The sequence below is a fragment of the Macrotis lagotis genome, chromosome 2 (assembly GCF_037893015.1).
Source record: "Macrotis lagotis isolate mMagLag1 chromosome 2, bilby.v1.9.chrom.fasta, whole genome shotgun sequence".
Classification (NCBI taxonomy): domain Eukaryota; kingdom Metazoa; phylum Chordata; class Mammalia; order Peramelemorphia; family Peramelidae; genus Macrotis; species Macrotis lagotis.
This window is the reverse complement of record NC_133659.1, coordinates 58,372,481-58,516,659: the sequence shown is the minus strand read 5'-3', so window position 1 is coordinate 58,516,659 and position 144,179 is coordinate 58,372,481. Positions and strand designations below refer to the sequence as shown.

General features: G+C 37.8%; 1 protein-coding gene across 5 annotated transcripts; it reads left to right on the top strand.

Annotated features, from left to right (window-relative positions):
* The first annotated feature begins 54,373 nt into the window (after nt 1–54,373).
* Nucleotides 54,374–97,414, top strand: LOC141512727 (protein FAM78B-like). 5 transcript variants are annotated; one of them, XR_012475585.1, is made up of 3 exons: nt 54,374–54,723; nt 91,229–91,747; nt 97,330–97,414. XR_012475585.1 is itself a non-coding variant. In XM_074221886.1 (2 exons), the coding sequence occupies exons 1-2, from the start codon at nt 54,461–54,463 to the stop codon at nt 88,440–88,442; spliced, it is 315 nt and encodes a 104-aa protein (XP_074077987.1). In that variant the 5' UTR covers nt 54,374–54,460; the 3' UTR covers nt 88,443–88,553. The 5 variants fall into 5 exon arrangements, 3 of the variants coding, with proteins under 3 accessions (XP_074077987.1, XP_074077989.1, XP_074077988.1); XR_012475587.1 differs by lacking the exon at nt 54,374–54,723 and adding an exon at nt 90,919–91,089; XM_074221886.1 differs by lacking the exons at nt 91,229–91,747; nt 97,330–97,414 and adding an exon at nt 88,391–88,553.
* Nucleotides 97,415–144,179: the final 46,765 nt, after the last annotated feature.

Sequence of the window (144,179 nt, the reverse complement as noted above, 5' to 3'; positions counted from 1 at the left end):
GCAGAATGAGGTATAAAATAGAGAACCTAGATTACTTTAAATTAAAAAGATTTTGTTACTGTGGTTGTTTTTCTTAAAAATAAAATTAATATAGTCTCTCTAAAGATACTATTGTCTCCTATTTATCTTCCTAACTATCTGACAGTTCCTTCTCTGGATCTCAAGATCCTCACCCAGATCATTCCCTTTAATCATGGATGGCCCCCATGGTTCTTTTCTGGACCTTCTTCTCTTCTCCTAGATGTCTTCACTTGGTGATCTCTTCAACTCCCCTGGATTCAATTACCATCTTTATTCTGATGATTCTCAAAAATCTATCTATCCTGCCCCATACTTTCTGAGGACCTCTACTTTAACGTCTCCAGCTGTCTTTTGGTAGCTAGATAGCCAGATGAGACCGTAACCTCAACAAGTCCCAAACTGAATTCATCTTTACCCCTAAGCTGTAAGAGGGTAACACGATCCTCCTAGTCTCTCAGACTTTCAACCTAGATATCATTCCAAAATATTCACTCTCATCCCCCAAAATCCCAACTATTGCCAAAGCATGTCAATCTCCCCCTTGTAATTTCTCTCAAATATATACCCTTTTCTTCTCTGACATTGCCACTATTCTAATGCAAGACTGCATTATTGTAATAGCTATTGATTAATCTCCCTGTCTCAAATCTTTTCCTATTCTAATCAGTCCTCTATTCAATCACTAAAATGATTTTCTTATAACCAAGTCCAACCACATCACTCCCCAACTCAATAAACTCTGTGGCTCCCTATCACATGCAGGATCAAATATTAAATCTTGTGTTCATAACTTAGCCCTCTCCCACCTTTCCATTCTTCTTACAATTTATTTCACCTTCCTACAATCTTCTTCCTCCTTATTGCTACTTACTGACTTTCTTGGATTCCTTTCAGTCTGTCTTCTGCCAGAAATCTCCCCCAATTCCTCCTAATCCTAATGCCTTACTTCTCTTATTTCCTATTCATCCTGTAAATAGTTTGTTTGTACATATTTGTTTGTCTGTTGTCTCCTCCAACAGGTAGTGAGCTCCCTGAAGGCAGATTCTTTTTTACCCCCTTAAAAAAAATCAGTGATTAGCACAGTGCCTGAAGGATAATAGACACTTAATGTTTATTGACTGATCTATTCAGTCACATTCACCTGCCTAGGAGGAAATGCTCTTCACTGTCACAGTCATTGATGTCATTATCATCTTTATCCCTGAAACCATGAAATGAGGAGAACAGAGTTGATAACATCAGAGAACCAAGTTCAAATCCTACTTCAGACACCTTTTCTATATGAGTCAAAAATAAATCTCTATTTCTTGGATCTTCAGTTTTCACATCTGCAAAATGTGAGCAATAATATTTGCACAAACTGCCTCTTATGATGATTGTGAGAAAAGGATTGCAAATCTTAAAGTGCTTTGCAAATGTGAGTTATCATAACTCTTATTATTATCATCATTACCGTGGTGGTATCATCATCATCATCATCATCATCATCATCATCATCATCCTTGCTCAGCTGGAATGGGATTAATTAATGCTATCATCTGATGACTGTCAAAAAATGAGTGATTAAACCCTTTACCCTACTCAACACTATGTGCATACTTAATGATTAAAGATTCTGTTGAGCATCTGTACAAGGTGGGGAAACTGCCATGGTTGGGGAATATGGAAGCCAAACAATCATTCATCTTGGAGTCTGAGTTCCCCAAAGTCCTCTTCACCTCTTGAGATGCCCAAACTGATTCACACACTTCTCAGTTTGGGGACTCAGCAGATATTTGAAAGAAGGTTATGTTTTATGACCAACAATTAAACAGAGGAAAATTAAAGGAGAAAATCAAGGATACAGCCTGACGCATAAAACCCAGCCATACAATTAACAGCACCCACATTAATCACAAGTCTGTTCAGGCTCACTGATTTGATAGTTCTTCGTCTGCAGGAACAAACAGATCTTGATAGGCAAAGAGAATTGATTTCAAATAACTGAAATACACATGGAACTCAAACCATTAATTAATTAATCAAGTAATTGCTCTCTTTGTTTGAAGTTTGATCATTGAGTTTGGAGAAGTTATTCCTCTTGGTTTTTCTAATTTTACTCCAAACTTCTGTCCCATGGTAGATATCTCTCTCAAGGTTGATATCTGTCTTGATAGTGATTTATAAAGGTTCAGAATACATGTAGTCTATTGCAAAGAACACAGAACATATGTGGTGGTCAAAGACAAGCAGTTTTAATAAGAGGTTATAATATAAAGGGCAGTCACGGAGGACAGTAGAATAAGATCAGGGCATCTTGGACCCTGTTAGATTTGACCACTCCTAAAGGATGCCAGATGGAATGGGGTATCCAAAACCAATGAAGTCTGGTGGATGTATAGAGTCCTTATTCAGGTCAAATAGGATTAGGCATTAGGAACAGGAAGCTCAGGTCTAGGTATGGGGACTGGTGTTGTCTTCATTCTAATAGAAGGTTAAGGGCAAATTTTTCCATGAGTGGATATTAGCACTCCCATCTAGTGTGAAAGGAGCTTCCAACTTTTACTTCTGGTCTTAGTTTGACAGAGTGCTAAGGAAGATTTGGATTTCCCTGAGATTTCTTGGAGTAATTGGGTGACAGTGGATAGAGTGCTATACCTAAAATCAGAAAAACCCACATTTTTAAAGCCTTAGACACTGATTAGATGTGTGAACCTGGGCAAGTCACTTAACACTGCTTACCTCAGTTCTCTCATTTGTAAAATGAGCTGGAGAAGGAAATGGCAAACCATTCTAGGATCTTTGCCAAGAAAACCCAAAGGAGTTCATGAAGATTTGACTGAACAACTGAATAATGACTGAACTGGGGTTTCTTCCCTTTCTCAGAAAGGAATCATTGCAACAGGCCATCTTCCTTTATTGTGACATAATAGTTGAAGGGGAGAAGTACACTTATTATTTTATCTACATTATTGATGTTACTATTAAAACAATAAGAATAATAATGCTTTAAATCGATGAAAAAATCCAGAAACATCTATTATACAATTACTGTGCTGTAGGTACTATGTTTCGTACTTGGAACACAAAGGTAAAATTATGAAGTGTTCCTACTCTGAGGAATTTATGTCTAATCAGATTAAACACACACACACACACACACACACACACACACACACACACACACACACCTTTGCTCAAACACCAAATAAGTTGGTAGTTGCAAAGCACTAGAAGATGGGATTGGAGACAGGAAGACTTAATAGAGGAGACAAAATTTGAGTTAAATTTTGAAGAGCATTGCAGATTAGAAGAGACAAGGAAGGGGGGTGCATTACAGGTAGAGCACAGTCAATGCAAAGACACAAAGATGAAAAATAAAATTTTGTATAGAATAACAGCAAAGATATTTCTTTATGTATATCATAAAGTGATATGCAATCAGTTTAGAATAGAGCAAGACTGAGAAAGCTGGTAAATGGCCAATAAAGGAAGTTTGATTTTTTTCTGTTCCCCCCCACACACATGTATTATATCCTAGAGGCAATGGGGAACCATTAAAGACTTTTGAGCAGAGGAGTTAGTGACATGTATCAAAGTGATGCTTTTGGAATATTTCTTTTCTAGAGGTATAGAAGATGAATTGAAGAGGGAAAGGATAAGGGAAGGGCATGAAAGGAAGGGAAGATAATGAATTGCCTGTCCATGGATCTTAAGTGAATATTTTGTAGGTTTATCTAAAAGTCAGCTCTGATCAAAACACAGAAGGGTACTGACCTATGTGGAAATATGCAATTGGAAGTCCTCTTTAATGGTTATATTTATATGTGCCTTATGACTATTTCTGGGGCCACATATGATTCCATTATTCTTGCATATTAACCTATAATTCTGATACATATTATTGTTGCATAACCATTAATGTCAGCATAAATGTTTTTTATTGATATCATCACCTTGATGTAGCAGATGGTTCTGATGCTATGGTGTGATGCAAAAAGCTTGTTCATTTTTTTCATTGCTACCAAAACACCTAGTATATTTTTCTTAGAGTAGTTCATAATAAATGCTAATTGAAAGAATGAATGTTGGATGTGGTTTGATTTCCTATGTGGCAGTTTTTTGAAACTATAAAATATCTCAACAAGTCAGAGAGTTCCAAGACAATAATGGGGTAATTAATGAAGAAGTAAGCTTTGTAATATTGAATGTGTTCATAAAGAGGTTCAATCAAGGGAAAAGAGAATCCTACATGGGGAAAAAAATGTGGAATTGATGAAATTCCAATATGAGATTTCAAGTCTTCAAAGTTGTCTTTGGAAAGGGTGTGACTTCCCCCAATAAAAGGGCATCCAAACAACATTTGTGCATTTAGCCCTTTGGTTGACACTGAAGATGGAGTGAAAATTTCTAGCTTAATTGAGGCTGAAAGCCAGAAGTTGATTATTGTCAATTGCACAAAGATTAGATCAATGGTTTTTAAAAGTTCTTTGAATGATGTATAGTCCTCTTGGATATGTAATCATCATCAACATCAATGTCATCATCATCATCATCATTATTAGCAACAGCATCATAGATAAAACTCTACAATCACTTAAATGATATGGATACATAAAATCATAAGCACAATGATTTAATAGATGCTGTCAAAGAAAATATTCATTGTCTGAAAACAGCATGAGATTAACAATAATATATCTTTATTGTTATTCAATTCTGTTCAACAATTCATGATCCCATTGGGGGTTTCCTTGACAAAAATATTGGAATAGTTTGCCATTTCTTTCTCCAGCTCATTTTAAAAATGAGAAAACTGAGGCAGAGTTAAGTGACTTGTCCAGTCTTAATAGGTAACAACCACCCTATAGTTACATCATTCTGAACAATTCTTATGAATTGTTATTCCTGTCATAACTGTCATAACATTCCTGTTATACTGTCATAACAACAATCCTATGGATAGATAGTACAATTATTATGACCCCAACTTTATCACTTTACATATGAGGAAAGTGAGGTGCTAAATGTCTTACCCACTATTAGATAATGAGTAAACAGTCAAACAGAAACTAAAGGTCAGTCTTGTGACTTTAATTCCAATGTTGTTGCCACTATTTAATTCTTCCCCACTCTAACCTATTGACAACTTTGCAGCAGCTCTCTCATCCCTTCCTTGCACAAGTCAAGACATCACTCTGATGATGTCATTGGTCTTATTTGAGCATGAAGGAGGAATAACAAGTCTTTGGAAAGTCTAAAATCAATGAATGTGAGGAATAAATTGATAATGTTGCAGCATGATCAAGGTATGGACTTGGAAAGACTATACTCTACTCAGGGCACTATCACCTTGCCTAATTAGCTAAAATTAAAAAGCAACTTCTGGTGTGCATTTTAACTCACTCTGGATGTAGGGTTTCACAAAAGAATAGCTCTAGGTGAATGCTTTGTTGTTTTTCCCTCATTCTTGGAGAAGACCATGACACCAGGTAAGTGATACCATACATAAAAGTGAATTTGATTTAGATGAAGGAGGGCTGTGCGGAGTCACCAGTCTCACTTTATCTTCCAGAGTCATCTGGGTCCAGTGACCAGTGGATGTAATGCAATGGGAGAATACTGAGATCATTTTTTAGGTTTTTGCAAGGCAAGTGAGGTTAAATGGCTTGCCCAAGGCCACACAGCTAGGTAATTATTTAGTGTCTGAGGCCAGATTTGAACTCAGGTACTCCTGATTCCAGGGCTGGTGCTCTATCCACTGCGCCACCCAGCCACCCCATATTGAGCTTTTTAAGCAAAGTCTTCAACAGATTCAGTTTGACTGAGGCAATGCCCATTCAGTAATTAGGGTTAGGTAAGAAATGAAGCTTAAAGCTAGCTGATAAATGAGTCAGAGAAGAGAATGTTACCATGTAAAAAAAATCCATTTAGGAGGGAAAGACCCTCAAGTTTTTCTGGCCAAAGCAGAAACAATTTCTATTCACATTCACTTTGAGTCAATCTGGACCCTAAAGTGACCAGTCAATAAGAGACAGAGTGATTTGGGTTGAAGGTATGGTCCTTAAGGAAAAAAAAAATCTAGCCCATAAACCTTAGGATATCTTATGGTTTCAGAGATCAAAATTTACATAATATTAGTGAAAAACTTGCAAAAATCCAGTTTAGATACATACTTTATCCAAAAAAAATAAGATTTGCCTGTGAGATTACAAATTTCTTGGATATTTGTGATCCATATTAAGTAAAACCAGACCCAATGCTTATCACTAAGCAAATTAGCCAAAAATCAAATAAAGAAAGGAAAGAGATAAGGAAATAATAGAGTTGGAAATAAGTGGTAGAATCAAAGAGGAGAAAAAGAATCATAGGACTGAAAGAGGTCTTATGACTCATTCAAGAAGTTGTGAGCATCAAAGAAAACAGTTTTGAATTTGTATTTGCATTATCCATGAATGTGTATATACATATATATTATTTGTCTATGGATAGACAGACAGATGGATAGATAGACAAACAGAGACAGACATGAATTCAGGAGAATGGGCTTCAGGGAAGGAGTTTAAGGGTTGATATGGTTCATTTGGAGTGAAGAAATCACCAGACACTGATTCAAGAGGGTAAGAAAAGGTTTAAATTTTAATTCACAGATTACTACTAAAAGTTCATAAGTTAGATACTTTGGAGAAGCAGCAAGGTAGTGAGTTTCAGTAGAAATAGTGAAGTTAAACAAAGAAGAAATGGCCACAACCTGGACTGGTGAAAATATCAAGGACACCTAAGAGAGAGGACAGTTATGAGATGGTGACTGTTTAGATCAATATAGTTCCAGCAGAATGGAAAAAAAGGTGGGAGAGTCTGAGGGATAAAGCTCCCCCAGAGCAGGCTACCCTCCAAAGAAAGACAAGCAACCAGGCTATAAGCAATAAGGAAGGTAATCGGGGCAGGAGAATTTGCTGTGATTTGCAGAAGCTAAGGGAAAGAAAGACTAAAGTGAAGGCAGGAAGCCACTGATCCCTAAGCAGAGAAGGAGGTTAAAATAAAGAACAATCTAGATCTAAACTGCCTGAGAGGTTGAGCAGTAAGGAAAGATATAGGAGAGAGAGAGAGAGAGAGAGAGAGAGAGAGAGAGAGAGAGTAGTCACTTGGGAATTACACTCCCCCAAAATGAAGTCCTCCAAAGAAGGATGAACCAGCAGGAAATAAATAATAAAGAAGGGCAAAGGGGTATGAGAAGTTGTTTGGGGGATGATGCTCCCCCAAAGTGGCCTGCCTTCCAAAGGAAGATGAACAGCTCAACTGAGGAGTGAGTGAGCTTTTAAGGAGATCATAGGGAGACTTAGGAGGGGATGGGTAGCTCAAAGAGAAGAGGATGGAGTCATGAGAGATATGTTGATGAGTGGCAGCAGCTCGAAGAGCAAAGATGAGGTAATGAGAGGTATATTGATGACAGATGATGGACCAAAGACAATATTTTCAGGATAAGGCAGGGATCTATTGTTTTATTGATAGGGGTAAATCTCTGGTGGCAGAGATTTACAGGGGTAAATCTCTGGTAGCAGAGATTTACCCAGATTTCTTGCCAGGAGTGGCAAGGTTCTTTACTAAAGGTTTGTTGACCTCATGTCATATCTTGGACAATGGATTGGTTTGCGGAGGTCAGTGTTAATGTAAGGTATATGGTCTGTGCAGAGAGAACAGGTTAATTTAGAACATATTTCTCTCAACTATTCCCCTTTTTCCGATAGATAAGAAGTTTATGCATGCATTTTACATATCTTTTTTGGATCAGATGTATGATTTCATTTGTGTGTGTGAAATTTCTAGACAAGAACTTCCTCTACCAATAAAGACCAGCACCTTCTCTACAGCTGAGGACCTTAAAGAACTTTCTGGAATCTGAGAGATTAAATTATTTGCCCAGGATCACAAAGTCAGTGTGGGAAAAGGTGAGTCTTGAACCCAGGTCTGTCTGACTCTTTCCAACTGTCACATGCTTCTCCAACCTATGGTTATGCTTTATATTACATATATACATATTTAATAAAGTGATATATATAACAATTATTTAATATCCCATGTGACATAAAGTCCTAGTGGTTGACATATTTCAGAAAGCCTCTCAGCATCAACATAACCCTAATCAAACTGCTCATGGATGCCTGAAATTTCTTTAAAAGGAGAAAAAAAAGATCTTTACTGTACAATTAGAGATAAGCCTTAAAGGTCAAATAAAGCTAAATGAAGGACTCTGGGATAGGACATATGGCCAGAAACCCTGGGTACAAATCCCAGTTCAACTACTTAGCATCTATGTGACCTTGGGTAAATCAAATTAGTTTCCTCATCTGAAAAATGAAGATAATAATATTTGTCATGGGGATTATTCTGAAGATTAAATAAGACCATCTATCTGAACTGCTTTATAAATCTTTGACATCTACTTAACTTTTGGCTATTTTATTGTAAAATGATTCACATCAATGGGCATGAAGTTGGAGGCAACAACCTCTTGGGTCCCCTCAAGCCCCAAGATGTTATGATTCTATAATAAAGTAGCAAAGTTTGTTAAAATTTGTATTTAGTATCTCCACTTTTCCAGACATTTTTTCATGCCTTCAAGATCATCCTATAGAGCAAAAGAATATTTTTGTTAAGGAAAAATATGGGTCTCCTATGGAGAAAATAAATGATGATTATTTGTTTTCCTAAGATTAGGTCCCTAATTCTTTTGAGGTCATATATTTTTGCCCCTAACAAATCTCCATTTTATGATGCCAAACCTTGACTACCTGAGTCTTTGGATCATGGATTTTATTATTTCATAAGTGAATAATACTTTGAATAATTATTTCTTTTTTTCAAATATCACTCTATGGAAAATTGAGTTTGATGTCACAGGAAGGTGCCTTAGTAGACTTTCTTTCCAATGGTTGATTGGGGTTTTTTATTTCAAATGAATAATTAGATAATTCACATTTTATTCTTGTGTATGTGATGCTTTATGCTGACTGCCCCAGCCCCACCTCCTTCATTTTTGTACTGAATGTTTGATATCATTGGTACAGGAGGCTCTGGATGAGCTAGCCTTCTCTACCAATACAGATTAGTCACTACTCTGTCTTTTAATCTAAGGGAACTACCTGGGAAAATGAGAAGTTCAACTACTCTCCAATGACTAAACAGCCCGTATGTGTCAGAATTATAACTAGAACTGAGGTCTTCCTGCCTCCAAAGTCAACTTGTTATGGTAGGTAGCTAGGTCATGCAGTGAATGAAGTCAGAAAGTACTGAGTTCAAATTCCACCTGAGATACATACTATCTGTGTGACTTCAAAAAAGACACTTCATCTCTGTTTGCCTCAGTTTCCTCATCTGAAAAGTGAGTTTGTATTTCAGCACAAAATATCGTGGTAACTGCCTGCCAGCATCAAGTATTATAGATTTAAAGTTAAAAGAAACCCAGTTTTACAGATGAGGAAACTAAGGACAGAGAAGTAATAAAGTACAAAGTCAAGAAGTCAATAGAGATTGGATTCAATCCCAAGTCCTTTGGTTCTTTCTCACTATACTGTATGACAATATCATATCCCCAAAGGTTTCTTCATAGTATGCATCTCTGGTACTCTTTATCCCATCTCTTATAATGAATATGTGACTGATGAGTTACTAAGTGATAATGGAGGTATTTATAGAAATTGCAAATGATCCTGGTCCATGCCTATCATATGAACCTCTGGGTAAAAATCCTATAAAAAAGCAAAGAAGTTTCTGACCTTGCAATAATCTTCTTTCTCTTTCTTTTGCTCCTTCCTTCCTTCCTTTCTTTTTCTTCCTTTCTTTTCTTCCTTCTTCCTTCTTTCTTTCCTTCTTTGTCTATCTGATGTTATTTTATTTTATCTACTTTCCCACCACTTTTCTGTGTCATATAGAAAAATTAAAGATTATAAATTTATTATAAATTATAAATAAAGATTATAAATTTAGAAATTAGAATGGAACTTAGATGTCATTTAGTACACTCCCCTCTTTTTACAAATAGGGAAACTGAAGTCCAAGAGAGGTGAAATGACTTACCTAGGATCACACAGTTTATAAGCATCAGAACCAGTTGCTGACTCCAAATATTCTACATCAAGCTGTCCCTTCCTAAATTTCATATTTACTTTACTGTGTGATGATGTTTCCTCTGGTAGAATATGTTATTCAAAATATAATCTTTCTCTTTTTTGTCCCAGATGCTAGTACAGTATTTTATTATTATTATTATTATTATTATTATTATTATTATTATTACTAAGCACAATAGGTACTTAATAAATGTTTGAGCTGAATTGGGTGGGCTTGATGGAAATGGAGACACAATTGTTTTGTCCTTAGTTATTGAAGACCATGACATTAGGGAGGTGGATGCCATGATAAGCATGTGATTTGGATTTGAATGAGCAGGGCTGTGCTAAGTCACCAACCTCACTTTCTCCTCCAGAACTATCTGAGCAAGATATGAGTTAAGATGAATTGGGATGGTTCTAGATGCCAGGCAATCAGGGTTAAATAACTTGTTCAAGGTCGCACAGCTAGTAAGTGTCAAGTGTTTGAGACTGGATTCGAACTCTAGCCCTTCTCAACTCCAAGGCCAGTGTTCTATTCACTGCAGAGATGTAGTCCTAATAGGAATAATAAAAAATTGAGACAAAAATAAAGCCTAAAACAGGGAAAAGAAAAAAATGTAACCAAAAGAAAATAACACTTTGCTACACCCAATAAACTTTTAAAAAAAAGATACACAGCTCAGAACAAATTATGGTGTGACCCAGAACAAGTTATATAGCCTCTTGCCCTCAATTTTCTCAGCTCCAAAAATGAGATGGTTAGACTAGATAATCCCAAAGGGTCTCTTTCAGAGCCAAAGTGGGCTGTTGCACATTCATTTCCTACCCCCCACTCTTCTACCACCTCCTTTTTTCTTTCCTATCTATACTTTAGCATGGCAAAGGTTTCTAGCTCCAGTTTTATAAATAGAGAATGAAGACTAGACTAGGCTAAGAGAATTTTTTTTGGTTGTTTCATTCCTTCTTCCTTAAATTAAGTATAAATGAGAAACCCAGCAGAAAAAGTAGTAGAAGTAGATACAGATCAAATTTAGGACACCAGGACCCCTGTTTCTAATCTGGGATACCTGCTGAAACCTCAGTTTTCCCATTTGTAAAATGACAGGGCTAGACTAGATATTCCTGCTAAGGTTCCTTCTTACTGTAAGTCTATGATCCTGGGACCTGTGTTCCTATGATTAAAAGATATTCCCTTCTAACTCCAAATCTTATGAATTCTGTTAAGTATGTAAAGGAAATGCAATTCTCAAGATGTTGGTTTAGAGAAACAAAGAAAATCATTATCATTCAACCAATCGCCACTGGATCTAATCACGATTCTAAAATATTCTTGCATGTGTATTCAGTGGATAAATCCCCGTGGAGACATTGTCCCCAGAAACATACAGCACAGAGAATAATATGTACTGTGATAGTGTAGTGAGAGCCCTTTGTGGCTCAGTAAATAACTTCAATTATGTACAAGAATGTGACTTGCAAACTTTTTCTCAAAGGATTATTTTAAGAATCAGGGTTTGGGGATGAGCCAGACCAGGGAACACCCAGTCTGGGAGGCCAGACAGATCCAAAGAAGACCTAGGCTAAATGAAAGAAGGGGAGAATTTCTTGAGCACATTGATAGCAAAGAATGTCAGAGATCAGAATCAGATGGAAAGGAGAAGCAAGATCCAAGTGGGATTATCCAAAGTCATAACTAAGGCGATGCAGGCAAAGCTGTGGTCCAGAAAGCTAACATGGCAAAGAGCTCATCTTTCTGTCCAAGGTAGATTTCTGCTCAATGGGGTGGCAGAAGGAGTCTCCAAAGCTAGTGCTGTTTGGCTCCAGGATAAGAAGCAAATGAACTTAAATAAAACTAGAGAGATGCTGCTCCTCCAAATTAAATGATAGCTCAGGTAGGGGGTACAACACAGTTCCTATGTAGCTGAGCTCGAAAAGTAGGATGATGTGATTTCCCCAGACATGTTTCTGTTTCAGAGATGGGGATGCATTAAGTCCCTTAGGACTTGTAGGGAAAAAAATAGATCTTCTCCAGGTAGAAGTGTTTCTCAAGTCATGAGAATTCAAGGTAGGAAGAATCTTCTTGCAGAACCCCTTGGCATATCAGTTCACAGATAAAGCAACACTGTGGTATTTGGATACAGTGGCTAATTTCTTCCAGGTCCAGTAATGTCCTTCTCAAAACCATGTTAAAACTGAGACATACTGGGGCAGCTAGGTGACGCAGTGAATAGAGCACCAGCCAAGGAGTCAGGAGGACCTCAAATTCAACCTCAGACACTTCATAATTGCCTAGCTGTCACTTGGGCAAGTCACTCAACCCCATTGCCTTGCAAAACCCTGAAAAAAAACTGAGACATATTACAGAGTTCTAGGTAGTCCTTAAAAGAGCATTGGGCTAGGAGAGTGTCCACAGTACCAATCTTTCTCCCCAGTGAATTCACTCCAGGTACCTGAACCCTAGTTTCAGTTCAGCCATTAGCCAAAGGTCCAGAGGTTCAGACAAAGGTTAATGTGTCCAAGATCCAGAGTGTCTGTCCAAGCAACCTGAGGCAGTTCATCAATAGAGGTCTAAGCATCAATAATTAATTTACAGCGGTCCAGACAGGGACCAGAGATTGTCAGAATTGGGAAGGTCTGGAAGTGTTATTATCCAGTCATTTTCAGTTGTGTCTGACTCTTTGCAAACCCATTTTGGGGTTGGTTTGCCATTTTCTTCTATAGTTCATTTTATAGATGAGGAAACTGAGGCAAACAGGATTAAGTGACTTGCCTAGGGTCACACAGCTAATAAGTGCTAATCTGAACCCAGGAAGATGAGTCTTTCTGACTCTAGGTTGGGCACTCTATCCATTGGGTTATTGAAGTTAACTGTTGAAATCCTAAGTCCAGATTCCCTCTCCCCAACCTATTACATTTCTAAAGAAATCTATAAGGTACTAGGCAGAAATCTAGCCACCAGGGAGAAAGACTTGAATCCCAAGTAAGTGTGGACCTGGATATAAAGAAATGAAGGAATTCTAGGTAAAAATGAAGCAAAGATTTGGATTCACTTTTTCAGAACTAAACTGCTACATTTCCCCCTCTGGGGTCCTAAGGGGAGCTCTTAAGGCTTTGGCGTGATTCTTGCCTAATGCTATTGAATCAAGGTTCCAATTGGGTATGCTCTTCCCATTGTTAACCACTGTGATTAAAGCCCCAGTTCCTTATAATCCATTAACATCAATTAGCGTTTACAAAAAGATAATCACTTTAAAGAATTAATGTTATAATAATAATAATAATAAATATCTGTCCTTCATTTTCAAAGAAGACTACATCAAGGAGGTGATGCCATGACAAGCTGGTGAATTGGATTTGAGTGAGGGGGCTGTGCTAAGTCACCAGTCTCACCCTCTCCTCTAGAGCCATCTGGGTCCAGTGGCCAGATATCGATCAGAGTGATTAGACATGGCTTTGGATGCAAGGCAATCATGGTTAAAGTGACTAGCCCAAGGTCACCTTACTTCAAAGAAATAGCAAAAGGGGAAATACAAATCCCCTTCCCTTCACCCAAGGTATATTGTGCACACTCTCTCCTAGTATCACCTTGATCTCTGGGGAAATCTTAATTCATTTTTTCACATAATATTTATTGTTATCAGGGAGATCCTGGAGTCAGGAGGATCTAAGTTCAAATCTGCCCTAAAACACTTAAAGCTTACTAACTGTGGGACCTCAGACAAGTCACTTAACCCTGATTGCCTCACAATGGATGAGTAGTCCTCATTTTAGCCACCATGGGGTTGGGTCTCTCAGGTCATCTGCAGGGTCTCATTACTACAAAAGCTGGCATGGACTCCAGCTCCCAGACCTCTTGTGGTTCCCCATTATGATGTTTCAGCACAACAACATCATCAATAAGAAAAAGAAAAACAGAAAATACATGTTTACATATATATATGCATATGTATCTACCTGTCTATCTATATCTCTTTCTCTAAGTGTGTGTCTATCTACATAAAGATTTTGTGTATTTATGTGTGTATGTATTTGTACTACTTTCAGATTTCCAAATCACTGTATTTATGTAACCCCAGTTAAAAAGCTCTCATTGGTATGGCACTGTCTCCTTATCATGGAGATCAATGTTCCTCACCTGTGTGAAGGGTGGAGTTGGCCAGTTCAGGAAAGAGGAGAAGTGTTCAGTTCTTTATCAATCTAAAAGTTCTCTACAAGTTCTGAAGTCAAATCAAGTGCTTCTGGCTAGATGGATGAGGTCAACCCCACTTCAGGTAGCTGGGAAGACTTGAAAGGAATGGTAGTCTCTCTCAAGGCCCTATTCTTAACTTGTTACACCAAAGAATTCAGGGACCTCTTCCTTGAGTGAGATCTCAACTCCTGTGGCTTGATCCCAATGAGAGAGTGTCTTCATTCTGTATTGTCTGATATATTTTCTCTTATGTATACTATCTCCAATTTGTGTTTACTTTTGAATTGGATAACTGGATTTCTTGGATAATTGCTATTTCTCTTCGTTGTGCAATTTGGTGGAATTGTGACCTTGCTTCTCCAATTAATGAAACAGTGATCAGAAGTTAGTTTGAACCTGAAAATCCCATCCCCTAGACTAGCAATATTTAAGGGTGCAGAGAGATATAATTCTATCCTAGTACCTGCTCTCTCCAAAGATAGCAGAGTGGCCTAACCAGCTGGCACCAACCTCCTGCTTCACTTCCAGGCAGAAATGAAAGTCTCCCTTGTAGAAGGATGGGGGGGGGGGGAGAAGAAGTCACCCAATGATGCCCCACCTATAAGCAGGGGGACAGTCCTAACAACACCTACATTGACTCACTTGAGCTTCACTATAATTCTATGAAGTAGGTTCCATTACTTTACAGAAGAGGAAATTGATGCTGTTTGTGCCCCAGTTCTGACTCCACAACCAACACCATTCTGTCTCCTCAGCTTATGGTTAACAGACTGGAACCAACTACATAATATTTGTGCATTTTCCAAAAAAGAGACCAGTTACTTCCATTATAAATCTTCATACCTTTTGGCAAATAAGCTCTCTAGCCACTTCCACATTGGGTCTGCCACTCAGAGAAATAAAGGAAATAAAGGTATAGTACTTGTCAGTATCATAGCTAGAACCAGGTTTAATATTAAATGAACTGTACAGAATGCTTGGTGCCCATTACTTCCTTCGAATCTCACAGCAAATAGGAGCAACAGATCTTGTTGTTCTCATTTTACAGTTGAGAAACTGAGGCAGAGAGAAGATAAATAGTTGGTCATAGTCTCATAGTTAATAAGCAATAGGGGGGAGGATTTGAGCTTCAAATTTCTAATGACTGCACAATTGGACTTCTGGTTTTCCCACCCTGCAGAGACTAGTAAAGTTACATCACATGAGAGTGGATCAAATCTATAAGATGCATCTATAAAGCTACTTCTTCATTCAAGAGGTGAGGACTTTGTGTACAAAATAGTATATACTCTACCAGATGAATTTATTACACCGATTTCTTTTGCTTAGCAACTTTCAAAATTCATTCCAAGTATAATCTTGCTGAGTAAAGCATATTCAGAAATGACTATAATTTTTTAAAAGGATCTTTTCATTAAATCAAATAAAAAAATAATTTACTTCCTAAGTGCTAAGTTATCTTAAGTAAAAATTCAATATTCCTATAGATCTATGATATCCTCAATATAATTAGTCCCTAACAAATATAAAAATGATTCTCATTCCTTTCATGATTCAATGAATATCGTGTCGTTAATAACAATACCTTAAATTTACATAATATAATATTCTTTTCCACATTCATTGTTTCATTTTCTTATATTACTCTTATAGCAACCAGATAAAATTTGTTCAGACTTATTAAGCAACTTGATTAAAGCAACATAACTAATTGCCATACAAGTTGAGACCATATACCTATTCCCTTCTCTCCCAGGTAGTTTTCCTTTCTTAGGCTGGCACTGTCACTGGTCAAGTCAAATCAAGTCAACAAGTATTGAGGAAGGCCCACTGAGAAGTGGGTACAGAAAGAAAGGCAATAAAATTATCCCTACCCTTGCATTTCTTTCATTTTAATGGAAGACTACATATAAAAGAAGATATAATTATCTCTTCCACATCACAACTTTCCCCACAGCAGTTTTGATATACCATTTACATCAGAAATAAAATGGGACTTTCAGGGGAGTTTTGCAGAAGTTGCAAATGACATGCAAAGACCAGCAGACAACAGAGGAAAAGGATTAGAAACTGAGAAATACATACAATAACTGTATTGTATAATATCAACATATTTTAACTTTTAACATTTTAATAATTTAGACTTCTTCTGAAGCAAGAGCCAAAAAAATTGTATGCAGATTTTCTAGATAGCCAGAATATCAGGTCCCTAAGCCCCTTCCCCCCCAGCTCTCCTTATGATGTGGGATTCCTTTATACAGAATAGGTGGGAGTTTTCAAAAGAAAAGATCTTAGGGACTGAAAAGATCGGAAAAGGCCTCTTGACATAGATGGGATTTGAACTGAGTCTTGAATAAAATTAGAGAAACTGGGAGGCAGAGGTGAGGGGGGCAGAACATATCAGATATAGAAGAATAATGAATATATATAGTACATAGATGTTCCCTGATAAAAGAGTGAGGCAAAAATGTTTGTGGAAGATAAGAGGTTGATCGCTGACCCATCATTTTATTGTGTTAACATTCCCACTCTGAGAACCACCTTCTCCACTACCCCCCCTACTACCCCCACCCACCATGTGCCTATGACAGAACAAAGGCTGGTAGGTAGAGCTAGAAGGTTAGGACTAATTCAGTCTGGGCACACTTTGCATTAAAACTAGAGAGTCACAACCCTCAAATCTAATCCACTGGATAGGTTAGTTGGTCTTTTATCATTTTGACAAGTGCAAAATGGAAAGAATGGATGAGGGAAGAGAAACATACACCCACATATACACATATTTCTTTCAATAATGAGGCCATTAGGGAGGCTACAGAGCATTTACCAGCCCAGTGGCTAAGGAGGCATCAAGCCCTGTAGATCAGAACCATGGTCCATCACTGTTTTCTAGCAAACACATTGTGCCCAAACTCAAGAAAATGAACCTATTCCATCAAAATGCCAAAATACAAACCATAAAACTGATTTTTCAGGACTCTAGGTGATAGGACTAGTAAACAATGACTAAGAAACAATCTTCAAATGGTTCAACCTCTATTTTTACAAAGATGGATATCTTTGTCAACAGAACATTGAGACTGGGAGTTAGAAAATGTTTCCTTGCGCCTGGTACCATCTGTTTCACCACCTAATAAGACACTAATAATCTTGACCTCAACATCAACATGTCACACTTTGGTTTTTATTTATAACCCTTGGCGATGCAAGGAAAAGCATAAACATAATTTATCTCTTTACCAAAAATATCAGTTTAATATTTCTTTTTTGGTCTAAATATGTGATTTTTTTCAGCTATTGGGAATTCCGGGTATAAAAACTATCATTATGGAAACAGGTCTATGGATATAGGTAATTTATAGACTTGATTGTCTAGGATTTGGAGGTGTTAAATAGTTTGATCATATCTATTTACATAATCTGTCAACACAAACACTTGAACCCAGATCTCATGATGATGTTTGTCCTTCATCCTTGAAGAAGATTGTGACATCAGGGAGGTGCTGTCAAGACAAACACATGAATTGGATTTGAGGAAGGGGCTGTGGTGCTAAGTCATCAACCGCTCTTTCTCCTCTGGAGTCATATGAGTCCAATGACCAGATATGAATCAGGATGACTGGAGAAGGCCCTGGATGAGGCAATCAGAGTTTCAAAGATGAGTCATTAACAAATTCTAAATAAGACTGGAGTCATAAAGTAAATTAAACTTGAGAATACAAGGGCCAATGGGACAGATGTTACTAATTTATAGAATGCTGCTGGAGGGTTAATAAGACATCAAAATACTCAGATTTTCATCTTTCTAATGGGTCACTATAACCAAAAGGTTTTTGTTGTTAGTTTGTTTTTGGTTTTTGCAATCAATGAGGAGAAGGGGGAGGATGTTTGAGGTCAATCAGAAAAAGTGAGAAAAGCCTTGCAACCTCAGTTATCAAGGAAATTTCCTCAGCCCTATTTTCCCATAATATATATGATAATAAGTTTGACACATTTTACAGATGAACTGGAATAAATCTTAGCAATTACCTACTTTTATTCTCTCATTTTACAAATGAGAATCTCCAAGATTCATAGGAAATAAGTAGTCACACATATAGTAAGTGGCAGAACAAGAATTCAAACCAGTTCTTACTTTCATTTCCTTCTTAGATTCTTTTTGGATACCATCTGTCTTATCATAAAGGGACAACCTTTTCATGACCTGCTCCTTTCCAGGAACGTAACTCTGATAGACCTCTGACAGTGGTAGAGAAATTAAAAGTATTGGACTGCTTCTAAGTTTCATTTTCCCCCTTAGCATTTATACTCAGTTATTAATTTTAATAGTTAGTAATTGTCCTTCATAATTGAGGAGGACCATGCCAACATATATATGATGGTGTTACTGGTACATTATGTTTATTATGAGAGGAATATTGTGCAGAGACATTTTTCTCCCTGTCTTTTTCAGAACCATTTTATTCCATGGCCAGATTTTATAGGAAACAAAACTTCTGTTGATATCTGGGTGATGTGGGAGTCCTTAGTCTTCTTTTTATACTTCCCTCTCTTATCAGCAATTTTAGAGTGCTGTCCAATGGTAATTAAGATGAATCACCTTTTCTCCCAATCTGATTACCAAAGTCTAAGAGGACATGAAGATTCTGACAAAAGTTCAAGTTAGATCAGAAAGTATGATAAAATCTCTGAAGGAGATTAAAAACATTTTAAGAACACAAGGTTAGATGGTCTTTACTACTTAAAAGAAAGTCAGGAATAAAAATGAAAAATTATGGGCCAAGTTTTGCCTATAGGTGATTACACATGAGGAGAGGGGAGAGGCAGACAGAGGGAGAGCATTTCTGCTTACCCATGTAAGAGAATGGGGGTGGGTGGCATGAGAGAAATGGTGATTAATAACATTATTTGGGGAAGATAGTTTCCTCCTTTTTCTAAAGTCCTAATTTTTAAAAAATTCAATTTATTGAAGGACATTGCTTTTAATGAAATTGCTAACTTTCATATTTAGACTCCACTCAGGCTTGGGTAGGCATAAATTATTTGGATAGATTGATCAAAGTTAGGGGTGGTCTGGGTATAGAGATAGTCTTTAAGAGTGACATGACATCACTCTTAGTGCCTCATTGTAATATTCATTCTTATTCATTGTCAAACAGTTAGGGTTGATTCTCACCCTGGAGAATACCTATTTTCTAAAGGTATATAAACTATGAACCCAGAGGCATGATTATTTTTGATCTAAGAATGATAACCAAATGACCATTCTTTTACTAATAAATGTGCTGACCTTATTAATAAAATAATGTAATTACCCAGAAACTATGTCTCTTGATCCTTTTAATTACAATAAACATATGATTCTGTTCTTGGGGAACAGGATTAATACTCACCTCACAGACTTACCTTCTCATACCAGGCTCTTATTGTACATGGTTATTTTATCTGAGGAGATGCTTTACGAATAGTATGTCTGCTTCTACATAAGACTAAGTTCTATTATGAAAGGTATTATTACAGTGTCTATGCAAATAGTGTAGTTCTGTCCCTACAAATGAAAAATTTGTTTTCTAAAATCAAGGCATTCTTTTAATGTCTATTTACAGGCAGCACCAGCTTTCCCATTCATTAGTACCTCACATTTCTACCATGTATTAGGATTAACAAAAAGTTGTTTCCTCAAAGCAGAACGTATAGGTATGATCATGTCTACTTTACAGATGAGAAAACTGAGGCTCTGAAAGGTTAAGTGGCATGCTCCCACTTTCATAGCTAGTAAGTCTTGGGGTTGGTATGACTTCAAATTCAGGACTCTGTGGCACTGTGCTGCCCATCCTAAATAATTTTGTTGATCAGTCATTTTCAGTAATGTCCAAGCATTTGATTATTTATTTGGAGTTTTCTTGATATAAATACTGGCGTGGTTTACAATTTCCTTCTTTGGTTCATAATACAGATAAGGAAACTGAGGCAAATAGACTTAAGTGACGTGTACAGGGTCACCCAGTTAGTATCTGAGGTCAAATTTGAACTCAGGAAGATGAATCTTGCTAACTCCAGGTCCAGTACTCTGTCCACTGTGCCACCTGGCTCCTCTTTTTATTCTTGACATATAGTTTACTTAATGATTATAAATGAAAGTAAATTGGGAGTAAGTATTTCATGATGCTACTTTTTTCCCAAACAAAATGGTCACTGGTAGAAAAAGATTTTATAAATGTTATTTTGCTGATGTTTGATAACAGAATTTACCATACATTTTCCTGTCTTACCCATCCCCATCAGGAGAGCCTTCACACACACACACACACACACACACACACACGCACGCACGCACGCACGCACGCACACACACTTTAATTGCCCATGCTTTCGCTCCCATGAATGGTCCTTCCCCCTTCTCTTGATCTCAATTCTATACATTCTTCAAAGCCATAGTTCAAATTTCACTTCTACCACAAGACCTGCTCTGTTAATGTTAATGTTAAAGAGGTCCATATCTATATCTATAGCTACATCTTTATCTATATCTTTGTCTATGTCTATATGCATACACACATAAATATTCATATATGCCTAATATATGCAAAAATATAGGTATGCATATATATGTATATAAGTGTGCATAGATTTATACATATACATACACATTCTGTATGTCAATATGGATTCCATTACAACTCTATTAAAAAATATTTTGTGAAAGAGATCCATAGGCTTCACCAGAATGGAGCAATAGATAGAGTGCTGGTCTAGTCTTAGATACTAGTTATGTGACCCTGGGCAAGTTATTTAACCTCTGGCTGCCTCAACTCCCCCAACTGTAAATTGGGGTTAATAATAGAACCTACCTCTCAGGATAGTTGTGAGGATCAAATGAATTAATAATTGTAAACCACTTAGCATAGCTAAGGCACAGAGTAGGTGCTGAATAAATGAATTAGAGGATTAATAATTTTTTGCTCATTTCTCCATGACAGCTTAATGAACAAAGATCATGATGGATGGATAACCAGTTGCTCCAGAATCAGTTTTCTGAGGACTCTTTTTTTGAAGGTTTTTGCAAGGCAAATGGAGTTAAGTGGCTTGCCCAAGGCCACACAGTTAGGTAATTATTAAGTATCTGAGGTCAGATTTGAACTCAGGTATTCCTGACTCCAGGGCCAGTGCTCCATCCACTGCACCAGCTAGCTGCCCCATTTCACCACCTAGCCACCTTTCTTAAAGCTTATTAGCTGAGTGACCTTGGTCAAGTCACTTAACCCTGTTTGCTTCACTTCCATGGCCATCTCTAGTCATTCTGAGGTATATCTGTTCTTTGATCCAGATGGCACCAGAGGAGAAAGTGACGTTGATGATTTGGTACAAGCATCCCCTCACTCAAATCCTATGCACATACTTGTCATCCCATCACCCCCCCCATATCATGGTCTTCTTTGAGAACAAATAGCAACAACAACCAGGGAAGGGGCAAGGAGAAGTTTTATGTTTTTGCTTCTTTTAACTGACCAATAAAAGCAGGAAAATCTCCAGATGCTGAGATCAATAATGAGGCAGGAGTGAAAAGTGAACTCATTAACAGAATGCTCAGTAAAACTCAGAGAAGAAAGAAAGCTGATAGGAATAGTTTCCAAATGGAAATTGAAAAAAAAAATTAGAAAATTTGGAACAACTGTTTTCAATTAAGTACTTTAAAAATTGGATAAGTAAAATGTGAATCTTTCAGAAGCAAGAGGAAAGCAGCCAGGACCTGTATTCTGGAAATTAGCAAATGCAGGAGCATTTTCTACAAGATTTTTAAAAATAGAATCCTAAATGAATTGAGATGGTGTGTCCCATGTAAGATAAGAAGTGTGGCCAGAGAGATAACAGCATCTGTAGTTTAATTCAATTCCGTTTGGACATAAGTAGATTTAGCAATAACAATAATGATGATGATGACGATGAATCAAAGGTATAAAGCAGATGCTCAGGGAATTCTTGTGAATTTCATCTTGTTTGTTTTTAATATATGCTCAAATATGGTCATTTCATATTGCAGTGTTCATTATAAATTGTATATATATATCCAAAAAAGGCCACCTTAAATATAATTAAAGCTTATACACCAATGTCTGTTACAAAGGGTGAGGAGCTAGAGAAATTCAATAACAACCTGATGAGGTTCTCCAAATGAATGAACAACAAAATATATATTGGAGAATGTGGCTCAGAAGAAACTAAAGCTATCAAACTGTAGACTCTAAAGAAGCTTCATATCTATGAGCTATGAAAACCTTCCTTGACAAAAGGGAATGAGTTTACAAGCATCATAGCATCACAGAAAAAATGAAATTGATTATATCTTAACAGACAAAAACAATCTGCTTCTAATATGGACTTAATAGGTCAAAGATCAAAATTAATAAGTGATATGAAAGAATAAAAACTGAAAGATATGGTACATAACTGAAGCAACTCCGACCTGACCTGTTTAAATGAACTATTAATACTGAATACCAGGAAATGGATAAAAGTATAGACTTTTGACTTAGACTGTTTCTCTACATCATCCGTGATGAAGGTTTGAGATCGAAATAAGCAGGCTTTCGCAAATTTTATTCCATTGTGTACCACATTTTTGTAGTCATGTGATGATTAAAAGATTTAAAGAATACAAGATCCCATAGCCTGAAATAACTATTTTAAAACAAAATTTTGATTCAGTAAAGCAAAATTCTGTATTTTCTAATAGATTGCCCATGCATATGTCAGTCATATATAATTCTTTAAATATGTATTAATAGAAATAATTTTGATGATTCTCTGATTTTTTTCATATTAGAGCTGTAAAAGGGGGAAATATGCTCACTCACACTATAAAATAGTGTCATGTGTCTCATTCGGAGTCAGTCAAAAAGTATTTATTAAGCTCCTACTATGTGCTGGGCAAATATTGGTTGCTTCAGGGACTCAAAACAAAGGGGAAAACGTTCTGCTGTAAAGGATATCACTGTCTAATCTGGGAGAAAACTTAAAAACAGCTATATTCAATAAAATATATGCAGGATAAGTTGGAGATAATCAATAGAGAGAAAACACTGGTAATTAAAAGAAATAAGGAGGCTTCTAATGAAAGAGGAATTCCCTGTCCAGATGGTGAAGTCTCTAAGTAACATTTGTTTGTAGATGATATTATACTGACTGAAACAACCCCCAGAATAATACAGGGTCTCTTAAATGAAACATATAATTAATAAAAAGAAGATTGAGTAGATGAAGAATGCCCCTGTTTGGGCAATTATTTATATTTGGATACACACCCACAAAGGTGGTCCATACAATATTGATTATGACAATGAACAATGATTATAACAAAGAACAGAATTGAAAAGAAAGAGAAGGGGCTAAATCATCTTTGGCAAAGTGAGTAGTACATTAAAAATATTGAGACATCTTGTTTTTATGTCATTTCTTGCAATAAATCCTTCTGTCACCTAGAGAATCATCCTTTGTAATCGAAAATGAAAAGAAAGAGAAAATAAGTAATTCATCTAAACTAACCATCACATGGACCATGTTGACACAGTATATGCTCTGGTCCATACCCATACTCTTTGGAGAAAGGAGGGAGGTGCATTCTCATGTCTCTTCTTTGGTCATTGTAATTACATAATATTAAGCTTTGACTTTTTTCACCATTCTATGTATATTGTTATAGGTATTTTATGCATATTGTTTTCCTTATTCTATTTCCTTCTCTTTGCTTCAGTTCTTATGTTTTTCCAATTAATTATGTGCATATATCACAATTTGTGGTAGCCATTCCCCAACCATTGGACAGCTACTTTGTTTTCTACAACAAAATGTACTACTATAAATAGTTTTGTGTATTTCAGACATTTCTCCCTAATTTTTTGCCTTTGGGGGACACATACTTAATGGCAGGATCTTTGTGTCCAAGCACAGAACATTGTATACACTTTCTTAGCTTTATTCCAAATCATTTTTCAAATATTTGGACTAATTCACAGCTCCACCAATAGCGTATTGATGTTTTGGTCTTTCCACAACCCCTCCAACTTTGACAATATTTTTGGTAATTTTTTATAATTCTTCGAGTTTAAATAATTTTAATTGACATTAAATAATTGTAATTTTGTTGTTTATAGCTTACAATTGTTTGAGAACTATCTGCTCATATCCTTTGACTATATCTTGGGAAATGACTTAGTCTTACATATCTTTATTAGTGCTCCATGAAACTTAGATATCATATGCTTACAGATACTAAGTATCTGTATATTGGATAGACTTCTAGACTTGGACTCAGGAAGACATGAGTGTGAATTTATTAACTGTGTAACTGGGCAAATCACTTAAACTCTTCTTGTCCAGTTTCTTCTTCTGTAAAATGAGTTTAATAAAAATATCTACCACAAAAGGTTGTGGTAAGCATCAAATGATAAAGCAAAGGACTTAGACCTGGATCACTAAATCTTAGATCACTATGCCAATGTAGGTATTAGTATTCATTTTAATGACTACAAGGTTCTCCCTAAAACAAAGGTTGATCTTTTAATCACCAATATTACTCCCCTGATACTATATCAGTATGATTAAACTCTGAAGAATTAAAATTGTGTGTCACTTATCTGGCAATGCAGGGAACCATGATGGGCATCAGTAGGCATTGCAACTGCATAGGAACTGTGTCAAGGACATCATTAGAGAATGAAAAAGGAAACAGGTTGATCATATAATGAGATCAAGGGATAATTAATAGACAGTCTTCTTGTTATATAACCGTCGATGTGAAGTCAAGAAGAAAGCCCTTAGAATCCTAGGATACCTCCTATGGATGATTTATGGGAAGGCACAGGCAAGATTCTTACTGAGTAAGATATGGATAGTTTGCAATTTGTGCTACTAAAGGGAATAACCATATCATAGATCAAAGACAGCCAAGAGAGAGGAAAAGAGGCAAAGGCTCTGTTCAGTCTATGCTGGTTCAAGGAGGTCACTCAGATCTTTCCTTCTCATTATCTCTGCTGGCCACAAAATCTGACATAGACACTAACTCTCAGACCTCTGACAGTTTGCCATTTTGACTTTTCAAAGGTCAGAAGACTAGCCATATTTAGATCTCCCACACTGAAAAGCAGGAAAAAAACAAATATGACAAGCCAAAGAACAGAGGTCACATGATGACTTAAGGTCCCTACCCACACAGAGGATTACAGCATGTCTCTCTCTCTCTCTCTCTCTCTCTCTCTCTCTCTCTCTCTCTCTCTCTCTCTCTCTCAGAGAAAAGAGAAAGAAAGAGGTTCTCTTCAACTGAGTAGTACTTTTTGAAAGCACCCCAATTCTGGCTCAGAAAATAATCCAAATTACTGAGAACAGGTCCCTTCCATTACAAATGCCTTTCCAAAGCAGGATCCCTAGGTTGTTCTTCTATGACCAGCACTAGATACAGCATATTAGTCAAGTTCTGAGGATGAGGCTGTATTGGCCAGGCCTTACCTTCATCTATGTATACACACACACACACACACACACACACACACACACACGTGTCTGACAAGTATATATTTACATATTCATATGTGTATATGTGAATATATTATATGCAAATATAAAGAGTATAGAGCATGTGTATGTATATATATATTTGTACATATGAATAGAATATATGTGGGATATGTATGTGTACAGGGAGAGAGAGAGAGAGAGAGAAAGAAAGAAAATTTGGAGAGTGGATTATGTATAGAAAGAAAGATATTTATTTACTTTATTTATAGTGTGTATGTGTATAGGTATGATGTGTCTATCATATTGTAGGGACAGAAAATTTATATATATACATATATATATATATATATATATATCCTATCCCTACAATATGATCTATATGCTATCTGCTATGATAAATGTATTGTGTGTAGACATAGTTTGGTTCATTTATATATTAATATATAGAGAGTTGTAAGTTATTTCTTTTGGGAAGGGCAGAACATATAAGTGTTTCTAGGTTCAAAGGTATAAAGTCCTAATTGAAGGGAGACTGTAGTGGGGTTGTATGGCTTTACTATAGATAAGGGTCATGTTTCTATCATGGGGAGGTCAAGTGGCTGGTTCCTAGGTTGATCAGGGCAAACGGTTCCTGAGGGGGACAGAGGATGGGAGGACTCTATCATAGCTACTTTCTTGATCATCTGTCAGGTGAGAGAAACATCTTCACCTTGATAACCACTATAGATGTTCATCCCAGAAGAACATTGAAGAGCATGTTCCACTGTCTTTAGGAACAAGAAGACCACATGGGCTAGGTAAAAGGGGAAATACAAATAGGTCTGGGGGTCATCCAAGTCTAGGTCTTGATGGTACACACCAATAATTGTATAATAGAATATAAGGATCATATAAGCCTTGCATACACTACACTAGATAATCATCTAGGGGTGCAGTAAAAAATGTGCTGACCCTAGTGTTAGGAAGACCTGAGTTCAAATCCAGCCATAGACACTTATTAGCTGTGTGACTTCAGGCAAATCACTTAATCTATTTGCTCCAGTTTCCTCAACTGTAAAATGGGAATATCAACAACCTACCTCCATGGGTTGTTACAAGTCTCAAAAGAAATGATATTTTTAAAGTGTTTAGCATAGTGCCCTGAACATATTAAGTCCTATATAAATAATTATCACATTTCTCATACTGGTTCTATTGGATCACTGCTTCTTTTTTATCTTAACTGTTCACTAACCATCCCTTAATAATTGATTGTTTGACAAATTTTCATCACCTCACTGGGCCATAATTTGCAGATTTTTTTTGTTTTAGACATTTGTTCTTCAATTGTTCAAGCAACTCTCTTACTCTTTAAGGTTTTTTTAAAGATCACAAAGAATGATTATATCTAACACTTGTTTCCATCACCTGAGGTCTTAGTTCATGTGGACCTTGTGACTTGAAACTTAATAAGGTAGCTATTTCTACTTATACATCTATAACATATTAAATTATTCTCGATCAAGGTAAGGGAGGGAGAAAATGAGGAACTCTAAACCTTACTGAAAAATGAATGTTGAAAACTATCATTGCATGTAGTTGGCAAAACAAAATAATTTTTAAAGTAGCTATTACTATTATATTATGCCAAAAAATGGAGACAATTTCTCTTCAAAGTTTACCCTTGCAAAAAAAGACTTTAAACTTCAGACACTCTTAAGGAAATCTAGTCTGTTTCCTCGCCATGGCCAACTTAATATATAAGCAAAGTGTTTGATTACCTAATGGGACTTCAAGGGCATATAGAAAGCTGATCATCTGCCCAAAAATCTCCCTATCACCTGATTGGTGTCCTATCTTTATTTTAAGCTTTTTTATGACTTTTAAAGTAAAAATACCCCCTTCAAGGGTATTTTAGCTTTTATCTTTTAGGTATTATCAGACCTTTGAACTTCACTGTAAATGAATGGTAGATGTTTTCATAAAACTACATAATGTCACAGCTGAAGTGGACTTCAGAGTTCACAGCCAAGTCACTTAATGATCAACAGGTGGAGAAAATACTAATTTTAGAGTCAGACAATTAAATTTTAAGCTCAGCTCAACTCCGCACAACCTTGGACCTCTCTGGATCTGTTTCTTACTCTGTAAAATGAGGGGACGGGATATGGTAAAGTGGATAGAATGTCTAACCTAGAGTCAGAAAGACTCATCTTCCTGAATTCAGATCTATTCTCTAAGCTTACTAATTGTGTAATACTGGGCAAGTCACTTAATTCTGTTTGCTTCAGTTTCCTCATCTGTTAAATGAGCTGGAAAAGGAAATGGTAAACCACCTGGCCAAGAAAATCCCAAATGTGGTCACTAAAAGTTGGATATGATTAAAAACAACTGATCAACAACAAAAGGTCTATACCAGAGATAATTCTGGAGTGGTAGTGGAGTCACAACACTTGCCAGGGTTGCAGGAATCAGATTCAAATGTATTTGGGAAATATTTAAGAAATTAAATAAAAATAAGATAAAACATAAATAATGTTAATATATGGCCTGCAGAGATCCTTGTGTTTGTGGCCTCATTTCTTTGTGAGTTTGACCCACTAGACAAGGTGATCTCATAGATTCCTTCTAACTCCAAATCCCTTGAAAATGAGACCCAAAAAGATGAATTAATTTCTCCAAGGAAACAGAATGAAACAATCTTCTGATTTTGGACTCCAGATTCAAGGGAGGGGTTGATAGAGAAGCAAAAGTGGAGGGTTATTGGAGAGATGAGAAGAGATTTATTTGCCTTTAAGATAAGGGTACCTCACAATTTTGCTATTGGTTGGATCTACCATAGTGGTGGATTATATTAAATCTCAAAGGAAAATATGGAAATAGCTTTGCACATGGACAAACAGGGGAGGCAAAGGCAAATGTGCAAGGGAGAAGTATCAAAGCTAGAAATTCTGGCAGTAATTGCTTCCAATGACCTTCTTCAAAACTGTCTCAAATCAATTCAATAGAATTACTGTGTCAGTGGGCTTTCTTAGGGTTCCATAAAATCCATGCTTGGAAGGAAATGATAAATTCATTCCTCTTATTTCTAGTTTGAGTCTGGTGCTTGCTACAGCATCCTGGAAGCTGAAGGTCTTATCAGTTCTAACAGAAGCATGTTTCTGTAGAGTGTGAGATACCTTCCTCCAGTAAAAATTACCTAATGATAAGGGACCTTTCCTTTTTTGCACCAAATGGCCCTTATCTTCCCAAATATGAAAAGACTGTACTGATAAAGAGTCTGATAAATATACATTCTTTCCTGAGAGTCAAATGATAAAGAGAGAAGAAAAGAATAAGAAAACCTTAACTAATTCTGATGGCCAAGTTTTGAATGATCTCCATCTAGTTCATTATTTTCTCCATTTCCCTGATTTGCATACACAAGTGCTTCCCTTGTGCCTGGGAATTGTCAGAACAATTCTTTCATAAACTCCCTTTTATTCAGCAGCTGCCTACCAGGGAAAGCAAAATGCTCTTTATTAAGGAAAAAAATACAGGGTGGCCACTTTCTATTCATCAGGTCACTTAAAGCTAAGTTGGTCGTGCTGGGGGAACAAAGGAAAAGAGAGCAAGGTGAAAAAAAGTGACTTAGGAATTAGTCAGGTACTGCCAGTAGAGCTGGGACTACTGGAGGTGGGGGTTACAGTGGGGAGGGTACACCTTACACTTCCACAATAGGTGAATCCTTGAAAGAAATGGACTTAAATTGAATTTTTATAAATCAAATTATTGGGCCAATGCACTTCAGCTAAGGGAGCTCTGTGGTGTCTTGTAATGTGAATAATAGATTCATAGAATAGCAGAGCTGGAAGGGACCTTGGAGGTCACTCAATCCATGCCCGCATGTTAGAGATGAGAACCAGTGAACTGAAGCTATATTTGGTTCTTAGTCTAGTTTTCTTTCCAGAACATCTCCCAGTGTCCCTCCACTCTCCCTCCCCAGTTTTCTGCTGCTTCAGGTAAGAATGTCATTAAGAGGGTTTGTAAAGGTAAGGAGGGCTCACCTGCATTCAAAGCAGCATGTTTGCCAATTCTTGACTGGTTCAGTGAATGTTTGTTATTGCTATTAGCAGGAATTGTAGCAAAAGTAAGCTCACTAACTATTTTTCCTTAAAAAAAGATACAAGTAGTTATAGACTCAATGATTAATCATATAAGCAATCTTCCTTAGTTTAAAACTAGTGCACCTGAATAATTTTTGTAGAAAATAAGAAATGCAGACCATAGAACACTTTATGTTCATTTAACACCTAATCATTTGTTAATTCAGTTAATTATCATTCAATTGTATATGTTTGTAAAAAGGAGGTGCTTCATTTATCTTTTTGGATTTGCTTGAAGGTCCTTTTTTCCAGAAAAGATTCCTCACAGAAGGAGGAAAAGGCAGGGATACATCTATAATCTCAATAAAAGTAGTCTAAGAAACCCATTCCAAGTTTCAGGACTTAGTCTTCAAGTGAGAAGAATTTAGTTTTAATTCCCTAATTAATTCCTATGATGTTTTATTAAGGTAGGATTAAAAAGAAAACTTAGGAGCAGAAATGGAACTGATACCTCTAAGGAAGACTGTGGCCTGATTTCCTGTAGTAACCAGAATTTTAAAATTTCTTTCTTAGGAAAGAAATGGTTTAGATCATCATGAAGCACTGCCCTTATTGGTGGAGTGGAGAGCCCCTGTTTAAGAGTGGTTGGTTGGTTGGTTGGTTGGTTGGTTCTGGTACTTCATTTCAAAGAAGCCCAAAATCACATGTGTGTCTGACTATGGCTGATCAGATCAATATGGGCTCAGAATGCTCTACCACAGGTAGGAACCACAAATAGCCCACATGAACACCAAGAGTGGTATGGATCATGAAAGACTAGTGAAATATGCCTGCTCTATTCCTCCTTCTCCCCTCTCCCCTACACCCTTCAATGACTGGGTAGTCTCTAAACCTGATGGCAACCAGAGAAACTTTGACCTATTCAACTATCAACCAAGATGTATCAAGTACCTACTATGTGCTAGATACATTGGAGGATTTAAAGAACCATTGGTCACATTAATATTCTCTGATTGCTCCTCATATGAATTCCATTCCTAGTGAAAGCTTATCGTAATAGTAGCTATAGCTAACATTTATATTGCTCGTTAAGGTGCATTTTACATTATATTATCTCATTTGATTTCATCAAGTCAACAGCTCGGTTAAAGCAGGTCTATTATTATTTCCACTCTATACAAAGATAAGGAAACCTGCTATAGATGTAGGCTGGCATCTTCTCTGCAACTTGTAATTTTGAGAATTGCCTAGGAGGAGGAAAAGAATCAGCATTTATAAAGTGTTTTACTGTGTTCTAGGCAGAGAGCTAAGCAGTTTTTTTTGGAGCCTAACAACCATGGGGGTTAATTAATTAATTAAATAATCAATAGTTAACATTTATGGGGCTTAAGATGCCTCAGGAACAATGCTAAGTGCTTTATAATTATTATCCTATTTGTTCCTCACCATAAACCTAGAAGGTATTTTCTTTTATTATCCCCATTTTACAGGTGAGGAAAGTGAGACAGCAGAGGTTAAATGACATAGGTAGTAAGAGTTGGAGGACAAATTCAAACTCAGATTGTCTTAACCTGAGGTCCAACAACTCTTCTACAGAGCCACCAGTTGCTTCAGAGTGTTAGAGGTTAAGTGACTAGTCCAAGGTCACATAATCACTGTGCCATAGATAGGACTTAAACTCAGGTCTTCCTAGTCCCAAAGCCAACTCTTTAAGCCTTTAATGTCTCTACTTTACTGATGAGGAAACAGAGACTCAAAGAGAATACATGATTTTCACAGAGTCAAATAACTAGTTTCTGAGGTAGAATTTGAACCCAAGTCTTCTTGACAGCCCATTCAAAGGTAGAATGGGGAGTGTCAAGAACATTGGAGCAGAAATTAGTAGCCTTGGAATCAAGACTTCACTCTAACAGTTGCTGCCAGGGTTGTGATATCATGAAAAAGTCACTTAAGCAGAAGAAAGAAGAAGGAAAGAAATAGATTTGGACAGATCAAACATTAGAAAAGTGAAAATTTTACTTAATGATAAAGGTCCTTCTTTTAAATGTCAATATTTTATTAGTGTTGTTTAGTAGAGTCATGGACCATTATTGTCTCTGAAGGATTAAAAATTAATATTAATCAAAGAACAATGGAGACATTTATGATGGATATGAGAGGTTTTCTACACATGAGAAACAAAAAAATTCAAAAAGAAGAACCACGGGAAAAGTTGCCATCAAAGAGATGGCTCATCTGGTGAGAGCAAGGAATAATCAACACATTCTCCAGACTCCACTGGCATCCTAGCAATGGCAAAAAGAAATCTTGGAAAATAGCCTCAAAGGTTGACTAGACCCCATATGTCAAAATTTTTGAAGTACATGGACAATGGTCACACTGGGTGGGCAGGGCTAACACCTGTATCACTTCTATTGACTCCACTTCATCAGTGGCATTCTCTATATTCTGTGCATTCTTGACTAAATGGGTAACATAAATAAAATACAGGTACAAAACTAAACTTTAATAAGAATCTTAGCAATGAGATTTCTAGGCCTTGGGGAGAGTACTAAACATTCCCATCCCCATTATATTAAACTCTTCAATCTGTACTTTCCCTAGGGAATACTGCACAGAAGTGCTCTATTCCCCAGGCAGTCTATGGAACAGTCCTCTCTGATTCTCCATCTTGGTTGAGTCAGATCCACATGGGAAATATAAACTTCCTCCAGGAACAAAATCATTTTAAATGTGCTGCTTGGCAGGGCTGCCACTGATATATTTATATTCCCCGGTGACCTAAATGAAGCTTGGGTATGACAGCTTTATCTCTATATCTTGAAAATATCACAAACTATCAGAACATAAAAGGACCTTCCATTTTACAGATGAGGAAACTAAGGTTCAGAAATAAAGAAAGAAGCAAAGATAGTATTCAAATGGAGGGAGAAGGGTTTCTGAGAATTGACTGGAATTGATTCTCATTGCTCTTTCCACGTGAGATAAATATAAATCGTATTTAGAAGAAAAAAACTGTCCAATAAAGTTTTGCTTGGTCCAACCCATTATTTCCGCTACCATCAGAATAGGTGAAGAAAGGGAAATATTGGGACTGGAGAACTGGCTCCAGTGATTTGAGTTATTTGCTCTAATGAAGACTTTCAATAGAAAATTATAGTGAAGTCTTGATCTGACAGGAGACTATAATTGATTGCAGATATCAAGAGTCAGAGAATATTGGAGGTGAAAAGTCACTTATCCTAAGCCCCTCATTTTAGTCTTCAGATGAAGTCTCTTTGACCATGGTCACATGGCTGCTAGACCAGAGATGGAAATATTCAATTAACAAACATTCATTAGGCTCAAGGTGCTATACTACACAACAGGAAAAATTCATGGCCACAAAAAGTTTACATTCTATTTGGATTGAGGAGCATGAGATGCAACATATAAATGGGTAAATAAATATGAGTGAAATCATTTGAGAAGGGAAAGATAATGAATTGTAAGGGTCAGGAAAACTTAGGAAGTATCATTAGAGTTGAATCTTGAAAGAAGTTAAGGATGCGAAGAAGCTCTGATAAGGAGAAAGAACATTCCAGGCATGAGGGATATAATCTTGTTTGTGCAAATACATAGAAATGAAATGTCTAGTTCAGAGAACTGTTTTTAATTCGGTCTGGTTATAGTAGTAACTGTGAAGATGACTAATGTACAATAAGTTGAGAAAGAAAGATTGGTGACAGATTGTGGGAAAGTTTTAAATGACAGGCTAAGGAATTTGTACTTTGTCCGAAAGCAAAGGTTCTTATTCTAGGGTCCATTAATGTTTTTACAGTTTTTTGATGACTGCATTTCAATCTAATTGTAATCTTTTGTTTTGTAGTTTATGTACTTACAAGCACTATTCTAAGAAGGGGTTCAAAGATTTCACCAGATTGCCAAAAGGGTCTATGACCCACCAAAAATTAAATTCCCAAGGGTAACAGAGATTCTGTGAAGACTTTTGAAGAGAGAAGTGACATGATCAGATCAATGAATCTGGAATATTAATTTAGAAGCTGTAGAGTATGGATTGGAGAGAGGAGGAACTTGAGGATGAGACATATTGCAAAAGTTCAGAGGAGAGATGAGAGGAAGGACTGTCTTGCTTTTGCTCTTTGTATCCTTGGTACTCAGCATAGGATTTGGCACAGAATTAGTGTTTAAGGTCAAAAAGAAAAAAATATGAATAATCAGAATACTTGAAAGAAATGGTCAAAAAAATCTTGATACAATAACAGAAGGAATAATTAAAGAAAATTATCCTGAGAAGTGAGAACAAAATGTCAGAATAAATAGAAAAAAATACACTGCTCACCACCTGAAACACATCCTAGGGGGGAAAAAAGCTACAGGAATACAATAGCCAAATTCTAAAACCCCCCTATATTATGAGCAGCAAGGAAAAAACTTCAAATATGGTGTTCCCACAATTAGAATTACACAAGACCTAGCAGAAGCTACACTAAGCGACCTAAGATTTAGTAATACTGCATATTGAAGAGCAAGAGAACTGTAGTTGTAGTCAAAATTATCATCTGTGACAAAGTTAAGTATAATTCTGAATGAAAAAAATGCACATTCAATGAATTGATAGATTTTCAGAATTTTGTTGCAAAAAATATCAGAACTTAATAGAAAATTTGACATATAAGTTCCAAGAGAAATATTTAGAAATCAAAGGCTAATTTTAAGAGATTCACTAAGAACAAATTGATTACTTTTTAGACACAGAAATGTAAACCATATTCTAATATTGCCATTAGTAATTGGATAATTCAAAGGAATGATTGTAGTAGAACTGAGTATGATGTAATTCTAAAAAGAAAAATAGTAGGAAAAAGATAAAAAGTACAAATGAGGTATGAGAGGAATGAGATGGGGGAGGAGGGCTGGTAGTTCTGGAACCCTACTTTCATTGGGAATGAATTAAAGGGAACAATACACACATATGTGCATATTATATATATATATATATGTGTGTGTGTGTGTGTGTGTGTGTATGTATGCATAATATATGTATATATCTGTATATTTATATACATATTTATATGAAAGTCTTTTAAATTCAGAAAGAAATAAGAGGAACCCTCCTTACATCAGATCCCCATTAAAGAACTATCTATTTAGAAGGGTTTAAAAGTCTCCTAAATTTTAAAGAAATAATAGAGTGAGGGAATAGGACAAGTACAGCTTGGAACCAATGGTTCTTTAAATCCTCCAATGTATCTAGCACATAGTAGGTACTTGATAAATCTTGGTTGATAGTTGAATAGGTCAAAGTTTCTCTGGTTGCCATCAGGTTTAGAGACTACCCAGTCATTGAAGGGTGTAGGGGAGAGGGGAGAAGGAGGAATAGAGCAGGCATATTTCACTAGTCTTTCATGATCCATACCACTCTTGGTGTTCATGTGGGCTATTTATGGTTCCTACCTGTGGCTACAAGAAAAGTATGTAGATTAATGGAAATGGGAAAAAATAGAGGGAACAACATATATATTTAGAAGGGTATAAAAGTCTTCTAAATACAGATAGAAATGAGGGCAAGTAGATAGAGTGAGGACAGAGGATAAGGGAGAAATTTTTGGAGAGGTTTAGGATAAAGAATAGAAAGGCAAAATAGTGAATAGAAATAAAACAGGAGTGAGGATGGACAGGAAAAGAGTGAGAAGGATAGTGAGAAAAATAGGAAGGAAGAAAATAAACAAGTAATCATAGCTTAAGGTGTGGATAGGATAGATTCACTCATAAAAATGGAAATAGCAGCTTAAAAATTTGAATTCCATAATATGTTGCTTTCAGGAAATTCTATTAAAAAATGAGAGGTACACACAAACATAAAAAGATCAGGAATAGAATTTATTATGTAAAATTATCATTTAAAATAAATTTTAAAATAACAAAAAAGTGTTCATTCATTCATTCAAAAGTTTTAGAGCAGTTACCAAGGGATCTGATGGACAATTAAAGAAGAATAAAAGATTGCAGTACTTTAGGTCCAGTCGAGATTAAAGAACATGAATTGGTAATGGACTCAGTAATCACAGTTGGATGACTTCTGGTAGTAGGGAATTAATAACAAATAAAGCAGATTGTGGTAGTTTCACAGGGTTGGGGACTGACAAATTATGAACATTGTTAAACAAAGAGACTCAAGGGTTAAATACAATATATTTTAAACTGGTTGATTATTAATCAATTATCAATCTCTACTAATCAATCATCTACTCTGTACTAAGAATTATGAATAGTAAGAAAAAAGAGAAATAGTCCCTACTCTTCAGGAACATACATTCTATTGGGGGAAACATGGAACACTGATTATCCCGGGCCCCATTGCCTGAAGTCTAAATATGTTACATTTTACCCCTATTCTATGATTTTCCAGTATTTCAAACTGGATTTTAAGGTGTTTAGACTCTATGCAAATGACTCTAACCATGGTTTCAAGTATAGAGGGTTATTCCATTCACTCAGTTCCATTTAACCACCAACCTACTCAGGGTTTTTTACAAAGGAATATTTGCTTCAATAGTAAAATGATGACAAATGTGCAAACTCATTCTGCTTAATATTTCTTCCACAATAACTCAAGACTCTAGGGAAGGGAAGGGGACTTAGGTTCACAGTTTAACTCAGTACCTACAGAACACAGTCTCTAGAGTTAAGTCCCAAACCCTCTTGAACTTGAGTTCCAAGTACCCTGATTTCTCTGTGACTACTTTTGGAAAACCTACTTTCAGGTACCTGGCACCCCAAATTCAGATCCTCATGACCTATTCTCTCATGTTGTACCCTCTGAACAAGACACTCTGCCTCCACATATTCTTTCCTAATATACATATAATCCAACTTCCTTAAATTGAAAATAAAATGAGAGAACATAAATTTTGAATCAAGGAATGACATTGCAAAAACCAAGTCATTGATTCAGCTAATCTGCAAAGTGTAAGTTATTCAAATGAGTTTTGACCTTGTGGTGGGAGGACCTGGGTTTGAATCCTAGTTCAGCAAGTGTCTCTCTCAGGGCTTCAGTTCTCATCTGCAAAATGAGGAGGCTAGATTGAATGACCTCTAAGATTTCTTCCAACTGTAAATCTATGATCCTGAGATCTGTTTCCCTTCAGTTCACCAAAGATAGTTTCATTTCCTAAGAGTGTCCTGACTGAAGTGATGCTCTAGTGGAAAACACCTGGTTTCAGAAAAGGTTGTGTCAAAAATCATTCTCCCAGAAGGAGAGTCCTATGTGTTTCTCAAAATCAAAATAAGAGAAGACCATGCTTCAGAAAGATTTAAAAATTTGTTCTGAAGTTCAAATCCAGTCTCAGACGCTTAATAATTTCCTAGCTGTGTGACCTTGGGCAAGTCACTTAACTCCATTTCCTTAAATAAAAAAATTAAAAATTTGTTCTGAGTTACAATTATCCAAAGACAAAGGGCACAAATAGCCAGAGAATCAGAGATGATCTCTCTGTTGACTTTTGATTGCAATACACTTATGATATGAGAACATATCATGACAGGGAGTTGAGGGTGTCATCAGTTGCCTCGTGGGGAGTAATTCTAATGTGATTTTGTTTATACTATGCATGATCTTGACTGGAGTGTGCAGATCCAATTAGTTTCCCTTTCAGAGAATGCAATACTTGATTTAGAGGAATCCTCATTTTTCTCTTTCTCTTTTATTTTGTCTTCCTTTGATACACTTCATTCTGCTAAAATTGTGATTGTGACTTGATTTGCTTTCTTTTCAAAAATTAATAGCTTCTTGCAATAGTAAAAGAAATTTTTGACTAATGGGAAAGTGAGGGGGAGGGTTTCATTGTCATTATGTGCTTTATTTAGCTTGGACCAACTATATTTTGGACTCAGTGTAACATACATATGAGATCCTTCCAGGGTTCTTTTTCATCTGCTTGCTCCCCATCTACCTTCACCCCATCTATGACTGCTCCTTCAAGGTGATGACCATCAACTTAGCAACCTGAAGAAGATTTTTCAACATTTCCATCATTATTGAAAGACTTTTTGAGCAACTAATGACATATGACACTCTGTATTTGTATAACAAAAGGATCTCCCCAAAATCCCTACCCATAAAATAATTCATGGTGAGCAACAGACATATGATGATGAATTCCTGATGCAAACAAAAAAATGGGGAAATCTCACCAATATTGCTCTGCATGGGCCATATGGATTTAGAAATGTGGTTCATTCCTCCTCTAGGGTGGAGGGGGGAATTATAGGTGCAGAATGTTAAACATATTTCCAGAAACCATCATTTATGTCAGATAGTTCTACTTAACTGTATTTCTTTGTTACAACAGAGGATTCAGTGGGAAGGTGGGATAATGGAGAATATTTCAGAAAGACATAAAAACAAAAGGTATTCAAAAATCATTTAAAAATTTTATAAATGTATTTCATCTTGGTTAGCTAAAATTTTAATTTAGGAAGGAGGAAGTTGGTTGAGGATGGGGAATTGAGTATATAAATATCTGAGAGAATGGTAGCTGTTTAGGCTTGAAAGGAAGCATAAGTGAATTAAACCAATACACTCATTTTACAAATGAAAACAAATGAAAATCAGAGTCATGCCTAAGGCTCTGTAGTTAGTTAGTGGTAAAGCTGGGGTTAGAACCAGGGTCTCCTGACTTTATGTTTTCTAGGATACTGAGCTTCAGAACAACTTCAGAAGAGTTCTTAGCATTTGTTATTAGAGTTCAATTGTTTCTGACTGTGATCCAATTTGGCAAAGATACTGAGGTGTTTTGTCATTTCCTTCTCCAATTAATTTTACAGATGGGGAAAACTGAGGCAAGCATGGTTAAGTGACTTGCTCAAGGTCACATAGCTAGTTAAGTGTCTGAGGCCAGACTTGAATACAGGAAGATGAGCCTTCCTAACTCCACACTCTGTACTTTCTCCATTATACCACCTAGCTGCCCTTCTCTTAGCATCAGGAACCTTTTAACTTGGATTTAGCTATGCAATACAAATATAGCCAAATAACTACAAGCTCTTCTCATTGCTGCATTACTATTATGCAGCAAATCCTCCACTCAAGCAAAGGAACAAATCAAGGATGGATATGAAGAACTTTCTCTTGTTATATAATTTCATGTCTATAAATTCCAAGTCTATATTTCCAGTCCGGCTTGACCTTTACTTGTACTCTGGCGCCATATTTCTAACTCTGTATACCATATGTTAACTTGTATGTCATAACCTCCTCTCAAAGACAACATGACAAAAGGAAAATAATCTTATTTCACCCCTATAATCAGTGCCTTTCCCCAGTTTTTGCATTTCTGTCTATTCTTATCATTTCTCATTTCTCAAACATGTCTCAGACTAGAATGGAAAACTTGGAATTGATCATCTTTAGTTAATTTATATCCTTTATTCTTTATAGCCACTCTGCCATCATGTTCTTTTCTTTGACTAAATTGCATCTTTTATTCTTCCCTTTCTTTTCATTCTCACCAGTATCACCCTTTTCCCTCACCCTTTCAGTAGAATAGGATAATAATGGAGGAGGTAATAGAAATTACACATATATGCATGTGTGCATGAATAAGCATATATATTATATATATATTTATGCATAATTCAAAACAGTGCATATTTGCTACAAGTTTAAAGGAAAAATAATGAGATCACTTCTGCCTAGGTGATCAGGAAGGACACTATGGAAAAAACAACAGTTACTTCAAGACTTTGAAGAATAAGATAGGATTTTGATAGGCAAAAATGGATTTAGAGGCTGGTAGAGATATTTCAAACATAAGGAACAGTTTGACCAAAAGACATGGATATAGGAAAAAGATGAGGGTTTTCTGAGACTAATAATTAATTCATTTGATCAAAATGAAAATTACGTATATTTTGCAGAGGCAAAAATGAGGAAATGTTAAATTAGGATTATATTATGGGGGTTCTTAAGTACTAAGAGGAGATATCTGTAGGTGACTCAGTGGCATGAGAGAATTTAAGGAGGAGAGTGACTATCAAAGGGATGTTTTAAGCAGATAAATCTGTCAGTGTGTGCATGGCAAACTGAAAGGGGCAGAAAGTAAAGGAGCATAACATTTAGGAGGTGAATGCTTTAACCTAGACATTTTGTGGAAAGGATTTGAATTAGAGCTAGTAAAGGGAATGAAAGAGAAGAAATATATTCTAAGATCTATTAAAGAAGCACTGTCATGATTTAGAAACTAGCTGAATATGGGAAGTAGTGGAGAAGAATTAGGCATAAGTATAACTGTGGCATCACAAAAATTAGTAAGTTAGGGGAGGTGGTTTTTTATAGACAAATCATCTATCAGGGACCACTTGGGGCTTCCTAGTGATTATAGAATAAGAGATGGTAGAAAGAGAAATTTGAAGTCTGCTAGACACAACCTGTCATTTTGCAAATGAGGAAACTAAGACCCAGAAATGTTACGTGGCATCTTTATTCCTCTTCAGACTCTACTGTTGATTCTATGGACTTTCTTTGTCTTGCCAAAAATGCCCATTCATCCTGGAAGTTCACTTCATAACTTAACTTCTTACACTTCATGAATAAGAAATCACTTAAGTAAGATGTCACTTTTGTGGCCCCTTCTTCTGATTGGCTGGTTCTTCCCAAAATTCTCCATTTTAAGGAAAGTACCCAGGCCAGTCATATCTTCATTCCTCTCCAGACTCTACTCTTATCTGGACTATCTCTTCCAAGCCTCTGCTTGAGTAATTTATTTCCATCTATAACCCCCAGCTTTTCAGTGTATTCTCTTTTCCCATTAGTATATAAATTCATTTGAGAGTCGAGATTTTTTGTCTTTGTATTTGTATAGAGTAAACTCTTAATAAACACTTATTGATTTAACTTGACTTGACATGCCCAAGGATATGAATCCAGGTCTTCTGATTCCATATCCAGCTACATCTAGATAGAGATCTTGGGCCTGAAGAGCCATTCATATAGAAATAACAATAGAATTAGACTTGGAAGGAACTCTATGAGTCATGCTTTCCAAACTAATTTTTTTATTTTATTTTTAATTGACATTTTATTTTCCAATTACATGTTAAAAAAATTTCAATATCCATTCACATGCATATGCATATTTTTAAGTTACATAATTTCCTTCAACCCTCCCTTCCCACCCCCTCCCCTCAGAGGTGAACAATTTGGTGAATATTGTGCATATACATTTGTGTTTAACATGTTTAGACATTTTCTGTACGAGGGATTAGGATTAAGGGAAAAGAAAGAGATAAGAAAGAAAAACTTAAGAGAAAATTTTAAAAAGTGAATGTAGTGTTCATTCAGATTCTGTAGGTTTTGTTTTTATCGTGTTTTGTTTTGTTTTTCGTCCTCTGGATGTGAATATCATTGTCTATAACAGTTCTCCTGGGGTTGTCCTAGCTCTCTAAACTACTGAGAAGTGCTGCGTCCATCACAGTTGATCAACTTACAATGTTGTTAATGTATATAATGTTCTCTTGGTTCTGCTTCTTTCACTCAGCATCAGTTCCTGTGCATGCTTCTCTAGAGTTCAACCATTCATGGTTTCTTATAGAAGTACTCCATAACATTCATATGCCATAACTTGTTCAATCATTCCCCAAATGATGGGGAATGATGATGTCCCCTCAGTTTCCAATTCTTTACTGTGATTTTTTGGAACATGTGGGACTTTTCCCATTTTTTATCATTTCTTCTGGATATTGGCCTAGCATTGGTATTGCTGAGTCAAAGGGTATGATCAGTTTTATTGTTCTTTGGGCATAGTTCCATATTGCCCTCTAGAATGGTTGGATCAGTTCACAACTATACTAACAGTGCATTAATGTCCCAATCCTCCCACAACTTCTCCAACATTGATAATTTTCCCTTTTTTGTCATCCTAGCCAATCTGATAAGTGTTAGATGGAACCTCATAGATGTTTTATTTTGCATTTCTATAATCAGTAATAATTTGGAGCATTTTTCATATGATTATATGTAATTTTAATTTCTTCATTTAAAAACAGTTCATATCCTTTGATTATTTATCAGTCTTGTAAATTTGATGCAATTCTCTCTCTCTCTCTCTCTCTCTCTCTCTCTATATATATATATATATATATATATATATATATATATATATATTATAAGTGAAACCTTTATCAGAACCCGTAGTTGTGAAAATTGTTTTCCTGTTTTCTGTTTTCCTTCTAATTTTGGCAGCATTGGTTTTATTGGTGCAAAAACTTTTTTTTAATTTAATATAGTCAAATTCATCCATGTGGCAATTTATAATGTACTCTATTTCTTGCTTCATCATAAATTTCTCCCCTTTGCATAGATCTGACAGAGTATATTTTGATCTGTTATTGGTCTATGGTATCACCTTTGATATTTAAACCCTGTACCCATTTTGACCTTATTTTGGTTATAGAGTGTGAGATGTGAGCCTATGCCTAATTTTTGCCTATCCAGTTTTCCTAACAATTTTTGTCAAATAGTGAATTCTTATCCCAAAAGCTAATATCTTGGGTTTTGTCAAACAAGATTACTGCTGCCATTTACTATTGTTTCTTTTGACCCAATCCTAATCCATCAATTACTCTATTTCTTAACCAGTATCAGGCAGTTTTGATTAATCTGCTTTATAGTATAGTTTTAGATCTGGTAGAGCTAAGCCATCTTCCTTTACATTTTTTTCATCAGTTCCCTTGATATTCTTGACCTTTTGTTGTTCTAGATGAATTTTGCTACTATTTTTTCTAGCTCATAAAATAGTCCAAACTAAATTTTAAAATCCCATCTATTTCATTCATGTCTGGCCTTGAATATCTATAAGCATTCCCTATCTTATAACCATCTACCAGATCCATTGTTAGGAAGTTTTTTCTTATGTTAGGCGGTAATCTGCTTCTGCCCCAGTTCATTCTAGCTCACTTAATGATATAGAGATTTTTACAGATAAGGTAGGCCAGACCAGTTAGTAATGCTAAAAATATCCATTTATTACATTTGCATTTTAACCCACTTCTGGAAAAGAATAAGCCAAACTAGACACTTAAGGGTTTGAAAAGGAAGGCAAGGAAAGGGCAATTCAGGACAAAAGATATACCCATATCAGAGGTACTAGAGGATAAGGGCAAAGTTTTATGACTTAGTCAGTGGAGGGTTCTCTTAAAACCTTGAGAGACAATGTCTTTAGACTATAGAAGGTGAAAGAAGATAATACTGTAAGAGACATTTTACTTTGTTTTTGAAGAGTACCAGCAACATCATGGGGCAATATCTATGAACTGGATATAAGTGAGACAGAGTTGCCTCATTGTCTTTTCCAGGTCATCCAAGTCCATTGGCAAGTCAAAAGTCAAGACAAATGGCAATGACTCAGGCTACAGCAGATGACCTTGGCATCTTCAATGTCTGATCAAGCTCCAAGCACTCCACAGTACCTGCTACAGTTGCTTTCATTGAAGGAAATTGTTCTCATCTGTTCATTCTACAGGGAAAGGCTTCATATGCCTGGGTTAAAAATCTCTCCATCTCACTGATGAGTTTTAGGTTTTTTTCTTTACAGTCAACCTGGTTTACCCTGTCAGGAGAGATGGTTTACTAGAGCATTGTGACTGTAGATGCTTCTTAGAGTCACAGGTGGAGAATTAGGTTAAAGTAGACACCAAACATGGATGAGCATCTCTGAAAAGAGCTAAACAAGCCCTCATATCAGAAGTACTAGTTCTCCCTGAAAACCCCATAAGCTCCCATCTCATAACATATATCAGAATTTTATCACACATACTAGTTTGCTTCAAAAACTATTTGTTTCATTTCTGTGACCTTGGGCAAGTCATTTAATAATCATGACTCAGTTTCCTAATCTGCAAAATTAAGAGCTTGGACCAGGGAACTTCTGAGGTCTTTTTACCTATAGATACACAGTCTTCTGTTCCTATGAGCCTGGAGCCAAACCCATTTAAAAGGGCAGTCCAAGACACCAAAAAGAATTTGAAATTTTTATCAACTGCATCTTATTGATTTGTCATTTCTGATGTCACAAGTAGAAATGAACCAAATAGTAAACCTGCACAAGGCAAGAACATTTCCATCATAAAAGTTTATAAGGATAGGAGAATCTAGAAGAGAGAAAGAGAGAGAGAGAGAGAGAGAGAGAGAGAGAGAGAGAGAGAGAGAGAGAGAGAGAGAGGACCAGGCAGGAAGAGGGATACATGTAGAGCAGAGACAATCAATCAATCAAGCCCCTTCCTGCTCAAAACCAGAGAGGTTTTTTGAATTGCTAGCATATCTCTGTAGTTGAAACTCAGGGATTGGTTGAAATCACAAGGTGGGGAGAGAGAGAGAGAACAAAAGAGGGTTAAAAACAGTACTTACATTTGGGAGAAGGGATAGAAACAAGAATGAATGGGAAAAAAGTAGTAAAAGAAGGAGGAAGAAAACCAATAATGTACGATGTCACTGAAAGAAAGGGGAGTCTGGGGAAGGGCAGGAGTCAGTGGTGAGAGATAATAGAGAAGTCAAGGAGAATAACCAAGAAAAGACTATTGAAAATGCCATTCACTTGATTATTCATTACCTTCATGAGAGCAGTGGAGGACAGGAACCATATATTTTATTGCTTCTATACAACTACCACAGTATTACCATAATACTGAACTCATGGTATTTATATAATCCAATACCTGGAGCTAGTTAAGCTTCACAAACTAATCTTGGCCAATAAAACAATAAGATTTTCCTAATCTGGTCTAAATGAAAAGTTCATATTGTGAAGATAAAAGGAATTTTGTTGTCCTAAATATTCATTAAAGCCCTATTACAATGGCTCATCAAAATATAGAGTGAGAAAGCCTTGGTTTTTCAATAGTTATGCTAGCAGAGTCCAAGCTCCTAGAAAGGCTTGGAATATGGGCCCTATGTAACTGTATCTGAGGACAAAGCTAGTCACATTTGCATAGGCTGATCACTTGGTTAGTTTATGAAGGATTGGATTTTTTGTCACAACTCTTAGAGACTATTTACTAAATCAAAATATCATAAGAAGGAGCAATAAAATCACAGATATTGGAAGTAATGAAATATTGAAGAAGTGATCACCAAACAATTATTTCTTATCAGTAAGATATCTTTGAAGGCCATCTACTGCCTCTACCTGCCATCAAATAGCGGCACACTTAACCAAATAGAGACAAGTAAGGAATTCTACTTTTTTTAAAAGAAAAATCTTCAACCATTTGTAAAAAAATGGATCCAATGTTTCTGAAAAGTTTTACTTAACAATTTGGATGAAAATAGTTTAAACCATCATGTAATATCATATATTCATATATTCACTCAATTATGTGCCAGGCATTGTGTAAGAGGTTGGGGATGCAAACACAATAAATAAACAAATTCTACTCTCAAAGAGCTGACATTCTAGTGTGAAGACAGCAAGTACATATATAAATATATGTGTATATATACATATATATGCATCATATATGGAGAATAAATATAAAGAAAATAAATTAGTTTAACACAAGGTCATTTGGAGAAAGCAGACTTCATGTGGAAACTGGTGCTTGAGATGAACTTTGAAATAAGGGTGATTTGATGAGGTAAATTTAAACAGAGAGTACGGTCCCAGTTAGAGAATGAGAGAAACAGTGCAAAGTTACATCGAAGGTAGGTAGAGAAAAAAGTATGAGAAGCAGAAAGAAGACTAATTTGGTTGGATTGCATAGAGCAAGAGACAGATTACTATACATTTAGGTTAAACACTTAGATGAGATCAGACTTTAAAAGAGGAGTTTATATTTTATTCCACAGACAATAGGGATCCATTGGAGTTTGTTGTGTTGGTAGTAAATGACATGGTCAGATCTATGCTTAGGGAAAATCCTTATAACACCAGTGTGAAGGATAAATTAGTGTAGGGAGATGTTTGAGATAGGGAAATAAATTAGAAAGGAATTTAAATAATCTCTCCAAAAGGAGATGAAGGCATGATAATAAGCATCAAGTAGATAAGGGTTATAAGTGTAAATATTCACATCACAAAAACAAATGAAAAATAATGAAAGATATACCAATCATATGTATGATTAGGTGAAAATTTATAGGAAAACAAGACCCAGAATAGTGATTACAAAAGATAAAATAGAAAAATGTGACTCTGTATTATAACAGTAGGGATGAATACATTTTTGTCTTTATACCCCCAGAACTTAGCATGATAATATTAATAAATACTTACAGATTGAGTGGTATAAAATTTAAAAGCTTTTGCATATACAAAATCAATGCAGCAGGGATATGAAGAAAAGCAGTTGACTAGAAGATCCTTGTATCAAGTATTTCTGATAGAAGTTGAATACTTAAGATACATAAAGAATTTATGCAAATACATAATGCTGAGCCATTCTCCAATGGATAAGTGGTCAAAGACTATTAGAAATCTTAAATGAAGAAATGCAACTATGAGCAACCATATGACAAGCATATAAATCAAGAATAATAAAAGAAATGAAATGGAGTTGCTGAGATTTTACCTACACTATCAGATTGGCAAAGATAATAAGGTCTAGAAAGAGTCCAAAACTGATAAAGTCTAGAAATAGTTCATTTTGTACTGGTGCTGCAGGAAGATAGACACTAAGGCACTGGTGAAGATGTGATTTGCCCAACTGTTATGCAAAACAATTTCGAATTATATGAAAAAAGAATTCTAATTAAACTGTTTATATTCTTTGACTCAGTCCTACAACAACAATTCTAAAACCAGGCAAATACAAGGAAAGAAGGAAGGAAGGAAGGAAGGAAGGAAGGAAGGAAGGAAGGAAGGAAGGAAGGAAGGAAGGAAGGAAGGAAGGAAGGAAGGAAGGAAAAATGAAAAGTAAGAAAGGAGGATTCTTTGTATTCCGAAATATTGATTAAAAAAAAGTTCTAAAAAATGATTTGCCCATCAACTGGGAAAGGGCAGAACAAATTGTCAAGTATAGATCAATAGAAAGTATAGTAAATATGGAAAATTGATAAAAAAAAAACAAAGAATAAACACCAAGAGAGTGATAGGCAAAATGAGTCCTAAAATATAATTGAAGAGTACATTACAATAATAATAGGAAGCATTTATATAATGCTTTCCAAATATTATTTCATCTTTAAAACAATCCTGGGAAGGATGTACTATGATCATCCTCATTTTATAAATGAAATAAACTGAGTCAGATTGTGATTTATCTAAAATCACAAGCTAATAAGTATCTATGGTAGAATAAGCTCAGATCTTTTTGATTTCAGGTCCAACATTAAAACAAAACAACAGTAAGATTAAAAACAATTACTAATATTGAGTACAACTGACTGATAACAAAACAAACTTCTTTTCATTCAGTAGTAGATTTTAGGGCCTAAACTGGAACTGTGTTGTCATTATAAAAATAGTATCTGGAGGAAACTGTCAAAAAACCAAAATATAGTAATAAAACATTAAAAAATAAATTAAAAATTCTTACTGAGGCTATCAAGAAAGTTAAAAACAAGCTATTGATTCTTGGTGGTCTAAAGAGTTGGAAAAAAAAAGCTAAAGTGAGAACCCCATAGCTAGGGAAAGCCCAAGAGTTAAGGAATATGTTTCTAAGAGCACCAACTGCTGTGACTGAGTATTTAAGGAGAGTTTCATAAGAATAGGCTGTAATGGTTTAAGAACACAAAAGAGTGCAGCTTTCATGGTACAAACTGAAGGACTTTGTTATGTTCAAAAATCATATCAAAAGCATTGTTACAACAGGGTATTTGTGCTGCAGATTGGATTTTTAAAACCTCATGAAATTATTCAAAAAAAATTATAGTGAGCCAGATCTAGTCAATATAGTAAATTCTGTTTCTTAATGAGTAGTGCAGATATCACTCAAAATTAAATATAAACCTTAAATACAAAGGACAACATAAAGTCAAGTAGTGATACAGGAAAGAAGGAGGAGGGAGGGAGGGAGGGAAGAAGAGAGGGAGGGAAGGAGAGAGGAAAGGAGAGAATAAAGAAAAGGATGGAACTGGCATCCTAGGTCTTGGGATTGCAAATATATAATCCCTGGTGTTAGGAGTACTGTGAAATAATAACTGGCATTTATATAAAATTTGAAGGCTTGCAAAGTTTGGTATAAGGCAACTAAGTATCCAGTGTGAATGTTGGACCTGAAGTTAGGAAAATTTGAGTTCAAATCCTACCTCAGACAACTTACTAGCAGTGACTCTGTGACTCAGTTTCCTCTCTGTAAGACTGGGAAAATAATAGGGCTTAACTACCAGGGTACTTGAGAGGATCAAGTGAGGTAATATTTGTAAAGCTCTTTGAAAAATTTAAAGCACTAAATAAAAAATATTTAGTGTTACTATTTTTCAGACGCGAGTAAACCTGGGCTGAAAGAAGTTACATGTGGGGTGGCTAGGTGGCATAGTGGATAAAGCACCAGCCCTGGAGTCAGGAGTACCTGGGTTCAAATCTGGTCTCAGACACTTAATAATTACCTAGCTGTGTGGCCTTGGGCAAGCTACTTAACCCCATTTGCCTTGCAAAAAAAACTAAAAAAAAAGTTAAGTGACTTACCCAGGCCACACAATTAATTGTTTGAAATAGGGTTTGAACTCAGATTTTCCTGATGCTAAGATCAATACTCTGTTCACCTGGCAGCCTACACATTATATTAATAAGGGAGAAAGTAAGCTTATTTTGTATAGTTATGTTCTGGAGGATATAATTTGAGTCATAAAACATAGCTAAATCTTCTCCCCAAAGGGCTGTTTTAATGTGATTCTACTATATACAACAAGGTCATAGTTTAAGTTTACACATTCCAAACATGGGCTTCTTTATTTCATCTTTCTGCCTCTGCCTGCTTTCTGCTAAATGATGTCAAGCACATGAAAAGCTAAAAGATATTTCTTGTCATCAAGAAATAAAAGAACTCATGTATCTAAAAACTTAGGGTTTGAAATGCAACTGAAGTGGAGAAGAGTTGCCTCCTCTTGAATACTTTTCTTCTTTGTTCAGTAACTGCAAGATGATAGCCATCAAAATCAGAACTCTAGGGTATGTGTGATGCTATTGAACAGATGAGAAAGGCAATATAGCAAAGATTCAAGATTTCATCTCTAATGGTCTTAGCACAGTTGGGGAGGTCAAGCAATTGAAATGTGAAGAGGAAAAAAGAAAAGTGCTGTGTTCCCATAGGCCTAAGGAGCACACCAGCCTCTTTGCCATGTGGGATTGCCTTTCAAGACATTTAATCACAGAAAAGCAGTGCTTCCACTTCTGAGTATTTTCAAGTTCTTCACTCCTTTGCAAAAGTACAGAAATTATGTAAGAGAACCAAGGAGAAAGAGAAGGGTAGGAACCAAGTTGTGGCAGAAAAGTTTGACTATAGGAGTTGGGGATTCCCAAGTGTCTTTTTTCTATTCACGCTTACACAAAAATATATGCAAATACACATACACACATGTGTATATATGTATATGTTTTAGGTATTAGACTGTTCTGCTGATGCACTAACCTTCCTGGAGAAACAACATAGACAATGTGCAGCATATGTGTTCCACACACATTTTATTACATAAGAGAATTTTATTGGTGGGGTTAGAAGTTGTCCAGAGCTGAAAAGATTTTGAAATTTCATCTGCAGACTCAGTTTTGGAGACCAAAATAGGAGAAGATTCAGGAATAAATATATCACCTCCATTGGCAGGATCTTGAGTATATGTGGGTGATGAAAACAATGATTATCTGACTCTATAAAAGGGAAAATGGAGAGAACAAAAGCACCACCAGTATAGCTGGGGTCATCATGTGTAAGCACAAGTACAAAGGGGAAAAATATCTTTTTTTTCTAAGGAAAGTCTAATATTTTTTAAAAAATCAATTATTCAACAAGTATTTATATCTTGGTAAATCTGAATAGGCCTTTGCTAGCCTATATGTGGATAAGTCACTGGCAGTCAGAGGCTGGATGTCCAAGGAGAATAGGAGAGGAAGAAAGAGAATAGAGTATAAATTTGATATGGAAGAATTCTATTAATATAGTAGAGAAGCAAGTACCCCTAGATAGCAGGGCAGATAAGGAAGAGTTATAACCAACAGCCCAAAGCTGAAAGACTGTTTTTTACCTTAGTCCTCATTTGGTCTTTTTTTTAGGTAACTGAACATTTTTTCTCCTTTAAAAATTCTTTTAACAAAGGGACCACACACACAATTTTTAGAATTGCATTTAAAGAAGTACATTTAATTCATGTCTGTTCTCTGAATGTACATAGCCAGTAACTCATTGTACAGCTCTCTATTCATAAATGGATTGGAATATGCAACAGTATACTGAAGGTTATATAGAATACTCTAGATGTGTTCCAAGCAGGACAGAGTATACTAGAACTAATAGATCCCACATTCTGCCTTCTATGTGTCTCAATTCCTTCTCTCCCAGTCTGGAGCAATCTTTCATCAAGCGCACATACAAGTTAATGCACAAGTTTTCTTCAATAATGTTTGCAAATCTCACCATTCAGCAAGAGTAGAATAATTATGCACAAAATACCTTTTAAATTTTGGATGATAGTCAGGATCTAAAAATTTCTGAACAGCCTAAAATTTTGGTCTAAATCTGAGAGGATTATATTAAAAGGAATAAATTTAAAACTATACATTTGAATTTAAAAGAATCAACTTCACAATTACAAGACAGGAAAGATGTGCCTACATAAAAGTTCATTTGAAAACGATCTAGAGCTTGGTGGATCATAAACTTGATATCAGTCAGTGGTGAACTATTGGAGCTTAAGAAAGTTATCAAAGCCTTAACTTGCATTTTGAGACACATAGAAGGCAGAATGTGGGATCTATTAGTTCTACTATACTCTGTTCTGCTTGGAACACATCTAGAGTATTCTGTTCAATTCTGGATGCTGAATTAGTGAAAGAAATTAATAATCTGAGAAAAGTCCATATAATGGCCACTAGGTGCTAGATACTGATAGCACCATTTGTAGAAGAGCCTCAACAACTTGTCACATAAGAAGTAAACCAACTGGGGAGAGTAAGCATGAAGAAGAGATGATAAAGGGAAGCCCGTCAGTTGTCTTCAAATACTTGCTGAAGAGAAATTGTCAAGTAGTCCTCATTAGTAGAAGCTTACCAAGAAAAAGATAAAGTCTTGAGAAAAGAAAAAAACTCCCTAACAATTAAAGTTATCCAAAAGCAAAATGAACTGCCTCAGAAGGTAAGTAGGTTCCACCTTAGTCTTCAAGCAAATCTGAAACCACTCATTGCAGACATTTTCATTCAGTTATGGATAGGATTCAGTGGCTTCTGTATTCCCTTTCAATGCTGATGGTATCCTGAGATTTTGTACAAGAAGGCAGATTTGTACTATAGCAGAGAAGTTTCATTAAAGCTTCTTGGATTTACCAAGTTTTTTACCTCTTCTATGACAATGTATTCTGATGGTGTTCCAATTTTCATTGAGATAGAAGACCATCTAGTTTGAATGCCCTCTTTATCTCTATATGGTAACATTGAATTGTCACTATGGCTTCAAGATACAGTTAGTGGCATTTTTGAGTAATTTGTGTACATTTAGTCATGAGCTGTTGGCATTTTCAATAAGAAGCATAATTCAGAAAGTGTTAACAAGTACACATTTCTCTGATAAAGGTAAAAAGCAACCCAAATAAATATGTAGCCTTTAGAAGAAATGTGGAAAAATAATTTTTACAGCAAATATATTTTTCTAATTGTTCTTAACCACTCCAAACATTAAGACAAACATTTCATCATTCTTCATCACACACACACACACACACACACACACACACACACAGACAGACACACACACCACAGTAGAATTATCACTATAAAAATTTCCATGGTTTTCCACTGAGTACCTCATTGTCCTAGGAATTGAGACACATAGAAGGCAGAATGTGGGATCTACTAGTTCTACTATACTCTGTCCTGCTTGGAACACATCTAGAGTATTCTATATAACCTTCAGTATACTGTTGCATATTCCAATCCATTTATGAATAGAGAGCTGTACAATGAGTTACTGGCTATGTACATTCAGAGAACAGACATGAATTAAATGCACTTCTTTAAATGCAATTCTAAAAATTGTGTGTGGTCCCTTTGTTAAAAGAATTTTTAAAGGAGAAAAAATGTTCAGTTACCTAAAAAAAGACCAAATGAGGACTAAGGTAAAAAACAGTCTTTCAACTAAACACTGACATATTTTACTTATATAGTACTTTAAATTTTAGGGTTTTGTATTGCGATACTGATGCCTGCTCCAGATCTCTTTATAAAATAACATCTACAAAGAAAAGAGAAAGAAAAGCACACTTTCTATAGACCAGAGAGACCATTTAGGAAAAGGGAGTTTATGTTCTTCAAAACTATTTCTGGGAGTGGCTAGGTGGTGCAGTGGATAGAGCACCCAGCCCTGGAGTCAGGAGGACCTGAGTTCAAATCCGACCTCAGACACTTAATAATTACCTAGCTGTGTGGCCTTGGGCAAGCCACTTAACCCCATTTGCCTTGCAAAAAAAAACCCCTAAAAAAATCTATTTCTGATGACTATATTTCAGCCTTCTCTGAGATGCTGGCCTAAAAGAGAGGGAGAAAACAGACCCTTTTTGACTAATGGAGACAATGGGTATTATTAGCTTTTTATATTGACGTTTTAATGGCAAGAGAATAATTACAGGATTTCAGTCAATCTTTGGGGGAAATTGTACGCAACTAATGTTCTAGAAAATCTTGACTGATCTCTTACATCCAGTCAATAATTCTGTAGTAAGTGCCTCCTATATGACAAGCCTTGTTTGAAGTTGGGGATATACAGAGAAAGGCAAAAGGACAGACCCTGCTCTCAGGGAGTTCACATTCTAATGGGGGAGATATGAAAATCAGTCATGTCCAAAGAAGAAGCGCCTACATGATCCTGCCCTGTCCAGTCAGCTGCTCCGAGTCTCCACTCCCCTCACCTCTAGGCTTCCACACTGGCTGAACTATTCCTCCTCCAGGACCACGGCCAGCTCTCCGCTTCCTTAGACGCGCCGGTCCTGCTTCAGGACCACGGCCAGCTCTCTGCGGGCGCGGCCCCGCCGCCCACGCGGCACCCTCCATCCCCGCCCCCTCCAGGCACCTCCACCTGCCACGGCCCCGCCCATTCCCTCCCCACGCGTCCATTCGGCCCCCTCCCACGCGCGGCGCCCCACCCGGCAGCGAGTGGCCCTTTAAGCCGACACATAACAGAGCCACACACGCCGACGGCATCCGGGGAGGGACATAACTAGTGGCACCTAGCCAGTTCAGTCCCTGGAATGCGTTTTCACAACCTTACCTTCTCCATCACACACGCAAATACGCGCGCACACACACCTCCCTACCCCACACACGAGAGTGGCACAGATGTTACCCCCTGCGCGACAAATCACACACACACACATCCAAAGACACACAAAGACGCGCGCGCACACACACAAACACACACACACACACACACACACACACACACACACACACACACACTCTCCACGTCCCCAGGCCCATCTCTTTCCCACTGGCATTTCCTGCACCGGGGTAGCCCCAACTGGAGGGTGATGACCGGAGCGGCACACTAGCAAAGGGGCGCCAGCCTCAGGCACGCTCCCTGCAGCCCCTTCTCTGTCTCTGGCTGCCGCGGGGGGCAGCGGCGGTGCAGATGGGGGGCAGCGGCGGTGCAGATGGGGGGGCAGCGGCGGTGCAGATGGGGGGCAGCGGCGGTGCAGATGGGGGGGCAGCGGCGGTGCAGATGGGGGGCAGCGGCGGTGCAGATGGGGGGCAGCGGCGCCTGCAGCTGCTGCTGAGGAAGCAGATCGGCCGCTGCTGCCGCTGCAGCAACCCCCGCCGCCCCAGCCCGCTCCATGCCGCCGCTGCTCCGGCCGCCGCGGCCGCTGCTTCCTCTCTGGCAAGCGGCGGGAGGCTCCGACCCGGGGAGGGCCCAGCTCAGCTCCACGCCTCTCTCCTCCCCGCCCGGCCAGCGGCCAAGGTGCTCAAGCCGGCAGGGGCGCCAGCCTCCTCCTCCGGGGAGCGAGCCCTCCCAGTGCCCAGCCCAGGAGGAGGAGGAGGAGGAGGAGGAGGAGGAGGAGGAGGAGAGAGGAGGAGGAGGAGGAGGAGGAGGAGGAGGAGGAGGAGGGGATAGTGTGGGAGGAGGCGGGAGTCCAGGCAGCTCGGACCCCGCTGCAGGAGCAGCAGCCTCCAGAGGGGGAGGGGGGAGGAGGGGCAGGGCTTCCCTATAGGATGCCGGGCGGCGGCGGCCGTTGCGCCCTCCTCCTCGTGCGCTGATCAGCTGGCGGGGAGACGCTGTGCCCGGCTTGGGGAGGGGTGCGATTCGGGGTGTGGGTGGGCGGGCTGGGGGGGAGGGGAGGGTGGGTGGGAGTTAGCATGCCAGCGTGACGGGTCCCCCCCGGTGCCTGCCCCGGCCCCAGCGCTGGCCCGCGCTCCGCCGCGCCGGGGCTGGTGCCGGCACTGGGTAGCAGGATGGGCTGTATCCAGAGCATCACCTGCAAGGCGCGGATCCGGCGGGAGAACATCGTGGTGTACGATGTTTGCGCCACCATCGACCAGTGCCCCACGCTCATCGAAGAAAGCTCGCCCATCGTCTTGCGCTACAAGACCCCTTACTTCAAAGCCTCCGCCCGGGTGGTCATGCCCCCCATCCCCCGCAATGAGACCTGGGTGGTAGGTTGGATTCAAGCCTGCAACCAGATGGAGTTCTTCAACACGTACAGCGACCTGGGCATGTAAGCGAACATAAAACAGAGAGAGAGAGAGAGAGATGGAAAAGAGAAAATCCCTAACAACTCTCTCTCCTCTCTCTCTCTCTCTCTCTCTCTCTCTCTCTCTCTCTCTCTCTCTCTCTCTCTCTCTCTCTCTCTCTCCTCTTTCTAACCCTCCCTGCCGCCTCCTTTCCGCACCTCCCTCGTTCCTCTGCTTTTGTTTCAGTGACAGGGTGTGTAGGGAGCATCAGAGAAGCATTTTATTATTTTTAAAACACGTAAAACCAAGTGAAATCGTGCAGAACAGAAGGGAAAGGCGAAGGCGGGGTCAGAAAAAGAGAAGCGCTTTCGTGTTGCCCTGGCGGGCTTGTTTGAAACGCCGTTACCATTCTTTGCGGGTGCTGCTCTGCTTTCTTCTCTGAACCATTTGGGGCTAATGCAGAAAGGAATGAGGAAAAGAGGTTCCTAAAATATCAAAGACTTGTCCTCTCTATACAAAATTCGGCAAAAAGAGGAATGAGGTGATAATTCTTTGGCTTTTGTGATTTGGAGCTACAATGACAAATGGTTAATCTCCAAGGGGGGAATTTGATGAACTTCATTGCCGAACTTGAGTCCTCGATACCTGGGATTAGGGAGACTAGAAGGGCTTCCTTTCGTGGTTTTAACAGAATTGCATCTTCCTCAGGCTCCTAATAGTAATAGATAGCCCCGGACACGGTCCCGGACAGTGCGGTGACTGAGGAATCTCGGGAGAGAAGTAACACGGTAGAGGATTGTTGGTTTGTTTGTTTCTCTGTGAGAGAAGTGGATGGTCCTTTTGTCTATCAGGAGTGGGGAGGAATGTCTTCTCGTTTTCTTCAGAACTTGCACAATTTCTTACAGAAACTCTTCCCCAACACCCACCGCGGAAAGCACTTTTCAGGGGAAGCCAGGAGCTGTCCAACTTCATTCAGCAGTTCTCTTTCCATCGGCACTAGCCCTCACTCTCCTGCTGAGGTTTTGCAATCGCTTCGAGTAACTCCCGAGGCTTCCCAGAAGCTTCGGGAAGTCAAGGAGGCAGACTGTTCTTTTGGCTTTTTTGAATTACTTTCTCATCCCCCCCACCCCACCCCACCCCCCTTTCCCAGAACACTTCTTTCAGAACCAGGGTTCTGAGTAGGTGGCAGATACACTGGTTAAAATGTTTTGGCTGCCTTGTATCTGCGATTAAATTAATAAAAGCAACATCTGTGAAGCATGCTAATTATCTAGGAGCCTTTAGGGAACCCCCCCTCCTGAAACTGAGCTTCATTTACAAGGCACTTTCTCAAGAGGAAACATTTAGTAAACTATAGTAATCCCAAAGTATCCATAAAGGAGAGGGGGAGGAAAGACACACTAAAATACCAAGACTTAAAGAAATATTTTGGTTATTTGACTATCAGGGATTAGGAGATTTAGGGCAGGTAGGAAACTTTGAGGTCATCTTATTCAATCCCCTCATTTTAGAAATGAGGAAACTGAGACCCCATCCAAAATAATATGAATTGCTCAAGGTCACAGAGGCAGTAAGTGAGATAGCTGGGGTCTGTACCAAATCCTCCACTTAAACATCAGGTTTGGGTTTGGTTTAGTTTCCCAAAGCTTTTGTCTTTCTTCTTCTTCTTCTTCTATATTACTCAACCAGCAAAACATGACACTTGAGGGGACTGGTTCATCTTGTACATGCTCAGTTTCCTCCGTTTCTCTGGGCACTGTGTCTTCTTCTATCTGGCAGGCAGCTGGGCTGTGAGAAATCGGGGGCTTATTATTTTGGGTGAATCATGCCACTTAAACATACACACACCCTCAAAAAGAATGGTTTGTCTGAGTGCATTTGTCTCTTAAAACTGCTTTTAGAAATCTGTTATTTTCAATTCAATCAGAGCAAGTTGAAGACTGGGCAGAGACCCAGTAAGCTCAGGGCTCTGATAGCAGAGTGCATAACCTTGCTCCTTTGTTTTTGAATCGATGAGGACTCTGTAGATATATAATTTGTAAAATAAATAGGACTTTTGTGGACAAAGACATAGAGAACTAAAGAGAAACCAGCTCTTCTCTCAAAAGAACAATACTAATCCTTTTCATTCCAGAGAGACCTTTTATCCTATAGTCTCCCTAGAGTTTCTTTTCCTCAGATAACTTGGGGCTGACTTTTATATTATATTGACTTCTCAAAGAATGATATGTGTTCATCTCTGCATATATATATATATATATATATATATGCACAAACCCACATAATGTATGTGCACATGTACACACATCTATCCCTCTTGAGGAGGAGGAAGTTTGAGATTTAAACAGAGGCTAGGAGAAATTAAATTTACTTGAAACCACGAGGCACCAATTTCACTCATCGAGTAACATTCAGATAAGTATGATAGATCTGAGTATCCCATGACCCTCATCAGATTACATGTTCCCTGAATGTTTTGCTTTGAACTCTTACTGTTGTCTAGAAGGGAATGAAATAAGTTGCTATCATTGTTATGTTGATATTGTTATTGGTGATTTATTTTTTAATATGTCACCTGTATATTAAGATTTCTGATCTGCTTTTGAGTCTGATATGGGAAGATGCAAAATGAATTCATTGCTTATAAAATGGTTTTCTTTTTTTTTCTGTCAGTCTACTCTCTTCTGAAAACAAACAGTTAAGTGATTTGCCTTGCATTTTAAGGCCTTTTTTTAAATCCAAGTGCACTAGAATGGCAGAGCTACTGCATAAATCTATAGGTCTGTTTGTTCCCAGAAAACTTTGCCTGTGTCACTGGAGACTTTTTTATATAAAAAGAAACAATGAAATGATAATTGACAATGCATAAAACTCACTAATGTCTAGTCCCTCTTAGGTCCATGTTAGCCAGCTCCTTCCTGTAGGGAAAACCCCACAAGCAGATTTTCAGCCCCGTATGATATTTGTGTTATATTAAGCATGATACTGTAAAAGAAGATTTAAGCTGGGAAACTGCTTTTCAAGGATGATAAAAAAAGAACTGTGTCTAAGCACATCTTCCACCAGGGGAATATTTCACAGCCAAAATTTCAAGAAAGCTCTATCTATGTAGTGAAAGAAAAAAGCAAGCGATTTAATATTCATGGATTGAAGTGATTTCAGCATTCTTGAGGATAAAAGTTTCCAGGAGACATTTTAACTAAGTGAGAGTAAGATTTCTTTATTTTCTATATCTATATTTCATTATTGAGGGTGGTGGAATCAGGCTTCCTTTTAGTTAGCAATTTAGTTTTCTCTCTGATTACTTTTGATTCAGACTCAAATAAGCTGCTACAAAATATTCTCCTGAAGAAAAAAGTTACAGGACTTTTCAATCAGCTAACAAATGTTTATATATACATACATATATATATATATATATATATACACACATATACATATACATATATATGTATGTATATAATATCAGTGTTAGCACTAGCGCTTCACATCTAAAAACTTACAGTCTAGTTGGAGAGATGATATGCACATATGAAAATGTAATTAGGAGATAAAACATTAAGTAACCAGGAATGAGGAGGTGATAATCCTGTTGCTACATATCTGAAGTATTGTGTTAAGTTCTGGTCACTACATTTTAGGAAGAATATTTATAGACTCAAGGATGTTCAAGGGGAAGTGATCAGAGTTTTGTGTTCATGACATATGGGATTGGTCAAAATAAATGAGAATGTGAAGCCTGAAGAAGAGATGGCAAATGGAAGACATGATGTCTGTCTATAATCATCTGAGTAGTTGAAGGGCTGTCATGTGGTAGAATATTATATCATCCTTGGCTGCAAAGGACAGAAGTAAGGGCAAGGGTTAAAATATGCAAAAAGGTGTAAGTAAGCCCTTTCTAACAATCAGAGCCCCAAAAGGAAAATTGGCCACCTTATGAAGTAGTGAGTTTAAGGTGTTGAGACAAAGAAAGGCAAAATGACTATTTGACTGATAGATAGTTATAGAGAGAATACTTTTTTCTGTTACAAGGCAGTTTCTGAGATAGCTTCCAACTCTGAAAACTCCTATGTGAGGTAGAATGAGACCTATGAATAGTACAGGTCAGGGGAGGCTAGGTGGTGCAGTGGATAGAGCACCAGCCCTGGAGTCAGGAGTACCTGGATTCAAATCCGGTCTCAGACACTTAATAATTACCTAGCTGTGTGGCCTTGGGCAAGCCACTTAACCTCATTGCCTTGCAAAAAAAAAACCACAATAATACGGGCCAGGGCAGAGAATATTCACTGGAACAGAATAATCAAGGAAGACTTGTAGAATCTTGAAAGAGATGTAAAATCAAGAACATTAGAGGAAAAGAATGATGGTTTTCTTAGTGAAGAAAATGGGATTTGTAAGAGTAATGAGGCAGAATTGTAAGGGTTTTGTTTTATTTTGTTTATTGGTAGATCGACAGGTGAGAGACTGAGTGATTTGGATTGACTTAGAGTGGAGATTCAAATAGAGAATTGTGGGAGATAAAGTTGGTTGTTGCCAGATTGTAGAAGTTTCATGATGATTCAGCCAGGAAGAGAGAAGGCTGAGCAGTGACTTTGGTAATAAGATTGCAAATATAAAAAGGGTGTTATTTCAAATTAATGCAAGTAAAATATTTGTTATGTTCACTCACAAGAAGAAAAGGATAGTCATAGAATAAGTTATAGGATAGAGGATATATTTATAAATATAGTCAAAGGATTAAGCCATAGTTTAGAGATGAGCTTTGTGTGAGGTAAATTTAAATCAGGAGTTCTTAACCTTGGCAAACTCATTTTTGTATTATTTTGATAACTGTCTTCCAATATAATTCATTTCCTTTGTAATTCTATCATTTTATTGTATGTATTTAAGCACACTATTCTAAGAAGGGGCTTATAGGTTTCATGTGACTGACAAAGGGGTCCATGATTTAAAGGCTAGGGTAGATCATCACAGTAATTGTGGAATGCTCTTTCTAAATGCTATTTTAAAACTCATAAAAACAGGGATAACTGATATAACCCTATGTAAAGCTAGGAGAAAGGTAAAAACCGTGCTGGATGATTTCTGACTTCTGATTAATTTCTCAGTTCTTCTAGCCCTCTTATTCATGTTGGGGACATATCTAAGCAAATCACTATTTAGAGCTAGAGTAGGGATGAGCCACATGCCCTAGAGAATTTTAAGATCATCTTAACCAGGGCATCTTCTTGGTTAGTCATGAAGGTAGAGTAAATACTTAAGATTCCACTGTAATAACATCTGCCAATTTAGAAAGTTCTAGGGCTTAAGGAACTTTGCAAGCTAAATGAACTTGCCCCATGACTTTTCCTTCTAGAGGCAAATTCTATGCTTCAACCTACCCTGGTTACATACCCTCACTCTTACTCTCTACTCCTCTCAAGATAACTTGTTTGACTAAAGCTTTGCCTAACTTATTCCCACCTCCAAAACTTTGTATATATCATTTACTTTGGCCAGAACATCCAAAGATGAATTCTCAAAAAAGAAAAAGATCTCTCTTCACCTTCAAAACTTCCTTCCCTTACATTATAGATTTTAGAACTGGGAGAAATCACCCATTGCAACCCTCTCATTTTATGGATGAAGAAACTGAAACTTAGAGAGGTTGTCATTTGTCCCAGGTCACAGAGAGTAAGTGAAAGCATGTAGGTTTTTTAGAGTAACTCTAGATTCTCCAGCCACCCTTGGATATTCAATATTTTACTCTGTGTGGTCAACTGTGGTTGTCATCAGTTACAGATTTAGAGCTCAAAGGGACCATAAAAACCATCTACTACAATCTCCTCCTTTTTTATGTTCAAACATGTATTTTTCTTTGTGAGACATCAACCATTGGGTTGTTTATTTCAAAGACACAGAAAGTATTCCTGATATCCTTAATGGGATCTTTGTAAGATTCCCTATCCAGAAACTGCCCTATAATCTGATCTGCTATTGGGAGGTATTCTCTATGGGGTGGGTCTGTTTGGATCCTTCTCCAGGAGGTGTTTTACTGTACATGACAGGTGGATTGATTTAATCCTATGACTTTCATGCCTAACACTTTGGTTATGGGCCAGATCCTAATGTGTTCATATTTTAAAAAGTTGAGGAGGCTGCTCAAGCCATTGCTTGAATGACTTGCTGTAGTATAGAAGGCTTTCATTCAGAGCAACAAACTTGAGGTTTATCCTTATGCTTTTACTGCCTACTTGTCTAACTTAGCTTTAAGTTTACTTGGCTATTCTATGTGTTTGTCATTCATCTGTCATATGAGGGTGTTAGCTCACCAATGTAAAGGGGCAGTGAATTCTGTTAGAACAGGGCTTGCCAACTAGGAAATCTTGATGGTCCCAAAGCTTTGTGCCCCACCTCTATCTCTGACCACTGAACACATGAATCTTGGATCCAAAAAGAATATTGAAAGCAGCTCTACTTCTGGAAAAGATTGAAGACCCCCCCCCATGAAATGGTTTTTCTATAGAATGCCCTCTTTCCAGATAATTTTTTTACCTACACCTGTGCCCAACTTATACTCACCTCCAAAACCTTGCACATGTCATGAATTTTCTCCCTATCATTGACTTATTTTGTGCACTTGGGCACAAAACCCCTTGGCAATGATCATCCATATTTCTCCAAGATGGGGAGGGAGGATTAAGTCTTCATCTTCACTCACACCAACCTTATTAGAACTTTTTCACAAGCATCATTTTATTTTATCTTTCAACAATATTGTATGGGATATAAGATACCATTACTAGCTGCCTTGTTGTGAGGAGAAACAGAAGCCTGAAGTATATAGATAGTATAAGAATCAATGAATCTTGAACCCCAGTTGTCTGGTTCCCAAGGTCAATGGCACTTTGAACTTACTGGAAATAAAGTACCACTGCTTGTATGTAGATGTGGAAGAGATAAGATAAATGGACAAGAATGGACAATGAATTGAGAATTGAAATGGGACAAGCTCTATTTGGATGCTAGGGTGCCTGGCATTCCAAAATACAATGACCCAGATGCACCAGAAAAAGATTAGAGACACATTTGCATGAAACCCCTAGACCAGATGCTCCATGAGGACATGGAATGCATCTAATATGAGCTTTATTTCTCCTCCAGGGCTATCAAAGTTCTCTGAACTTAAGAAATTTTTTAATTGAATTGAAAATAGCACACAAGAAATTATCTGTGGTTTTCTAATATAGCAACAAAAAGACACCAAAAGAAAACAACAATGAAAAAACAATTAATGGATTCAGGTCTTTGGCTGCAGAGGCATCATGTTACAGGACAGGGAAGTAACTGGCCCCATCTCAGGAAGATCATTTGGAGGGAGTTCAGAAGATTAAGGGCACAGGGAAAGGTATGTGTAGGGAGAGAGCAGGAGCACTGCAGCCCATGTGAATGGCTTCTTTGGGCTGAGGTGGGTGGACCATCATCCACTCTCATCATCCCAGTATGAATAGGCAGGAAAGCCTGGCGGGTTGCTCCTTGCAGTCAGAGACCTGGCTCCAGTCCTGCTTGTACCACTTGCAGGGCTTAATCAGCAGTATCTAGAGTCCCTTAAGTAGGTCATTCCATAGCCCATTTCTCTCCAACATCATTTTCTCCTCCACTCCATTCCACTCCAGCTGCCCCTGGCACCAATAGGAACAGTTTTACTAGATACAAAGGGGTACGCTTATCTGAACAGTTTTGTAAGAGCCACAGGGCCAGAGGAGGTTACCCAGGAATTCGTGAGCTTATCATTGTAAGTTCCTTTTGAGAAGAGTAAGAAGAGAGGGCTCATGGTCATCCTTTTGTGTACTTTTTCACACTGAAGAGATTGGGAGGCTCTATTATCTCCCACTTGGTTTTTGCTGTACTTTGATAGACAAAACATGAGACTCAATCATCCATAGTTTCCTCCTCCTACCCCCACAGAAATTAACATGTTGATGATTTTTAAAATTCACTGACTAACCCAAAGCTTCATATTTGTCTGAGAGTATTAAAGAGAAGAGGAACAAAAAGGGAAAGGTAGTCACTGTCTGTCTGTGGTTCAATTGCTTTCAGTTGTGTCCAACTCTTCATGACCCTATTTGGGTTTTTCTTGGCAAAGATACTGGAATATTTTGTCATTTCCTTCTCCAGCTCCTTTTACAGATGAGGAAACTGAGGCAAAAAAAGTTAAGTGACTTGCCCAGAGTTACACAGCTAGTAAGTGTTGGAGGCTGGATTTGAGCTCAGGTAGATCAGGTTTCCTGATTCCAGAACCAGCATTCTATTTTCTATGCTACCTAGCCACCCCAGTCACTGTCCTATAGATGGAGAGAAGGAATAGGCATTTTATGACAAGTGCTCTGTTACTATCTCATTTGATCCTAACAACAATTCTGAGCTATAGGTACTCTTATTTCTCCCCTTTCACAGTTGGGGAAATAGAGGTTAGGTGACCTGTTCTGTATCACACAACTAGTAAGTGACTGGGATTGAATTTGAACTGAACTCCAACTGACTCCAAGGTCAATGCTCTATCCACTGAGTCATTTAACTGCCCTCTAAATCATTTGTTTAGTGCTTATTTTCTATACCACACAATTAACAGCATTCTATCCTCATTTTTCCAATGCCCAGGCTGTGTCATTTTAATCAGTGAGTGAGGTCACTAGGTTACACCCCTGAAACATTTCAAATCCCTTCTACTAAGGGATTAGGAGCTAGTCTGAAGAAAGGCGATAGCTTGTAATAGCAGGAATGGCTACCTTAGAACAAATGAGGGATGCAAAGAGAGATTTTTGACAAAAGAACTTTATAACTATTTGAGTTGTCCCCAAATGGAAAAGCTGGGGTTTTTTAATATTAGTGAGTATCCCATGACTAGAAGTATGCAAGAAGAGTCTGAATGCTTCCTTGTTGGAGATGTTGTAAAGGGAAATTCATGCTTTGGTTAGAGGTTGGACTGTATAACCCCCAAAGTCCCTATCAATTGTTAAGATTTCAGATCAAGCGGGGTGGGGGAAGGATTTTCTTCGATGATCTGTGAAACTCATTTCCCTCCGAGTGAGATAGAAATGATCCTTAATCCTCCAGTCCCCAGAAACAAAATGAGGAAACTTTTCAGGGCCTGGTAATAGAGTCAATATAAGAAGAAATAGGGCTATGCCAACTCTTCTAGGGAAGTTGAATATCAGGTCCAAATATCAGGGTTGATATCTAGAATCAAGTACCCAGTGGTTTCAAGCACAACTACTTAGAGATGAGTGTGGGTTGTTTGGGAATGTTCCTCCCGTTTCCCAGTATCACTATTTTGAGCTGGACTAGGAAGTGAGGAGAGATCCTTCCTCCCTCTTTTTGGTAGAGTGGAATTCTGCTCTCCCAGTCCTTAAAATCCTTCCCTGCTTCTTTCAAGACCCATCTCACTTCCTTTTGATGACTTCCCCTAGAGGATTCTCTTCACTATTCCTACTGACTCTGAGACTATAATTAGATCCTTCATTCCTGGAAAGGGGCACCTTGGGATGTGGGGTGGCCACATCTGGGTTACAAAAGTTATGTCAATTTTGTAACTTCCTGAAGGAAAGGATTGAGCTAACTATAGATCCCTGATGTTTTCCTTTGTTGGTAGTAGGGATAGACAGGGCAGATAGAGCAACTTTTCATTTAAGGAAGGAGAACCTTGGTCCCTCAGCCTTGCCAGCTCTTGGCATCTCCTTGCTGTCAGGAGCCTAGAGGGGAGGGGAGAGCTGCCCAAATCCCTCCTGACTTTTGAGTTATTTGCCCAAAACCAAATCTGGTTTCTACTCCTTTTAAAAGGAAGGGAGTGAGATCTACTTTCTCTCCTAAAAATAACCCTACTACATGTGTTGAGAACTATAGGCAGTTCTGCATTCCCAAGGACAATCTACAGGACCTGGGCAGTTTCTCTGCTGAGGACTGCAACCCAGAATAACAATTAAGAGGCAAAATATTTGTAATCCAGGTCAGCTCTTCAACCTTAAATTTCTTACATCAGAGGGAGATGAGAGTGATAATAGGAATATCTTCCTCCTAAGTCTATTCCATCGAAAGGAATTTTTTAATACTCTCAATCCATCAATCATGGCTGATGTTTTTATAAGGTGTTCCAAAAATCTTAGTGCAGTTTTCAATCTTAGATGCTTTGAAGTTTGCTCATTAGGAACTTAACAGTTATTATCTTATTTAAGCCTCTCACAAACACCAGGCATACTAAATATTGCAATTCCTATTTTACATATGATGAAACTGAGGCTGACAGGTGAAATTATTTTGTCTCTGTGGTCCGAGATCCAGTAGGTGTTAGGATCAGGATTCAAAATTAAGTCTTACTCCTCTATGACAACCAAAGCTTTGTCCTTTATATCAGACCACCTCAAGTAATTAGCAAGGCACCATCAATCACCTGCTATGTGTGGCACATATCTTCTGCAGGGTATGACATGTCTTGTGCCTACTTCATTGCTAGGTGCTCCTAACACATAAGAAGGAGGATACCATCTCTTCTCTCCCCTACCCTCTTACAGTCTAATTGGTGAGGGAGGTTAGACTAATTTCCATGAGACAAGGTAGTATATAATAGGAAGGAAGGAAGGAAGGAAGGAAGGAAAGGGATGGAGGAAGGGAAAGAAGAAGGGAGGTGAAGGAGGAAGGAAAGCAAGGGAGGGAGGGGGGAGGAAGGGAAAGAAGGAAGGGAGGAGGGAGAGAAGGAAGGGAGGAATCAACCATCCTTTAAGGTCATTATCCCAAAATCAAGGAAAATTAAGGTGTTTTCCTAAGGTCACACAGTAAGTCTCTGGCAAGACTAGAAGGTAAGGAAAGGGAAATGAGCATTTATATGCCACCTGCTTTGTGCCAGGCCCTATGCTAAGCATTTTACAAAAATCATTTCATTTAATTCTCATAACAATCCAGGGAGGTAGGTGCTATTATGATTCCCATTTTACAGTTGGGAAAACTGAGGCAACCAGAAATGAATTGCCTCATCCAGAGTCTCACAGCTACTAAATGTCCGAGGCTGAATTTGAACTATGAGCTTCTTGACGCCAGACTTAGTACTTTCTCCTAAGGCCTAGTACCAGAACTCAGGTCTCCAGACTCAGTCCAGAATGCTCTCTTCCACAAAGTGCTGATTGCTCAGTACAGATACAAGTAGAAAAGGAATCATGAAATTTGGTCCTGGAAAAACCATTATTCTAGTCCAAGAGATGAGGTCACTGAGGCCTGCAGAGGTTATAAGACTCACGCCAAGAGTTAGAAGAAAAGGGGACAAAAGTAAAGTGTATGTACCATACCATGAAACAAATGTTTCTTGTCAATGGTCACACAGTGAATTAATGGAAGAGATAGGACAGACCACAGGCCTCCTAACTGCCGACTTAGAATTCTCTCCTCCATCCTGCAGAGTCTAAGGAAGTCCTAGGGGAATCTGGGGATAAATGCCAAGGGTCTGATCCTGCTCAAATAATAGAGGAAACAAAGAAACTTTTTAGTTTTCTCTACTGTGACTTAGCTGAGATGATCAGCCTACCATGTTAATGAAAGCAAGGTTATGGGATCAGTCCCCAGCAAGGATAGTTAGTTTTGCTCTATTCTTCTGGCCTCTACTGGCCTCATTGCTGACCCTCTGTGAGCCTCAGAATCCATTATCAGGAGGAGAAATTAATACTATCACCTATGGTATCTGATGGTGAGATTTAGGAAGGGACTGACAAGAATGTTGAAATGGACTGTAGACACTTGGGCTGGCAGATGTTTAAAAATAAATCAGTGATGCAGTTGTTCTCTAATGGCACATGGTTGAAGGGTACGGGGGTGTTGTGTGACAGGCTGAGTCTGGAAAGCTTCTGGTGTTCTCCATCTCCCATGGCCTGACCTTTCAGAACCAGCTAACACGTGGCTGCTGCTATAGCACTCAAGAGGCTGTCAGAACTCTGGTTAATGTGAAACAATAAATTGGCCATCCTCAATCAGCTGAGGCTTTGGAGCTGGGGAGGAACATGCGGGTCAAAGGAGGGCATGGTTTTGGGGATTGAATGGTCAAGGCAAAGGGCTTGGCAACACAAGAAATGTCAAAAAGCATGATTAGCTGCCAAGAACTACTTAGGCTTAAATGGCTCCCTAGCACTGTGGGGGCTGCCTAGAGGAATGGTGAGCAGAATTGTTAGGTCTTTGAAAGCAAGAATCTTGCTTTTATTTTTCCTTTCTATCACTTTTCCCTGCCCCAACAGCAATGAGAACACATTGCTGTTAGATACTGCTGAGACCAGAGCTGCCAAAATGTTAGACTTACAGAACTTGAACCCGAGAGATGTAGCTAGTAAAAATACTAAATCATGATGAAATCATGTGGGATTTGACATTCTCCTGTCAAATCTAAGTAACTAAAATTCTCAGTGTAATGCCCCACCTCATTTCCCCACCTTGCCCCAGGACTGTGGGACAATGGAAACAATACCATACTAGGTGTCAGTTCGATAAGGTTGGGATTTGCTATTTAGTAGGTCTGTGACTTGGAATAAGTCCCAGGCCATTTTTTCATGCCTTCTAAAATGGATTTATTCATTGCTATGGTCAAAAGAACTTGACATCTGGTGCCTGACCTGGTAGTGAGTCTTTCTAGGTTGGTCTTGGAACACTAACAGACAGATAATGGTTGTTTTTCATTCTCAAAGAAGACCATGACATCAGGGAGGTGATACCGTGACAAACACGTGAACTGGATTTGAGTGAGGAGGGTCTGTGCTAAGTCACCAGCTTCACTCTCTCCTCCAGAATCATCTGGGTCCAGTGACCAGATAGGAATCAGGATGACCAGAGATGGCTCTGGATGTGAGATAATCAAGGTTATATGACTTGCCCAAAGTCACACACCTAGTAAATGTCTGAAGCTGGATTCGAACTCCCATCCTCCTGATTCCAAGACCAATGCTCTATACACTGCACTGTCTAACTGCCCTAACAGACAGATAGATCCTGAATAATAGTCCCCTGGCAGGTTCATTGTTAATGTCTTTAAAGCTCTGTAGGAGTTGGCAGAGATTGTGTTACTCTGGCATGACCCATACAACATTGAGGCATAAGAACAATGCTTTTGTGAAGAAATCATTATATTATTATTATTATTATTATGCATTTTATAATGCTTTAAGATTTGCAAAGTACTTTATGTATACTATTACATTTCATCCTCTTAGAAACCTTGTGAGATAGTATAAAACATCCCTAGTTAACAGAAATGGAAACTAAGGCTCAGGCTAGAAGAATAGCTTGTTAAAGATCACAGAGTTAATAGAAGAGACAAAACAGACCCCAGGCCTCCTAACTGCCAGACTAGAGTGCTCTCCAACCTGTACTGTCTAAGGAAGTCCTAGGGGAGTCTGGGGATGAATGCCAAGACTCTGATGCTATTCAAATTGTGGAGGAAACCAAGGAACAAAGTGATATGGAAGTGGTCAGTTTTTAGCTTGTCTGGTTTGTCTGGTTAGCTGAGATAATTAGGCTACCCAGTTAATGAAGGCAAGGTTATGGAATCAGTCCCCAGAGGAACCAGTTAGCTTTGCTCTATTCTCCCAGTCGCCATCTGCCCCCCAGTGCTGACCACCTGTCTAAGAAGAGTGTGCTCTTGACCACTGAAAGGACTGATTGTGATGGCAAACATATCTTTGTATCAATCTGTCAGCTCTGCTGGAATATGACTGATAGCAAATCATGAGCCCCCATCATTGTTGCCTCCATTATTATTACTGTAAAAGACACAAAGCAATATTTCTTCTGTCAAGATATCCTGAATGATATTCAAATGCTCAGGTCTGGGTTCCTTTCTCTCCTAAAGAAATGTTGCCTGCTGAGTGGGTGAATTTAGCCTTTGCTACAGCTCAATTCTTTTCCCCGAGGAGATAATCCCACTGAAGCTGCCTCCTAGGTGACTTATGAAATAGGATTCTGTTTCTGAGAGCAAGGGGCTCTGGGTACATGTGTTACTTATAAATAATTAGCTATGTAACCTAATCGGGTGCCCCTATGCAAGGTGAATTAGCTGAGCACTTTCCTGTCAAGTCTAAGTAAAGGAGTAAAATTCACAGTGTGATGCCCCACCTCACTTCCCCACCTTGTCCCTGGGACTGTGGGACAATGGAAAGAATATCGCACTAGGTGTCAGGTCAATAAATTTGGGATTAGATATTTAGTAGGCCTATGACTTTGAACTAGTCACAAGCCATTTTTCTCATCTGTAAAATAGGGGCATATTTCTATCACGGGGTTGCAGTGAGTCAACAACTTTGTAAGGAAACTTTAAATGGAATGTGGAAATATAATCTATTATGATTAATGTTTTTATTGTTGTCATTATCACAGTACAGATTGAGAAAAGAATGAATTATTCTCCCTCCCTCCTCCTCCAATATGAGCACTACTAAAAGACTGAAGGCTTCCCAGGGTCTAGCTACTTTTTTCCCAGGTTCCTTTTAGAGCCTGAGTTTCTGATATGATCTGATATCCTGGAATGGATGGGGGTGGGGGGGAAGGAGGGCTAGGAAGGGGAGGAGAGAATTGAAGAAATAAAAAGGAGGATTGTATAAATTGCTTGCATCAACCATGACCTTATCCAGGGTAAGTCCTGTGATTTTTGCCTATGAAGTTCACAGATGAGATATCTCCCTAAGAAAAAAAGGTTTAGGGTGCCAGGAGATGACAGTGGTCATTGGCTATTATTTACCATATCCAGTCACTGGTGAATGCTGACAGGTTTTTGAATCTCCCAAGGCAGTAGCCATATGACTATAGTTGGTGATCATAACCCTGGCCTTTTAAAAAATATGGGAAATGCTTCCTCCTGATATTTATCTGCTGTGGGTCCAGGCATTTGAGGAGAGGTGAATAGCACAAAAAAGGAAATGTGATGCTTAACTACAGGATACTGCAGGCTGCCAGGGGTGCCCCCTCTCAGCAGCACACAAAGTGCAACCCAGGTCAACCCTGGAGATCCCTGGCTGGATGCCAGGGAAGGAGGGGCAGAGGAGGAGATGCAGGTTCCCGATGGCCGTCAGCAGTGATTAGAGGAAAGGAGAGTTGATCCCAGGAGATCCATGTCACAGATGGCAGGAAATAGAATGGCTACAAGGGGGAGTAGGGAATGTGAAGTGCCGGGAGGCATGGAAAGGCACAAAGAAAAAAAAAAGAAATTTGGGACCTGAATGAGTTGAATAAGAAAGCTACTCTATCATCTTCCTTTTTTACTCCCAGCCCCTACCACAATGCTGATGGTGCACTTAGGGTTTGTCTCCCCAAAGAAAAAAGATAGCTTAATGGTCTATGGCAGCTATGACAGAAATGAAATCCAAGCAGTGTCACAAATGACAGATTGTGAAGGGGCCAGATGTCCCCTCCCCTGACAGGCTGAACTCAGTTGAGAGATCTCTGCAAGAGAACAGATGGAGGGGAGGGGGGAGTCAGAGGGGATTCCCTAGCAGAAGTGTGGCCTTTTTTTATTGATGTTGTCATTTTTATTTGGGTTTCTCACTCTCCCTGTATTTTTTTTAATTTAAGAAATTTCAGTTTATAAAGACTGATTATGGTGATCTCTGATTACTCTCAAAAGCATGGGGGGAAGGAAAGGACAGAACGGATCAATGTCACCAAGCAATTATCTGTCCTCTCTTAGTTCCTCCTAAAGGAATTGCAGAGGAAGGACTCGGTTTGATGGTGTCACATTCTCATTAATCTTTTAAAGGAGGAAATAATAATACTTCATATGTATATAGTGTTTAAGCTTCTACAAACCTTGCTCACAACTATGGTTAAGGTTGTAAGGTTGTATAAGATTATTCCCATTTGCTTGATGAGAAAACTGAGACTTAAAGAAAATAAGTGACTTATCAAGTATCTGTCACACAACTAGGTAAATGTCAGTGCAGGGACTAGAAATCAAGAGTCCTAACATTCAGAATTCTTTCCCTTCTGCCTTGAGGAGATTAAGTCTAAGAAAGCTTCTTGTGATACCTAAAATAAACCTAACTTCATTTTAAATTTTTTTAAAATTTTGAACTTAAATTCAAGAAAAAAAAGAGAACATTTCCATGTATAGAGCACAACATAAAAAGAGAATTAAATATAAAATCATGAATTTCCATTTCACAGTTTCTTTTTGGAAAAACAATGTAATAAATGTGTATCATTTTCTAGACTACTCTGCTTTTCTGTGCTTTCTTTTAAGTTTTCTTTTGTTCTCCATTGTGTATTTTTTATTTTTTTCTCCCTCCCCACTCCACCCTAGAGAAGGCTACCATTAGACACAAATGTGTGTATGTTGTGTGCATATGAAACCATACTATACATACATTTATTTATTAGTTTTTTCCTCTGAAAATGGATAGTGTCATCTTTCCTTGGTCTTTTGTAACTGGTATTCCTGCCTGTTCACACAATTCTTACTTCAGGACTATTTACTGGCTTCTAACTGCTGGGCACCAGTTTGAAATTATAAGATGTGAGTTCATATCATGACTCTGCCACTTGAGGGCTGCAAGTCCTTAAACGAGTCACTTACATTTTCTGTAACTCAGATTTCCTCATCTCTAGTAATTAGGATAAGCATACTTGGATTACTTTTTTTTACAGATTTGTCATGATAAAATAAATTTATAGTTCAAATAAGTTCCTTTATAAAGAATTATAAATTATACACACTATACAAATTATAAAATTATTATAAATTATAATTTTTTTTAAAATGTAGCAATCCATAAGTAATGTTCAAGAATTTACTATATGCTAGACCCAGTGCTAGAAACTACATGTAGAACAATAAAAATGAAGTTCTTTTGGCCCAAGGATCTTACATACTTTCTGGAAAAAAAAAAAAACCTAAATAAATATGAAGTCATTTCAGGGGTCATAGCAGTTGAGGAGACAAGAATACAAAAAACTCATAAGAGGGGGCAGCTGGGTGGCGCAGTGGAGAAAGCACCAGCCCTGGAGTCAGGAGTATCTGGGTTCAAATGCGGTCTCAGACACTTAATAATTACCTAGCTGTGTGGCCTTGGGCAAGCCACTTAATCCCGTTTGCCTTGCAAAAACCTAAAAAAAAAACTCATAAGAAATGCTTCCAGAAATTCATCAAGCACCTACTATGAACAGTGCTAAGTGCTTTATAGATGGCTCATATTATCTTCATAGATATCCCATTTGATCTTCACAACAATTTTGAGAAGGAGGTGTCATTATTATCCCCTGCTTATAGTTGAGGAGACTGAAATAGAGAGCTTAGGTGACTTGCCCAAGGTCACATAATTAATCTCTGAGGTTGGATTTGAACTCTGGTCTTCTTGATTCCAGACCCAGTGTACTACCCTCTATAGACTCTTTGTTTGCATTCTTCGGGAGTTCCCTCAATCATGGGTATTTGAAATATGGACCTTTCTGGAATCCAAAGGATAGGGAAGTGAGATGACTTGTCGAGGGACATACAGTTAACAAGAAAAAGAGCTGCTGAGCTTCTAGAAAGGATAGGTTTATTTAAGATGGTGCACATCATTTTTTATAGGAAATCAATTCAGAGAATTGGATTTTTTTAAACACACCTTTCCTCTGGGAATATAGAAAATGACACAGTCTAATAGAAATATTCTTTAGAAAGAAGGGACACATTTTTCAAAGTCAGTACCCCTTTCCCAGTGTTAAATAGGGAGCATAAAGGGTGTTGCCATGAGAAGGAATTAATTGGCTAAGAGACTTCTCCATAAGCCCACCTCCTTCTCTGTTGCATCAAAAACCTGACCTAACTGCCACTTTCCCCATTGTTAAGGTGTTTCCATTAAGATGGATGATTCATCCTGCTCCCAGGCTGGTTGCTGTCATCTCCCAACCTCTAAGACACTTGCACACCTGCCTCCTTGACTAGTAACCTGTACCACAATATTCCTCCCTACTCAATCACCTTCCACCATCCTCAGGGACTTTTAGCACTCCTATTGATAAATGACCCTTCCAACACTCTGGCCTCAGAGCTCCCAGATCTCTTCAACTTCACAACTACATTTAAGATCCTTGGGTCCAAGGACATTATGTCTAATTCACATTTGTATCCCCTCCCCCCTCACCACTACCAGCACAGTGCCTCTCTTCCTGAAGGAAGGTTAAGAAATGTTTGAATTGGATTGAATTGAAAAATGAATCTCAGCCTCTGGCTGCCCTTTGGGAATCAAGAAATGAGGTGTGAGGGGATAGAATCCTCATTGAACTGAGAAACCTGGGGAAAGCGAAGAATTAAAATCCTCTGGTAACCTTTTGGGAAAGATAGCTTTGCTGATCAATGAATAAATCTGGAAGGGTGCTATTTTTCCCTTAGATAAAAACAGACCAGAGGGAAGGTGGCAAAAGATTTAATATATTCAGAGAAGGGGGTAATCAAAATGTATAGAATCTTTTGTCAAAATGAATGTACTTGGGGTGGGGAGGTAATGGTATAACAGGGTCCTTGGAGTCTGAGAAATTCCTTTCAAATCCTACTTCTGTAACCTTTGGCAAGCCTCTTAGCCCTCCCTAGATCCTCAGTATCCTGAAACATAAGATCAAGGAACTGTGGTAACATAACCTTGGGAGTCCTTTCTGGATAAATGATTCTAAAGAAAGTGATGCTTTTGACTTGTAAGGAATCTTTTTTTGATCATGCTAACCCATATCCCTGAATGTAGTTTGATCCCATTCAGTTCATCAAATAGATTAATCCCTTACTAGCAGCAAGGCGAAAATGACCAAACCCTCATCCTCAAGGAACTTGCATTACTATGGGGTGGCATGTGAGGTAGAAAGATGTTTAAAATCCAACATGTCCACAGTCAAGGCAGCATGTGTTGGAAGCAATAGAGCAACCAGGAAAGAAATTCTAGGAAAAATGTAATGATAATAATGATTAGCAGGTATATAGTCTTAAAAAGTATTCAAAAAACCACCAAAAAACAAAAATAAATAAAAAATAAATTAAAATAAATTAAAAAAAACAAAAAAGTATTCAAAGCATTTTGCACATATTATCTCATTTGTTCCTCATAACAACCCTGAGATTAAAGTGCTACTATTATTCTTATTTTACAGATGGGGAAACTGAGGCAGAGAAGTTAAAAAAATCATTGAGGATCACACAGTTCTCTGAGGCAAGATTCAAATTCAGGTTTTGCTGATCTCTATCCAGGGCACCATTTAATTCTTCTCTGTTTGATACAGTTTAGGGGAGGATGCTTTTTTGCTGAAGCAGAGAATGCTTTCTGGAGGAGTTCATCCTTGAATAAAGATTGAATGAAAAGAAGGATCTTGACATGGGGAACTGTAAATGTAAATCCAAGTAGATGCCATTGACCAGAAATAGCTTGATGATCTTTATGCTAAAGCCCTTTGGGTATTTGAATGGATCAACAAATATTTAATAAGCATTCACTATAATTGTGAAGTCCTATGCTAGGGAGTGTGAGAAATACAAAGAAAAACAAACTGAGACCTGACCTCAAGGAATTGACAGTCAACCCCCCCCAAAAAACCAAGATAGACACATGAAAAGATCACTAAGAATGTCAGATTAAACTCACAAATCCCAAGAAAGTAGCAGAGAAGACTCAGAAGAGGGACTTAATTCAGATCTTGATGGGCCTTGAAGATCATTATGAAATCCCATCACCTGCTGTTTCCCACCTTGACCCCTTTCATTCAGCTATCAAATCAATCCTCCTAAAGCATGAGTCTGATTATATCCAATTCAATAAAGGTTGATTAAATGCATACAGTGATCTAGACACTGTGATAAGCATTGGGGATGTAAAATGAAAAGAAAAATAGTGCCTGCCCTCAAGGAGTTTACAATCTAAAGTGGAAGACAATACACCAAAGGAAGTAAGAAAGGAATGGGGCAGGAAGATGAGAAACCATGAAGTACCCAGAGCTGGGGCAACTTGTTCTGAGGAGTTGAAACCAGGTAGGGCAGCAAATGCAAAAGAGAATAATCCAAGAATTCATTATCTGCCCTCTTAATGAAGGAAGGCATTGGGAGGAGTTTGGTACTCAGTCCTTCAACAAAGGGGAAGAGGAGGTTGGGGGAGGAGGGTCAATCAAGACTTGAATTAGCGTTTCACACCCCTTCCCCATTCACCAAATTCCAGTGACTCCCTATAATCTCCAGAATCACACATAAAATCTTCTGTTTAGCTTTTAAAACCCTTCATAACCTAGTTCTTTTCTTTCTTTCCAAACTCTTTATATCTTTCTCTCCTCTACATACTTTGCAATCCAGTGATAGTGGTCTCTGATTCTCAATCTCCTCACTCTTGCATTTTCACTGGCTGTTCCCATACCTCAAGTTTTCCCCTTCCCTCAACTCTACCTCCTCACTTCTCTAGCTTCCTTCAGATCCCAGCTAATAACCCACGATCTTAGAAGAACCTTTCCTTCATATACCCCACTTAGAGAAATTGCCTTCCTTATGAGATTATCTTTCTTTTACCTTGTACATATCTTGTTTGCTTGTTCTCTTCCCCATTAGACTCTTAGAGGGCAGAGATTGTTTTTGCCTTTCTTGGAAATCTGAGAATTTAGTACAGCACCTGGTTAGTAGTTGCATAATAAATGTTTGTTGAGTAACCTGCCCCCAACTTACTTTTCTCCAAGCTAAGTATCTTTCCATCTTTAGCTTGTCCTTCAAAGTTCCAACTCTATAATCCAAGCAAGTTTCACTCAAACCAATGTCAATTCATGTTCTCTGGTCCCCCTTGAGAGCCTGAGTCAAGAATTTTATGTGGCATAATAAGAAGAAAAGTACACAACCAGGGCTGAAGATGAGGGGGAAATGTCCTCATGATCCCTCCATGCTCTGCTCCCATTTAGGCAGCATTTTTCCCAGTTGGTATGCCTAATTTTTTTTCTTTTCTAAACTATAGCTCTACACTGCTGACTCATGGCCAGCTGGTTACCCACTATACTCTCTGGACCTTTTTCTGCCAGGCTTGCATATGGCAAGCCCTTCCTGGTCCTGTATTTCTGCTGATGGGGGTTTTTTCTGTCTCCATGTCTATAACCTTAAATTTGTCATTAATGAGCTCCAGTATGGCATTTTCTGATACCTCTGCTATTTATTGAAATTAACTTCTGATCATGTATCTTCCAAGCTTCTTTCAATGAACTAAGGAGCTCCTTAGTTCATTTCTTAAAATAAAGGGAAAAGTTTGAAAAATAGAAGATCTTCGATGAATCACTTTATTCTTAGACCTCAGTATCCTCATCTGCAAAATAGGAATAATGATACTTGGTATTATTGTGAAGCTTGAAGTAGAAAGTTCATTGTAACTGTATATTTATCTCATTTGATCTTCCCAAACCTGTGAGGTAGGTGCTACTATGATCTATATTTTAGAGAAAAGAAAGAGGCCAAGTGACTAGTTTAGGATCACACAGATAGTAGGTGTGTAAAGTGGGATTCGAAACTCAGGTCTTCCTGAATAGATGGATGTTAGGTCATTTGGGAACTTTGACCATTGAATGGCAATAGTTCAAATACTGGTCCCCTAAACTGAAAACCCCAAAATATAGAGTCTTAAAAAAATAGTCATGTGGAGTGACACACCTGCCCCACCCCAATGATGCTAGCACTTACTCTGCTGCAGCTACCAGTCATCTAGGTGAGGGGTTTATAGCATTTGAGCAAGACCATGCATGGTTAATGAGGAGCTCTCATTCCTCCAACAACTTTTCATAAATTCTCGTATGACAGGTTTCTGAGTCACTGCCCTCTGTTCTTAATTTGGGCATCAGCTTACTGTCAGGCAGATGGAGACAAAAGCTTTTTGACTAGAGGGTTTACATTGTGTGAGGATACTGATTTTCACTACCTATCAAAATCATGTGTGAATTGAATTTGCTTCTGATATGGAAAGCAGAGTGACCATAATTCTTAGAGCTAGAAAATCTCATTCAAATTCTGGGCTCTGCCACATATCTGAGAGTTTAAACATTCAGAGTCTCCATATCTTCATCCATACCAATAGATCAATCAATACATGTGCTACATTCTGGGAAAATAAGGACAAAACCAAAAGGAAACAATTATACAAAAACGAGAGTGAAAACCAAATCTTTGCTCTCAAAGCAAAAGGGAAACAACCCCCCTACCTAGCACATCTAATAAGTGGGAACAACAGGTACATATACCAGTATATACACAATCGAGATGACAATTTGATGACAATACACTATCAGAAGAAGAGGAAAGGCTACTTAGAGAAGGCAGAAGCTGAACTGAGCCCTGAAGGCATCTTAGCCTCCCTATGAATGAATGAATTAAAGGGGTCTTTAGTTCATTCCAGTCACAGAGACAACCAATCCAAAAATTCTGGTGATGGAAATGAGAGGCAGCATGGTAGAATAAACAGAGGACCAACCTAGGTGTCCTTAAGACCTGATTTCAAGGACTGCCCCTGATGTATGCTGAGTTTTTGACCATAGGTAAGTCATTCAAATACTCAATGACCCACACAACTCTCAAAGACTATATTTGGGCAAATGACTTCAGCTCTGAGCCTCATTTTCCTCATTGGTAAAATGAGGGGATTGGACTAGATAATCCCCAAGGTACCTTCCAACTCTAACTCAATGATGCTATGATATTAAGTTACAGTTGGTTAGTTATATATCTTTAGAGGGAGTTTTCACATTGAGATCTCTCCTTCCCTCAACTCCACCCCCCAAAAAACCCTGAAATCAAGGTCCAGAGCAAAAAATAAAAATGGAAGCAGGGTAAGGGAGGAATTAATAACACCAATTAGCTTGCCCCCACCCCCAAGTTTATTGTACAGAAAATGCTTTGTCAAGTGCAAAGTATGCTTATAAATATGAACTATTATTCTTACTATATGTGATATGTGGTCACTCTTAAAGTATTAAAGCAAAGCTAAAAAGACTTTGAGAAGTTGGTCCCCCTTTTCTCTCTTCCCTCCACCCTTCAGATAGTTAAGCATCCTATATCATCTGGTCCCTCTCTTGCTTCTTTTTAAGTTGAAATATCTTGTTTTCTTTTGAAAGGCCTGGGAAAATGCTTGTGATATCATTTGCTGCCAACAAGCAGAATGCCCTGATCAGGGTCATCTTTGAGATTTTTGTTATTTAGACAAATTAAGTGAGGATGGGGTGGACATAAAGATAGGTAGAGACACAGCCTGTATGGGTATTATCATCATCACTATCAAACATGATGTAGTTGTTGAAAAGCTTGCCTTCAGTGTCAGTAAGACCTGGCTTCAAATCCTGTCTCTGACACATAGTGGCTGGATGACCCTGGACTAGTCACTTAACCTCTCAATGCTTCCCAAGCAACTCTGTAAGGGCAATTTCAGGTCAACTAGTTTGGTGAAAGAAATTCCCTACAACAGTGAAATCATAAGTCCTATCCTAAGCAGTAATAATGACAATAATTCTTATTTCCTTAGAACTTCATATTTTTGAAGTGTTTTCCTCATAATAATCCCGTAAGGTAAGATGGTGTATCATTATCTTTCTTACAAGGAAGGAAACCCAACCTACAAGAGGTTGCTGAGGATTGTGACCGAGTACACTTTGAATTCAAGTCCTCTCATTCCAAATTTTGTAATCTCTCTGGAAGTCCCCACTCTTCCCCAAACCCTCCATGTGCTTCCTTTATACATTTCACTGTAATGCCCCTGTCAGAGATAGCATCCTGAGCCAACCCATCATGATCATTCTTATGTTCTAATTCAGTGCCCCAAACAAATTCATCCTTATTCTGAAGGACTGTCCAGAGAGTGGTTATCATTACTCAGAATGATAGCATCATGGGATTTTAGAACTGGGAAGGGACTTAGAATATGACCTGATGCAGTTCCTTTATCTTACACAGGAATAAACTGAGGCTCAGAAAGGAAAAATTATTTCCTTCATCATAATTATCCCCAGATTTGGAGTCCATTCTATACTTTTTCCCCATCTGCGCTATCTTGACACCTTTAAGAGGATAAAGAAGCTTCAGAAGCTTATTTTTACATGCTTCCAAATTGATGCCTGAGTTTCCTCCTTTTATCTTTTGAAAGAAACCCACAATTCTAAATATCATGTATGGTAAGAAGAAGTGAGGAGGGTTAATAATGAATAGGTAGTGGATGGCAAGACAGAGATCACTAGATGAACCAATCATTAAATATTTATTAAGCCAGTCATTGCTAAGTTCTGGGGATTCAAAAAATTATTGCCCTGCCCTCAAAGAGTTTATAATCTAATGGAGGAGACAACATACAAGCAAATACATAAAAATAAGTTACATATAACATAACTAGGAAATAATTAACAGGAATGCTTCTAGTAAAATAGAGGATTTTATCTGAAACTTAAAAGAAGCCAGAGATGGAATAGAGTGAAGAAGAGAGAAGAGGAAAAAAAGATATTCCCAGAGTGAAATAGGGAATCTCAGCCTTGAGAGCTCCCATTGGCTGTCTCTATGTATATTACTTTGGTTTAAAGTATTTGGATTTGTTTTTTTAACATGCTGCTGAGATTTTTTTTTCCCCTTGAGGAAAGATGTTTTATACCTTCACGCTAAAGGAAACATATTTGTTTGTTATATTAAGGAACATCCCTAGCCATTTCTAAACCAAGAAACCTTTACTTAAGAAATACTTCTTCCCATTCCCCTCATCCTTCTCCCTGAAATCTGCCCTGGGACTCTGGGGCATGGGTGAGAATCTATTTCACCTTATCTTTTTTTTTAATATATCCTTTCTCCAGCACTTTCAAACTATGCCTCAAAAAGGGCAGCACTTTATCCCCTGCATTTCTATCTCCCCTTCATATTTCTATTTTCCCCACTCATTAAAATATAAGGTTATTGAACTGCCTTGCTTGCTTGGATTTGCATATAGGGATTATATACGTATCTATTCCATAGTAAGTCCTTAATAATTACTTTTTCATTCATTCATGAATGAAATGTAAAGCTAGATGCAAAAGTGACCTGCTCCAGAAGTCATTAATCTAAATGCTTTCATTTTCCAAATGAAAAGATTAAAGCCCAAGGAGATGAAATAGCTTTAATGATCTGATTTACCTCAGAGGCTGATTCTGGGACTTCTGGGTCAGTACTTTTTGCCCTGAACTGTCTCCTCTCAAATACATCTCACTTCTAGTTTCCCTATTTCTAGAGATGATTCCACAATTCATTCAATATAGTCAAAATCTTGGTATTATCTTTGACTCCCCTCCACTTTCACTCCTCTCAACTAAACTTCCCTCGTATCTGTTCATTGCCATTGGATTAGAGATGGTTGGCAGCCAATACATAATCCAGTTCAATCCTATCATCTATCACATAAGAAAACTGAGGTACAATAGAGGTTCCTACTTTCATCTCCCTCCTTCAGGCCTTTAAGTGACTATCATTTTATTAGCCTTCTAATTATTATTATTAACCTCCCCTCACCTGCCTCTATTCCTTCCTTTAGCTGGCTGCTAAAGTTTCCTTAGCATAACTCTGTCAATCCTTTACTCAGACATGTACTGCAGTTCCCTATTACCCACAGTTAAAGTTCAAACTTTCTAGTTTTTCCTCAATTTAATGCTCTTTCAACTTTCCAACTTTATCTCAAACTATTCTTCACTCCACATGCTTGAAGTTACTGTCAAAAATGAATAACTCAATATCTTCCATGGCAACAATGACAGATACAGCTAATGTTTACATAGACAGGACTTTAAGGTTTATGATGTTTTACAAATATTATCCTCTTTTATCCTCCTAACAACACAGGTGCTGTTTATTATCCCCATATTTCTAGAGGGACTAGGAAGTAGAGGTTAAATGCCTTGCCCAAGGTCATTCAGTTAATAAGCTGTAGGATTTAAACTCAGATCTTGAGTCCAGTTTAGATGCTCTATTCACTGTGCCACCTGCCTGTCTTCACACTTCCCACTCTTCCACCATTGCTTATGCTCTTTGCTCTTTATGCAAAGAATGCCATCCCCCATTGAAATATTGCCCTCCAGTTAGGGTCTACTTCAAGTAACACCTCCTTCTTGGAATCATCACTGATCTGCCATGAAGTCATAAACATCCCTTCCTGGAATTTATGGTAGTACTTGCTTTGTACTTCTCTTATGTCCACTTATCCTTTTGTTAAGTTATTTACCACTCCACTGGACTGCAAGCTCTCTGAGGACCGGAACCTCCTTGCCCTAAGTTTTCTCATTATGGAGCACAACATAGGTATTTAAGAAATATTTCTTACTATTCATGTCAAACCATTTTTTTTCTCCTAAGACAAATTAACTTACAAGTAAAGGGAGACTATCTGTGTGATCTTGGGTCAATCACAATCACAATACATCTTAAAAAACCTCAGTCCTCCTCTGTGGGAAGACCAAGGTTTTTAAAATGTAAGAAAACTGAGGCTTTTTAAGGGTCAAAGTAGCACACCAATGTAATTAGGATTTGCAATTGCTGCATTAGCATAATAAAGACATGATTATGCATAGATGTGGGAAGAAGAATGACTTTGCCTCCTTATATCCCCCTGTGCCTTGGATCAAGTTCAATTGTAGATAAACTCAGGAGGATCTTGGGAGTATGTAAAGGTGGCTAACCTGAGGTTGATAAGTAGTCATTTGTAACAGAAGGCTTTGGTCTCTTGAGACCTGAGATGGGAGGGTCCCAAAAGACACATCTAATCTTAGTCCAGGAATACTCCTTACATATAAAGTGAAGGGGTTTGTATTTGATGGTTTCTTAAATACTCCCAGGCTTAATATTCTTTGAGCATAAATTTCCACTTTCCCTAAGAAAGGCTTAGAATCAGACCAGTTTTCAAAGGTTGGAATTTACTGGCTTTGTGCCCTTAGATAAGTCTCTTAACCTATTTGATCCTCAATTCCCTTATCTGTATTGCTAAAGTCTATCTTATTAGGCAAGTGCAAATGAGGCTCCATTGAGAGAATTTGTATCAAGCAATTTGCAAACCATTTGAGGGGGAGAGTTGTAGTGCAGAATTTGGCATAAGCAATTCTCAGCAAGGGAATTCTCTCTCTACCAATGTAGATAGACACCTGCTTAACAATTTAGAGTCTTGGAGAGTTATTTGAAGCCACTATTAGTGAAAGGACTTGATGAGTATCCCTGAGGCAAAATGTGTCAGAGGAAGGTTTTAACCCCAGGTTTTCCTGATTCTGAGACCTAAGTCTCCAACCACTGCCCCATGGTACCTCTCAGAAAAGATTTGAAAACCTTAATGCATTAGATAAGCATTAGCTCCTGGGCTCATAAACACCTCTCTGCATGGGCAGAGGATAGAGAGATCCAGGCTGCCTCAATAGGGATGATCACATGTATTAGAGCCAGCTCTAACCCAGCAGGTTGTTCACTTGTTCAATGTGAGCATTTATCCCAAAGAAACTGGCAACCCTTGCAAATCAAGGTGCTTTTATAGACTTTAAAAAGTATTAAATAATACAGTTAAAATTAAATGTGCATATAGTACATAAATTGATAGATGATAGATTGATAGTTAATAGGTACATGGGAGATTGTTTAATATGTGCTGAGTGATAGACAATAGGTAGATAGATGATAGATTGATAGATAATTTGTAGATAATATGTAGATAGAGATCGATACATAATAGATAGGTAGATGATTAATAGATAATATATAGATATAGAATGATGAATAGATGACAGATTGTTAGAAAATAATTGATAGATATACATAGATAGATGATAGATGGATAGATAATAGGTTGGTGATAGATTGATAAATAGATGATAAATTTATAGATGATAGTTTGATATATAATAGGTAGGTAGATGATAAATAGATAGATGACAGGTAGGTAGATATTTTTTGAGATACCAGTGATTCACAATACCAGTACAACCTGATTACAAGTCCCTTTCTCTACTTGCCAGGTTTTTTTCCTCCTTCTTCTCTTTTTTACTTTGTGTGACTTGCCAAGATTTTCTCCTCAGGGAAAGGAAGTGACTAACCCACCAGCTCTTCCTCATCTTCAGCCCCACTCTCCCCACCCACCCTCTGGCATACCTTTGGATGGACAGATGGGGATTGAGGTAATTCTTCAAGAAATATCTCACTCTTGTAGTCAGATGCGCCATTTACATTTAAGTCATGTAAGGTCTCTCCAAAAATCCTCATTTGCTTCCATAGCTTTGATTTTTCTTTCCAAGTTTGTTACCTTTGCTGATTTCATCCCCATACCACTCATTTCTGTTTCTAGATTACTTACAAATAAAAGCAAAATTAATCCACAATCTTTGGAATTATGGAAACTAAAGCATAGGGAGCCATTTTTGTAAGCAGGGCAAGTATAATAAAACACTCCAAGAAAATAGGAGGAAGAAAATTAGCATTGATTAAGTCCCTACTTCAAGTGCTAAGTGATTTTTACATAAATTAGTTTATGACCCCCATTTTAGGTTAAGGGCCTGAGTCAGACAGAGGTTAAATGACTTACCCAGGGATCACCTAGCTACTAAGTGTCTAAGGCTGAATTATAATTCGGGTCTTCCTGACTTCAAGCACAGTGCTTTATTGTACTATGGCTCCACCTTCCTCTAGGTGACATGGAATTGGCATGAAATATGCCTTGAAATACTGAAGGGAAATTGGTATCCAAGGACATTGACCCTAGGATGCCAAGGGACAGTTAGATGACTTAATGGATGACATGAGATTTGGAGTCAAGAAGAACTGAATTCAAATCCTGCTTTAGATACTTGAGGGGTGGCCCAATGTCAAGTCACTTACCTCTCAGAAAGGGATAATAATAGAACCTCATCTGTGGTAGGACAATAAAATAAAATACATAAACTATTTTACAAACTTCAAAACATAATAATGTTAACTGTCATAATAATAATAATTATTATTCATTATTATTATTACTACACTTCTGTGGAAGATACAACTTACCATGAGCTATGTTAATGAGCTACACTGGAGAGAATATTATCTAGGATGCGCTTTCTGCTAAGAGAGGAAGCCCACGTATAACATCTAATGGTTTCTTATTTTAACAAATTAGTCTAGCCAACTAAATCCTGAGCTTATTTGTTTCCACACTACTAAAGGACAAATGATGAAAGTACCCTCTCAAATTTCCATGTTCCAAGGTTAAGTCCTAATTGTCCTGCCTTAGTTACACATTTGAGTGGAGCAAGTACTTCTCTTTGAATCAGAGAGCTGCAGTCACTTACTATTCTTGTGACCTTGGCCAACTCCTTTTGTCTCTCTAAGCCACAGTTTCCTTTACTGTAAATAGAATAATAATTGTATTACCTACTTCACAAAAGTACTTTAAGAAAATTCATTCGTAGCATTGCATACGTGTGAATTATTATTATTATTGCTAACAATAATGTATCCTCTTGCTGATCCTTTTCTTTTTACCCTGGACACATGCCTTATGTCAGACTTTTGAAATTATGCTCACATCTCCCTCTTTTTTTGAAAAATTCTTATTCCTTTGGAGATAGCTACCAAAGAATTGGGTAATAGTTCATTAAGAGAATCTCTTCATTTCCCAGTCACTAGTGGACATGTGTTAACAAGATTCCAATGATTTAAGTTATGCAGTAAAGCAAGTACTAGACCTCTTGCCAGGAAGTCCTGAATTCATATCTGGCTTCAAACACTATGTCACTTAATCTAGATCTGCCTCAGTCTCCTCATCTTTAAAATAAGCATTGAATGTGTTAAATGACTAATAACTATAAAAATAACTGTTATTACCACTACTATCATTATTGGCTAAGGAAGTATCTAGACCTGCAGTTTCATCAGGAAGGAACCTTGAGTATAAAGGCCTTCTCTACCTACACAGATAGGCAAATCCTCTTCAGGCTACAAAGAGGGTACTGTTAAATGTTTAACAACCAGCTCCCCACCAGAAAAAAAGGAATATAGATCAATCCACATTTCTCCATCGTTTTCTTAAAAACAAGTAATCCCTAAGATCAATCAATCAAGCTCTGACTTGTAGCTTGCCAGTTTTGAAGGTGTAAATGCTCACACTGAAAATTGAACAATTGGTTCTTACTGGTTAGACCTAGATTCAAGACACTCCTCAATTTAGTATTTTATAGAGTTTCTTGGGGGTCCTGAGAGATTTAGGAATTACCCCATCTTCACCAGCTTCACATAGTCAGTGTGACTCAGAAGAGAGACTCAAAGTCAGGCCACTCACCTTCTCAGATTTATGCCCAGAATGTCTCCCTCTCTCCACTGATTTTTTGGGGCAGTAACCAATTCTGCTGCCTCATCATTACTGCTTGCCTGGCAAGTTTTTATTTCATGTTTCTTTTTCTCCTCAGATGAAGGAAACTCTGCAGAATGACTTCACACTCATTGCCTATATTAGATGCATTAGTCCCATATCCACCGTTTCCCCCTCCCTCTTTCTATCTTTTCATGCAGGAGTGGATTGAATTTCAGTCAAAGCATTCATTTTGAGTTTTCTGTTCCCTACCACCTCTGGTGTGCTTGTGAAATGTGTTTTTCCCCTTTGACAGCCTCTTGCTTCCTTCATCTCATTTAGTGTTGTGATTGTTCTTCCCTGCTCCCATGTACCTGTAAAGTCCAGATACATTTATTCAGAATCTTGGAAGTGACCTCATTCTGTGAAACTTCTGATCAAACCGTGGAATCTGGGGCACTGGAGGTTATCTAGTTCAATGAACTCCAGTGGGATTTTAATGCTCACCCAATGTGTGGTGATAAGTTCACTACATTTCAATCAAGATATATTTCCTAAATAACTTCCATGTGCAAGGCAATACTGTGGGAGAATTCAAAGAGATAGAATATGTACACATTTATTACAGGATTCAAGACTGAAATTGAACTCAGAAATAATCTAGTTCATTTTACAGCTGAGGAAACTGAGGGTTCAAATGTTAAGCAGCTTTCCCAAGGTCACATAAGAAATAAATAAAGGAGTTAAGATTTAATCCAATACCCTTTGACTCTTTCCACTCTACCAGGATGCTTCAGAATATTGCAACCTGGTTGCCTTATGAGGTAATAAATATTTGGTAACTGAACAAATTTGTCAAAAGAAGGCTATTAACCTTCTCTCATCAGGGATGTTCATCCCTGCTGCTTCAGACAGAAGTTTGATTAGAGAAATGACCTTATCTTCCTCCAAAAATCATAATAGCTCTCATAAAATGTATACATATATATATATATATATACATATATGGATGGATGTATATATACCACGTGATAATTTATAAAATGCTCTCTTCACAACTCTCTAAGGTGAGTAGCACAGGTGCCATCATCACCATTTTGTAGACTAGGAAACTGAGATTCTGAGTGGTTAAGGGATTTGAAGACTCTTGGATAATTAGTGAGCCAGAACACTCAAGTTTCCCAGTCTCCATTGTCTTTTGGAGAAGAGTCTTGAAGTGATACTATAAGGAAACTGAAAGAACTGAAAAAGTTTACCCTGGATAGTTACCAATTCCATTCTCATTTTCTCCAGTGTAAATCTCTCCAGTTCCTTCAAACAACTTCCTTATGATATAATCTCAAGACCCTTTCCCAAAAGTCAATGGCGAGACTGAGAATGAGATTGGCAGGAAGTTGGATGTGAGAATCATTTAAGATAATTTGATGAGTTAACATTGTAAAAAGGATTTTACTCATTCTATTTTATCCCAACAGAGCAGAACTAAGAATAATGGGTAAAATTTGTAAAGAGGCAATACAAGTTTGAGATATAGAAAAAAAATTTTTTAAACAATTAGGGCTATTTCCAAGTAGAATGGAGGTGGCGGGGGGGTTGTATAAAAACACTGCATAACCAAAATTTGATGAGTATGTGGTAGAGATAATTCTGTCAGGTATAGAATGAACTAGATGATCACTTGAAGTCCTTTCCATTCTGTGATTCTTTGAGTAGCACAAAGATGTATTTAACCATAAAAGGAGGTGAACGAGGGTGCTGTATTCTGGTAAAAATAAGGCAAACTGATGGGCAATTCATCAGTATTGATGCAAAGACAAAAGATATATAGAGGGCAATCCAAAGGGTGTGGAAAGAGTTTATGGGAGGCTAAGAAGAAGTTATACAGATGCCAAAGCATAGACTGCTTTTAATCTTCATGGTTAGTAAAGACAGTTCCATCAAAAGAGAAATTCTTTTCTGAACTATGTTCTACTTTGATTATGTTATTTTATTTATACAAGATAAGACTGTTCCAGAGAAAGACCCCCAGATTGCTACTATCTCTGGAAAGTTCTTACTGAATGAAGGGTATAGCTTAAGAATTTGAAGAATTTCTTTGTACAATAGCATTAGCTAATTGCCACTTTGGAACTCAAGAAAAGGAACTAAGATTGAGATATGAAAGAGAAGGGAACTGCGAGTTGTAGTCAGAGAAGAGGTTGGCAATAGCAAGGTTTTGTTGGAGGTAGAGAAGGAAAGCAGTTCTGCATGGAAGGAAGGAATAAAGAGATGTTCAAAGGGGGCTTTGGGGGTGAGGTCACTGTTTGGGACAGTAGAAGTAGAGACAGCTCCCTCGTAGAGCTTTAACCTGACTCAATGATGAATAAGGTCTTGGTCTGTATGAATTATAACAAGAATAATAGCCAGTATTTCTGTAGTGGTTTAGGATTTGCATAACCCTCTCCTCATAATAACCCTGTGAGATGAGTAACAATATCCCCATTTTACAAAGGAGAAAAGTGAGGCTCAGAGAGAAAACACACGCTCATCATCCATCTTCACTCTACTTTAGAATTTGAACCTGAACTCAGATTTTGAGTCATCTTATTCCTTTATTTGGAAAGTGGACAGTTTAAAGAAATACAGGAATCTGGGACTGAGAAATGGGAATCTTATCCCATCCCTCAGTCTTTGAATTTAATTCAATGAGAATATATTAAGATCTCTATGTGACAGTCTTGCCTGCTGGGTGCTAGGAGCACAAAAATAAATAAATAAACAAATAAATAAATAAATAGATAAATGAATAAATAAATGAATAAATAAAAAACAAGCAAATAAATAATAATGAATGAATGACTGGATGGATGGATGGATGGATGGATAAATGAATGAATGAATGAATATATGAATGAATGAATGAATGAATGAAAATAAATGAATGAATGAATGAATGAATAAACGAATAAATAGAAATAAATAAATAAACTTGTTTGCCCTCAAGGAGATTACAATCTAGGGGAATGGTATCAAACTCAAATAGAAACTGGCTATCTTTGTAGCTGCATATTGACTTAGAAAACCCATTATAGCAATAGTAACAATATTAATGAGAAGCTAGGTGATGTAGTGAGTAGAGTAGAGACCTGGAGTGAGGAAGACTCATGTTCCTGAGTTCAAATCCAGCCTCAGACACTTCCTAGATGTATGACTCTAAGTAAGATATTTAATCCCTTTTGTCTCAGTTTCCCCATCTAATCAAATGAGCTGGAGTGGCAAACCACTCCAGTATCTCTATAAAATCTCTGTTTAAAAAAAAAACCCAAAAGGGGTCATAGAGAGTTTGACAGACCTGAAAAACAACTGAACAATGTTAATGTTATTTATGTGTATTTTTATTTTATTTATTCATTTTGTTAAATTATTTCCCAATATATTTTCATCTAGTTAGATTTGCACTTGACAGGGCTGCATTCGATACCAATGAAATCACAGATCCATTTCCAAAAATTCTCTGAGAGGGGCCTTGAAGGATAACAAAGCTGTTTTCTCTCAGCAACCCATCAAGGTAGCCAAGGTAGTTTCTATTTATCAGCATTATAGCTTACATATCGATCATCCTTTTTGAGTATGGGGGGGGGGTACTTTGCATACATTATCTCAATCAAACTTCACCACAACTCAATGACTAGTCTAAGGTCTCATTATCCCCACTTTATAGATGAGAATATTGAGACTCAGAGAGCTTCAGTCATTTCCCCAAGGCCACACAGCTAGAAGCATCAGAGCAGGAATGATAATAACAACAGAATGTCTGACTTAAAAGCTGAATAGTCTTTGTGTTTTACTTGGGGGATATAGGAAGGTGACACAGTGCATAGAGTGCTAGGCTGGAAAGACCTGGTTTCAAATCTGCCTTCATTCACTTACTGGCTGTATGACCTGGACAAGCCACTGAATCTCTGCCTACCTCAGTTTTCTTCTCTGTAAAATGGGGATAATAACAGTACCCACCTCTTGGGGCTTATCAGGAAGATACAATGAGAGTGACTTTATAAAGTGCTATGTGAATCAAAAAACCCCAAATAAATGCTAGCCCTTATTATAATCCCAACTTTACAGATGGCGTGGGTGAAGTGATAGGCCCACAGCGACTCAAATAACCAGGCTGAAGGGGCGGCTAGGTGGCACAGTGGATAGAGCACTGGCCCTGGAGTCAGGAGGACCTGAGTTCAAATCTGGCCTCAGACACTTAATAATTACCTAGCTGTGTGGCCTTGGGCAAGCCACTTAACCCCATTGACTTGCAAAAACTAAAACTAACTAACTAAATAAATAACCAGGCTAAGTAAGTACAGGGAGCCGCTGGTGGTAAGCTCCCTGGTTCTTCCCTCCAGATCCAGCCTAACTCTCACCCCAGGAGCCAGGCAAGCATCTCCTTTCTCCTCCCACAGCTCTATTAGGAAATCAAGCTTCAGATTCATTAGCCATCCCTAACTCTCGTTTCCTGAAGTCTCCAAGCCCTATAATGTTCCTGTCTTGCTACTCAGATTTATAATTATGATTTCTAGCCCCTCACAACTGGAGGCAAATTTGCATATTCCCTTTCCCGTCCCTGTTTCCTATTCAAATTCTTCCCCCATTGGCAAGCTAGCTCCAGCACTCATTCTCTTCTGATTACATTTTTTGTTTCCCTCCCTACACAGCAGTGTTTCCCCAGGTCTTTGGAAACTCTTGGAAGCCAAATGCTGAGAGGAATGGCATGAAGAGGTGATTTCTGAAACATAGCTGTTTTTGCTTTGGGTAGGGATGCATTAGAAGCGGTCATGGTTCTGAAGGAGGGAGACAAATCTCAGCTACCGGCTAGCTGTGTGTTTAGGGATCAGTCACTTAATAGCTTATGTTCTTAAATGGTTTAAATTTTGCAAAAACTTTTACTAACTAAAGATGAGGTGACTAGAAGCTGTTGAGTAACTTGGTCACCTCACCCTTACACCTGCCTTTGGACCTCACAACAATTGGACAGTAACTGGATAATAATATTATCAATCCCCATTTTAAAGAGAGGGAAATTCAGTCATTAGTAGTACCATGGAAGGATGACCCTGGAGACTGAGCGTATGGGTTGTCGACCTGACTGCCATTTATTTACTGTCAGAGAGATATGGGACAAGGCAATAAGCTCTGAACCTAAGATTTCTCACGTATGACGATGGATGAGATGAAAGAAAAAATCTGAATATTCCCTACCCCTTAGTGGAGTAGCCACCAAGATGGCAATAATTCCTAAGATCATATCAAATTAGGATCATTAAAACATTGGGGATGTTTAGTTTGGGAGAGAAAAGATGGAGGGGGGGGTGAACAAGGAGACATAGTATGGTAATTTAAAAGTCTTTCTTGTTAGCCCTAGAATGCAGAATTAGCAATGATGGGTAGGAATTTTAAAGAGCAAATTTAGGTTTGACCAAACTTACTAATGATTACTAACAATTGCAAGGTAGAATGGAATAACTTGAAAGACAGAGAGGTTCCCATGTGCTAGAGGGTTTTCAGCAAAGGTTTCAGAAGCACCTTTCAGGTGTGTTGTGAGTATAAATTGAATTAGATCACCTATGGAGTTGTTTGCCACCATAAATTCTGTGATTTGATAACCTCCAAGATCCACTCTACCTCTGAATTTGTGATCCTTTCCTCTTAGGTCCAGAAAAGTGGTGACTTTTCCAAGGTTCCACAGCTAGTAAGTGTTTATGGTAGTTTTGAACTCAGGACTTCATGACTCCAAGTCCAACATTCTATCCACGGGTTTTGGTTTCTTCATTTCGGCTTTAATTATTTTCCACTTAGGATTGTCTGAAAAAAAAATTTTGTAAGCCTTTAAGCACAACTAAGAGTGGATCATCATTGCCCAGAACTGGTGCATATTCCTTATAGTAGATTATTGTTGTTACTCATTTATTTCAGTCATGTTCAACTCTTTGGGATCCCATATGGGGATCTCTTTACAAAGGTACTGGAGTAGTTTGCCATTTTTCTTCCCCAGCTCCTTTGACAGATGAGGAAACTGAGGCAAATAAGGCTATGTGACTTGCCCAGCATCAAACAGCTTATAAAATGTTTGAAACTGGATTTGAACTCAGGAAGAAGAGTCTTTCTGATTCCAAGGTCAGTGTTCTGCTCACTGTGCCACCTAGCTGCCCCTTTTAGTAAATACCCTCTTCATTCAATCATATGCCTAAGAACATCCTGTGTGAGACTGTTGGAGTTGAATCTGTGCTACTTTTCTGCCCTTCTTCCTGTCTAGTTCAAACACTGATGTGGCAAGCCAACACTGAGACATTTGACATGGACAGCATCTATACCCAAGTTTTTTCTTTATCCCATCCAACTACATCTCATTATCTCCCATTCCATCACAGAAGGAGGTAACTGGGTAGGAAATGTTTTGAAAGCCAATGGACAGAGTTGAGGCTGAATCACTGATCCACCATCTGAGCCCTGATGGAGCTAGGAAGGACCATGCATCACCATCAGTCTCTGGACTGGCAGGACAGCCTACCCTGGACTTCTTTGTGGTGGCAGCAACATTGGTACAGTCCTCATCGCTATGCTAACCTCTGGCAGAGAAAATGAACTGTGTTATTTCTGGGACAGCATTACTGTGACTAATGGCATGTTTCCCTGACTTGACCTTCCCTCTACAGCAGCCTTGGGGATATGGGTCTGCCAAAGACTGACCTAGCTTCCCCCTCATTCAGTCATCTGCATAAGGAGCAAGCAGATGTCACATCTCAGACTGCAGTCACTCCCAAGGTCAATGCAGGTAGGTGTGTCATCCTTTGGGATAAGGCCACCTTGGGTTTAATTTTGACTGAGATTGAAATGCTTTGGAAATGTATCTACTTTGAGAGACAACACCCAGACATGAGATGATGATGACCTGGGAACCATTGCATTCATTCTCAAATTTGTTCCAATTGTTGGTTGCTACATATTTTTAAATAAGACCATGGTTTCAGGGCTCCAGTTCAGTTCAACAAACTATCAAAGGCCTTGCCTGTGTAAGACATGGAAGGGCAAAGGGTTCAAAAGACGAACATGAAAATCTCTGGCTGTCTTCAAAGGTATTGCTTACTAATAATAAAGAATACAACATGCATTCATGGAAACATGAACCCTAAGTTTATTGTGTATCAAACACTTTACAGAGATTCAAAAATGAAGTCAGCCCATGTCTTCAAGGAGCTTATATTCTAATGAAGACAAAACATAGAGGAGAAGTTTAGCCTGGTACATTAGGTATTTTGGTTTGGAAAATTACAGGGAAAGTGAGTGGAATCATAGGGAGTGTGTTGACATACTTTTTCTACCAACACTGGCAATATAGGATTTGGTCATGGTTGTAGAACTAAAGAATGGGGGTAGAGGAAGAAGTTGGAAGGCAAAGGGAGCAAGACACCTGGCAAGCAAAAGGATGCAAGTAAAGAAGAGCATGGAAGGGGCAGCTGCCAGACTGTAGAGAGGCACCCTACTCCAGAAGGGGGTCTCCAGGGCAGGAGTTCCAGAACTGAGTGTTTAAACAGAGGCAGGGAACAGCTGCTACTGCCCTGGCAATCACAGGCAGGACTCAGAATTCAATAAATCTAGGAACTTATTAGGGATGAATTAATTAAATGTATGATCAAATATAGCAGGCTAATATTTAAGTTGATAATTTTGTATGACCTGTGAATGGTGTTATAAATGTCCAACTGGCCCTTGGCCAAAAAGAAGTTCCCCAACCCTGGTTTAAAGCCTCTGGGGGATAGTCTCTGGTCTAGGAAGAAAAACCAGAGGAAAGAGAAGCAATGTGGACTTTGTTGGAGCAGCTAGCATGATAGAGTCAGCCATATAGATAAATGAAAACATGTGAAGCATTTAGTAGGAGAACAATCACAAGGGAAATCCGGGCAGGCTTCCCATAGGAAGGCAGAGTCCTGGGCAGAGCCTTAAAGGAAGCTCAAGATTCTAGTAGAATGAAAGTAAAGAGGGAATACTGTCCTACTCTGGGGCAGTCTATGCAAAGGAACGGCATATTAAGAAACAGCAAATGTGGAAAGTCACATCCCTTTCTAGACCTTCCCTCTATTCATACTTGTATTTTATATCCAGAAGGGAATTCCCTCATTTAGCAAATATGTATGGAGTGCCTAATATGGACTTAGCTCTCTGTGAGTCAGTGATAAAAAATGCAGACACAGAACAATATTTGTTTAATGTCTTATTATATAAAATAATTTTCATGTTCTAGAAATTCTCTTAGCAACCTAATAAAGTTAAATAGAAACAGTTAGCAGTGGATAGAGCACTGGGCTTGATATCAAATCATCCCCCAGGTACTTACTAGCTGGGTGACCCTGAGCAAGCCACTCAGTCTTCAAGTGCCTCAGTTTTACCATCTGTAAAATGGTGGGGAGGGATCATAGGATTCACTACCTATCTATTGATCTGTACCATCAGATTTGGAACCTAGATTATCTCAGGATGACCTTATTATTTGGTTCATCAAATTTGGTCCTCATTCAAAATTATCTCCCCCTCCCTATGTACATACTCACAGATGCAATACCACCAGAATATGTACCACATGATAGCCGTAGAACACAAGATTCTTGGAGAAGGCAAAAGAAAGCAAACACACATACACACACACACACACACACACACACACAGAGAAGTTCACACACAGGCTAATCTCCTTATGCCAATCAGCATCCAAAGGGGAAAAATAAAACCAATCACAATGCTTAGCACAGGCACATAACATTTCCCAGGACCATACTCAAAACTGTTCCATCCTTTCCAAATCCTGGAACCTCACCTGGGTCTGAAAGTAAGACCCATCAGCTAAAAGCACAAAGTGTGGCCACACTAATTATCTGTCAGCAGGTATCTGGTAACTTCCCCTCCTCCTTAAATATCCTGGCTCCTTCTGTCTCTCCGCACAGGCAGGATGGCAGTGCACTTGCCCACAATATTTTCCATAGTCTCCATATCTCCAGAGAGCTTCTCTAATTACAGTGCTAATTGTTTCTCAACAATAGGACCATTCCTACCCCCTACCCATTCCTAGGCTGGGGGATGGAGGTGATTTGGCCTTCTTACATGTGCTTGGAGAGAATTGGCTCATACAAGGACATTGCAGCCTTCCTATGTTCATTGGCATGCTATGTGATTGCCAACATCTTTACAACCATCTGTTGTTGGTCAACCACTTTACCTAGTGTCAGCTGTTCCTTGTGACTAAATTCCTGATACCTCAAGTCTCAAGGCTCCCATAGCCAGCATTATCTTCCTCTCCTCCTTCCTTCCTGACCTTCTTTTGAATACAAAAGGCCACTCCACTTTTTCCTCCCCCCCACCACCTTTAGCACTTTGAGGGAAAGGCAGATTGATGCCTCATCTATGACCTTCAGTCCTCTTCACTTCCCTGTTTAGGAGAAAGGCTTGAATCTCAAAATCTTATCCACTAGGGATTTCTCCTCATCCTTTCAGATAATAGTATTTATATGGTACTCAAAGATTTGCAAATAGCTTTATATATGTTATCTCATTATGCTTTATTAAAGGTAGTTAAGACCACTATAGGACACAGTGGATAGAATACTGGTCCTGAAATCAGGAAGACTCTTCTTCCAGAGTTCAAACCTGGACTGAGGCACTTACAAGTTGTGTGATCCTGAGCAAGTCACCTAACCATTTGCCTCAGTTTCCTCATCTATAAAATGAACTGGAAATGACAAGCTACTCCAGCATCTGTACCAAGAAAATCCCAAATGGGCTTACAAAGAATAAAACACAACTGAAAATAACTGAACAGCAATAAAGGCCGGTAGACAGGGCCTTGAATAGAGCCCTGGATCCAGAGAAAAGGAGACCTGAATTCAAATCCTACTTCAAACACTTATCCATGTGACCCTGGACAAGTCATTTAACCCTGTTTGCCTCAATTTCTTCATCTATAAAATGGGTTGGAGAAAGAAATGGCAAACCATTCCAGTATTTCTACCAAGAAAATCCCAAGTGGAGTTGCAAAGAATCAGATGCAACTGTAAATAACAGAACAGCAGCAGAGGTAGGTAGATAGTACCTCGAATAGAGCCCTGAAGCTGGAGTCAGGAAGACCTGAATTCAAATCCTACCACAGACACTTATTAGTGTATGACCTTGGGTAAGTCCCTTCACTTTTGCTGCCTTAGTTTTCTTGGCTGTAAAATGGCAATAATAGCACACATCTCTGATGAGGGGTGTGAGGATCAAATGAGCTAATATTTGTAAAGTACCTAAGACAGAAGCTAATACATAGCAAACATTATAGATATTTACCCTTATTCTGCTCTCACAACAATCTTGTGATATAGACATTGACTATACAGATGAGGAAAATGAAGCAGACAGAGCTTTAGTGACTTGCCCAGAGTCACATAGCTATTAAATGCCCAAGATAGTATTTGAACTCAGATCTCCCTGATTCCAAGTCCCATCAATGAGATAATACTTGTAAAGTTCTCAGTATATTGATATTGCCTTTAATATGGGCCTAATAAATCAATTTAACCTTCTCTTGTCCTTCACCCAGTGCATATATTCAATCTCTTTCTTTACATCAGCTTGAGCAGGTTTCCAATTGTTACTTGAGGAAGTTACATGTTCTTCCCTAATAGCCATCTTCAAAAAAAGGGACATATTATTGGACCCTGGTTCAATCAAGGCTTGGATGGCTACCTGAGACACCGAAACCATTTTGACTAACCCTCAAGTTACCCAGGCTATAAGGGCTCTGCCCTCTATGTCAGGTAAAGAGACTTCAGCAACTCTAGCTAGGAAAAAATAGCTGACTCACATAAGCTGCCAAAACTTGCCTGAAGAATTCTTCCTCCCAATGGAGTTAGGAGAATTTCTAGCAGACAGCCTTTCCCTGGTTGAGTACTATTTATACCACCATGACAGGTGACCAACTGTTTAATAAGAAGGCAGCAAAGTGGTATAATAGTGATGTCAAAAAAAAAAGAAATAGGGGACACTATACTATATATTCCCTGAATTGATTTTGAAAATAATACATGTTTATATACTTCCCTTTTTATTAACACATAAATTCATTAAAATGGAAAAGGAAACATTTTAATCTAGTTCAGATTGCATTAAGGGGGATATTGTGGACTGTACACAGCAGGTATTGTCAAGAAAGAAGGAGAGAGAGAGAGAGAGAGAGAGAGAGAGAGAGAGGAGAGGAGAGAGAATGCGCGCGCGTGTGTGTGTGTGTGTGTGTGTGAGAGAGAGAGAGAGAAAGAGAGAGAGAGAGAGAGAGAGAGAGAGAGAGAGAGAGAGAGAGAGTGAGAGAGAGAGAGAGAGAGAGAAAGTGAGAGAGAGGGAGAGAGAGAGAGAGGGATTTCTCCTGCTACTCCAATCCTTATTTGACTTCTGGTCCTTAATACATCGTTCACTCTTTCTTTTTTTTTTAGGTTTTTTTTTGGCAAGGCAAACAAGGTTCAGTGGCTTGCCCAAGGCCACACAGCTGGGTAATTATTAAGTGTCTGAGGTCGGATTTGAACTCAGGTACTCCTGACTCCAGGGCTGGTGCTTTATCCACTGTGCCACCTAGCCGCCCCTATGCTTCACTCTTTCAAAATATCAGATGTTACATTTCCAGAGTCGTATAAACCAATGTTACCAAACCTCTATTATCTCACATTTACAGTATATTAAGATTTGTAGCCATCTAAATGTTATCTCAAAGTATCTCACAATAACCCTATGTCATTATGCTTTCCTTTTTACAGATGAGAAAACTAAGACTTGATGAGGTCTTGCTAATAAGGGTCTAAGGCAGGTTTCAAACCCAGAATTTTTGACTCCAAATCCAATGCTCAATCCACTATGCCATGCTGCCTCTCTGGGCAATCCTTTGAAAGCTTGCTTGTAACTGATGTCCTCATCTGCCAATAGCTTCAGAGAACTTGCAAGGAAAATGCTCTAGATGCCCATGAACCCTAGCATGAATTTGTTGAAAAGTTTCCTAACCCCATTCCATCCATCGATCCATCAAAGAAGCTGTCTTCCAACATGACCCCTTCTACATTTATCCATAGAGGAGGAAAGAGAAGGAGAGAGGGAGGATAAAGAGCCCTTCCACTAGTTTTATCATCCTCTAAAATCTAGATGTTTCCTTTATCCAAAATTTAAATGAGAATCCAAAATAAAATCTAGCCATTTGTGACTCCCGGACAGGAATACAACCTTGAAAGAAGATGTTATAGATGGCTTGCCAGGAAGAGATTTATTCTGTCATACAGAGCCTTAAATATATCACTGACATCATTTAAGACATCCATTAACTCAATACTTTTCTTTTTTCCTCTGCAGGTCTTCCAGTCCACACCCCACTTTGCCCCTTGTTCTCTCTCAGCTGATTCTATTTTTTCTATTTTTCTTTTTTAATAAAATTATGCATTTTAAAAACCAGCAAGGAGTGTGTAGCTTCACTATCTGTAACAATTCCATCACTGAAATGTTACAGGAATCACATCAAAGGGACAAGCTATTTTGCTTATCATCCTGTTAACTACATTGCTGATTCTCTCACAGGAGTCAACACATAGCAAGAAGAGAGGACCGCTGACTGTCAGTCCCTCTCCGGTTCTTGCTCCCTGCTTCACAGTTCTGTGAAGATTGACCTATCATCTTTAGAACACTCTGAGTTTCTCGGGATGGGGGGAAACATGCTGTGAATTCCAGATATTAATACAATATTAAATGCTATTGAATCAGCAACACCCTCTGTGTACCAGAACACTCAATGCTTTCCTCATCAGATCATCAATGACCTTTGCAAACTCCCTGCTGGGGGTACCAAAGAGAAAATTACTGGCAGTGTTTAGTTGGAATACTGTTACTGGGTTAGGTCTAAAATATAGAGTATCAGGGGAGGCTAGGTGGCATAGTGGATAAAGCACCCACCCTGGAGTCAGGAGTACCTGGGTTCAAATCCAGTCTCAGACACTTAATAATTACCTAGCTGTGTGGCCTTGGGCAAGCCACTTAACCCTGTTTGCCTTGCAAAAACCTAAAAGAAATAAAATAAAATATAAAGTATCAAGTTATATTTGATAGTTGGCTTGGAAAAAATATCATCCAGAGTTACTGAAGTTTGCTGTATACTGAGCAAGTATAGGCTCCCTGAATGACTTCAGATATCACTTAAGACCTAACTTCCTAAGGAGCCACTAAACGTGTCATTGGACCTTAGAAAACATAAAGTGGTACATCTTCTTCTAGTATATCTTAGCAGTTTCTCTACCAAAACTACATGGGTTTTAAGTTACTATTTAAAAGAAGGGGAAAACCATACTTGGGATTATGGGTTTTACTAAGAAAGGGCTATTTTTCTTTCTTGATGCACTATGGATGGCAGATTAGCAAATACGTTGTTGTATAATTGCATTGGCTAGAATCTGAGGTTCCTGGAAACATCTGTGGACAAGACTGGGGGTATCCTGTTCTATGTGAAATATATCTTCCTGTTGTCTTCAATTCCATTTTGCATTGGCATTTGGTGGGAGATTTAGGTAGAGACTGGACTTATATCTACCTCCATTTAATCCCTGACCTGAAGCAAAATTCCAGCTGCTGTCCATGTGTGGGTTACAAGACAGCTGATTATATTATTTTATATCTATGATCCTCTTCCACCTTTTTAGCCTTTTTACATCTTACTCCTCTCTGCTTGGTGATCCAGTGACGTAGGTCTCTTTCTTACTCTTCATATAAGATTCTCCATGTTCCAACTCTGCCTTTACACTGACCAACTGCCATGTATGAAATACCTCTCATCTCCAAATCCTGGCTTTCCTGGCTTCTTTCAAGTCTCCTTTAAAATCCTACCTTTACAAGAAGCTTTCCTGGTCCTAATTCTAGTGCTTTGGTCAGTATATGGTTATCCCTTTCACATTGTGGGGGTTAGAGACTTGGTATCCTTAAAATCTGGGGTGTAAAAGTTTTGGGCCCTCTCTACCAGAGAAAAAGTCTAATTTTTTTTCCTTTTCATTTATGGGATGTTTGCAGAATCCTATTGTGAAATTTGGGCTTTGGGTCATCTGCTGGCCTTTACATATCTTCTGTGGCTTCCACAAAACTCCCCCCAAATTCTCATTGAATTTCTTATGCTGATTCATGATATATTAAAGTCATGATAGGTAAAACTGTGATGGGGGAAAAGAAAGCTGTATATCTCTTTGGTGCCTAGTTGTTTGCATGTTGTCTTCCTCAATAGATTGTGAGTTCCTTGAAGGTAGAGACTGTTTCTACTTTTATATCTGCCATTTCTTTATATCCTTCACGGTCAGCATGGTGCTTCATATATAGAAGATGCTTAATAAATCTTATTGATTAGATTTGCAAGGGGAAGTAGGAATAAGACTCTACCTTTCCTTGGAAATACTTTCATTCCTTGAGTAAGTGGATACATTGGTGACATTAGCCCAGACCTCCTGTTCTAAGATGCTTATACAGCCAATAGTTATCCTTGATGTTGCCCTTCTCTATTATACCTTCCTTTTTTATTTTAGGTTTTTTTGGCAAGGCAATGGGTTAAGTGACTTGCCCAAGGTCATATTGCTAGTAAGTACCAAGTGTCTGAGGTTGGATTTGAACTCAAGTATCTCCTGACTCCCAGGACTACTCTATCCACTGTACCACCTAGCTGCCCCCTACTATAGCTATCTTTTCGTTCTCCTTTCTATTACAGCATTCTTTACTTTCTCCTTCCACCCTGCTCCATACTCTCCACTTTCAGATCCTTAGAATTTCTAACTATTTCTGAAAGAGTACCTCTCTTTAATACAAATTCCTCAGGGCATGACCAAGTATCTTAAGCAATGACTTTGATTGATTCAAGGAGGTGAACAAAGCCCTGTTCATACTCAGTTTTGATTTACTGCTGATTGATTGATTCCATCAAGAAGTGTTCTTACTTAACAAAAGTAATTACTTGTAAATGCTGGGTAATCAATGAATTCCCACCCTAAGAAATGAATGAATGATAAAGTATGTATTAAATGTTGTGTAGAAAAAGTCACCTGTGCTCTGTTTTCAGTGCTGAATGTATAAAATGCCAGAATAAGAAGTTTGCATTTTATTCAATGGGGGCAGCCAGGTGGCTCAGCAAATAGAGTTTGGGCCCAGAGTCAGGAAGACTCATTTTCCTGACTTCTGATTCAGCTTCAAGCACTTACTTAACTGTGTGATCCTGAGCAAGTCACTTGACCCTGTTTGCCTCATTTTCTTCATCTGTCAAATGAACAGGAGAAGGAAATGGCAAATTTATTTCAGTATCTTTGCCAAGATAATCCCAAATGGGTTTGTGAAGAGTTGGTCATAAATGAAATGATTGATTGAACAGCAATAAAACTGTATTTAAGTTTTGTTTCTTTTTTTGGTGGGGGGTGATGAATGCATTAGGAAGGTTGTTTGGCAACTGAATGAAAAATGGCCTGGTGAAGGAGAGGAGAATAATAGTAGAATAGTCTAGTTAAGAAGGGGTTAGGGCTGGAGCTAGGTTGTGAAGTGACTGATTTTGGCTGAGTGGTAATGATATGCTTATGTGGCTGTGAAAGAAATTAAGTCCCTACCATAACAGCAGATCACATTTATTTAGCACTTTAGAGTTTATGAGGTGTTTTCTACACAACATTTTTTCTTTTGAAATATCCTTTGCTCACATTTTAACTCTATTTTCCTGAGTAAATAGGCTCAGAAAGCTTATAACTGGAAGGTCAAATAGCTCGTGGTATATCCACGACTGCAGCTATCCCCAGCTAAGTTCCAATTTCATCATCTTCTAGGCCACATTCTTCTCAAGTGGCTCTCTTGCTTTAAGCCATAACTTTGTCCAGGGATGTTTGGGATCTTCCAACATGAGCTTTCTACCACAGGGTCCCTCTTGGGCTGCTGCCCCCCCCACCCCGGCTCCATCATGGCTCTAGAATGAGAAAAACTGATGCTTTTTGGTAACAGTGCATAATCACCTACAAAGTGAAGAGTTTGAAATCATCTAAGAAATGAAAGGTATCACTCCTTTGAGGCCTCAGTGTCATCCTATGGATCTGATTCCCTATCCTGGGACTTTTTCTAGGAGCTTTGTACTAAGTGTGATAGGACACAATTGTCCTCCTCCTGCCATATTTAACATTTTAGCTTGGGTAAAAAATATCATATACTGTGTGAGAATACTGTGTCTACTGTAACCAGAGGGCTAAGATTGGAATCTCAACTCTGTGTCTTCATCCCCATTTAACCTTGAGTCATTTTCCTTCCTAAGAGCTCATTTTCTTCATCCATAAAGGGGAGGACTTGGAACAGATATTCCCTTAAGCCGTTTTTAGGCTTAGTTGATAGAGTGTTGTACCTAGAGTCAAGATGATTCATTTTCTTGAATTCAGATTTGACCTCAGCTGTGTGACCTCAAGCAGATTCACATTATCCTATTTGCCTCAGTTTCTTTATCTGTAAAATGAGCTGGAGAAGGGAATGGCAAATAGTATCTTCGCTAAGAAAATCCCAAATGGGGTCATGAAGAGTCAGACATGACTCTTTTCAATTACAGACAGTTTTCCACCTTATGATCTGAGACCCAGGCAGGAAAAGTGACCTGGACAAAGTAAGAGTAAGTTAGCAGTACCCACCACTAAGGGATGTTGTCAGAAGAAACTGATGTATTTGTGAATTTAAAAAGTTCAAATTCAAATTCAAAAATTTTAAAAGAAAACTACTCTGTAAATATTTAGCTATTACCTTATTCTTTGTCATCAACAATTTTATTATTCCTTATTTTTTCTTCTACTCTGGTTATGATCAAATAATAATAATAACCTCTATTTATATACACTTTTCTTTTCCCCTTTGTGATTTTGATATATTGTGAATTGGCACAAGAAGTTAAATGGCAATTGTTGGGGGATTTTGTGGAGGCCTCAGATGTTATGCTCAGGCCAGTAAAAGATGCAGAAAAAAGTTTAGAAAATCAGAAAGGCATAAAATACATGCATAATATTACATAATATCAACATATTTTATTTTTTAATATTGTAAACAGTCCATAAAAGAAAAAAAGAAAAAATTCACACTTTTTCACTGATATGAAGGGAGGATCCAAAATTTTTATGCAGATTTTCCAGATTGCTGGGGGGGGACCTTGGTGTGGGATAACCATTTTATGTTTTAAGCAATATAAAGTTTGCTGTATGCTTTAGAAATATCTTATTTTGTGCTCATCACAACTCTGAAGGCTGGTGCTATTATTATCCTCATTTTACAGGTGGGACAACTGAGATAGACCAAAATCTAGTTACTTGCCCAAGGTTGCAGTTAAGACAGGATCCAGGATTGAATCTGAGGCCAAGACATTCTGGCTTCAGATCTGATACTACATCCACTGCATCACATAATTGCCTATGGACACCAGCATGGAAAACAGTAGATGAGTGTTCTCTGTCAGAAGCCTGCAATGACTTTCCTGCATGACCTTGGCAGACCACTCAACTTCTTTGTGTCTTATTTGTCCCCTCTCTATAAAACAAAGATACTGAGCAAGGTGATGGCACTTGAAGTCTATGGAAAACTCAAAGCCTAAATGTAAATGTTAGCTATCTGTATTGATGCTGTTGTTTTTACAACTTCATCATTTTAGCTAGAAAAATCCTCAGTTCTTACCTTCTTTAGCAAATTCCTTTATGGTATTTGCTTGATGATAGCCAGTCAGCATAGAGTGCTTGGGTCCCATAATCACCCCCTTTCCAGTGTGATGTTCAGCAACCCAAGTCACATCCTTGAGACTGTTTCCTTGCTTGTAAAATACGGATAATAATATTTGAACTACCCAACTACAGAGTTGGGGTGAAGACACAATTAGTTATAATATAGCCAAATTAAGATAGTTGTTTGTTCTTCATTCTCAAAGACCATGTACATTAGGGGAAATGATGCCATGACATTCATTTGAATTAGATTTTGAGTGAGGGGAGCTTTGCTGTCACCAGCCTCACTTTCTCTTCCAGAGCCATCTGGGTTCAGTGGCCAGATATGGATCAGGGCAATTGGAGATGACCTTGGATGTGTGGCAATTAGGGTTAAATGACATGCCCAGGGTTACATAGCTAGTAAGTGTCTGAGGCTGGATTTGAACTCAGATCCTCCTGACTCCAGGGCCAGTGTTCTAACCACTGCATGACCAAGTTGCCAATTGGAGATATAGCCGTGTTGGCATTATATCAACAACTGTAATTGATAGTGGAAGAAGGGGATAATGAAGAATGAGTGATTGAACTAATTCATTTTTCTTTATATGATTATTTACATGAAATCCCTCAAAAAGCATTTATGTATAAAAAAGGGAGAAAGATTTGTCTGGATCTCAATTGTCTGTTTAAAGTACCTTTTATATGTCTAAAGAATCAGTTTGGAATTAACCAAGTTGTCAGTAGGAAAGAAATCACATACTGAGCATATGCCACATGCTATTTTCTCCTAATATTCTAACAATACACTAGGATGCTCTAAATCTATGTATATTGAGAGTGCCCACAGTGAGGGTGCCGAGCAGCAAGTTGCTATGCTTGGGTTTCTTCCTTAGCTCCCACAACCAGACAGGAAAACCTAGCTCATGCAGTTCAGGGACTGAGCTTGTGTACAAACAAAGGCTTAGCTCTCAATCATATTTGGCATTGATTGCACTCTGTAGTTGACCACAGTTTTGTACTCTCCCCTCCCCCATTCCTCCCCTCTACCTCCCCCTTTTATTATTTCATTCCAATGTTCCTTGCAATTATGATGTTGAGATTCTTGAATGCATCTAAGAAGGGAAAAATCAAAATGATGGCTCCCAGGACAGTCATCTGTCTTCCACCTTGCATACATATTAAGGAATGAATATTTACTCGATATCCAGTCAAAAGAAACTGCTACTAGCATCTTCCAACAAGGGCAGGTATTTGAAAGAATGTCCTGTACCCTCGCCCTTCTGCTGACCTTAAATCTTCACCCACAGAGGAGGGGCTAGTGCATAAGTTGTTCCCATCACCTAGTTCCTAATCATATACATTATTCCTCAGACTACACTTCCTAAATAGGGGCCACATGCACAGAGCATAAAAACTCTTTGTTCTTTCTCCTTCTTTATCCTTCTGCCTTTTGAAAATTTCACTGCCTACTGGTCCTTCTTCCAATAGGGTAAAATTCAATCCAAGAAATTTTTCTCCTTGACAGTACCTTGTTGGAGATTTTGGAATGGGGTTTTCCTCCCCCTCACAAAATCATATGCTCTCAGAACTGGAAAACTTCAAGGTTCTCAACACACCTACCATGGTCATTTTACAGATGTAGACACTGAGGTCCAGAAAGAGTGAATATTTTTTGTGCAAAATTAGGTAAAACTGGGTCTAGAAACAAGATCTTCTGACTTCTAAGACTGAGCGCTTACCATGCTGTAATACTGGATGAAAGAGCTGTTTGATTATGTTTGCGGCTTTTTTATTTGAGAGATGAGCAGAGGGGGGTTGCTATCGATCAAATTGAAGCTTCAAAGGAGTTCTGAGATTCTTCTGATTATTTGTGACTAAAATTCTACCCAGAAATAGGACATCTACTAGGAGAATCCATTATTGCTCTTAATAATAATAATAATCAGTAGTTCTTATACAACTCAGGGCGTAATCTAGGGCTAATTCATTATAACAGTAGGGGTCTGTTGGTCAATTATTCCAATGATCTATTGTTAAGACAGCTATCTGGTGACAGGGAAAGTTCCACAGATTCCAAATCTCCAATCTAGGAGAGAGGCCAGGAGTGAAATACAGTAAGTCATATAGCAGAGGTTGGGGACATGATGCCCTTGCAAACTGGGAAAGCTGTATAAAATGTTTTATCCCTCACTTCATACCAAAGAAGAAGTCTAAATTATAATGGCATTAAAAAATAAAATATTTTGGTGTTATACAATATTATACTATAGTTTATGTATTTCTCAGTTTCTAAACTTTTTCTGTGTTGTTTACTGATTTCCACAAAACTCCCTCCAAATTCCCATTTAATTTCTTTTGTTGACTTGTAATGTATCAAAACCACAAGGGGGAAGTCAAGATATGGAAGGGATACCTGAAGTTCAGTTCGTACATAAACAGCGTAATGTAATAGAGAGAGTGCAGGATTTGTGATCTGGAGGACCTGGATGTGAATACTACCTCCTACATATAACACCTCAGTGACCCTAGGCAAGTCATTTAACCTCTATTAGCCTGTTTCTTCATCTGTAAAATATGGATAATGCTGCATATAGTAACCTATTTCAAAAGTCTTGTAAGAACTTTGAATATATTTTGTACACCTTCAAACACATTTCAGGGTGGCAAGCTATGATTCCATCAAGGTAGGAAACTCCACGTCAAGAAACTCTATCTACAACTAGAGAACTGCCTAGGGATCTGAGAAATTAAAAGATTTTCCCAGAGTAACAGAACCAGAGGTAGAGTTGAACGCAGGTTTTCATTACCCTAAGGCTTCTTCTCTCCCTCTTTGCAATATTGTACAACCATTATCATAATAGCCTTCCACTCAAAGACCTCATTTTCACATGGGGCAACCCTTGGAACTTTTGGACAGTGCCATTTGCATGGCAATTTTTAATGTGGAGCTACATCTGCCTCTTTGTACTCTTTACCTATTCATTGCTCATAACTCTGTCTTCTGGGAGGCTAGAGAAACAAGTTTAACCTCTGAACCAAGGGGTGGGAATCAGCTCTCTTTTCCAGGAAATATATTCTCTTTCTCCCTCCACTTATATTCATTTGGATATCCTAGAGCCCCCACTTGATTATTAATAAACTCTCACTTATCTCAGAACTCATTATCTTCTTTCCATCTTCAAGTGCTAAGAAAAAAAATTGACTCTTTCTGGAAGATCCTGAACTCTGACCAACCTCCCTAGTACTGGGTGTTCCCTCTTTCATGTCCTACTTAGCCCAATGGGACAGGAAAAGGAAGAAGTTTATGTCTTGTTCTGAGATGCGACTTCTCTATCCTCCCTTTGCTACCATCACTTAGTACCTATCATTTTAAAGAGGGCAACTAGGTGGCACAGTGGATAGAACTCTGGCCTTGGAGTCAGAAGGTCAGGAGCTCAAATCCAGCCTCAGACACTTGACTCTTAGTAGCGGTGTGACCTTGGGTAAGTCATTTAACACTGTCTCATATCTAGGATCATCTCTAGTCATCCTGATTCATATCTGGCCACTGGACCCAGATGGCTCTGGAGGAGAGCCTGCCCCTCTCACTCACTCAAATCCAATTCACATGCTTGTCATGACATCACTTCTTCAATATGAAGTATAAGCATTATTATTATTATTATTATTATCCTTTTATATTTCATTCCAAGTCCTCTTTTCTGGTATCCAGTAGCCTTTAGGCTATTCTCTCTCTTTCCTCTAGTATTTTAGAATATATTTCTCTTCCTTCTTCTTAACTTCAACCCCTGCCATCATTCTTGAGGATTTCAGTATACATGTTGATATCTCCTCAAAGAGTATTACTTCCCAGTTTGTTAACTTCCTTGAGTCTCATGACCTAAAAAAGTCATTGCTAAGTATAGTGATACCCTTGACCCTTTTTTTTACTTCCATCCTCTCTCTGCCTTAATCCTCAAAGAATTATTTTAGTCCTCACCATGGTTTCTAATATTTCTTCTCTTCCCTGATTCCCAGGCTAACATCTCTGTTTTGGCATCACTTCATATCCTTCAGTTTCAACCCTATAGTTGACTACTTCACTTATACATTATCTATCCTTGAAACTTTTTCCTCATTCTATAGCAACTCATTACTTTCCAAGAACCAACCTTTAGTTACTTCTACCATCATTCTTCTACTAGGTTATTTGGTCCTGTACAAATTTGTTGGTCTCTACTGGTCCTTTCCTATTACATGGCAATCAAATCAATCAATGAACAAGCATTAATTAGCTATTTAGAGGCACTGTATTAAACTCTTGGAGATAAAAAAAAACGAAAATAGTCCTTGTCCTCATACCAGTCCCATTCTAATGGAATCCATTTATTCTTCCCTGATTGACTCTCTAGTCTACTCCATAACAGCTCTTCCAAATGTTATCATCTCTTCTAGTTCCACCCCCACCCCCCATATCACTTCAATTCTTTCTCCCAGCAAAGAACTTTATAAGCTATTTTACCAAAAGAATCAAAGACATGTATCCTGAAATTGTCTTTTTACTTTATACCATACCTCATAATATCTATTATCACCTGACTTACTTTGCTTCAATCTCTAATAAAGACATAGTTTCTGTCGTCACCAAGACTTCTACTTGTTCTCTTTATCTTATCCCCTCTCTTTCCTTTGACCTCTTTCTAATCGTTGACTTTTTTCTTGCTACCTAAAGATATGTCTAGCTTTTCCTAAAAACACATTTTCACTAAAAAAAAAGACATTTGACTCATCTGTTAACTCTTCCTTTCATAGCCAAACTCCCAAAAAAGTTATTTGCCCTCTTTGACTCCATTTTTCACCAATCCCACCTACTTTTGTAGTTGGATTACACTCTTTTGTAATCTGCTTTCTAATCATATCATTCATATGCCTGTATTCTTTTTTGAAAAAAATATTATTAGGGGAGACTAGGTGGCGCAGTGGATGGAGCACTGGCCCTGGAATCAGGAGTACCTGAGTTCAAATCCACCCTCAGACACATAATAATTGCCTAGCTGTGTCACCTTGGGCAAGTCACTTAACCCTATTGCCTTGCAAAAAAAATTATTATTAAATATATATCCCTGTTTTTCACCTTGCTAGACAGCCCAATTTTCTACTCTTCATGATTTTTTGAATCCTGACTCTGTCATTTAGCATGTTAGTTATTCTTCCCAGCTTTGTGTCATTACTAAATTTCAAAAGCATCCATCATATCTATTCTTTTATAAAAGTCACTAATGAAAATATTCAGGGAGCAGGGCCAAGACTAAATCCTTAGGGCACTCCAATTGAATTGTTCTTCTTGTTGTTCAGTCATGATGGATTCTTTGTGACCTTGGCTGGGGTTTTCTTGATAAAGATACTGGAGTGGTTTGCCATTCTCTTCCCCTATTCATTTTACAGATGAGGAAACTGAGGCAAATAGTGTCTTGCCCAGGGTCTCATAGCTAGTAAGTTTCTCAGAACACATTATAACTCAGCAAAATGAGTCTTTCTGACACTAAGCCCAATGCTCTATTCACTTCACCACATGGATTCCTGCTCTGCTTGCTACCTCTTTCCAACTGAACACTGAACTATTAATGACTCCTTCTTAAGTCTAACCAATCAAGGAATTCCAAACTCATTTGATTGTATTAACATCTAAGCCACATCCCTTCATCTTTCCCACGATGATAACATGAAAGACTTTGTCAAATGGCTTGTCAAAATCACTTTGGTAATCTTTCAAATAAAATAAATAAGGTTAAGGGGTAAATCTATGGTATTCTTGAATCATCTTGATAAGTTTGCAGAGTGATAAGTCTTTGTTTAGGACTTTAGATTTATTTTATCCTCCTATGAAGAGTATGGACATATCCCTTAGTGACTTCTAAATGGTGAACTTCATTGATGGTGACTGCAGTCCAAAATGAACTGGTTAATTTTAATTATCGTGGGAAGACCTGTTGTAAAAAGGACCACTCATTTATGCTGGTCTCTAAAAGAAACCCAGATTCTTTATTAATATAACATTTCTTCTGGAGAAATTCTGAAAGTACAAGAGGTACGACCTGCCTCCTCCCCCACACCAGTGGTTACCTTGGGTCAAAGGCATATAGCTGCTTACATATACAGAAATTCTAGGGTTCAAATCTACATCTTCTGTCTTCAAATTCCAACTATTTCTTTCTTGCTATTTCTTTCCAAAATGGTGTTTCTCCAGACTTGCCATCAAGTCAGTAAGCATTTATTAGAGTGCCTATTATGCACCATGCACTGGAGACTTGGTTTTATGACTCACAAGCCACATGACCTTAGAGATGTCTCTTAGGCCATCTGAACTTCAATTTCTTCTTCTGTGAAACAGAATTAATAATAGTTAAACCACCTAACTTACCAAGTTGTTGTGAGGACTAAATGAGATAATGTATTTGAAAGTGTTTTGTAAAGCATTCAGTACCCTACAAATGCAAAAGATTCTGATTAGTGCCACCTCCTATTATCTATATCATTCAACTTCCAAGACTTTGTTTATTTCTACATCCTTTTAAAAATCAGTTTTCTGAGGCAGTCATTTTATTCTGAATCACAACAAATCCTTCAACCTCATCAGGAATCTCCTATTTCATTCATTAATTATAAATACAGGTCTCAGTTTCTTTATCATTAAAATTAGGAAAGTGATATACACATTATAGAAATCAGAAGGTTTTGGTTTGGATGAAGTGAAATAATAAATGCTTATAAAATGAGGGGCTGAACAAGGGTCCCTCTCATCTTTGATTTTCTCAGATCTTATTAAATTCAGATAGTGACAACCAAGTTCTACTCATTACCCCCACCCCGCCCACCATGTCTACCCTTAATGTTGGGGCGTATTCTCCTTATTCACAGTCAGAACATAAAATCCCAGAGTTGGAAAAGATCTCAGAAGCTGGGTTTAACAATTTGTATAAGAATCCCCTTTGACACCGTACACAAGTGTTCATCTATATTCTGCCTAAATAAACAGGAATCTCACTCTCTCCTCAATAGAGCACCTTCTTTCTTTTGGAAACTACTAGTAAATTGTTAGAAAGTTTTTCCTTGGGGTGATCCTAAACTTGCCTCTTTTGCACTTTCTTCCCCTTACTTTTAGTCTTGCTCCATGGGACACAGAAGAATAAATCATAGGACGTAAATCGAGAACTAGAAGTTCTAGGTTAGCTTCTTCACTTTGTAGAGAGCTGAGACCCAAAAATGAAGTTACTTGCCCAAAGTCCTACAAGTGGCAGAGCCAGTAATCAAATTCCAGTCCTATGATGCCATGCTCAACTCTCTTTTCACTCTACTGAATTGTATCGCTGAGGCTAATCTCTCTTTCACATGACAGCTCTTTAAATACTTGAAGACAGCTATTATGCCCTTCTTCTGTCTTCTTTAGTCAGGTTAAATATCTGCACTTCTTTGAGCTAGGGGTCAGTCTCCAGTCCCCCCCAAATTTTCCTTCTTTTGGATATGTTCCAACTTGTCCTTCCTAAAGCATGGCAGTGTCCCCAAACCTTCATTGTGTAAACTCTCATCATTTTTATTGAACAATTAGTTGTAAAAGCTGCATCTAACTTGGTGCAGATAGAGCCCCTTCATCTTATCTTCAATCAGTCAATCAACAAGCTTAAACTATGCAACTATTATATTCCAATCAAGTTATATGTATACAAAATTAAAAGAGAGACAGTTTTCAAGTTAGAGAAACACTGGATGTTAATCACACTTCCTTCTACCTTCTTTATATGACAGAAGACTCATTTTTAACTTGAAACCTTGTAAAGAAAGTTTCCTAAAATCAAATTGCCCAATTTGCAGTTACATAAACTGAGTCACAGAGCACTTAAGTGATATATATATATATATTTGAAAGAAAACAGTAACCAATATTTAAATATCTAATGATATTAGACACTATTAACTGACCTGTAAGACTAATATCAGATTTGTTAAGGTACCGTGAGAATATTATTCCAACGCACATACACACATGCATGTGTATCTACCCAGAACAGTATCAGCATCACCAATACCATAATTGATTTTGGAATTCATCACTAAAAGGAATCATGATTGTTAAGAGTTCAATGAAAAGTTCCAGTTGGAGTGTTTTTGTTTGTGATTCATTGCTTCATGTTATTCCCAATAAGCCACAGAATAAAATGACTTTGCTGAAGCATATGAAGTAATGTATGATGACCCCATGCAATTGGTTAGCCAAAAATATTTCATAGGGCATGCATGACAAGACAGCCCTGTCAGTGGGTATGCTTGTAACTCTTTGTCCACCTAGACTCACTCTCTCAATCTGTTCATTTCCCTTGGAATACTGATTCAGAGAGTTCTGAAATGATGTTTTTCTCTGTGCTCCCTCCAAGTTTTGAAGACCCCTTTGATGAAGATTGGAGTAACGGCCTCAATGAAGACTGGGATGACAGTGGATTTAGACTTATCTCTATTTTCTATTGGTTGCATTTGAAGACAACATACAGAACAGTATTTTACACTGAGTGAGAAAGGGGGAAATGAACAAATTATAACAGCTTCAGTGTTAGCCTAAAAGTTAATATAATTTGCCCAGGGTATCCCGTGTCTCAGATGCTCTCCCCTTTTCATCTTTCCCTCTTAGAATTTCTTGCTGTTCTTCTATTCTCATCTCAAGTTCCACCTCCTAACAGAAAAGGTCTCCCCTTTCCTGAGCTCAACTGCTAATGTATCAAGGATAACCTGCATTGGTCAAATTCAGATGTTGGCCAACAAGAAGATGCAGGTGAGATCAGATTCAGGAACAGTGGTTTCACTATCAGGAAAAAAAGAAATATGTATGTCTCTCTTGGCTTTCCCCAAAGAAATTGATAAGATATGATCCCCACCTTCCTGATTTGGGACATTTGCCAGTGGAAATTTTTCCTTGGTTAGTCCCCAGGAAGTATATCTGCAGCTGCTACTATAATAATACCATATCAACACAGCCTAGGGAACTTGCTTGAATCTATAGCTGATTCTAGCAATAATACCTTACACTTGCTTTCAACTTTCCAAAATACAGTCACCTACATTATTTCATCTCCACAATGAATGGGGTAGACTATGAGCTCTAAGGTCCCTTGCCAGTTCTAAATTTCTGTGGTCTAAGATTACATCTTTTTTTCAGGTAAGGAAAGAGAAGTTATAGGATCAAGTCACATAGGTAAAATAGATAAAACAGTGGATCTAGTGCTAGATTTGGGAGCCAAGAAGACCTGAGTTCTGATCCTGCTTCAGTCACTTACTAGCTGTATGACCTGGTAAAGTTACTTCACCCATTTTGTCTCAGTTCCATATCAGTAAAATAAGCCAGAGAAGAAAATGTCAAAACATCCAGTATCTCTGCCAAGATGACCCCAAATTGGGTCATGTAGAGTACTGACACAAACAACAAATAACAAAAACCAAATAAATGCTAACTATTATCAGCATCATAACTAATGAATTAAAGAGGCCATCACTTCTACCTTCTAAGCCAAGTTTTCTTCCCAATATATAGTTTCACCATTGTGTCTGCATTTGTATGTGCTACCCAAAGTTCTATTATTTCCACCCTTCAAAAATACATTTGTTCAATACACCCTTTTAGGATGTATACTAGAACTCACAGACCCAGGATTCAAATCTAGAAAGGACTTTAGATATGATCAACTCTTTTTTTTTTTAGATTTTTCAAGGCAATGGGGTTAAGTGGCTTGCACAAGGCCACACGAAGTGGCTTTCCCAAGGCCACACATATGATCAACTCTTAACCACTTCATTTTATGGATAAAGAAACAGGAACTCAGAGAAAACTCAATGTCTTACACCAGGTCAATCAGAACCAGCCTCAGATACTAGCAGTGTGACCTATTTACTTCAGTTTCCTTATCTTTAAAATAGGAATAAGGTTGTTATGAGGAACAAATGAGCTAATATTTGTAAAACAACAGTGCCTGGCAAATAGTAGGCACTTTATAAATGGTAGGGATGATGATGATGATGATGATGATGGGGGAGGTGTTAGTGGTGATAAGGAAGATGATGATGATGATGGGTGGTGGCAGTGACAAGAATGATGATGACAGGTAGCTAGGTGGTGCAGTGATTAGAGCACTGGCCCTGGAGTCAGGAGGACATGAGTTCAAATATGGCCTCGGACATTTAATAATTACCTAGTGATCTTGGGTAAGTCACTTACCCCATTGCCTTGCAAAAACCTAAAAAAAAAAAGAATGATGATGACGATGACGAAAATGATGATGATGCAACAAAGTTACTCTGTCTGTATTTGAACCAGTCCCATCTGTCTTCAAATACAGTATACTTCCAACTCCACAATGTCTGCATCTCCCATTTCTATTGCATGCCCCTCCCATTGTTCTTTGAAAAACTACAGATCTGTCTATACTATGTTCTCTGTGTTTCTTATGAGCTGATGGAGTTACCCAAAATGGAGTAAATAATAGCTATGAGCAATGTACTCCACAGGGTTCTGGTGAATCATAGGATAATGAATATGGTGCAGAAGAGACTCTCTAGAAAATCCAACTATTATTTTGTGATATTTGAGGGTAAACAATAATAAGAGATCACATTTATATAGCAATGCAATTCAATTCAACTATGATTTACAAAGTGTCTACTAGGCAGCTAGTGACTAAATGATGCAGTGGATAAGATCCTCCATTGAAAATCAAGAAGGCCTGAATTCAAATACTTATTAGCCATCAATAGAAATAAGGAAGACAAAAGGAACAGATTTTAGAGAATGATGATAATTGTTCTCCTCTATAAAATGGGGGGTAGTAGTACTATAATAGTGTTATTATATTAGCTATTATATGATATTATGCATATTTAATGCCTGCTGTGATACTAGTACCTGTTTCGTACAAAGACAAAATGAAAAACGGTCAGCTAATAATTATTTAAATGTCTTCTATATACTAGGTACCTTGCTAAGCACTGGGGAAACTAAAAAAGGGGGCAGAAGACAGTTCTTTCCCACAAGAAGCTCACAATCTAATGATACAAGTCCCTGTTTTGAGAGAAGCACCTGTTTAGAGCTTTTATGAGGTGGACAGAACAATTTTGCTGATACAGTAACAGGGACTGAGAGAAACAAAATAATTTCCCCTGTGTCATTATTAGTAAGATTCAGAGCATGGTCAATCTTCTCCCTTCTAGCCCAATGCATTTTCTTAGGCACAATCGCTTCTGCACAGCAGCATACCTCTGTCTCATAACCAATCACAGGATGATAGCTCTGGTATAAAATAATAAACTGAGTGATGAATCAGTGTCAAATTGCTGACTCTCATTTTGGCATTCCTCATCTGATTTATGTTAGAGGCAGACTGGATTCATCAGAGAGAAGAAATCAAGTGTTCCACCTTTTGATCACAGCCTTATCTGCTATCTGATGATGCTAGGGGAGGCGACAGACAACTGTTTGAGTTATTTCACCTCTTATTCTAAGGGCAACTCACCACAAGTCAATTCTCCAATTCAACAAACCTTTTCTGGTCCCTACTGTGTATAAGGCCCAGTGTGAGGCCCTTTGGAAGATATAGAACCATGGCAACTGCCCCAAAAAAAGGTTTATAACCAAATAGGAGAGATAAGCCATGTTCACTATTGTGATAAGAGAAAGAATGTGACCATCTAATGGAGTACAAAGGAGGAAGTCATTTATAGTAATGGGGCTAGAATGTATATAACTCTTTGCTTTACATATATATATATATATATATATATATATATATATTCTCATTTGCTAAATTATGTCACAAAATACTGATTGTTAATATTAATAATAATGACTAGCATTTATATAATTCTTTAAGGTTTGCTAAATGTCTTACAAAAACTAATTTTATCCCCACAACGAACATAGAAGTATTAACCCCATGTACATATAAGGAAAGAGGTTCAAGGGAATTATTTCCAGGGTCATGCAGCTAATAAGTGTCAGAGGCAGGATTTGAACCTACATTTTTCTGATTTCAAACCCAGCACTCTTGCTGCACCTTACCTCTATGTAAACTCTATGAGCCTCAGTGTTTCTTCATCTATGAAATAAGGAGGTAAGACTAGTCGCTAAATATTCTCTATGGTCCCTTCCATCTTAAAATCTATTACTATGACATCCCAATGTCCAATGAGCTTATCATGTTTTTCCAGACCCAAATGATGGATCTCTGAGATCCAAATGGAAGGATCTAGGTATGAAGAAACACCTTAGATATCAGATAGTGGGGATATCAGCTTCATCAGATGAATTCCTAGGGGATAAGGAAGTTAATCTGATAGACATGTGACTAGTTAGGAAACTTAATAGAATGGTCCCAGGAAGGGCACATAATAAGTAGAAACAGTAAGAATGAAAGGGAATGGAATAGATGCAAAATACATGTCACAGGTCAATTCAAGAGGATTTGGTCACCAATTGAGTAACTAAATTTGTTCATCAATATGGGTAGGTAAAGGAAAAGAAGAAGCTAAAAATAGCTCTGAATTTTGAAATCTGTTGACTAATAGAAGCGCCACTAACGGAATAAGAAAACCATGAAGAAGAATAGTTTCATGGGGGGATATGATAATCCATTGACTAAACATGTAACAAAGCATCCTTCTTTCAGTTTATTGGCTATTTCCGTAATCATTAGCTAATATCAAATTTCTTTTTGTTATTTGGGATTTATCCTTGTATGTGAAGACTATATAGTAGGTGAGTAGAGGATAAGAAAAAAATTATATTTTCATTGGTTTGTTATAGACTTTTAAAAATGGTGCAGCAGTAAGGCTGTATTGGTTATATTGTATTGGCTATATTGGTCAACATAAAGAATAAACAAATGAATTGAACAAATGGAAAATATTTATTAAGTTTTTTCTTGTCTATGCTAAGCATTAGAGATTATAATTACAAAAGTATTAATCCTTGTTCTCAAGAACCTTACCCTTACAGGGGGAGATAGCACATTTGGGAGATGACCAGGAAAGAATAGTTTGGTCTAGGAGGTCACAGCAATGATTGTTTGGAACCATTGCATCAGCTACTAACTTACCTTTTCCAAAAATAATTGATTTGATGACTTTTTCCAGAACAGGAAATAAGAGGTGGCCAGGAGAGGAGGAAATGGCAAGACAGATTGCAAGTTCAGACATGATAAATAGCTAAGCCTATATTCGATCCTCATAACCCTCGGAGTTGGGTACAATTACTGTCCCCATTTTATAGATGAGAGAAATGAGGCCAAGAGAGTTTAAGTGACTTGCCCAGGGTCACAAAACTAGACAATGTCTTTTTTATTTATATTTATTTTATTTTTTGTACAAATGATTTTTTATACATTATTAAAATATTCTTGTTTAAGAGTAAACATAATACCCCCTCCCCAAAAAAACTATAGACCCTCATGAGCAATAAAGGAAAGGAAAGAGAAAAAATTAAAATTAAAATTAAAAATTAATAATAATAATCATAATAATAGGGGCAGTGTCTTGAGGCAGGATTCAAATGCAAGTCTTTCAGGGTTCAAACCTATCCCATTAACAATCGACTAATACATCTTACTAGAGAGCCAAAGTGGATAACTGAATGAAATATGGAACATAGCCTTTTCTGGGGCTAGCTGCATGAGCTTGCTTTTCAATCATTCACCACCAGGACAGCTCAGTCTCAGGATACAAATCCAACATCCCCAAGGCAGAGTATCTGGATGTCTGTGATCTAAAGAGTATAATGGATGTGTGAAAGTCAGATATTTTGTAATACTAAGCTAGAGGTCAGTTCTAAAGGAGAGCACATAGTAGATATTTAAGAGGTATTTAATTGATTAATTAGTTAATTGATGTTCTCTATTTCTGAACTATTGTTTTGAACTATATTTATGCTGACATTTAGAATTCTAAGGAAAGAAATTGGCAAGTGGCACCCTAGACTACTGTTTGCACATCAATGTGTCAGGACAGACTGGTGTTTTTTGAAGATTGTCATAGTATACTGGGGTAAACCAAACTGCTTTCCTATTCTTAGTCAATTCTTAGCTAAGATTTAATGTGGAGGATAAAGATGGTAATAACTTGAGTAGACAGAGAGAGAAGGGATTGTATCTTCATGCCCAATATAATTGAGGGTGAGAAATCAAAGATGTGTGAAGGATTAAGCATGGATTGAAGCAGTGACCCTCGAAATAAGGGGAAGAGCCAGAAGAGGCAAGCTTTGAACTTGAAAACAGTGGGGAGGGTTGGGTTTTCCTGAATTTAGGGAACAGACATGAAAAGAGATGCTAAGAAAATGATAAGGCCAGGCCCAGATGGTAGATAGATAAAAATTTGACTATTTAGTTCAGAAAGCTTATACTGGCCTTTGTGGATAAGTTTAAACAATCTATTAAGAGTGTCTCAGACCCTGTAACTTCACAATTGTGTACTCTGTAAATTTCCTTTTATTTTGTTTTTCTTTAAAATGCCTACAAAAGACTTCTGGGTAGGTGGGAAGAACTATCCTTAGGTGATAAGGGTAATGTGTAATATGTCTGGAAAAATATTTTAGGGTCATGTTGTAAGAGACATTAAATGTCTACTAAGATTTACATTTAATTCTAGAAATGTTAAGAAAACAGAGTTTATTAAGATAGTGACCTGGTCAGACTTGCACTTAGAGAAATTAATTTTATGAGTTGTATGGAGGAAGGATTCAAGGATAGAGACCAGAAGAAGGGAGATCAAATCCTGTTGGAATAGTATTAGAGAGAGAAGTGATCAGGACCAGAACAAAGGTGGTAGCTATGTGTAAGGAGAGAAGGGTACATAGGTGAGAGATGTTGTGAAGGTAGAAAAAATAAGATTTAATTTTAGATTGAAATGAATAATAGTTATGACTCAGGACAACGCTGAGATTTGAACACCAGTTTCTGATAAGATGATGTTTCCCTTTGCAGTGATAACAAGTTTAGAAAAGGAGTAGATTTGGTGAGAGGACAGGGGAGGTACAGGGATTATGAGTTCTCTTTTAGACAAATTGAACTTGAAATGTCCTGCAGGACATCAGTAGGTGAATGGTATTCTGGGTCTGGTGCTCATGTGAGAGACTGAAGTTAGATATATAGATCTGGAAGCATATAGATGATATTAAATGTATGTGGACTATTTAAACTGTAAGATAGAATGTAGAAAGAGAAGAGAGGTCAGTACAGAATGTGGGGTACACTCACAGTTGGAAGTGGCGCTGAGCTGTATGGCAAACCATAAAGGAGACTGAGAAGGAGCAATCAGATAAGAAATATTGCCATGAAAACTCAGAAAGGAATGTATCCAGGTAGTGATCATGGTCAACAGTGTCAAAGACTACAGAAAAGTGAAGACAGATAAAGACTAAAAGAAGTATAACCAATTTTTAATTAGTGGATCATTTATACTGATAAAATAAAAAAAATAATGACCTAGAGGAAAAGCTCATTATTTGATTTAAAAAATGCTGAGAAGACAAAAAATTCTGACAGAAATTAGACTTAGAACAACATATTACACCTCATCCCACAATACAAATGGATATATGACCCTAATATTAAAGATTATTCTAGAAAACATTAGAAGAGAAATATATCATATACCTCTTACAGCTATGATATATTCTTAACCAAACATAGGAGATAGTTTCTTAACACAAATGGAAGAAACTTCATCAGTTTTATCTGATAATGGTTTCATTTCCAACACACACACACACACACACACACACACACACGCAAATACACAGTATGTTTATGTTGCAAATGTATGTTTATATATTGTTTAATATAATGAAATATATTGTATAATATTAACCATTATTCAATAGACAAATAGCCAAAGGATATGAACAAACAGTTCTCAAAAAACCTGCAAAGTAATCATAACCACATGAAAGAATGCTTCATATCATTAATAAGAGAAATATAAATTAAAGATTTCACCTTATACCATACAAGTTCATAAAAATGACAGTAGTCAATTTTGGATAATTATGGAATAATGGGTATACACTATTATATTCTTGATATATTAATTTCTAGCTGCCTTGGAAAAAATCTGGAATTATGCAAATAAAATGACTAAAATGTCCATATCCTTTGAACCATTGACTCCATTCCTAGGCTTTTTTTTTTAGTTTTTCAAGGTAATAGGGTTAAGTGACTTGCCCAAGGTCACATAGCTGGGCTTATATCTTAAAGAAGTCATCTATAAGAAGAAAGTATCCATAGACATCATAATATTTATAGTATCACTTTTTTGTGATAGCAAAGAATTAGAAATAGAATAGATGCCTATTAATTGAACAAAGCTAAACAAATTGCAGTATGTAAATGCAATGGAATATTGTGCTAAATATGTGTGATAAATATAGAGAATCATGAAAAGATCTATATGGACTGATGTAAAGTAAGCAGAGCCAAAAACAATCTATATAATATCTATAACACTGTAAATACAAAGAACTACAAACCAAAAATCAAAAGTAAATGTAACAAAATTATAAAGATCAAGTGGGATCTGAATGAAGAGATATTGGAGAAGATCCTCCAACCCCAACTAGCCTAACATGGAAGTAGAAAGGACCACAGATTTTATAATTGCACATGTTTTTGGACTTCCAGTGTTTTCACTGGTTTGCTGATTTTTTTTTTCTTCTCTAAAAAATACCATTTGTTATATAATTCTCTGGGAGGAGGAAGAAGAATAATATGGATACTTGGGATAGCCATGAGAAGGTAAGAAACAGAAAACATTAAAATAAACTTTTAAAAGAAAGACATCATTAGTAATTTTAGAGAGAACAATTTCAGTTAGTTATGAGGTCAAAAACCAGGATGCAATGGGTTGAGACTTGAGTGAGAAGAGACAAAATGGAAGCATCAAGTATAGATACATCCTTTTAGGCATTTAGCCAAAAAGGGGGGGGAAGAGATATAAGATTATAACTTTATACACTGATCATCTGGTGAGATGGAAGAGACAGGCTATTGGAAAAAAGAAAGAAAAAAAGCAGAAAAGACATTTATAGATAGATTTAGGGGAAAGGGGGATGATTGAGTGGACTATCTAGAGAAGAGGAGAGAAAATGGAATTAAAGGTAGATGAAAAGGAGATGTCCCCACAAAAGAAGAGCCAACTCTTAATCAGACATTAACAAAAATAAGAGTTGGATTTTAAGATGCGGAGAAAGCACAAAGAGGAAACTCTTAGCAAGTGACCTCTTTTCTCAAATGAAAGTGAGGCAAAGTCCTCAGCTCTGATGATGAAGGATATTTGAGGAGAGGTTTGGAAAAGCTTGCTGTGAAAAATAAAATTTATTTGAAAGGTATAAAAGTGTTATTTTGATGTGATAAATGCAAACCTTAAAGCACCACAGAAATGTCATTATTATTTTTATGCTATTTTGCCCTTTAAGCTTTGCAAAACATTTTACAAATATTATTTCATTTTAACCTCACAGCAGCCATGGGAGCCAGGTACAATTATTTTACAGATAGGCAAATTGAAGCAAACAGAGGTTAAATGACTTACCTAGAGTCACACAGCTGATAAGTGTGTGAAACTGGATTTGAACTCTGGACTTCCTGGTTTCACTTAATGATATATAAATTTGTAGTATACTCAGCCCAATTGTGTGACTTTCTAAAGTTCAACTCATCAGTATGTGAGTAGAAAAGAAAGCAACACTAAATATACTCTCAAATCAATTATGGAAAGAGGCTCAAAAACCAGCCCCATTGGAGGGATGGACAAGAGACCCTTGGACATTGAAAAGTTTTTATTTGAAATGCCACTAAAGAAACCAGGCAGGCTTGAATGAGCAATGAATTTTGCTATGGGAAGAAGATAAATTTTCTTGTTTAACTAATTGTTTTTAACTAAGTTACCAAAGGAATGAAAATACTGTTTTATAAATCATTCTTTTTGGTAATTTTTCCTTCTAAATTTGTTGTCTTCTGAAAAAAATCCTAATCTTCTAGTCCTAGTTAAAACCAAGAAAGTTTAAAAAAGAATGATCCAAGGGGAAGCTAAGTGGTACAGTGGATAGAGCACTGATCCTGGAATCAGGAGGACCTGAGTTCAAATCCATCCTCAGACACTTAATTATCTAGCTGTGTGATCTTGGGCAAATCAACCCCACTGCCTTGCAAAAACTAAAAAAAAAAAAAAATCCAAACAAAAGTGAAAACAATTCCATAAAAAGAAAAGGAAAAATTACCAAAAAGAATCATATTTTGCCTCTTCAAATACCTCACATAAAAATGGCTGTCAAAGAATAGAGCCACTTAAAAATGTGAAATATTTTAATTCATAAATTGCCATAGATGGTCAGGACACTGTGGCTGCCAACCCAGACAAGGAGCACAAGAGGTCTTTGTGCATCCTAAGTCTCCCCTGCTGCTTCTGAGATTTCCATTGCCAAAATGGAGGGGAAATCAGATGAAATCAGAGTCACCCCTTTACTTCCTTTTCATAAACAAGAGCAAAGATGAAGCCTGAACTGGGCCGCATGGGAAAAAATGCAGAAAAAGTCCCTAACCTGATCACTGATGCAACTCCTCTGCCGACTCATTCCCTTAACTCTCAACCCTGCTTGTAAGATTTCTTTCTTGAATTTCAAATCTACATTTCAGCCTGGTCTAATTTTCTTACACTTAGGGAATGGTCCAGCCGGTTAAAGATTAACCTTGTAAGGCTTTTTAGAATTGCTGCAGAGTCCTATTTGTGATTGTTTTCTCCATTCTCTGAACCACTTATGTTAGGATTGCTAATGTATTTTCATCTCTTCCATGAATATTCATTCCTGTCTGGCCAGAAGTGGTAGCTAATAGAAATATAAATATAGATAAAGGTAGACTACCCAGAAGGGTTAAGGTTGTTTGTTTGTGTGTGTGTTTGAGTGGGGGGAGACCATCTCTACATCTATTCTCTGAGAAAGACATAAATCATTAGAATGAGTCTGATTGATTCTTTAAAGCCTGGGGAATTCTTGCACTCAGAGAGCAAGCATCTGGTCTCATATCAGCAGTTTGTTTTTTCAATGTGCTGATTGGTAGGTGGGTAGTGATTTTTTTTTCCTTCTCCAAAACCCCCACCCCTTCCCTTTGCACTGTGCACTCTGTGAATGGCTTAATTCAGAAGAAGGCAAATTTCAAATACTCATCTGTTGGAATATTTGTCGTGGATGCAACAATAGAAATTGAAGGCAACGGTGTGTATTGAAATCATTTGAACTGATCTGTATTGCTTGAAGTGATTTCCCTAGAAACCTGTGAAAAGACTTTTCAGAGTTGAAACCAAGACAGTTGTAAATGTGTCCTTTTGTTTGGAGACTGAAGGTGAATGCTAATGTCGAAAGGGGAAGTGGAAGTAGGAGTAGGGCAATAAAGAAAGGATTAGAAGGACTTGCTCGCTTTAGGAGCCTTTGGGCCCTGATGAGGAGCAGTCAGGCCTTGGGCCAACGAAGGACAAAATAATCACAGTAGGAACTCCAAGGTAAGACCTTGGTTGACTTGGGGTGACCTTATATGAGTTAATTAATGTCCCTAAACCTCAGGTCTTAACTTTCATCCATGAAATGAGAAAATTGTCAATAGCTCCCCAAAATGATGCCAGGGATAAGACAAGATGGAAGAGCTTCCTGAACACACGATGCATTTAGCATCATGAAATTAAAGAAAAGCATGTCTTTTATAGATAACATTTGAATCACAGAGAGTTAGAAGGGATTGTAGAGCTCATCTAACCCACCCAATTCCTGCCCAAGTCATGAATCACATAGACAGTAGCCCCAGCAAATAGGTAGCCAAGCCTTACTGAGAACCCTTCACTTGCAAAGTGACAAGGGACTTACTGTTGTCTGAGGATATTTCACTTGGGGATAGCTGTCTTATTTCTCCAAATTTCCACCCTTTGGTCCTAGTTCTGACAATCAAACAAATCTAATCTTTCTTCCATAGGGAAACTCTATAAATATTTGAATACTGCTATCATTTTGTCATCTCTTCTTCAGGCTAACCATCATCATTTTCTTAACTGGTCATCATATAGTGTTGTTTCTCATCTCTTCCCAGTTGTCCTCTTCTGGATGGAACCTGATTTATCAATTTCATTTTTAAATATGACATCCAGAAACAGATACTCTGTTCTAGACAAGGCTTGAACTATAGCATGTCTTCATTTTTTAAAAAATTGCATATCTAGGGGGCAACTAGCTGAATCAGTGGATAGAGCACCGGCCCTGGAGTCAGGAGTCCCTGGGTTCAAATCCGGCCTCAGACACTTAATAATTACCTAGCTGTGGGGCCTTGGGCAAGCCACTTAACCCCTTTGCCTTAAATTTTAACAAAAGTACATATCTATTAATAAAGCCAAAGGTCCTGTTAATTTCTTCTGGCTACCACATCACAATACTCAATCTTATTGAACATATATTGTTTTCAAATATTCTTGGATTAAATTCACAAGAAATGGATTCTAGCCATCTGTCTCCCATTATATATCTTCATAATTACCTTTTTAAACAATGTGGGACTTCACATTTATTTTCCTACCTACCATATTGAGCTCTACACCTATAACCTTAGGAGGCTATGTATTTCATAGAGAATTGCACAAGTGATTGAGTTGGCAATAACAGCTAACCTCAAAAATAGCTCTACTATGTGCCAGTAATGACTCAGAATGTTAAAGAGAATTGGAAGGGATATTCCAGGTCATTTCATCCAACCTCAGTCTAAGGTAGGGAGTAAGTATACATCATCCTGGTCAACTTCTCTGAGCACCAGAGTCACTATTGCAGGAGGCAGTGTCTTCCATCCATTAACAGCTCTGATTGCTTTCAACAAACATTAATTAGGAGCTTTTTAATGTGCTGGGCACTGCCCTAAATGGTGGAAATACAAAGAAAGACAAAAACAGTCCTTGCCTTCAAAGAGCTCACATTCTAATGAAGGGAACAAAGCACAAACAACTATGTATCTATATACAGAGTCTATAGAGAATCAATAGGAAAGAATCCTAGAGGAGACACAAAGAGTGGGGGGAGGGGTACCAAGAAAGATCACTTCTGCAGAAAGTGCTATTTGAGATCAGTATTGAAGGTAACTGGCTAGATTCCATATATTGAACCAAACTCTACCTTCCTGTAACTTCTGCAAATGAACTCTGGTATTATTCTACCTTTCCAGTCTTCTTATATTTTATGCCCCATCTACTCTGATCTGTGGCCTCCTTGCTATTCCTTGAACAAGATGCTCCATCTCTTGATTCTGCATTTTCACTGCATTTACCTGGAATGCTCACCTTTCTTATCGTTTTCTTTCTGCCTTTCCTTGCTTCCATCAAGTTGCAGCTAAAATCTTGGCTTTCAAAGGAAGCTTTTCCTAATCCCCCTTAATTCCAGAGCCTTCCCTCTGTCAATTATCTCCAATTTAACTTGTATTTATCTTGTTTGTACATAACTGCTTATATGCTGCCTCCCCTTGAGAGCAAGAGCTTCTGTTTTTATTTGTATTGACAGAACTTCCCACAGTGCATAGCATATAGTTGGTGCTTAATAAATGATTGCCTAGTTACACAGAGGAAGTCCATTCCCATTTGACAGTCTGTTAAGTATTTGAAAACAAAAATATTCATCTTTTTGTCTCCAGGATGAAAGTTATTCTAAACATATCCAGTTCCTCTAAGCCATTCCTTTTATCCCACACTTTTTGGATAATTGATTTAATTCTGATTCTCTTCCATTGGACACATCTCAAAAGAAACTCCTGGTAATTAATGCATTTATCCAATGAATAACAATTGCACAAGATGAGAAGGAGTAGAGGGAATGTGATCAGCATCAATGAAGGGAATTTCCACACCAATGAAAGTGATGAATCCTTGATTCATCAAAGGATCATTCAAAATTACATGAAACAATTAGAGTAATGAGGTTATAATGGCTATTTAACATAGTACGTAGTCACTTTATCTATATTTTCATTGTATTTCCCCAGACCTGTAGCATTTGGCCACCTAAAAAACTGTTTTGAGTCTTTAGTCATCCATTCAGTTTCTTTCGAATATTGTGTCAAGGAGAAAATGCATGTTTATCCCATGTTTTTGGCTCATCCTGAGATTTCCTAAGCAGAAAAGTTAAATCCCTAATCAGAAACTATACAATATATACCATGACCATAATAAATTATATACTCATTTAACCTCCTACTGGAAGATTCTGCCTTTTTTCATTGGTTTAGAAATGACATGATAAGTCAAATCCCAAATAGTTATCATCAGCAATCAGTTAAAATCTCTATCTCTTTTACTACAGAAGATTCCATATGATTTATATGCCATGGACTACTAACTAGATCCATGGGGGTAGGGGGAAGAGAGAAGAATTTTTAATTCTCTTGGATTTCAAGGCATATTTTGTAGACTGACTACTGATCATTATGATGGCAAGATTTGATTCATGTAATCTCTGACAGAAATAGAATCTGCCATCTCTTTTGCCAGATCCACAAGCATAGATTCATGACCCCACATTCAGTGACCAGGGAGTCATATAAGATGTAGAAGGGATTCTTTAGGTATATAGGTCATACTAGATAACTTAAAAGGATCCTTCTAACTCTGAGATCTGGGAATTAAATGGTAACTAAGGCATGTAATTACGGGAAAGTTGCAACTTTGCAGAGTCCCAACTTTTTCATCTGTAAAATAGGGGATCATTTGTTGGACAGTAAGTTATTATGTAACTATAATGTATGGCATCAAACAGATGAATAAAATTCCCTCAGGAAACTTATTGTCTACTTAAGAAAGCTCACTGGGTTGTTATAACAAATGTCATTTGTAGGTTGCAAATCACTACACAAGGATATGAACCTTGAGCTGTGATCAGAAATGCTCTGATTACTTTGGTCAATGGAAGATGGCAACCAAAAATTAAAAAGTTGTGAGAAGAGACATTTTTATTCTATTTTTCAAGGAGAAGTAGCAACAGTATCTCTGATAAACCACATATTTCTCATCCTTTAATCAATGAAAGATATTTCTCATCACATGGAGAACTATACAAAGACTGGGGGTCTTTTAAGTCATTTTTGAAAGGCCAGTAAGAGTGATTTGTGTTTGGAAAGAAAACCTTTCTGAACCAAGGCTATGGTGGCTCAAAGTTTGCAAATTACTTTGTATGCATTATATCAGTTGAGCCTCATTTTAGCTGGTGAGATAGTACTTAAGGGTATGATTATATCCATTTTACAGGAGATTGAAACTGTTAAGGATAAAAAATTAATTAGGGGCATGTAGCTTGTATCACAAGTCACATCTAAAAAGATTTTAAAAAATTTTAGGTTTTTTGCAAGGCAATGGGGGGTTAAAGTGACTTGCCAAGGTTACACAGCTAGGCAATTATTAAGTGTCTGAGGTCAAATTTGAACTCAGGTCCTACTGACTCCAGGGCTGGTGCTCTCTATTCACTGCACCACCTAGCTGCCCCCCACAGGTCACATCTTAAATAATGTCTTTCTGATGCTAGGTTAAACACCTAACCACTATGCCATGCTGGGACTCTAATAATGACTGGCATTTAAAATTTTCACAATGTTTTATCCTTCCTTCTGGATACTCCTCCCTGGGTTTTCATAATTTTAATCTGTCATGTTTCTCCTACTAGTCTGCCTGATCCTTCTCAGTGTGCTTTATAGAATCATTATTCACATTCTTTACCTTAGGTGCAGGTATACCCCTCTTATTTCTCTTTGTAAGATCTTGTGTCTATCCCAAATCTATTTATCTAGCATTCATCTCTCTCCTGAATCCTCTCCCTTCACCAATTGACTGCTAAGCATCTACTCTTAGATGACCCATTGATATTTCAAATTCAATATGTCCAAAACAGAACTCATTATTTTTCCTCATGCCAACCCTTTCTTCCAACTTCCCTATTTCAATCCAAAGATTACTATTCTTGTAGTCACTCAGATTTGCAACCTTAGATTCAAGAATGACTTTTTGCTTTTCCTCCCTCACCACTTTTCTTATCCATTGCCAAGTCTTATTGATTCTACAGCCACAATATCTCCTACATCATCTACTTCTTTCCACTTATACAATTATAATTCAGGCCTTCATCACCTAGGCTGTCACAATAACATCCTAATTCATCTCTGCACATCCAGCCTCTCCTATCTTCAATCCATCCTCCCTGCAGCTGTTAGATCAATATTTCTAAAGCACTGTAATAATCACATCACTGTCCTTCTCAGGAAGTTTCATTGGCTCCCTATTGCCTCTGGAATAAATACAAATTCTCGTGTGGCAAGTAAGTCTTTTACAATCTGACTCCAGACTGATTACACATGATTCTTCCTCAAGCATTTTATTTTAGTAAGAAGAAAGAGGAAGAGGAGGATGAGAAGAGGAAGATGAAAAAAGAGAAGAAAAATAAAAATAAGGAGGAGAAGGTGGATGAAGAAGAAGAGAATAGAGAAGAAGGAGGAGATGAGGAGGAAATAAAGGAGGAAGAAGTGGAGAAGGAGGAGGAGAAAAAAGGAGAAAAAGAAGAAGAAGAAGAAGAAGAAGAAGAAGAAGAAGAAGAAAAAGAAAGAAGGAAAGAAAGAAAGAAAGAAAGAAAGAAAGAAAGAAAGAAAGAAAGAAAGAAAGAAAGAAGCCAATTTTTTTTAACATTTTAGGGTTTGCAAATCACTTCACAAATTTATCTCCTTTTTTATCATCACAACAACACTGAGAGATAGGTGCTATTGTTACCCCCATTTAACAGATGAGGAAACTGAATTTAAAAGAGGTTAAATGACTTTCCCTGTGTCACACAGTTAGTAAGAACCTAAGGCAGAATTTGAAGCACCCCAGCTGCCAAATCAGCACTTATGTCTCCTCACCCCTGCTTCTTGAAGCCCTGTAATACTTAGTACAGATGCCATTCCCTAGTAGAGTCCTTCCCTTCTATTCTCCAATCATTAGTGACACCTCACAAAAAATGACTTCATGTTTACTTGGAAAATATTTTCTTTTTCCTTCTCTGTAAACATGTTAATCCTTCCTCCCACAAAGAAATCACAGAAATGTTTTATTTTTTCTTTATATCCCTAGCACCTAGGATAGCACCTAGCAAAGAGTAGGTAACAAATAAGTGCTTATTGAAATGAGATGAATTTTCCCATGTGTGCCTCATAATAACTGTAAATGCTCCTAATATTATTATTCTTTTTTTACAGAGAAGGAAACTGAGACCTAAGCAAGGCCATACTTGTCTCCCAATCATCATTGTCTCCAGAACTATAGATGGGTTAATAAATGAGGCACCATGGTTTAAGTGGTTTTATCTTTTATAAACTATTGCATCTTAGGAAAGTGATCTCACCTCTCTGGGTTCAGTTTTGTCAAATGTAAAATGAAGGCCCTCTCTACCTCTCACATCCTATGATTTTACTTTATTTCATGTAAAATTTTGACCCATACACTGTGTCTTGTAATCTTAATTTAATCCTAACATAGTATGACAATATAAGTACTATATTTTTATTCTCATCAACCAGAATAGTGGTCTGCACAAAATGGACAGTTAATGTATGAATTGGGGGGCCTGGAGTAGCAAAATATATAGAATCCTGTGCCTGGAGTCAGGAAGACCTAGCCTCACACACTTATTAGTAACGTGAACTAAAGCAAGACTCTTAACTGTGTCTGCCTCAGTTTCTTTAGCTATAGAGTATATCGTATAGTACATCTTATCCATTGCCAAGTCTTCTTGATTCAATATTAATAAGAAGAAAGAGGAAGAGGAGGATGAGAAGAAGAGGAAGAAGAAGAAATGCAAGAATATTTGTAAAGCTCTCAGAACGGGGGCATGGAGGTCCTATATAAATTCTAGCTATTTTTAGCTATTACTATTGTTGTTATGCTGTTATTATTAGTATTGTATTGAATTGAACTAGCCTTATTCCACTCAATTAGATCACAGGTTCTGTGAGAATGGGGACCGTGTCTTATATTGTTTTGTGTTCCTCAGAGCACAGGGCCAGGAACCTACAAGCATCCAATCAATATTTGTTGGATACTGACTAAGGAAGACATAAAGTGACAAGTGGCTTCCCAGGCTTTGCTTTCCAGGCAGTGGTTAACTGAATCCAGACCAATCTGACTTCCCTCTAGCTAGTATTCATGCTTCATCAGTGTGTCCCAAGGGTGATGTTGGCACAGTGTTTTTCAGTCTTTCAATTTGAGTTCTAATATTTCCATCCGACTTCAGTGGAGTTAAATTCTTAACCTTTCAGTTACATTATTTTCATCATGAATTCAGGCACCTACTGCTTGCATTCCATTTTTTCCCTCTTTCTTTTCCACCAGAAAATAGCAATTAATCTAACATTTTACTGAAGTAAAACCTTTTTATAGTTTGGCTCCACATTTCCTGCACATGACTCTTCCTCAAAACATTTTTAATTAATAATAATAATAATAAATTGCTAGCATTTTTATAGTGCTTTAAATATTTTTTTTACAAATAGTATCTTATTTGATCCTCACAATAACCCTCAAAGGTAAGTAATATTATCATTCCCATATTACAGATGTAGAAATGGAAGCTGGGAGATTAAGGGATTTGCCCAGGGTAAATGCATGAAGCCTAATTTAAACTCAAATTTTCCTGACTCTATTCACTGCCTCTAAGGATAGCACAATGGATAGATTTCTAGGCTCAGAATCAGGAGGATTGGATCTCAATGCTAGTAGCCTCACACCCTAACTAGACTCGTAAACCTGAGCAAGTCACTTAGTATTGCTCAACCTGAGTTTCCTCAACTATACAGAAGAGTAAATAACCTACCTCCCACGATATTGTAATTCACAAATGAGATAATATTTATAAAGCATTTAATATCGTGCATAGTAGCTTCTTAATAAATCCTTATTCCTTTCCCTCTAGATGTGCTGAAATGTATATATCAAAGTGTTAATGATTACAAAGGAACCACATTAGTGTGGACTCATACTGTCATGGACAAAGGAACAAAGCACCAATGCTAAACTGTAGAGTCAGGGAGCAAAGAAGAAGTGGGAAAAAATATCTACAACGTAGTACAGATAAAGGAAAATGACTGAGGTTGAGGACGATAGAAAAAGGAAGGTGGATCCATCAAGCACAACAGGAAATAGAATAACATCATTAAAAGGAGAAAGGGAAAGGGAAAAAAGAAAGGGAGACACTCAAAGCACAAGAAGCATGGAGGAATAGATAGATGATAGATAGATGATAGATAGATAGATAGATAGATAGATAGATAGATAGATAGATAGATAGATGGATGGATGGATAGAAACAGACTTCTAAATGGTGTATAGATAGATGATTTATAAATAGATGATGGGTGGTACAATTAGATTAGATAGACAAACAGATGATAGATATAGACTGCAGGTGGATGAATGAATGGATAGATATAAATTTAGATAAAGAAATAAATAGACAGATGATAGATTTAGACAAAGAAATAAATAGATGACAGAAATTCACAGATATGAATAGATTTAGATAAAGAAATAGATGCTAGAAACAAATAGATAGATGATAGAAATTTGCAGATTGATTAGAGAGACAAATAGACTATAGAGATTGATGACAGATGAAGAGGGATGAGAGACAGAAATAGGTGATAAACAATGGATGGATGGATGAATGGATGAATGGATGGATGGATGGATGGCTGGCTGGATGGCTGGCTGGCTGGCTGGATGGATGGATGGATGGATGGATGGATGGATGGATGGATGAACGGGTGATGGATGTATAGAGAGAATGACAAATAGATGATAGTGGTAGAGGGTAGATGAGGGGCAGGCACCATGCAAAACTCTAGGGAAACAAAGAAAAGGAGAAAACATAGTCATCCCTTAAGGAGTTCATAGTCTATTGAGGGAGATGACAGCAAGATACAAGACATATCCTAAATAAGTTGGAAATCCTCTCAAAGGGAAAGTCCTAAAATTAAGGCAGACTGGGAAAAATTCATGCAAAAGGTGGTCCTTCTACTGAAATTTGTGCTCCTTGTTAGGCAAGCTCCCAGAATAATCCATTTGCTAATTACAAAATGGGTGCACACTTAATGGAGGAGACATTATTTATTCCTTGATAGAATTCCTGACCCAGAATCTGTGATACATCTGAATGAAGGGACTGCCTATTCACTTTTCAATTGAGGGAATTAGCCTTTATAGATAGTCTTTTCTGAGCTTTCTTCTCACCCTTTTCTCTGAAATCATAGTGAGAGAAGCTCTAGACTCAGTTCAAGGACACTTGAAAAAAGGGTCCTGCAGAGGAAGGGTCCCTTCACAGCTCAAATTGAATTTTTTCCCAGACTGAACTAAATATTATTGTTCTGAAAGGAATAACAGTTTTATTTTTTAAAGGAAAAAAAAAAGGAAGGCAAAAAGAAGAAGGGAAAAAGTGCACAGGGCTTTCTACAAGGGTTCCCTGATCTTGGCTGATGCTAACTTTATGTTAATGTATGCATGTGTGTGTGTGTGTGTGTGTGTGTCATTTTTATATATCAATATATACAGAAACTATGGTTGTGAGTGAGATTTTTTTATAGGAATGCAAAAAACTAAAAAAGCTAATCCATCATAAATAACTTTTGAAAAATGCAAAAAAATGATCATGGGACCATTGCAAAAATGCATGACAAGAATTTAAACAAAAGAGATCAGATCAGATAGACATAACTGCTTCTATTTTTGGTCATCATGAGATTAACAAAAGAAGACAGTGGGCTATGGGCAATGTGTCCTGGTTTTAAGAAAATACTTTATATCCTATCACCTACATCTTTACTAAATTTAATTCATATTATCTGACATTTAAAAATAAATACCATGGGGCGGCTAGGTGGCACAGTGGATGAAGCACCGGCCCTGGAGTCAGAAGTCCCTCAGTTCAAATCTGGCCTCAGACACTTAACAATTACCTAGCTTTGTGGCCTTGGGCAAGCCACTTAACCCCATTTGCCTTGCAAAAACCTAAAAAAAAATACCTTGACCTGGATACAAAGTTGGCTAAAAAACTGGAAAGTATGGGATATAAAATCAATCAATTATGTGCCACACATTATGTTAATCACTGGGGGTACAAAGACCAAAAAAATTTTAAAAACAGCTCCTTCTCTAAAGGAACTTACTAGGAAATATTAAGTACACATTTGAACAAATAATACACAAAATTAATAAAAGGAAAACGGGAAGAGAAGACTAACTTGAGGAAGGGGAACAAGGTTTGGTGTCATTTAAGAAGGAAGACTTGAGCAAAACTGTGAAAGATTGTATGAGGCAAAGATAAGGAAGAAGTATGTCCCAGGTATGGGGGGAACAACTTGTCCAAAGTCAAGAGAGCAAGGAGATTAACCAATAAATCAATGAACATTTATAAAGCATCTGCTTTATGTTCCAAGTACTATGCTAAGTATATGGGGGGGGGGATTCAAAAAGAGGCAAAAGACAACCCCTGCCCTCAAGGAGTAGACAATGTAATGGAATGTTATGTGTGAAGAATAGCGAAGAGTTCAGTTACGGTGAAATGTAAAGTTTGTTGAAGTTAGTGAAGTATAAGAATACCATAAAGGTAGTAAGGGGTCAAGTTGAAGAAGTCTTTAAAAAAACAGATGCTTGTGCATTTGAGGAATTAACAGGGAGGCCCTTCAAGTTTAGTGAGACTGTGACTTGAACAGAGCTGTGTTGAGGAATATCACATTCATTGCTTTGCATAAGATGGAATTGGAGAGGGAAGAGATTTGAATATTTAAAAATTTTTCTTTTTATTGTAAATTTAGCAGTGAAGTATAAAATTTAAGATACAAAGAAAAAAAGAGAGAATTGTATAGACAGTTCCATTATATAAGAAGACTCTATTAAATTGAATAAGGTAATAAAAACTGTTTTGTTTATGTTTCCTCTTTTTTTGTTGTTTTTTTTGCAAGGCAGTGGGGTTGACTTGCCCAAGGTCACACAACTAGGTAATTATTAAGTACTTAAGGTCAAATTTGAACTCAGGTCCTCTTGACTCTAGGGTTGGTGCTCTATTCACTGTGCCACCTAGCTGCCTCCCTTTTTCCTTCATTTTTCAAACTTTTTTTTCCTTTGGTGCATTTGAATAGTTTTTTTTATTTGATGGCTTCTTTGAAATCTCTGTAACTGTCTAATTAATACCCTTCCCAAAATAGAGTTTTCCCTTTTAATAAATAAGTATAGTAAAGTCAGCAAGTATTTATTAAGCAAGTAAATGTGCCAGCCTAAACAGCCCAGTAGATAGAGTGTCAGACCTGCAGTCAAGAAGACCCATCTTCCTCAGTTCAAATCTGGCATCAGACACTTACTAGCTGTGAGATGCACACTGCTTGCCTCAGTTTCCTCATCATTCTAATGAACCAGAGAAAGAAATGACAAACCACCCCAGTATCTTTGACATGAAAACTCCAAAGAGAGTCATAAAGAGTCAGATACAACTGCTGATTTTAAAAAATCATGTGCCAGACCCTGATCTAATAAGTGCTGGAGATTAAAAAAAACCCTTAAAAAACCAACTACTTAAAGCTTTCAAAAACTTAATCCCTACATCAAGTCATTCACATTCTAATAGGAAAAACAACATGCAAATAGCTATCTACACACAAGATATATGTACTGTAAATAGAAGGGACATGGAATTTAAGTGACTTGCCTAAGGGTCATCCTTTATAACTAGTGTCAGAGATAGGATTTGAAACCAGGACTTGCTTACTCCATTTCCCTTTAGAGGGAAAATACCATATAGGGGAGGGCAGAGAAGAAGGTCCACAAAAAATTTCCTAGGGAAGATAAGATTTAAAGTGGGTCTTAACTGAAGTCAGGGAAGGTAAGGAAGGGAGGGAAAGAACATTCTAGACATGGGGAAACCTAGCCATAGAACACTGAAGATTAGATATAGATAGAGGAGATGATAGAGATAGAGATAGAGATAGAGATAGAGATAGAGATAGAGATAGAGATAGAGATAGAGAGATAGAGATAGAGAGATAGAGATAGAGATATAGATAAACAATTTGAAGTCCAGAGGATCTGGATTATTAAGTGGACATAAAGCATAAGACATCTAGAGAGTTAGGAAGAAATCAGGTCAGGTCATAAAAGGCTTTAGATGCCAAATATTCAGGGTGATCTCCAGTTATCCTGATCTGTATGTGGTCCTGGATCCAGATTACTCTGGAGGAAAAAGTGAGTCTGGTGACTTAAAAAAAAAGTCCCCCCCCTCACTCAAATCCAATTCACTTGCATATCATGGCATCACCTCCCTAATGCCATGGTCTTCTTCAAGAATGACAGACAAACAACAAAAACAATAATGCCAAATGGAGGGTAATCCTGATCCTGAGGGTAATGGTGAGTCACTGGTGTTCACTGGAAAAGGAAGTACTCATACTTTATGAAAATCACAGGGGAAGCCTGGACATTGTCCATTCCATTGCACACTTTGACCACCAGATTCCATTGTTTGCTCTTTTCTCTGAACCAAATATAACTTAAAGCTATAAACTAAGCAGGCTCCAGTGCCCTTTATTATAAACCTTGTGTTTTCTTTACCCATCCTACTAATTATACTTTTCTCCCTATGTTTGAAAAAATAGGAAAACTCTATAATGGAGCAGAATGTCCTTCAAATAAAAGCATCCTTTTACTGAACTGCCATCGAAAGGACAAGCCTTTGACTTTTTTTGTTCATTTCCTCAGGACTGATAATGGGGGGCAGTGGAACATGGTCAATGAAATGCTTGCTTGGAGTTAGAAAACCCTGGCTTCAAGTAAAGTTTCTGACATTACCAGTTGTACAATATGACCTTGGATGAGTCATTTAACCTTTTCTGCCTCAGGAATTCTCTCCCCCAAGTATTAGCACCTAGAAGGAATCAAGAGTTCTCAAAGATCATAGATTTGTGATAGCACTTATCAGTATTGGCAGAGGGAATTCCCACGTCATCTTTTTCAAGCTATTTCTCACCAATCCTTTGTGTATTCATTGATGTTTGCTCTGATTCATCCATTCTTCCTCCCAATTCCCCTTATAACTATGGGTGACACTGATGTAGACGTCCCTGAGGAGTGTCTACCAGATGCTTCTGCACAGATTACTTCCTCTCATGAGAAGAAAAAGTTGGTGATGTTCATGAAAGAGAATTTCCCAGCACATCCAGTACATCCTTTTAGGCAGCCTATGGTGACAACCATTGGCCAGAGTTGGGGCGGGGCGGGTGGGGGTGGGGGAGGCAAACCTAAACTTAGAATTATCTCCATGAGCCAGAGCAATAGTGAATAATGTAAAGTCTTCTGGGAAAGGGAGCAATTAGATCCAAGGCTAATATGGTTGTATTATTTAAATGATCGTGTTTGTTTATCCTAACCTATAATCCAAAATCTATTCTCTTGTGCAAGATGGCTGGTTCGCTGTGTGTTTTTCAGGTGGCTTTATTTCCAGTTGGGACATTTTATTTCTTCTGGTTTGTGCATGGAATTGGTCTAACTGCCATTTCCTCTCAGGAGTCATTCTCCTCCCACTGTCTGCCGGCCTAATGTCAGCCCTCAAAATAGTAACCTATAAACTCATCCAATCAGAACTGCTTATTAAAGGCCCTCCTGCAGAATCCCCCACCTTGGAGGGACTTCAGATATCAGAGACTTCTATCCCAGGGAATACTCTGATTCGGTCCCTACATTCATCACTCACTCAGCAGATGCAGTTTCTTTTTCTTCCTGTCTTACTGAGGTGGCAAGGGGGGGGGTGAATTCTAGGGAATTCTGTGGAGAGAAACTATGGAGACCTTGATCCCAGTTACTGGGTAAATATTGTAAGGCTCAGCTTCTCTTCATGAACCCACAGGGAAGAGCACCAAGTCAAAACCTAATCCCAAGAGGTCAACACATCAGCGCTGTGATCCTGAACAAGTTATTAAAGCTCTCTGTCTTCAGTGTCCTCAACTATTCAAAAACAGCTAAGACACAATAGCCTCAAGATTCTTTGAGGCTCTCAATCCATGATTCTATGGTCTACCATGAAGTGCTAATCCCACTGTGTCTTTTCAGTAGGTACACTCACTCATTTCCTGTGTCTATATGGGGGTCAGACTTTCTAATTCATTACCATCTCGGGAGGAATTATATAAAAATCACTGGTTTAAACCAGAATCTTACCTGGGTTTACCTGTAGTATGATCTTACTTTCCTTTTCTATATAATGAAGGATCTCTAGAGCTGATCTCTAAAAATCCCCTAATCGCTTTGATTTCCAAAATCTTCTGGTACTGTTGATTCTCATATCTGTCTGTCCTAGATTCTTGATCTGATATCTATGGACTCTATATAACCCAGTTCTCTCGGTTTTGGTTGCACCCTTGCAGAGAGGGGACAGTATTTTTTACTGGTCATTATTTGAAGACAGTAGGGGAGGAAGAAATCTTGTATTCTTAGATAATGTTTCTCAGAAAGAAGAGCAGGTAATAAGCCATGGATTTTAAATCAGAAGACCTAATGAAAATTCTGTCCAATTATTTACTAGTCTGAGTCCATTTCAACTCAGATATTAAGCTCCTACTTTGTGCCAACCACCAGGCTAGTCACTGGGGGATACATAGATAAAGCAAAGAATAGTCACTGCCCTCAAAGAGCTTATATTTTATTCTTGTTATATTTGGTATGATATATGAACTCTTGAACCTCTCTTTTCCTATTCTGTCAAATGAGAAGTTTGCATTTGATGACTTCCAAAGTCTCTTCCAACTCAAAATTCTACTATCCAGTGAATAGTGAAAAAGAGTTCATTATTACATGGTAGACAAATTTCACTGGAAACATAAAGGGATATATAAATGCCATCACTGTCCTATCAACTGTGAGACTAAACCTCTATCAGGTTAACTACCCTATAAGGCATCATACACAGGTTGGTAATTGATAGAATAGAACAGATAATGATGATAATGTTGATGGGGTGGTAATGGTGGTGGTGGTGATGATGGTGTGAATTTTACTAGGCAAACTCTCACATGCCATTTGTTGATCACAACTTCATCCAAACTCAGTGGGATCCTGGAGTCAGCTTGTGGTTTGCCATTTCCTTTTCTGGCTCATATACAGGTGAGAAAACTGAAGTAAGCGGGGTTAAATGATTTGCTCAGGATCACAAAACTACTAAGTATCTAAGGCCAGGGTTTAGAACATAGTAACCTCCTTAAAAATTCTCATTGACTGACTTACTGATGAAGGAACACTATACTTTTCCAGATTTAAATTTCAGACAATTTAATTCCACAAATTTTAAATGACTACTTTGGGTAAGACACTATACTATGTGTAAAGATGAAAACTAAAAGAGTCTTTGCCTTCGAGGGTTTCTGATCTAATGAGTGGGGGGGAAGTGATAAAGAAGTTATTTGTAATCACTATGATCCATATGATAAGGGCAAAGATCCAGAAGAAAATTATGATGTAAGTCAGTTCATTTTCATCGTGGAGAAAGGGGTGTCAGAGAAAGTGAAATGGAAGAGGCCGTACCTGAATCTGGATCTCAAAGGGAGAAATTGTTTTCAAGAGGTGGAGATGTGGAGAGAAGACATTCCAGACCTGGGGGTAGGCATAAATGAATGAGAAGACACAGGGTGGGATTGCAGAAATAGCTCATTCAGACTGTGCCAAGCCTGTCTGGGGCCTCCGGGTTTTGGCCAAAATCCAAAAGTAGCTCAGTTGATAAATTTTTGACTTGCCTTAATGATGATTTTCATTCTTTAAAAGGTGGAGGAAAAGATAAGGGGAAATGCTTATTTGGACCTGTTTCTAACCACAGAAGGAAGGGTTTATTGCTGAAATATAAATGATGGGATCTATGGGGGCAAATGATTGCTCTATCAAATGGTGTGGGATAGAGGAGAGAAAAGCCAAGTATGGGCTAAGAAATGCCATTGTTAGGAAAATGTACTGGTAGACATTTAACAACTGGCTGGCGGGGGAGAAATGTGCTCATGACACACTTACAACTAATCTTCATTATTAGCATTTTCTACATTACCCTATTAAGCTTAGACAATCAACAAAAGAATAAATCAGACCCTAATTTGTACAGTTTGCCAGTTTCCTTAGGTGTCCATTCTAACACTTAAAAATAAACAATGGGCCATTAAAAGTTTTTTTGAACTAGATCCAACAGACCCCTGCCTAGATTTGGATAAAGCAGACTCCCAAATGGATCAGAGAAAGGATAGGTTTGATCTGATAACTTAATATTTGACAGAAGCTCAATTCTTCAAAATAAGCTCAAAGCACTTATAATTTGTTGAGCACAACTCTTCTGCATTGATGACCATGCTGCCCAGCTTCTCATAGGTGCTAAATAAATGCTGCTTGATTTATTGACTTAAGACACTGTCTTGGGTATTGGGAATAGAAAGACAAAATAAAGAATCATTTCTTTCTCAAGGAGCTTACAAACTCTGGCTCAAGAGAAACAATAAGACATGAAGAATGAAATTCTGAGTGAAGCCTCTGTGTGATCTTAATACAGACTCATGGGGGCGGCTAAGTGGCACAGTGGATAAGAGCACCCGACCTGGAGTGAGGAGTCCCTGAGTTCAAATCTGACCTCAGACACTTAATAATTACCTAGTGGTGTGGCCTTGGGCAAGCCACTTAACCTCATTGCCTTGCAAAAACCTAAAAAAAAAAATACACTCATGAGTAATCTAAAGCAAATGATGTCTATTCCCTTTCAGCATTCCTTCTCCTGCATGGTCCCTTTATTAGGGCAAACACTTGCTCAAAATCAGGTTATCTTTACTTGAAGACAAAACCCCTTGTAAAAGTATAGATGGGCTTAGAATCAGGAAGGCTCATCTTCCTAAGTTCAAATCTTGCCTCAGATACTTACTAGCTGTGTGACACTGGACACGTCATTTAACTTCATTTACCTCAACTTCATCACTTGTAAAATGAGCTGGAGAAGAAGAAAATGGCAAACCATTAAAGTGGCTCTATTCTTTGCCAAGAAAACCCAAAAGTGGTAACAAGGGGTCAGAACAACTGAAAAATAACCAAACAATATAAACTCTTGAGGGTAGCATTGCCCAAACAGTGGTGAAGTATGGTGGGTGGGGGAGGTTGAAGGATAATTTCATAACTTCAAACAAGTAGGCATATCCAGATGAACAGCATATTCTATACTAGATTAATGAGTCAGACAAGACTGACTTCTTTATTTTTTTCAGACAAGATTCTAATCGTTCATTGTTAGATTTAGCTTAAGGTAGCAATTCCTTGCCACTGGCTTTCTAATGATGCAAATACTCCCTTAGCTCTTTTCTTTTATACTGAGAGTATAAATTCCCAGATGTCTCTTGTATCACATGGCTACTGCCATCCATGTTCTCTCCTTCAAATTGTGAAAAACTGCATTTCTCATCAACCATCTTGCCAATAATAGGCTACATCAATTACCATAAAAAATGATTCACTGACTCTCAGAGTTGGAAGTATCATTAAAGACCATCTTGTCCAATCTAACCCAGTCTCTTCTCCAGCATTACCTGAGCAGTGGTCAGACTGAAGATCTCAAACAAGAAGGAGATCACCATGATCCAAAGAAAATCAAATCATCTTTTTGGATTTTGGGTCGGCCACATGAATGCCCATAATGAGCTAAGAATGGCAATGGATATGAAAGATGACAAAAAGTGATATTTGAAACTATGATGGGATCACTGGATCAGAGGCTGAGGGTTAGAAGCAACCTTGGAGAGTATCTAGTACCGCTTTCCCATTTCACATATGAGGAAACTGAAGCACATAAGGGTTAAATTACTTGTCCCATCACACAGATATTAAGTGGAAGATTTAGGTTTTGAAGCCAAGTCAACTACTCTAAACCCTTGATCTTTTTTTTAATTGTTTATATTTTTGATAGGGGGAGGGGTAGTTGAGAATTTGCTGGCAAAAAAAAAAACAGTGAGAAACAAAAATATTCTTATTTTTTTCTGTTTCTTTTCCAAGAAAAATGATTTTTTTTTGTATTGGGAATGATGACCTTTTTTATTTTTATAGTTTTCTTATAAGTACTCCTCTCACTCTCTCTCTGTCTCTCTGTCTCCCTGTCTGTCTGTTTGTCTCTTTCTGTCTCTGTCTTTCTGTCTCTGTCTCTCTCTGTCTCTTTCTCTCTTTCTCTTTCTCTCTCTCTCTCTCTCTCTCTCTCTCTCTCTCTCTCTCTCTCTCTCTCTCTCTCTCTCTCTGTTGCTCTCACTCTTATTCTTGTTCTTGCTGTCTGTCTTATCCAGATACCTTGGCCTACTTGAAATTTTTTGATATTCAGTCTCTCATGCATGGAATGCCTTCTCTTCCAACTTTTAGTTACCTTCAAGACTCAGCTTAAATCCCCCTTTCCAGGAGGCATTTCCAGAATCCTACCAATTCCTAATGCCTTCTCCTTTTCAAGTTACCCTCCATGTTCTTTGATATTTATATAGTCCCTTCTTAAGGTCCTTTCCTTGTATCCCTATTACTTCACACATAAGAAAATCTCAAGAAATACTTGTTGGTTGACTCACAAATAGTGTGATTCTGTGGAAAACAGAAAGAAAACTTCCAAACAAATAGAGGAATTCTTAAAAGGCAGTCTCAGGAGATGTGAATTCTCCCTCAGTGGAGGTCTTTAAACCTAGATGACTAGTTATGGAGTATATTGCATCAAAACCTTTTAAGTAACATTAAAGCTAAAGACTCCAGAACCACTGCCAAAACATCTCTAAGATGATCATTCAAGTTAAGGGACAAATAATTTGCTTAACAAAATTTCCACTAATGCACAACTTTTCAGGAAGGTAACTATTGCACAAATTGAGATTTTGCCCTTTTAGGAAACCCTGGTATTACCTTTGCGTGTATGATCAGTATGGCATCCGTACTCCCTACAGCTGACAAACAAATAAAAATAATAGAAATCAATGCTGGAAGGAGCAAGGCTGTAACCTCTGCCAGGCTGGGCATCATTATCCTTTTTTTATTATCCACAACAATGTTCTCCTCCATTGGTGCAGATAATTAAGAGATGATGGTAGTTCATTAGCTAATTATGTCTAACTCATGTTTAGCAAGTGTATTACAAGCAGTTTGGTCAACCCTTACTCACCAAGAACCTGGTCCTGAAGAATTCTTCAGAAAGTTGCTTGGCTAGCTACTCCCAACCTCCAACTCTTGTTTTCCCTTTCCAGAAAAAAATAAATCCCAACATTGTAAAATAGGAATAGAAGGAATTCTCTCATTGAATTCAATGAGTATAAATTAAATGCCTGCTATGAAGTACTAGGATTTAAAAAAAGTGACATAGTCCCAGTCCTCAAGAAGCTTACATTCCACTGGGAAATTTCATTCATTCCCACTGCACCACATGCCTTCTCATTTAGTAAGTCTGTTTAAATTCATGGAACCATAGACACTAGAACCAGAAGAGACCTTAAAGATCATTAAGTCTATTTCTTAGTAGATGAGAAAACTAAGGACCCAAAAGGCTGAATATCTTGTCCCAGAGTCATTCAAATATGTGAAGACAAAGTATCTGTGCATTTCATGAATGGAAATCCCAGTGTGGGAAATCTTTACACCAATGTCAGTTCATTTATGGGTAACATCTATAATATACTAATTAAAGACTATGGAATTGCCTGGGACACACACTCGTGTCTGTATACAACCACACAATAAGTGTCAGAGGCAGGATTTGAACCCTGACCTTTCTTACTGCCAGGTCTCTATTATACCAAATTATTTCTTTACATAGATGGTAAGTAAATAGCACTTTGGAGTCAAAGCTATTTTGCTTCCAAATCCAATGTTCTTTCCAAATTTCCAGGGCCTGTGGCTAATGTCAGTGTCATTTTTAATCTATCAAAGATTCAGACTGAGTACCTGGCCTTGTTTGCAGTATCTCAATGTTTCGAAACTTCATTCATCCTCTTCAACATAGAAATCATCTAGGGACATGTCCCAAGATATAATTTGTGACTTCCTAATAATGAGTAGAAAAGCAGCCAGGTGACTTAATGAAAAGAAATTTGAGCCTAAAATCAGGAAGATCCATTTTCCTGAGTTCAAATCTGTCTTCAGATATTTACTAGCTATGTGACCCTGGGCAAGTCACTTAACACTGTTTGCCTCAATTTCCTCATCTGTAAAATGAGATGGAGAAAGATGGCAAACCATCCAGTATCTTTGCCAAGATAACTCTAAATGGGGTCATGGCGAGTCAGACATGACTGAAAAAATGACTGAATAACAAAAATCCTGAAGAAAGGACAAGATTGAAACTGGATGGTTGAGACAGTTTGGTTTTTCATTGTATTGTCTCTGGCCCAGACTCAAAGCACAGGCCCTAAAGACAGCCAGTGACCTTTGTCATCTTTACATCCAAAGGATGGTGCCCTTTAAAGTAATAAGCAAATGTCACAATTTTGAACTATGTCCTGCCTTGAGGCAAAATATTCAACATTTTGGGTCCTATTTTTTTCATCTGGTAAGAAGTAGACAACATGATTTTTAAAGACTCTTCTGGTTCTATTGCCTATGGTTCCATAATCATGGTATAAGAGTTGGAATCAATAAATCAACCAACCAGAATTTGTTACTCCCTAAATGTGAAATGTCAGCCAAGTAACTTCATCCCTCTGAACCTGTTTCCTTGTCTTTAATAGTGATAACAGCCCTGTTCACCCCTCAGCTTCTTTGCGAAGATCAAATAATATGATAGATGTAGAAATGTTTTATAAAGTATCCTTAATATGTAAGATACTATATTATAAGATTTTTAATGTGACAAAAATTCAATGGTGTAGTGGAGAAACAGCTGGTCTTGGAGCCAGGAAAGTGAGCAATTCAACTCTTCCCTCTGACATATCCTGACTGTGTACAGACCTTATATACACCCAGTTATTTACATGTTGTCTCCCCCATTAGACTGTGAGCAATTTGAAGGCAGGGAAAAATGGTTCTGCTTTTTTTTTATATCTCTCCAACTTAAAGTAGTATGTGACACATAGTAAACTTTTTTTTTAGGATTTTGCAAGGCAGTTGGAGTTAAGTGGATTGCCCAAGGCCACACAGCTAGGTAATTATTAAGTGTCTGAGGCCAGATTTGAACTCAGGTACTCCTGAGTCCAGGGCTGGTGCTCTATCCACTGAGCCACCTATCTGCCCCTATAGTAAACTTCTTAATAAATGCTTGATTGAGTGATCCTAAGAATTAATTTTTCAGAGTTCTAGACTAGAGGGGTAAAATGTGCAGTCCACTGTTCAGCAGCACTCCCAAGTGCAGTCCAAATGCAATTAAAATGTAATTAAGAAATATTTAATGAAATAAATAAAAAGACAACAGACCTAGAGTCTGGAGCTTGTTTTTTGTTATTGTTTTAGTCTTTTTCAGTCATGTCTGTCTCTTCATGACCCAATTTGGGGTTTTCTTGGCAACAATACTGGAGTGATTTGTCATTTTCTTCTCCAGTTCATTTTACAGATGAGGAAACTGATGCAAATAGGGTTGATCAGAACTCATATCTGGTGTCAGACCTTACTAACCATGTAACCCTGGGCAAGTCACTTACCTCAGTTTACCTCAGTCTTCCTCAGTTTCTCTGTAAAATAAAGGATGGAAGGATATGCAAATCACTCTAGTATCTTTGCCAAGAAAACCCCATGGGATTTTGAGCATTAGATACAACTAAAATGTAGGACTAGTCTCTATTTCTTTTTAAAAATGGGGTCATGACGAATCAGATACAACTAATACAGGTCTAGTCCTCTATTCCTTGTTAAAGAAGTATATCTTAAAGTTTACAAGTACTAGTAACTCAAACAAACTACACTTGAACTATTGCTAAGGCTCTATTTTGATAAGAACCTAAACCTCTCCCTTAAGAGAAAAGATTTCTCAGGTCCTTGCTTCAGAGCTCTGAATAGCATTCCTTTTGTTTGTTTGTTTGTTTTGCAAAGCAATAGGGTTAAGTGACTTGCCCAAGGTCACACAGTGAGGTGATTATCAAGTGCTGAGACCAGATTTAAACTAAGGTTCTCCTGACTCCAGGACTAATGCTCTATCCACTATTATTCCCTTTTTTAAAGATAAAAGGTTTCCATGGATTCACCAAAATTCTAACCTCCTTATAAATATAGAAAAATTGGCATTTAGCATTTAAAACAGTTTGACTTCCAGTAGTTTGCAATGAGGATCTCAATGGCTCCCTCTTATCCCAGTTCCTGTTAGCTTTGGAGGGAAGTCTAGGTAATGGTAGACTAGCAATGAGATTAAATTAAAGGATCCCAAACTAGAATATTGAGGAAGGGGTAGGATCCCCCTAA

Bases quoted from the DNA above. Each gene is read 5' to 3' on its own strand.
- LOC141512727 (XM_074221886.1), top strand. From the start codon at position 54,461: ATGGGCTGTATCCAGAGCATCACCTGCAAGGCGCGGATCCGGCGGGAG. The intron at 54,724-88,390 runs GTAAGCGAACAT...TGCACTTGACAG, and splicing joins ACGTACAGCGACCTGGGCAT to GGCTGCATTCGATACCAATG.